The sequence below is a fragment of the Capricornis sumatraensis genome, chromosome X, assembly GCF_032405125.1.
Source record: "Capricornis sumatraensis isolate serow.1 chromosome X, serow.2, whole genome shotgun sequence".
Classification (NCBI taxonomy): Eukaryota; Metazoa; Chordata; class Mammalia; order Artiodactyla; family Bovidae; genus Capricornis; species Capricornis sumatraensis.
This window is the reverse complement of record NC_091092.1, coordinates 14,498,962-14,643,140: the sequence shown is the minus strand read 5'-3', so window position 1 is coordinate 14,643,140 and position 144,179 is coordinate 14,498,962. Positions and strand designations below refer to the sequence as shown.

Genomic DNA, 144,179 nt, shown 5'->3' with positions numbered 1-144,179 from the left:
CAAAGGCATCAATTCTTCGGTGCTCAGCTTTCTTTGTAGCCCAACTCTCCCATCCATACATGACTACTGGAAAAACCATAGCTTTGACTAGACCAACCTTTGTTGGTAAAGTAATGTCTCTGCTTTTTAATATACTATGCAGGTTGGTCATAGTTTTTCTTCCAAGGAGCAAGTGTCTTTTAATTTCATGGCTGCAGTCACCATCTGCAGGGATTTTAGAGCCCCACCCCAAAAAAGTCTGTCACTGTTTCCATTGTTTCCCCATCTATTTGCCATGAAGTGATGGAACCGGATGCTATGACCTTAGTTTTCTGAATGTCGAGTTTTAAGCCAACTTTTTCAGTCTCTTTCACTTTCATCAAGAGGCTCATTAGTTCTTCTTCACTTTCTGCCATTAGGGTGGTGTCATCTGCATACAGGACACAAATTCTGTTCAAGTTCCCATACACCATAAACAAGGAGATGCTGGAACATATCCAGGGACATAAAACAAGGTTCTCTGTGGGTTTTGACAATTATGACCATTCCCTCTTTAAAGAAAAAAGTTACAAGCTCTCGACTTCCATGGCCCCCTTGTTCTCCTTGTATTACCCATTATTCATCCTCCGTAAGTGTGTAGGCCCCTCTCCTGGCACTTAGTCCTTCACTGATGGTATTTCCCACTGTGGTCCTTAGCCCACTGCTTTCATCCTGTGCTAGTTTCTCCCTGCATGATCTCATTCATTCTCATGTTAGTAACTCCTCTTTCAGTTGGAGAAAAAAAGAATCCTCACTCAAATTATCCTCACTGGTGGGCTTCTGATTTGAGGCTGCACATAGACTGTGATGGGAACTCAATCGGGTAGTGAGTCAGCTTCATGAATGGGCTTGAAGCTACTGTAAGTCCTTCCATCTTTTCCTTGGGCCACAGGCTCACTTTGTGTCTCTCTGTTTGTATCCTTTCCACCAGTGTCTACTCCATTCTTCTCTTTCTACTGCCCAACATCCTCTTTAACCATTGTTTTCATCTCCTTGTCACCTGAGCTTCAAATGGCCTCAGCTTGTCATATCCCAATTTCCTATAATCTTCCAGCTTCAACTTCCAGCATTAACTGGCCCAGAGTCTGTGTAGTTCTTAGTTCAAAATCCTTAGGGAAGAATTCTAATTATCCCAGTTTATCTTTTTTTTACCAGATCATGGGTTATAAGTCTCTGATCAGTTTAGAGATTGGCTGTCCTTGGGTCAGGGACTTATTCAGTTCCATTGACTGCAGTCAAGGCAGGTGTGGGGGAGTTGTTGGATGGATCACGTAGCACAAATTATAGCTATTCGGACAGCAGTCAGTGGAGGCAGCAAGTTCCCTTAGAAGTGGTGTAATCATGACAGGCTGAGATTAATATCCTGAGCACAACCTCACATCTAAGTGTTCACCTCAGATGCTCCCCAGTGGCTTTGAAAGTGAAAGTGAAAGTGTTAGTCACTCAGTCGTGTCTCTTTGCAACCTCATGAACTGTATGGACTGTAGCCTGTGGCTCCTCTGTCCATAGAGTTCTGCAGGCAACAGTACTAGAGTGGGTTGCCATTCGTTCTCCAGGGGATCTTCCCAACCCAGGGATCGAACCCAGGTCTCCTGCATTGTAGGCAGATGCTTTACCATCTGAGCCACCAGGGAAGTCCCCCCACCCAGTGCTTTAAACCAGTTAAATTCTTAGCATTAAAATGGAAGCATTTAAATTTCGAAATACCTGCTAGGCACCGCCTCTTGGATGTTCCCTAGCACCTTAAACTCAACATGTCTGAAAGGGGAAATCTCCATTTCCTTCTATACAAACACTACCTTTCGAATTCTCTATCATTGTTGATGGCACCACTATTTTTACTGCTATTTTCATTACTGCTGTCACTGGTACCATACCTATAACTAACCAAGCTAGGGATATAAGTATCATTTTGAAGTTTCTTTCACATGTCATTCATATTCAAATGATCACAAAGCCCTGCCCATTTTGCCACCTAATTTTTATCCTAAATTCCATTCCCTCCTTTCCACACTGCTCCAGTTTTCCACCATTATTTTTAACTTGGATGCTAGCAACAGCCTCCTAACTGGGTTCCTCTTTTATTGTCTTGTCCCTCTCTAAACCATCCCTCACATCACCAGCAGAATGATCTATACTTCTTAAATGAAATATATACACGACCATTCCTCTTCTCTGTCTTAGATCTTGCAGTGACTATTGCCTACTGGATCAAGACTAAACATGCAAGGCCCTGCTCTTCCTTTTGCTCCATCTCCTTGGCTGCCGCAACTTGCCTTTCATTTCACATTTCAGCATCACCACAGCACTAATTCCCTTCTCCCAGCATGTATGCCTTTGCTTCTGCTGACCCTCTCAGCTAGGAATACCTTCCCCTCATTCCTTCCTCCACATGATCTCTGCCAGGATCATTCAGATTCTGTTCAGATATAACTTCCTCCAGGAAAGGATCCTATTCTTTTCTCTCCTTTCCAATGTGAACAAGGTAGTCCTCTATGTTCTCATTATATCCTGGTCTTGTTTCTATCATTGCCTATCTTCTCACATGGCTCTTCAGAGGGCAGAGCCTGTGTCTTTTTCACACCTGTATTTCTAATACCTAGCCTAGGTCCTGACACGCAGTGAAAGTGAAAGTCACTCAGTCAGTAGGGGCTCAACTTTTGTTGAATGTATGAAAGAAGGAAAGGAAAAGAAAGCTGAGGTGATCATGGGCAGGCCAGTGGGAGAAAGGAGATGGGGATGAGGAGGGGAAGAGGGAGGGAAGATAGAGAAGATGGGGGGTGGGGAGAGGGAGAAAGGGAGAGGAATCACCACACTGGGTCGAAATCATCCCTCCCCTGACATAATTCAGAGGAACTAGCCAGAGGTCTGGGACCTGGCTCATCCCCCCCATCCCTCTCTTAGAATCACAAAAGCTGGTAGAGGTCTGTCTGGGGCTGGGCACAAGAAGCTCTAGAGACAGATGGAAATGTAGGTGAAAGGGCCGTCAGCTGGGTCACTGCTGACAGCTATAGCAAAAGGGCAGCAGACTATAAGAGGATGCAGTCCTCCTGGGCTACTGGAAGAAGAGATGGGAGAGCCATCAGTTATTAATAACTACAACTAGGCCATGGGGACCCAGAGAGGTGACTGCCTCCAGCTGTCTAGGATTCCACTTTTCAAATAAGCCATTGCTTCCCACATCTGTGGGTAATGGTGCAGTTCTCCAAATGAAGCCATAGTTCCATCAGTTAATCCCAAGTGGTTTTGGCTTTTAAACCACACAGAGGAAAGACAAATGACAAGGGCTTTGAAATAAGAAGCTGAAAGCCTAGAAATTATGATAGTGTGGCCTGGACTCAAAGAAGGCCAGTCCACAAAGCAGAAAGAAGGCCCTTTGCCTGGAATAGAATGTTCCTCCATCCTCCTGTCTCCCCCAGATGATTCCTGGCTCAGGCTTCCCCATTTCTATCAAGGGTATAAATAGCCTTTCAATCAACCAGGCTCTTCCTCCCCAATTAATCATTCATCAAGACTTGTTTAATCTTTCTATAAAATTTCTCTCTGCCCTTCCCCAGTTAAGTTCTTTGTGTGTGTATGCTAAGTCATTTCAGTCGTGTCTGATTCTGTGCAACCCTCCGATTCTGTGTGACCCTATGGACTGTAGCCTGCCAGGCTTCTCAGTCTGTGGGATTCTCCAGGCAAGAATACTGGAGTGGGTTGCCATGCCCTCCTTCAGGGGATCTTCCTGACCCAGGGATCAAACCCATGTCTCTTAAGTCTCCTGCATTGGCAGGAGGGTTCTTTACCACTAGCGCCACCTGGGAAGCCCACATATACCATGCTGCTGCAGCTGCTAAGTTGCTTCAGTCGTGTCCCACTCTGTGCGACCCCATAGACAGCAGCCCATCAGGCTCCCCCGTCCCTGGGATTCTCCAGGCAAGAACACTGGGGTGGGGTGCCATTTCCTTCTCCAGGTATCTTCCTGACCCAGGGATCCAACCTGGGTCTCCCACATTTCAGGCAGACTCTTTACTCTGAGTCACCACCTTCCTCAGTTTTCTGAACTCCCCCATATCCTGTCCTACCTCTGGGCTTGACGTAGGGATTCCTTCTACCTGAAATGCTCTTCACCAATCTCTCCCTTAAAGCCATCATCCCTAAGCCCACACTCAGAGCCAAGAACAGCTGCTGTCATTTATTGTCAGTGTGACAATTGGGCAAACTGTTTTGCCCTGCCTCACCCCCACAAACTTCCATTTCCTCATCAGTAAATGGGGCTAAAAACAATACCATTCATGGATGATGGGAGAAACATGTACATTTTTAAAAGGTATTCAGTGCTTCTTGGGGCAAGCAACAAATCCAACTCTAGTTATGTTCAGAAGAGGGAATTATTGAGAAGCTATCATGTTGCTGACAGAATCAATGAAAAGGTTGGCTATCCAGTTCAGACAAGGGTCAGGGACTAGGGGGCATATCCAAGTAGCTCACACCTCAGGGTCAGTCTAACTAAAATGCCACTGCTGATGCTGCCACAGTTACCACTCTTGGACTCCTGACCCCCTCTGCTTAAGTGTTCAGCAAGTGATAGCTTTCATATTATATCTTAACCACCCTTGCACTTCCCTGGTGGCTCAGTGATAAAGAGTCTGCCTGCCAATGCAGGAGACATGGGTCCAATCCCTAATCTGGGAAGATCCCACATTCCGAGGAGCAGCTAAGCCCCTAAGCCTGTGAGCCACAACTACTGAGCCTATGGTCTAGAGCCTGGGAGCTGCAACTACTGAAGTCATGTGCCTTAGAGGCGTGATCCACAAGAGAAGCCACCACAATGAGAAGCCCGTGTACCACAGATAGAGAAAGCCTGAATTCAGCAACTCACCACAGTCCCTAAAGAAATAAACATTGAAAATGAATGTCTTCACCCACCATCCTTTGAGGCTCAACTCAATAACCAGAATAATAATATCCCCACAGTTTTCAACACCTTTAAATGTTGATATTCTCACTTGATCCTTCCAAGTACCTGGTCTGGTAGAAAGGCAGCGAACTGGAGCAGAACTTAATAGCTCTAGGATACAAGGCCAGTAGGGCTTTCCAGGTGGTGCTAGTGGTAAAGAATCCACCTGCCAGTGCAGGAGACATGAGAGACTTGAGTTTGATCCCTGGGTCAGGAAGATCCCCTGGAGAAGGTCATGGCAACCCACTTCAGTATCCTTGCCTGGGGAATCCCAGGGATAGAGGAGCCTGGCAGGCTTTACAGTCCATGAGGTCACAAAGAGTTGGACAGGACTGAAGTGACTTAGCACACATGCACGTGGCCAGTAAGGAACACTGAAACCCAGATCTTCTGTCCCTAAATCCTTTAAAAGTAAAATATATGTGGCAATTACTATGTGTTATGCACTAATCCAAGAGTTTTGTGTGTTTGAACTTATTTAATCTTAATATAACCCTATGAGACAAGTATTCTATAGCCCCATTTTACAGACTGGAGAACTGAGGAAAAGAGGTTTAGTAACTTGCCAAAGTCGTAGAGCTGATAAGTTCCAGATCTGAACCCAGACAGTTTAGCCTTAGCATCTTTCTACTTAATGCAGTTAGGAACATTGCCCTCAAGAAACTGGCCAGAGTGACTTCAGAGTCTAAGCTCTTAACTGCTGTACCATATTGGATTGCAAGTCTGAGATATTTTTTTTTTAAATGCAGACTAATGTTCCTCCTTTTTCAGCAACCAGTCCTATCACCTCAGCTAGAAGCGCTGTCACACACCTCATTCATCTCTCACACTACAGGGTAGATATGTATCCTATATAAGACATTAAGTTCCTTTAGGTGCTGTGTGCTCTGTCGCTCAGTCGTGTCCAACTCTTTGTGACCCCATGGACTGTGGCCCGTTAGGCTCCTCTGTCCATGGGATTTCCCAGATAAGAATACTGGAGTGGGTTGCCATTTCCTTCTCCAGGGGATCTTCCTGACCCAGGGATGGAACCCTCGTCTCCTGCAATGCAGGTGGACTCTTTACTGCTGAGCCACCAGGGAAGACCAGTTCCTTAAGGGCAATGTGTTATAACGCTTGCAGCACTTTGTAACTGGTGAGTGAATGAGTGAAGGAGGAAGTGAATGAAGGAGCAAAAAGACAAGTGAATTCAACTATGAAGAAATTGGCTTACGGCCTAGGGTGTGGGTTGGGGGAGGGCTACAAATCTGGGCAAGCTCCATGTCAGAGGCCCAGATGATTCAGGCTCAGGGATGACTCTGAGAGTACCCCAGCATCCCACAGCCAAACTGGAGCCCAAGGTTTGCTGATCATTGGACTCTGTCTAGTTTGCTAGGGCCACCGTGACAAAATATCACAGACTGGCTGGTTTAAGCAACAGAAATGTATAGTTCTGGAAGCTAAACTTCCAATGTGCCAGCAGGCCTGGATTTGTCTGAGGTCAATCTCCTTGGCTTATAGATAGCCACTCTCTTTTTTAAATTTATTTGAAAAAATAAATAAATAAAAATAAAATTTATTTGGCTGCCCCAGGTCTTAGTTGTGACGTGCAGGATCTTCATTGCTGTGTGCAGGACCTTAGTTGTGGGATCTAGTTCTCTGACCAGGGATCAAACCTGGGCTGCCCTGCATTGGGAGTGTGCAGCCTTAACCCCTGAACCACCAAGTCCCTGGATGCCTGCCCTCATGATGCATCTTCATGTGGTTTTTTCCTCTGGGCTTATACTTCCTTGGTGTTCTTTTTGTGTGCTAAACTTTCCTTTTCTTATACAGACATCAGTCCAATTGGATTAGAGCCTACTCTGATGGACTCCTGGACTCACCTAGAGCCAGATATCCTGGAGTGTGAAGTCAAGTGGGCCTTAGGAAGCATTACCACAAACAAAGCTAGTAGGGGTGGGGAATTCCAGCTAAGGTATTTTAAATTCTAAAAGATGATGCTGTGAAAGTGCTGCACTCAATATGAGCAAATTTGGAAAACTCAGCAGTGGCCATAGGACTAGAAAAGGTCAGTTTTCATTCCAATCTCAAAGAAAGGCAATGCCAAAGAATGTTCAAGTGAAAGTCGCTCAGTTGTGTCTAACTCTTTGCGACCCCATGAACTATACAGTTCAGGGAATTCTCTAGGCCAGAATACTGGAGTGGGTAGCCTTTCCCTTCTCCAGGGGATCTTCCTAATCCAGGGATCAAAGCCAGGTCTCCTGCATCACAGGTGGATTCTTTACCAGATGAGCCACAAGGGAAGCCCAGATTTACTGGAGTGGGTAGCCTATCCCTTCTCCAGTGGATCTTCCCGACTCAGGAATCAAACCAGGTTCTCCTGCATTGCAGGTGGATTCTTTACCAAAGGAGCTATCAGGGAAGCCCCAAAATGTTCAAACTACTGTACAATTGCACTCATTTTACATGCTAGCAAGGTAATGTCAAAATTTTTCAAACTAGGCTTCAATGGTATGTGAACTGAGAACTTCCAGATGTACAAGTTGGATTTAGAAAAGGTAGAGGAACCAGTCCATTTTAGTTTGCTGATTCCTAGAATGTCAACATTCACCCTTGACTACTACTGCGGGCAGGAATCCCTCAGAAGAAACGGAGTAGCCATCATGGTCAACAAAAGAGTCCGAAATGCAGTACTGGGATGCAATCTCAAAAATGACAGAATGATCTCTGTTCATCTCCAAGGCAAACCATTCAATATCACAGTTATCCAAGTCTATGCCCCAACCAGTAATGCTGAAGAAACTGAAGCTGGACAGTTTTATGAAGATCTACAAGACCTTTTAGAACTAACACCCCAAAAAGATGTCCTTTTCATTATAGGGGACTGGAATGCAAAAGTAGGAAGTCAAGAAACACCTGGAGTAACAGGCAAATTTGGCCTTGGAATGCAGAATGAAGCAGGGCAAAGACTAATAGAGTTTTGCCAAGAAAAAATGCACTGGTCATAGCAAACACCCTCTTCCAACAACACAAGAGAAGACTCTACATATGGACATCACCAGATGGTCAACACCAAAATCAGACTGATTATATTCTTTGCAGTCAAAGATGGAGAAGCTCTATACAGTCGGCAAAAATAAGACCAGGAGCTGACTGTGGCTCAGATCATGAACTCCTCATTGCCAATTCAGACTTAAATTGAAGAAAGTAGGGAAAACCACAAGACCATTCAGGTATGACCTAAATCAAATCCCTTATGATTATACAGTGGAAGGGAGAAATAGATTTAAGGGCCTAGATCTGATAGATAGAGTGCCTAATGAACTATGGACTGAGGTTCGTGACATTGTACAGGAGACAGGGATCAAGACCATCCCCATGGAAAAGAAAGGCAAAAAAGCAAAATGGCTGTCTGGGGAGGCCTTACAAATAGCTGTGAAAAGAAGAGAGGTGAAAAGCAAAGGAGAAAAGGAAAGATATAAGCATCTGAATGCAGAGTTCCAAAGAATAGCAAGAAGAGATAAGAAAGCCTTCTTCAGCAATCAATGCAAAGAAATAGAGGAAAACAACAGAATGGGAAAGACTAGAGATCTCTTCAAGAAAATTAGAGATACCAAGGGAACATTTCATGCAAAGATGGGCTCGATAAAGGACAGAAATGGTAGGGACCTAACACAAGCAGAAGATATTAAGAAGAGGTGGCAAGAATACACGGAAGAACTGTACAAAAAAGATCTTCACAACCCAGATAATCATGATGGTGTGATCACTCACCTAGAGCCAGACATCTTGGAATGTGAAGTCCAGTGGGCCTTAGGAAACATCACTATTAATAAAGCTAGTGGAGGTGATGGCATTCCAGCTGAACTATTTCAAATCCTAAAAGATAATGCTTTGAAAATGCTGCACTTAATATGCCAGCAAATTTGGAAAACTCAGCAGTGGCCACAGGACTGGAAAAGGTCAGTTTTCATTCCAATCCCAAAGAAAGGCAATGCCAAAGAATGCTCAAACTACCGCACAATTGTACTCATCTCACATGCTAGTAAAGTAATGCTCAAAATTCTCCAAGCCAGGCTTCAGCATTACGTGAACCATGAACTTCCTGATGTTCAAGCTGGTTTTAGAAATGGCAGAAGAACCAGAGATCAAATTGCCAACATCTCCTGGATCATGGAAAAAGCAAGAGAGTTACAGAAAAACATTTATTTCTGCTTTATTGACTATGCCAAAGCCTTTGACTGTGTGAATCACAATAAACTGTGGAAAATTCTGAGAGAGATGGGAACACCAGACCACCTGACCTGCCTCTTGAGAAATCTGTATGCAGGTCAGGAAGCAACAGTTAGAACTGGACATGGAACAACAGACTAGTTCCAAATAGGAAAAGGAGTACGTCAAGGCTGTATATTGTCACCCTGCTTATTTAACTTATATGCAGAGTACATCATGAGAAACGCTGGACTGGAAGAAACACAAGCTGGAGTCAAGATTGCCAGGAGAAATATCAATAACCTCAGATATGCAGATGACACCACCCTTATGGCAGAAAGTGAAGAGGAACTAAAAAGCCTCTTGATGAAAGTGAAAGAGAAGAGTGAAAAAGTTGGCCTAAAGCTCAACATTCAGAAAATGAAGATCATGGCATCTGGTCCCATCACTTCATGGGAAATAGATGGGGAAACAGTAGAAACAGTGTCAGACTTTATTTTGAGGGACCTCCAAAATCACTGCAGATGGTGACTGCAGCCATGAAATTAAAAGACGCTTACTCCTTGGAAGAAAAGTTATGACCAACCTAGAGAACATATTCAAAAGCAGAGACTACTTTGCCGACTAAGGTCTGTCTAGTCAAGGCTATAGTTTTTCCATTGGTCATGTATGGATGTGAGCATTGGACTGTGAAGAAGGCTGATCGCCGAAGAATTGATGCTTTTGAACTGTGGTGTTGGAGAAGAGTCTTGAGTGTCCCTTGGACTGCAAGGAGATCCAACCAGTCCATTCTGAAGGAGATCAACCCTGGGATTTCTCTGGAAGGAATGATGCTAAAGCTGAAGCTCCAGTACTTTGGCCACCTCATGCGAAGAGTTGACTCATTGGAAAAGACTCTGATGCTGGGAGGGATTGGGGGCAGGAGGAGAAGGGAATGACAGAGGATGAGATGGCTGGATGGCATCACGGACTCGATGGACGTGAGTCTGAGTGAACTCCGGGAGATGGTGATTGACAGGGAGGTCTGGCGTGCTGCGATTCATCGAGTCGCAAAGAGTCAGACACGACTGAGCGACTGAACTGAACTCAGAGGAACCAGAGATCAAATTGCCAATATCCGTTGGATCGTAGAAAAAGCAAGAGAATTCCAGAAAAAACATCTACTTCTGCTTCATTGATTAAGCTAAAACCTTTGACTGTGTGGAGCATAAAAAACTGAGGAAAATTCTTAAAGATATGGGAATACAAGACCACCTTGCCTGCCTCCTGAGAAACCTGTATCCAGGTCAAAAACAACAATTAGAACTGTACGTAAAACTACAAACTGGTTCAAATTTGGGAAAGAGTACATCAAGGCTGAATATTGTCACCCTGCTTATTTAACTTATATACAGGGTACATCATGAGACATACCGGGCTGGATGAAACACAAGCTGGAATCAAGATTGCCAGGAGAAATATCAATAATCTCAGACATGCAGATGACACCACCACCATAATGGCAAAAAGTGAAGAGGAACTAAAGAGCCTTCTGATGAAGATGAAAGAGGAGAGTGAAAAAGTTGGCTTAAAATTCAACTTTCAGAAAACTAAGATCATGGCATCCAGCCCCATCACTTCATGGCAAATAGATGGGGAAAAAATGGAAATAATGACAGGTTTATTTTCTTGTGCTGCAAATTTACTGCAGGTGGTGACTGCAGCCATGAAACTAAAAGATGCTTGCTCCCTGGAAGAAAAGCTATGACAAACGTAGACAGCATATTAAAAAGCAGAGATTACTTTACTGACAAAGGTTGGTATAGTCAAGTCTGCGGTTTTTCCAATAGTGATGTATGGTTGTGAGAGTTGGACCATAGAGAAGGCTGAGCACCAAAGAATTGATGCTTTTGAACTGTGATGCTGGAGAAGACTCTTGAGAGTACCTTGGACAGCAAGAAGATCAAAACAGTCAATCCTAAAGGAAATCAACCCTGAATATTCATTGGAAAAGGGCTTCCCTGGTGGCTCAAACAGTAAAGAATCGGCTTGCAGTGCAGGAGACCTGGGTTTGATCTCTGAGTTGGAAAGATCCCCTGGAGGACGGCATGGCAGCCCACTCCAGTATTCTTGCCTGGTGAATTCCCATGGACAGAGGAGCCTGGTGGGCTACAGTCCATGGGTTCACAAAGAGTCGGACATGACTAAGCACAGCACAGCACGGCATTCATTGGAAGGACTGATGGTGAAGCTGAAACTCCAATAGTTTGACCACCTGATTCGAAGAGCGAACTCATTGGAAAAGACCCTGATGCTGGGAAAGATTGAAGGCAAAAGGAGAAGGGGGCGACAGAGGATGAGATGGGTGGATGGCATCATTGACTCAATGGACAAGAAAGTTTTTGAGGAAACTCCAGGAGATCGTGAAGGACAAGGAAGCCTGGTGTGCTGCAGTCCATGGGGTCTCAAAGATTTGGACACGACTTAGTGACTGAACAACAACAACTGATGGCCTCATTTTATACTCAATTACCTCTTTAAAGGCCCTTACCTCCATATACAGTTACATTATGAGGTATTGGGGTTAAAGCTTCAACATATGAATTTTGGGGAATGTAATTCAGCCTGTAACAGACCCCATATTCCATCTTCCCCTTGGCTTTCCCTCAACTAAGTAGGAGGGAAATGGGTATGGCAGGGAGGTAAATGCATAGAGTCACACCGGGCCTCATTCATGTACCCAGGCAGCTGAGGCCTGTGTGATTCTGTGCATTTGCCTTAGGCCTGCAGTGGGTACAGACTATCTTTTGAGACTGGACTTAAGATTAAATGGGACAATGTTGGCACTTTTAGTGCATCCCTTCCAGATACACACAAACTGGAAGCTGTGCCATCTGGCTTTTAATATTCCACTTGGGTGCTATCTATTTAGTTAATAAAAGAGAACCCTAATCACTGTCCTTTGCTAAGTGAGCTGTTATAACATCTGTTTGGATCCCCCCGCCCCAACACACACACAAGTAATTAAATAAGCACAGTGTCCTCTGGGTGGCGAGGTGTATTCCCAAAGCTCTCCTGCTAGACAATGCTCCACACTCCAGAGTGCTGGTTCATTCAACAGCATGTGTTTACTCAGTGTCTACTATTGCCCAGGCCCCGGGGCGGGGGAGGAAGGTGGGACTCAGACAGAGGGGAGGCTTAGCGCTTGCCCTTAAGAAACATACAGTCTAGTGGTGGAGAATGATGGGTTTCCAGATAGTCCTATAAGGTGATCAGTGCTCTAGCAGAGGGAGACCCTGGGCACTGTGCAAGGCGAGCAGGGCCATCTCACCCAGCCTCGGGAGCCAGAGCAGGCTTCCCGGAGGAAGAACAGATGAAGAGCTCAAGTCCTGAAAGTGCAGAATTTAGCGAGTTCAAGAGGGGGACTGGCTGGGGTGGGGAGGTGACTAAAGGCTGCAAGCAGGACAAATGGTTGTGTTGCACAAATTCAGGGGGGCGCCATTCACCCTGTAGTCTATGATAGAAGCAGTGCCACCGGAGTTGTGTGACTCAGTGACTAAAAGGAGTTAGCCTCCCAATTTCCAAGAAAATCTTTCTTTGGGGTGGGGGGAGGGGCGTGCCTTGCAGCATCTAGTTTCCTGACCAAGGATCAAACCCATGCCCCTGTAGCAGAAGCACAGTGTTAACCACTAGATCACCAGGGAAGTCCCAGACCCCCCTTTTTCCTTTCTCCTTGTTTAACTGGTCGGTGCTTTTCTTTTTAAAAAAATTTATATTAGAGTATGATTGATTAACAATTTTGTGTTAGCTTCTAGTGAACATCCAGAAAACTTTTAAAAAGTAGACTGAAGGACTTCCCTGGTGATCCAGGGGTTGAGAATCTGCCTGCCAATGCAGGGGACATGGGTTCCACCCCTGGTCCAGGAACTAGGATCCCACATGGTGCAGGATAACTAAGCCCCTGTGCCACCACCATGAGAAACCTGAGTGCCACAACTAGAGAAAGCCTGTGTGCAGCAAACAAGACCCAGTGGAGCCAAAAAAAAAGGTAGACTGAGAATCTGGACAAGATCTTATGCTAAATGCAAAGGAGACCTCTTTAGGAGGGGGCCTGGAGCAGTAGGAAAGAGGGTGGGAGTGTGTTTCTAGGTTCCTACAAAGACTCAGTTGAGCCTTCCACTGCAACCATCTCAGAATGCCCTCAGCCCTGGAAACAAACAGTGCTGGGGTCTGGCTGGAGAAAGGAGAGGCTGTCAGGAGGTAAAGCTGGAGAAGGCTGCAACTTTGGACCAGGAGCGCGAATAGACGAGGCTCATCCCTACTGGAATTCAGGCAAGAAAATCACCGGGCTCATGCCCTTGGCCCATAGGTCTGAGCCCCTGGCCCTGATTTGCCCTCTGAGCTTCTGCCTCAGAGCCCCAACCTGCCCCTGGTCTCTCCTATCCAGGCCCTCAGCCAGCCCTGCTGTCCTCCAGTCCTCCTTCCGGTGAGGACTCCACAGCTTAATTATGCTCCAGCACTGCGTTCCCCTGTTCCCCTTGCTATAAAACTGCCTGCCTAATTTAGCTCTCTGGCCTTGATCTGCCAGTTGGGGTGTATATCTCTCCCCTCCCCTCCACCCCACCCTTTATTTTCTTATTTATTTTCTGAAATCTGTTTGCCTTCCCTGAGTCTTCACCACTGGAACTGAAATCAGAGCTTTAAAACACACCATGTCAGTGACTGTAATGATACTGAATCTCTGTTCAAAATGCTTTTCATAGTGTATTCCAAACATTCTGGTCTGTGTACGGAAGCTCTTACCACAAGCAACAAGCCATTGGAGAAATTAAGTATCAAGTGCAAATCATGTTAGACCAGCCACAGGTCACATTCAAAATGACTGGTCAGAACAGATAACTCCAAAGAGTAAAGTAGAAAGGGAGTTCCTTCTAATTAGGGAAGAAGGCTTTATATATCCTCCTTATCAATATGTTTTTGTCTTCCTTTTCATCTTCTGGGTACTAACAAAGAAGTAGCCAGAGAATGGGGAGGTTGAAAAAGCAAATGAAGTTTATCCTGTAATCTAGTTTGTAGTCCAGGCTGGTGGTGATCTCTCAAACTTAAGCCTATTTCAGAATCAGTTACAGTAGATCTGGGGAATGGCTTGAGAATTTGTGTTTCTAACATGTTTGCAGGTGATACTGATGCTGTTCTACACATTTTTAAAACTTTTTATTTTATATTGGGGCATAGCCAATTAACAATATTGCCATAGTTTCAGGCGGACAGTAAAGGGACTCAAGATGGACAGCAAAGGGACCCAGCCATGCATATGTGTGTACCCATTCACCCCCAAACTCCCCTTCCATCCAGGCTGCCACATAACATTGTGCTACATAGTGGTGGAGACACAGAGTTCCTGTGCTATATAGTAGTGGAGACCACACTTTGAAATCAGGAGTAGGAGCCTGTCTACTTTGTTCTTCCTTTACAAGATTATTTTGGCCATTCTTGATCCCTTGCAATTCCATATGAGTTTTGGCATTACATTGCCAGTTTCTACAGAGAAGTCATCTGGGATTCTGACAAGGATTGTATTGACTCTGTAGATCAGTCTGGGGAGTACTGCCATCTTAACAACATTAAGCATTCCAATTCATGAACACGGGATGTTTTTCTATTTATTTAGAACTTCTTAAACATCTTTTGACAATGTCTTATAGTGTTCAGAAAATGTTATGTGTTTCTTTTGCTAAACTTATTCCTAATAATTTTATTTTTAATGTTATCATGTCATTAACATTAATAAATAATTATAATAATAAATGATACCTTATGTGTTAATTATAATTTATTATTATTAATGGATATTATAATTAATATTAATAATATCAATATTGTTGTAAATGAATTTTCTTGATTTCATTTTCAGATTTTTTTGTAAATGTATAGAAATACAATTGATTTTTTGAAAATTATATATTTTTGGCAGTGTTAGGTCTTCTGTGTGAGGGTTTTCTCTAGTTGCAGCAAAATGGGGCTGCTTTTAATTGTGGCGCATGGACTTCTGATTGCAGTGGCTTCTCTTGTTATGGAGCCCAGGCTCTAGGCGCATGGGCGTCATTAGTCATGTGCATAGGCTTAGTTACCCAGTAGTCCGTGGGGTCTCCCCAGACCAGGTATCAAAACCTGTGTCTCCTGCATTGGTAGGCAGATTCTTAACCTGCACCACCAGGGAAGCCCGAAATACAATTGATTTTCATATATTGATCTTACATCCTGCAATTTTCTGAATTCATTTATTAACACTAGTAGTGTGTGTTTGTGTTCATGTATTCCTTAGGGTTTTCTACATGTAAGATCATATCATCTGAAGATAGAGGTAGTTTTTACTGTTTCCTTTCAAATATGAATGCCTTTTGTTTCTGTTTCTTGCATAATTGCCCTGGCCAGAACATTCTGTGCAGTTGAATAGAAGTCATGACCGTGAACATCCTTGTCTTATTCCTGATCGTAGTGGGGAAGCTTTTATCTTTCACCATTAAGCATGATGTTAGCTGCAGTGTGTTGGAGATGTCCTTAATCTGATGGAGGAAGTTCTTTATTCTTTCTAGTTCATTGACTATTTTTTTCTTAATTATGAAAAGGTGTTAGATTTTTTTCAAAAAAAATTTTTTGTGTCTATTGAAATGATCATTCGGTTTTGTGTTTTTATCCTATTGATTGGTTTATTACATTAATTGATTTTCAGATGTTAAAACAACTTTACATTTCTCAGATAAATCCCACTTGGTCTTCTTATATTCTTCTTACATTTTCCTATATTTGGTTTGCTAGGATTTTCTTGCATATTTTTATATCCATATGCATAACTGATATTAATCTGTTGCTTTCTTGTATTTTTTTTTTTTGTCTGGTTTCGGTATCAGAGTAATGCTGGCCTTGTAGATGGAGTTGGGTAGTGTTTCTTCCTCTTCTATTTTTGGAAGAGTTTGTGAAGAATTAGTGTTAATGCCTCTGTAAATCTTTGATAGAATTCACCAGTGAAGTCATCTCTTCCTGGGCTTTCCTTTGAATTATTAATTCAATCTCTTAAATCTCTTTAATTGTTATAGGTCTGTTCAGATGATCTCTTTTTGAGTCAGTTGCATTAGTTTGTGTTTTCTGCAAATTTGTGCATTTCATCTAAGTTATCAAATTTATTGGCATACAATTTTTTATAGTTTTCCTTATAAGGCTTTTTATTTCTCTAAGGTCAGTAGTAATGGGGACCACACTTTGAGAACCACTGTTTTCAGGGCTGCGCTGAGTCGGCCTGAAGGTTAGGAGTCTCTGGTCCTGGGAAGACTTGCCTAGCGTGTGAACCAGAGGAGGTTCTAGCTCAATGAGTTCAGGCCTTGGGCAGAGCTCAGCAATCTGCTCCTGGGGCTCCTACAGGAACTGGAGAGCACGGGTTACAGCCAGGACCTCCTGTCAAAGGCCTGATCTCTTCTGGAGTCATTTAATTCCCTCCCTCACGCCTCCTTTCTGGATGGTGAAGGGACCTGAGACATCAACAAACCCGAGGAAATGTGGCCTGAGATAAGCCCCCTGCTGCTGAGCAGGAGTGGTTCTCAGACTGAGCATGCATCATAATCCCCTGGGACAGGGGTGCTTAGAAAACCCAGATTGCTGGGCCCCCCCACCCTGAACTTTGGGTTGGTAGGTCTAGGGTGGTGGTGGCTGAGAATGTCAGTTCCCAGCAAGTTCCCAGGTGATGCTGACCGATGCCTCTTGGCCAAGAGAATAAAAAGGTCTCTATGTTCTTACGACTGAGGCAGAGAGGCTGGTGAGAAAGATGTAAGCCAGGAGAGCCTGAGCAGAGACTGGGAATTTACTTGGTGCCAGACTAAAATTTCTGAATGACTGGATTTTTGTAAAGTTAAGGATTAGTGAGTAAAGCACCAAATTATATACAGTATGTACTCATTCTAAGTATATGTGAAACTAATCATTGGATGATGTTATTTACATTCAGCTATTTCAACAAAGGGAAGACAGAAGAGAACAAACATTTATTGAGCTCTGTTATGCTTTGCAGAAGACCCTTTACTTGCTTCTTGTGTCACTTACTTGCTTCTTACAGCAAACATAGAAAAAAGACATCCATTTTTTAAAGTTCTCATTTTTTTACATGAGGAAACAACCTCAAAGAGCTTGTGACCTGCCTAATGTCACACAGCTGATAAGAGCTGGACCTGAGTTGAGGTCTGGCTCCAAAGCCCTTTCCACTATACCCTGCTCGTGAATGCATCCTTCCTGAAAGAGCAGAGGAAAGCAGGGAGAGTGTTTTCAGGGAAATCATGATAGAAACAAAATATCTGCCATGGAGAATAAGTAATGAGGAGGGAGGCTGAAGGGATGGGTCGGGACTAGATAGTGAAGGGCCTTGAATGTCACCCAAGGCATTTGCACTTTCTCACAGTCAAGGAGGAGGTGCTGCAGACATTGTAGAAGGGGTGGGATGTTAAGTTGGATGTAGCCTAAGAGAAAGGGAGGTGTTAGTAAGAGCAGAGAGAGTGGCTTGATGGAATCAGAGCCCTGGAGCTGGAATCTGACAGATGAGAAAACTGGGGCACAGAGAAGGGAAGTAACTTGCTGGAAGGATGCTGTGGGGCACTGCCCAGCCATGTCTTCTGACTCTGGACCTTTCTATCACACCTGGTTAACTTCCCACACTGATTTCTTTTAGGCTCTCTCTCTGTAACATCCATCCAGGGATTTGGGACAAGTGACCTTAGAGACTGGGTCAAAGGTTGTTAGGAGAAATGTCCCTCCTGTCCCAGGAGCACCCCGTAGGGCAATGAGTTTGTGCAGGTGGAACAATTAGTGCTGTTATAGGTTCTTCCATAGAAAGGAAATAGGAGGTACCTTTCCGGTTCCCCCAGGGGACTGTGGGGACCTCCTCCACTTGCCTGGGACTGTGGCTAGGGGAACTCAACCTGGAGCAAGCTGAAATAAAAAAAGATCATGTTGATGGCTCAGGACTTGGAGCCCAAGGCCCTGAACCAGGTGGAGCTGGCCTTGAGAACTAAATTGTTAGTTGCTCAGTCATGTCAGACTCTTTGCAACCCCATGGACTGTAGCCTGCCAGGCTCCTCTGTCCATGGGATTCTCCAGGCGAGAATACTGGAATGGGTTGCCATTTCAGTCTCCAGGGGATCTTCCCCACCCAGGGATCGAACCCAGGTTTTCTGCATTACAGGCAGATTCTTTACCAGCTGACCCACCAGGTAAGAACGGAAACTCTGCCCCAAGACAGAGAGAGGCATGCTAGGGGTTTTCAGAGGCCCACTACACCCTGCTGAAATGATTCTCTGCTCCTCATTTCCCACTGGTACCCATGCTGTGTGCCCACCTGCAGGATCTGCTGCAGCTTGTTTGGTGGTGAAGTATGTGGAACCTCGCATTATGGCCTGTTTACTGCCCTGTGGAGCCACAGTGATGGAATTTGTATGGATTCCTTTGCTGCTTTTGTTTACTGCTGTGCAGAGGCAGTGAGACCCAAAGGAGGCCAAACCTAGACTTTCAGCAGCTCCCCAGGCCTCTCAGGATCAGCCCTCTGTCTTGGGGAGCTGGAGAGGGGCTAAGAGGGGGCCTCTGACCCCAGCTGACAATCAAGAGGCCAAGTACTTAGGGAGTCACAAAGCTTTTGTTTAAACAGCAAATCCCTCAAGTAGTAAACACTTCAATACTCAGTGCAGTGTTCACAGTGCCCCACAGCAAGCGAGACATGTGGACCACACACCTTAGAAGAAGGCAGTAAACGGGCATTTTTCGAAGTTCCAAGACTTCATTCAAATAAGCATGAGGGCCAGACAAGGCTTTCAAAAGGCTGAGAGGAGGAAATAGCAGTGGATCACTCTGCAAGGAAGATTATGGATGCTCAGTTCAGACAGAAGGGCGCTGTTTAAAACCTTACCAGAATGGACATTTATCGTCCTTGCATCTGTGTTCTGCTTAATATATTTCTCTTATCTGAAAAGACCAATCTCTCTCTTATTAAAATATTTTATCATGAAATATTCAGATATACAAAATATATATAATAGCATAATATGTGGCCATTTAGTTACCATTGTGTTTAAGAAGGGGCTCCCAGGTGGTGATAGTGATAAAGAATCCACCTGCCAACTCAGGAGACATAAGAGACACGGGTTCAATCCCTGGGCTGGGAAGATCCCCTGGAGAAAGGAATGGCAACTCACTCTAGTATTCTTGCCTGGAGAGTTCCATAGACAGAGGAGCCTGGTGGACACAGTCCACAGGGTCACAAAGGGTTGGACACAACTGAAGTGACTTAGCACACAACGCATGCATGCATGTGTTTTAAGAAATCCAGCCTTACGAACATCATTGACATTTCCTATTTACCCCATTCCCATCCATTTCCCCATGCCCAAGAAATGGTGCCCTGATTTGGAGTTTATCATTCCTTTGCATATGAAAGTGCTTTTTTTGATCTCTGTTAACCCATATTCATCAGCAATTTCAAACCTAGAGCAAACTCACCTCTGGCACAAATCATCCTCGATTAATCACACCTCAGACTTCTTTTTTTTAAATATAAATTTATTTTAATTGGAGGTTACTTTACAATATTGTATTGGTTTTGCCATACATCAATATGAATCTGCCACAGGTATACACGTGTTCCCCATCCTGAACTCCCCTCCCTCCTCCCTCCCCATACCATCCCTCTGGGTCATCCCAGTGCACCAGCCCCAAGCATCCAGTATCATGCATCGAACCATTCTAAGCTTTACATCTTCCACTTTTTAAAAAAAAAAAACTCTGTTCCCTTTTACCTGTAAATTCATTCCTTGATAACCATACACTTCCTTTATGGGCTCCCTTGATCACTCCAGCCAGCCTTGATGTCTATTATTCTGTTCTGAAAAGGAAATATAGTTGGTTTCCAAGTTAAAATAGCCCTGGATTCAACTCCTGACATCATCACTTACTAGCTCTGTGACCTTGAGCAATCAACTCCTTTTTCTGGGCCTCTAGTATCTTATCTCTAAGATGTGTGTGTAGGGGGGAGGTTGAGGTGTCACATTAAGTCTGCTGTGAAGATCAAGAAAGATATCATATTCAGGTTTATCATCCCCATGCATGTGAAAGTCATCTTCAACATATTAGGATCCACTGCCATTATCAATTTCAAACTTGTAAACATTGATTTGGTTGCTTGTGCTTATTTGATTCATCTATTGGTTACACACTGTCTCCCAACACACTATAATTGCTCCATGTGCATAAATAAGTCTTGTCTTCCCAGAAAAGCTGTATGCTCATGAAGAGCAGAGAATAAGCCTCACAGAATGACAATATAATTTATCGCCCAAACCAAGATATTTTTTAGAGTAGGGGAGGGGTATTCATAATGGCATCAGGTTGCAGCATAAACCAGGACTGTCCTAAGGGAACCAGGATATGTGGTCATCCTAGTCATATGTCCTTTCAGAATCTCCCCCAGCCCTCAGCCCAGTGCCAGGTAGGGAATAGGTGCTTGTTAAATCAAAACTGTGGAGTGGAACTGAAGCGCTGGCAGCCTCGGAAGTTAGCAAACATGGCTAGTCTCATATAGTTCATCCCTTCCTCTCCCTGTCTCTTGCACGCCCTTCTCCTTATTCAGCAGTAATGTCACCCCCAAATGGCACATTCATCATCCCAAATTAGCCATTATTAAAGCCATCCATTTGCAGGGCTGCAGCTAAAATGAATTGTGTTATTATTCCAGTTATGGCAATGAATGGCTGAACATCAAAAGCCATTTTGATTTTGCAGCAAGAAGGCAATCAATTATTGTGTCCTGCTGGCTTGTCCAAACCAGCGTCCAGCTTGCTGCTGGTGGCCAGAAGTCTTCCTTCCCACCTCATCGTATGCATACTTCCTGAGGCCTCCCCTCTGACACTTGAGAGCCCAGGAAGAGGAAGGACGTATTTCTTCTACCAGTCTGGGATCAACTTTGCCTCTCAAAACCTGGAGGCTTCTTCCACTATAGACCCAAGAGAGAAGAAAGTGTCCTTGTGTTTTCTGTTGATTGTGGCAGCCAGATTGAATGGGGGAATACAGGAAAAATTTTTTGCAACTCACAAATAACCTTGTGAATAGTAAAAGCCTGTTGTACCCTGAAGAAGAATTTGAGTTTACAAGAGAAGTATTGGAAAATTATCCCCCTACACCCTTGCCTTTGGTGATTCCACTTTTAAAAACCTAAGGATTCAGTCTAATTAAAGGCAAGCCAATGGGGAAAGAAACAAGCCTGGGATCTTCCTGGCTTTGAGGCTGATGTATGTTACACTGCTTTCATCTCTCTCCCTGTTCCTGATCCCTACAGACCCGGGCAGGGAGTCAGACTTGGGGTGATTCCTTGGTTCATTCCCCTCCACTGCCCTGCTTACTGACACTATAGGTTGGTCTCATTGGAGACAACTTGGAGCTCTCAGCAACCTCATTCCTGCGCTCCTCCACCCTGGTTGCCCATTAGCGTCATATTGCAAAGTTGCTGATGGATGAAAAAGGCCTGAGGTAGATCATCTCTTGGGAAACACCTGCACCTTAATAGGGTCTTTACTGGCTTCCTTGGTGGCTCAGATGGTAAAGAATCCACCCGCAATGTGGGTAGACCTGGGTTCGATCCCTGGGTTGGGAAGATCCCCTGGAGGAGGGCACAGAAACCCACTCCAGTATTCTTGCCTAGAGAATTCCATGGACAGAGAAGCCTGGCAAGCTACAGTCCATGGAGTCACAGAGTCAGACACAACTGAGCGACTAAGCATAGCACAGCACTGCTTTACCTCAAAAGAGTGATTTAAACTCGCAGGGTACGACAGTGCAGGTTGGGATGGAGTGACGGTGACAACCTTGCTCTCGGCAAGGTATTGATTAGCAGGCCCTTTCTGGGCTGGGAATAATGATGCTGCTGATGAGAATAATAGCAGTGACAGGACTGGAGCTGTTTACACAGTGCTAGACATAAACCAAGCAGGCTGGCCTCCTCCAAACCCCACCGTGCACAACCTTGAGCTGTTGGGAAGATTAAATGAGCTAAGGTATCAACGCTTCAGTGCATATTTCCTGAGGGCTGTACTAGTCAAGGTGCTGTAAGCTGTGCTATTTATCCTCACATCACACTTCAGTTCTGTGGCCTGTAACCAGGACTCCTCACTGACAGCCTGTCTCCCCTTCTCCCCACTGTGCTTTAGGAGTTCAACCCGAGGGTAAGACTTAGTAAGAGTGTGTAGAGCAAATTTTGCAGGCCTGTCTCCCCATCCACAGGTAGTGGGAACTGAGTCCACATTAATTAGCTGAAATGAAGTTCTCTCAGCTACAGACTGTCCCCAAGGGCTACCACTATAAAATTCATTTGCCTGTGCCCGGTGATGGAAATTACACAAGCCCTGGCATTTTCCCCAAGCCTCAGAAACGGAACTGTGTGCAGACTATCAGCCCTGAGGCTCTCTGCTCACCACCCCCAACTCGTGATCTGCATTTCCCAATGTGTGCGTGGACACACACACCACATACACACACACACACACACACACACACACACACACACACACACACACCCTGAGGAAGCTTTCTGGTGAGATCCTCCTAAGAAATGGGTGGCAGGACAAAGATAGCCCTCAAGCCTCAGCATCCAAATAGTTACTGATATTATATGGATTACTGGTGTATAGTTGCATGGCTTATGGGAACACAAGCATGATTATGAAGTACTTGATCAATGTTTCTATTTGTTTTTAGCTGCATTTCTGCTACTACCATGAAGAAGAAGCCCTTCATTTGCAGATGAGAAAGTAAGTATGAGAGGTAAGTGACTTATCAAAATGGTGTGACGAATCAGAAGCTGGACTAGAACAGCAAATGCGGCCTCAGAGTTTCTGATCTGTTTCTTCACTTAAACAATTTTTGGGGGGCTGTTCTTGGTCTTCATTGCTGTACACAGACTTTCTTTAGTTGTGGAGTAGGGGCTTCTCATTGTGGTGGTTTCTCTTGTTGTGGAGCATGGGCTCTAGGGCACGCAGGCTTCAGTAGTTGTGGAGCATGGGTTTAGTTGCCCCACAGCATGTAGGAGCTTCCCAGACCAGGGATTGAACCTGTGTCCCCTGCATTGGCAGGCAGATTCTTAACCATCAGCCCACCAGTGAAGTTCTGTTTCTTCACTTTTAAGTTATCTCAGAGGTGAGTACTTGTTTATTTGTTCTGTTGGGCCAGGAAGATCCAGAGATTACTATGATCCTCCAAATATTCATCCAACTTAGACTCAAGCTTGTCCTTCTCTAGCCCAGTGTTTTATATCCCAATAGGGAGCAACAGGCTCTAAAATACAAAGTCCAGTTCTATTTTTTGAATCTCTCTACAGTTTTTACAATATAACTGTAGTCAAGCTCACTTCAGATATTTAGAGATTGAAGATAAGCTAAAATATGCACAATCTGTCACCATTTTGGTGCGTTTCTTTTCTGTCTTTTTTTCTGTATGTATTGGTAGACCTATTTCAAACCACGTTCCCTGTATCCTGAGACACATGTTCTTCTTTCTGAAATCAGGATGCATCTTACAATGGATGTCAAAAGTGACTTGCAAATGGCCAGGCAGAGCAATCCACTGTGATATTGTTGTCAATGCTTGTGTGTGTGTAGACTTAGCCAGGTGTAGAGGGTATCTGTTCATCTGATTGTCACTTCCGTTGAGTTATCTGCCTTGGTAACACAATTCATGGTTAAATTTTTAACTTAAATTTGGCTTTCTCCCTAAGTGTCACTTAAAATGTCTTCTGAAAATTACACTATGATGCATCACTGAAATGAAAAATTATTGTGTCTGCTGAAGACTGCCTGTCATACTCCAGACAATGCAATTAAAGACAGCAGAAATTGCCAAATCTCTTGGAATAGATCATAAAATTTACAAAGCTAGGAAAGGTTGGTGTGACCATTGCATGCATTGTGAGGGACTATTACTCAGGTAGTGAATGTCTATCTGTCAAAAGCTTCTGAGTGACTTTCAAGAGAAAGTCTGATTGATTTCTAGCTAATGTAATTGAATTGAAAAAAAAGTAGACAAAGGAAAGGAAAAAAAGAAACTATGAGTTTAACCAAACAGGAAATGCAGATGAACTCCCAAGATTCTTCTACATGCTTTGATAGGATCTTGTCCTATTTCAAGCCAGGGTTAGGAAAAGTGGCCACATGTCAAGACAATATGCTGCAATATTGCCAATGCCCAAATATAATTCAGAAGAATCTTCTTAAAATTTTATTTATTTATTTAATTTTTAGCTGCACTGGGTCTTCGTTGCTGCTCATGGGTTTTCTCTAGTTGCCTTAAGCAGGGCTACTCTTTGTTGCAATGCATGAGCTTTTCATTGTGTTGGTTTCTCTTGTGGAGTAAGAGCTCTAGGGTGTGTGGATTTCAGCAGTTGCTTAGCTACCCTATGGGCGTGTGGGATTTTCCTGGACCGGAGATCAAACAGGTGTCCCCTGTTTGATAGGGGACTTGGTAGGTGGATTCTTAACCACTGGACGATCAGGGAAACCCTAGAAGAATCTTTAGATTCTGGGACATGAAGAAAGCTTAGACTCTACTTTTGGTGATGTTCCTGAAGAAGAAAGTGGTATAAATTGTATGGACATATGAACAGGCTTCCAGTGGTGCTAGTGGTGAAGGACACGTCTGTCAATGCAGGATACACAAGAGACGCAGGTTCCATCCTTGGGTCGGGAAGATCCTCTGGAGGAAGGCATGGCAACCCACTCCAATTCTTGCCTTGAGAATCCCATGGACAGAGGAGCCTAAGGCCTGGTGGGCTATAGTCCATGGGATCATACAGAGTTGGACATGACTGAAATGACTTAGCACACACATGCACATTACTATCAGCAGAATACAATTTGGGTATATTAAAGGTAGTGTTTCTTTTTCCTTAAGCTATTAATAATCCAATGTCTTACAATCTATGTCATTCTGTGAATCGAAAAAAAGAATAGTTGTGATCATACTGTTTATACAGCTTTAGATTATGTTTTTTTAATTTAATACATCAAAAGCATTTTCAATGTCACTACATATTTGAAAACCTGATTCTATGGCTTACTGTTTTTAGTATATGATTCTACCATAATTATTTCAACGATTGGACATTTAGTGTTATATAGAACACTGAGATCAACATCCTTATCTTTTATCAAGAATTCCTCAGTTGAAAGACAAAAATTGTGAGGGCTCTTGATACATATTGATATTGAAAAACTGCTTCTCAGAAAGGTTCTGCCAATTTACAATTCTGCCTGCAGTGAATGAGCATATATGTCATCAATATACATGTTTTCAATTGAAAAAAATAGGCTTATGCTAATTTGACCAGCAAAAAATATGCCATCTCATTTATACTTGCAGTTCATCAATTACTACTGAGCTTAAATGCTTAAAAATATAATTGTTGGCATTTATATATTTTGTGTACAACTTACCAGTTCATATCCTTTGTTCCTGTGTCCACTGGGGTCTCAGAGTCTGTTGTGTTTGCTTCCAGTTAGGTCCAAGATGTTGTTCATGTCCCGTATCCCCCGGCCCACCTGATTTCACCCGCAGCTGCAGTTTCCAGCCCCTTGACAGTCATCCACCTCAAGTGGACTGTCTTTCCTCTCTGCTGGAGGGTTTCTTGGGCACAGTAGAAGCTTACTCTGCCTCAGCCAGGTGCACCCTGAAGTGCTAGATAATGAACACCACTGAAGCTAAACTTCAACCAACGCAGATGGAAGTCCATGGACATCACAGACTCTATGTTCTCCAGCAGACTGATTCTGGGACACATTCCATGCAGTTTCTCAGAGAGTCCCCAGCAGGCCTGAGTCTCAGCTGCCCACAGGGTAACTTGCTCACTAACATCTTCCATAGTCGCTTTTCTTCCCTGTCTCTCTTTCCTTATTTTCTTCTTGTGCTTCCTGAGATTGCCTCCCAAATAAACTACATGTACCCAAATCCTTTTCTCAGGGCCTGATTTTGAGAACTGAAAGTCAGAAAAAGAAAAAAACAAAATGAAACCACAATATTTTCTGTCCGCACACGTTTTGACAGCGATGTTCACTCTCAGATTGAATTCCTCCAATTTGAATGGCATGTTTGAAAACAAACACAGAAGAGCCAACACTATCCCCGTAGTAAACTTTGGAGTGCAAGACACAGCAATGCAGATGGTCCTGTCACCTGGTGAATACCAGTTGGTTGCTTCCAAAAACCTTACAGGAGATGTCTGGACTCTCAGCATAAAGACAAAATTAGCTTTCCATAAGGCTAAAGATTGGAGTCTGGATTGAGTGAATTCAATAAGGTAAAGTCAACTTAAGCAGCCTCACATGTCTTTTTGATATATAGAGACTTTAGTAATGGTTGTACTTATATCTATATCTCTCTATCCTCCACAAATATATTGGCATCCTGATCTTATACATATCTATGCTGGGATGCCAATTTATTAATTTACAATGAGGAATGCAATTGTTAAACAGGCCAAAATGCTTGAGTAGCCAGATCAGTATACTCTTTCCCTGTGGGCAAGTTGTATGGGGGAGTAAATTATCAAAAGATTGCTTGGTGAGCATAAAATCAGAACAAGGGGAGTTTGTTGATCATAAGAATAGTCTCTCAGATTAGACAACTCAAAGCACTCTCATCAACTATAGGGCCAGCCTTGCCAAAGAACCCATAATGCTGGGTTCACTTTGCCGAGATCATTCTCTTGGATGGAGCTGGCTGGTAACAGTCATTTTTTTTTTTTTGCTTCTGGCTGGCGAACTATTTTCTATTCACTCTAAGGAGTGTATATACAATTAATTTGGTTTCCACTTACCAAAATTACAGTTGCATTCCAGTTCTACTTCCTTAAGATTTGTCCTAGTTCACCTTTAACAGAGTTTTAAGAGTCTACAAAATTTCCAGTCATGTGTTTATGATAATTTCCTGGTTGGTTTCCAGGTATCTAATCATGTGACTTGCCTGTGAACTTTACTAGTTTAACTCTCAGGTGGCAACTTTATTTACTGTTTTTGGAGGGAGTGGGGATATCATATAGGTGCTCCCACTCCTGTTGAGATGAAAAGTACTTTCAGCTCAACAGATTTCAGCCTCGTTTTCCAGATTCATCTCTCACGATCACCCTGTGTTCCAGTAAAAGGCTTCAATGTGCCACCCCCAGAATAGCCAATGCTCTTTCTCTTTCCCAGATTCCACACATACTAGACTGTGCTTCCTGTCCTCATTACTCAGTGAACTCATTCACTCGTCAAGATCCAGCCAATATATCACTTCCTCTGAAACTACATCCTTGAACCATTTCCATCCCTACTTTAGTACCAAAGAGATGGATTCTTTCTCTTTAGTGCTACCACAACACTTAATTCAAGCTTCTATTATGTCATTTATTCCACTGTACTGCAATCATTTATATGTCCATTTTCCCCACTAGACTATGAGATTCCTGATGGCAGAGGCTGGAGTCTTATTTATCTTTATATTCCCACAGCTTAGCATAGTGCCTAGCCCTCCGTAAATGCTTGAATAAATGAATTATCCAAAGTCAGACAGCCAAGTATCCAGGAGCTGTTACATTTTGAAGACTGTTGTCTTGAAAGATATATGACAGAAAATCATCAAGGGTCATTTAACAAAACTGACAGAGAGTTGTGAGCTCATATGTTATGCAATGCAATTATTCATCAACAAATATTTGTGCCCAGTACTGGTGACATAGCAGTGAGTAAGACACATAAGCCCTCTTTTTCATGGAAATTACATTTTACTGGGGGAAGACAGATAATAAGCACATAGATAATTAAAATAATTTCCAGATTGTGGTAACTATTGTGAGGAATATAAAGCAGAATGACGTGAAATTAAATGACCTAAAGAAAAAGGGTTCTCTTTGATTAGGTGGTCATGGAAAGCCTTTTGGATAGAATGATATTTAGTCTGATATCTGAATAATGAGAAGGAGCCAGGTATTCAAGGATCTGGGGAAACTGTGTACCAGTCAAATGAAGGGGCAGGTGCCCACTCCCTGAGGTAGAAACAGGCTTGTGGTTAAAAAAACAGAAAGAAGTTCTGTGGGACAGAATTTGTGAGTGCTAGAAACATGGTGCAAGATGAGCTCAGAGAGGTTGAGCAGAGCCCAGATCACGTAGAGTTTTGTGAGCCACGCTAAGATGTTTGGGTTTTATTCAAAGTACAATGGAAAGCCACTGGAAGGTTTTCAGTAGCAGAATGATATATTTTGATTTGCATTTTAAAAAGATCATTAGCCTGTTTCAGGATAATTATATATAGAAACCAAGATTCCCATAAGCAATACAAAACTGAAAGCTATCCCTAATTCTCCTATTTCAACAGTCTCATGGTACACTGATACAAAGGGAGTGAAAAACTGACTTAAGGCTCTAATACACCGTCCAGAAAGTTAGTTGAGTGGCACCACTTTTGCAGATGGTTGGGGCAGGTCATTAAAGCCTGCCCCTTAATAAAGAGAACTTTAAAGAATGGAGAGTTCACCTTAGCTGGATACTGAAAAGATGAGGGGGGAAGAATAGTAGTCCCTAAAATGGCCTAGAAGAGACTAGGGAGAAGATTCTTTGGTCCACTGGCCTGTTTCATCATTAAGGTATGAGTAGCTTCCAGCTCACTTTTAGTGGTCAATAATCTGTGTTGAAAATCTCCCCCAAATCAAGGTTCAGGGCTTGGAAGAGAAAAGGGCTGAACAGGAAACTGTCCACGGAGCATCCACTTTCCCCTCCTGATAAATCACTGCAGAGAAACTACACAGTAGCTTGGTTTCATTCTCAGCTTCTCTCTGCCAGCTGCAGGATTGGGAGCAGTACAGGTGTAATTACAATTCCACCTTAACATCACCTGTGTGCCCTGCAAGGCTCTGTACATGGAATTTCCTTTAAATCTTAGGAGAGATATGGGAACAGAAGCCCATTGAAGTACTCTGTCAGAGTTAGGCTTTTTGCTGAGAGCAAACCAAGAAGACTTCTGCTGAAGCCTGGGCACAACAGAACGACATCATCAACTAGGGAAGAATTTTGAGAGGCAGAACCAGGGAGGCTATTTCAATCTCAGTCCCTCCTCACAAAGAGGCAGGAGCATTGACTAAGGAAGACAGACCTAGGACTCATATCTTAGCAACTGAACATATAGAGGGTTGAGTCCAGCAAGAGTGGGGGAAATTTAGAAGACAACAAGGAGGAGGTGCAGATGGATGCTACAAACTGATGGGAATCTAAGGTAGTGCACTGCCAGATGTACTAGCGATGCTGGTAAGACAAGGTCTGCATGAAAAAAGAAACCAAAGAGTCCAAGGCATTGGGACTGCCTAGATGGAAGAAAGGCTACAATTAATAATAATATTTGTCCCTAAAGGATATTTAGAACTCAGGTGTTACAGGCAAGAGGATCACAGGACCACCTGTGAAAGTGAAGAAAGGGTTTTAAATTCTTTCCCCTAATGGATACACACAAATTAAGGTATCCTTGAGGCCAGGGATACAATTGAAACATCAGGCGGGGGAATTGAAGTTGCTTCTAAAAAATAAAATCAGGGGACTTTGGCCATGTAGATTACATTCAAAACACAAATACCTTAACCAGTAATCTGGCATCTATATGAGGGCCCCAAAGAAGGGAAGGGCCTGAAGTTTTTAAGTGAGCACCTGGGGAGAAGTTATGCTGGCCCCTCAGTGAAAGGAAGGCCTGAGAAGACGGCAGAAAGAGAATTGAATGGAGAGGTAACATGCTGTGAGTAAAATGGCTTACCTAGTGAGAGGAACCTAATGGAAATGTGTGGGAAGGGCTGATTAATTAACTGACCTGTATGGAGAGATATAATTATAAATCCCTCACAGTTCTATTACAGAGCCTCCAGTAGGGCCAGTCATTTACTTCATGGCCCTTGAGCACCTGAATCAACAGTGCACGCAGTGCTGCTTCCGCCACCACATGTGACCATCATCCAGAACTGACTGGAGAAGATGAAAGACCGTCTAGGAATAGTGCATGAAATTGTAACTAAGCTAGGTACATGCGGGATGAAGGATGGTGTGAGAAAACAGTGACCTTGAGGTAGGCAGCCCATCTTTGAAGCTGCTGATTGGCTACTCAGGGCCGAGGGCCTATTAGGAGTTAGTTGTATCATTTGCCACCTACTCCTCCTCACTAACAGATTGCAGAGTGACCTCAGGCTAATTGATGGGAAGACAGAATAACAACTGCATGATATGCCATCCAGAAGACAGCTGAAGCTGCAAGTTGGATGCAGGACATTAAGGGAAAGAGTGAATGTCATGGCTCCTATAAAGAGAGATATCACAAAACAGTCAATTTTTATTGTATTGTTTGACCTGATGTGCTTGAAATATGGCAAACTGTCCAACTCTATGACACTTGAAAGATTTTGGCCTGACAGTTTCTGATCCCTTCAATATGGGTGGCATTTCATTTAGAAAAATATATGACCATCGCCAGTGGAGATATAAAGCTGAGAGAGTGAGAGAGAAAGATCCCAGCTATAGTGAGCCAAAGCCCTATTGGCCTTTTTCTCAACCTTGGGTTGATCTGTCAAGCCTAAATTGTATTGTATTTTCACAGAGCTTTTAGTTATCATTTCAAAGTGTTCAGAGAGGCAGTCAGCTGCAGGGGTAGAACACTGAATTACATTCAGACTGTCTGAGTTCTAGCAAATGACAGAGCAAGGTTCAGTTCAGTTCAGTCACTCAGTCGTGTCCGACTCTTTGTGACCCCACGAACCACAGCATGCCAGGCCTCCTTGTCCATCACCAACTCCCGGAGTCTACCCAAACCCATGTCCATTGAGTCAGTGATGCCATCCAACCATCTCATCCTCTGTCGTCCCCTTCTCCTCCTGCCCTCAATCTTTCCCAGCATCAGGGGCTCTTCACATCAGGTGGCCAAAGTATTGGAGTTTCAGCTTCAACGTCAGTCCTTCCAATGAACACCCAGGACTGATCTCTTTTAGGGTGGATTGGTTGGATCTCCTTGCAGTCCAGAGGATTCTCAAGAGTCTTCTCCAACACCACAGTTCAAAAGCATCAATTCTTTGGTGCTCAGCTTTCTTTATAGTCCAACTCTCATATCCATACATGACCACTGGAAAAATCATAGACTTCACTAGATGGACCTTTGTTAGCAAAGTAATGTCTCTGCTTTTTAATATGCTGTCTAGGTTGGTCATAACCTTCCTTCCAAGGAGCAAGCATCTTTTAATTTCATGGCTGCAGTCAGCATCTGCAGTGATTTTGGAGCCCAACAAAATAAAGTCAGCCACTGTTTCCACTGTTTCCCCATCTATTTTCCATGAAGTGATGGGACCAGATGCCATGATCTTAGTTTTCTGAAGGTTGAGTTTTAAGCCAGCTTTTTCACTCTCCCTTTTCACTTTCATCAAGGGGCTCTTTAGTTCTTCTTCACTTTCTGCCATAAGGGTGGTTGATATTTTTCCTGGCAATCTTGATTCCACCTTGTGCTTCCTCCAGCCCAGCGTTTCTCATAATGTACTCTGCATGTAAGTAAAATAAGCAGGGTGACAATAGACAGCCTTGACATACTCCTTTCCCGATTTGGAACCATTCTGTTGTTCCATGTCAGTTTCCTCCTCTGTAAGGAAGAGCAACACCTCACCTACTTCACAACATTATTTTGAAGTCAGCTGAGAATATGGATGTGCCTTGTAAACTGAAATGCCCTCTATAAACGTGAGGGTTTATTGTTCATCATCACCCTAGCTCAGGACCAACAATATTTTATTTGTAAAGAGCCATGTAGTAAATGTTTTAGGTTGGTCAAATTTGGCCTGTATACCATAGAATGCCAACCTCTGTCCCAGATTAGCAACATACTTTGGGGCTTTCTTGGTGGTTCAAATGCTAAAGAATCTGCTTGCAATGCAGGAGACCCAGGTTTGATGCCTGAGTTGGAAAAATCCCCTGAAAGAGTGAATGGCACCCCACTCCATGTTCTTGCCTGGAAAATCCTATGGGCTAAGGAGCCTGGAGGGCTACAGTCCATGGGGTTGCAAAGAGTCACACACGACTGAGCAACCAAGCCAACTTGGGACTGATGATCCACTTTTTCTGTGTTTTGTAAGATAACCTCCATAAAATCTATCTTATCAAGATAGATTTGGATTATTTGAATCTTTTCAATTTTATTATGGTAAAATTCTCACAACATAAAATTATCCATTTTAACTATATCAAAGTGTACAATCCAGTCTCTTGGAGTACATTCAAAATAATGCATAACCACGTTGTTTCCTAACTTCAGAACATGCTGATCACACCAAAAAGAAACCCATGCCACTAAGCAGTGATTTCCCTTTCCTGGCTTCCTCCAGTCGCTGGCAACTGCAAATCTGCTTTTAGTTGAGACTGTCCTATTCTGGATAGAGCATATAAATGAAATCATGCCATATGTAACTTTTCCTGTCTTGCTTCTTTCATTTAGCATAATGGTTTCAAGGTTCATTGATGTAGCATACATCTGCACTTCATTTTTTATTGCTAAATAATACTCCATTGAATGGCCATATTGTTTATCCATTTATCAATTCATGGACATTCGGATTGTTCCGACTATGGGGCTATTAAAACAATGCTGCCATGAATGTTCATGTACAAATTTTTGTATGGACATGTTTCCATATTTCCATATTCTGAGCATATACCCATTTATCTTGGGTATGTGGTTAACAATGCAGTTGCTGGGTCATATGGCAATTCTATGTTTAACACTTCATGGAACTCCCCAGTTGTTTTCTACAGTGGCTGCACCATTTTATATTCCCCACCAGCAATGTATGAGGGCTCCAGTTTCTCCATACGTTCATCAACACTTGTTATTTTCTGTTTTGTTTTTTAATTATTGCCACTAATTATTAATAATTATTACTAAATTTTAACAATTATTAATTGTTGCCATTAATAAGTATGAAATGATATCTCACTGTGGTTTTGATTTGCATTTCCCTACAAGCTGGAATCAAGATTGCCAGGAGAAATATCAATAACCTCAGATAGGCAGATGACACCACCCTGATGGCAGAAAATGAAGAGGAACTAAAGAGCCTCTTGATGAAAGTGAAAGAGGAGAGTGAAAAAGTTGGCTTAAAGCTCAACATTCAGAAAATGAAGATCATGGCATCGGGTCCCATCACTTCATGGGAAATAGATGGGGAAACAGTGGAAACAGTGTCAGACTTTATTTTTGGGGGCTCCAAAATCACTGCAGATGGTGACTGCAGCCATGAAATTAAAAGACGCTTACTCCTTGGAAGAAAAGTTATGACCAACCTAGATAGCACATTAAAAAGCAGAGACATTACTTTGCCGACTAAGGTCCATCTAGCCAAGGCTATGGTTTTTCCTGTGATCATGTACGGATGTGAGAGTTGGACTGTGAAGAAGGCTGAGTGCCAGAGAATTGATGTTTTTGAACTGTGGTGTTGGAGAAGAGTGTTGAGAGTCCCTTGGACTGCAAGGAGATCCCACCAGTCCATTCTGAAGGAGATCAGCCCTGGGATTTCTTTGGAAGGAGTGATACTAAAGCTGAAACTCCAGTACTTTGGTCACCTCATAGGAAGAGTTGACTCATTGGAAAGGACTTTGATGCTGGGAGGGATTGGGGGCAGGAGGGATTGGGGGCAGTAGGAAAAGGGGACGACAGAGGATGAGATGGCTGGATGGCATCACTGACTCGATGGATGTGAGTCTGAGTGAACTCTGGGAGTTGGTGATGGACAGGGAGGCCTGGCGTGCTGCAATTCATGGGGTCACAAAGAGTTGGACACGACTGAGTGACTGAACTGAACTGAACTGAATGACTAATGAAACCCAAGTAAGACGGCAGGTGTTGCGAGAGGGCATCAGAGGGCAGACACACTGAAACCATAATTACAGAAAACTAGCCAATCTGATCACACAGATCACAGCCCTGTCTAACTCAATGAAGCTAAGCCATGCCCGTGGGGCAACCCAAGACAGGTGGGTCATGGTGGAGAGGTCTGACAGATTGTGGTCCACTGGAGAAGGGAATGGCAAGCCACTTCAGTATTCTTGCCTTGAGAACCCCATGAACAGTATGAAAAGGCAAAATGATAGGATACTGAAAGAGGAACTCCCCAGGTCAGTAGGTGCCCAATATGCTACTGGAGATCAGTGGAGAAATAACTCCAGAAAGAATGAAGGGATGGACCCAAAGCAAGAACAATACCAAGTTGTGGATGTGTCTGGTGGTGAAAAGCCAATGCTATAAAGAACAATATTGCATAGGAACCTGGAATGTTAGGTCCATGAATCAAGGCAAATTGGAAGTGGTCAAACAAGAGATGGCAAGAGTGAACGTTGACATTTTAGGCATCAGAGAACTAAAATGGACTGGAATGGGTGAATTTAACTCAGATGACCATTATATCTACTACTGTGGGCAGGAATCCTTTAGAACAAACGGAGTAGCCATCGTGGTCAAAAAAAGAGTCCGAAATGCAGTACTTGGATGCAGTCTCAGAAACGACAGAATGATCTCTGTTCATTTTCAAGGCAAACCATTCAATATCACGGTAATCCAAGCCTATGCCCCAACCAGTAATGCTGAAGACGCTGAAGTTGAACGGTTCTATGAAGACCTACAAGACCTTTTAGAACTAACACCCAAAAAAGATGTCCTTTTCATTATAGGGGACTGGAATGCAAAAGCAGAAAGTCAAGAAACACCTGGAGTAACAGGCAAATTTGGCCTTGGAGTACAGAATGAACCAGGCCAAAGGCTAATAGATTTTTGCCAAGAAAATGCACTGGTCATAGCAAACACCCTCTTCCAACAACACAAGAGAAGACTCTACACATGGGCATCACCAGATGGTCAACACTGAAAGCAGATTGATTATATTCTATGCAGCCAAAGATGGAGAACCTCTATACAGTCAGCAAAAACAAGACCGGGAGCTGACTATGGCTAAGATCATGAGCTCCTTATAGCCAAATTCAGACTGAAATTGAAGAAAGTAGGGAAAACTGCTAGACCATTCAGGTATGTCCTAAATCAAATCACTTATGATTATACAGTGGAAGTGAGAAATAGATTTAAGGGACTAGATCTGATAGACAGAGTGCCTGATGAACTATGGATGGAGGTTCGTGACATTGTACAGGAGACGGGGATCAAGACCATCCCCAAGAAAAAGAAGTGCCAAAAAAGCAAAATGGCTGTCTGGGGAGGCCTTACAAATAGCTGTGAAAAGAAGGGAAGTGAAAAGCAAAGGGGAAAAGGAAAGATATACCCATTTGAATGTAGCGCTCCAAAGAATAGCAAGGAGAGATAAGAAAGCCTTCCTCAGCGATCAGTGCAAAGAAATAGAGGAAAAGAACAGAATGGGAAAGACTAGAGATCTCTTCAAGAAAATTAGAGATACCAAGGGAACATTTCATGCAAAGATGGGCTCAATAAAGGACAGAAATGGTATGGACCTAACAGAAGCAGAAGGTACTAAGGAGAAATGGCAAGAATACACAGAACTGTACAAAAAAGATCTTCACGACCCAGATAATCATGGTGGTGTGATCACTCATCTAGAGCCAGACATCTTGGAATGTGAAGTCAAGTGGGCCTTAGAAGGCATCGCTACAAACAAAGCTAGTGGAGGTGATGGGATTCCAGTGGAGCTATTTCAAATCCTGAAAGATGATGCTGTGAAAGTGCTAAACTCAATATGCCAGCAAATTTGGAAAACTCACCAGTGGCCACAGGACTGGAAAAGGTCAGTTTTCATTCCGATCCTAAAGAAAGGCAAGGCCAAAGAATGCTCAAACTACCGCACAATTGCACTCATCTCACATGCTAGTAAAGTAATGCTCTAAATTCTCCAAGCCAGGCTTCAGCAATACTTGAACCATGAACTTCCAGATGTTCAAGCTGGTTTTAGAAATGGCAGAAGACCAGAGATCAAATTGCCAACATCTCCTGGATCATCAGAAAAGCAAGAGAGTTACAGAAAAACATCTATTTCTGCTTTATTGACTACTCCAAAGCCTTTGACTGTGTGGATCACAATAAACTGTGGAAGATTCTGAAAGAGATGGGAATCCCAGACCACCTGACCTGCCTCTTGAGAAACCTATATGCAGGTCAGGAAGCAACAGTTAGAACTGGACATGGAACAACAGACTAGTTCCAAATAGGAAAAGGAGTACGTCAAGGCTGTGTATTGTCACCCTGCTTATTTAACTTATATGCAGAGTAGATCATGAGAAATGCTGGGCTGGAAGAAGCACAAGGTGGAATCAAGATTGCCAAGAGAAATATCAATGACCTCAGATATGCAGATGACACCACCCTATGGCAGAAAGTGAAGAGAAACTAAAGACCCTCTTGATGAAAATGAAAGAATAGAGTGAAAAGTTTGGCCTAAAGCTCAACATTCAGAAAACTAAGATCATGGCATCTGGTCCCATCACTTCATGGGAAATAGATGGGGAATCAGTGGATACGGTGTCAAAATTTATTTTTGGGGGCTCCAAAATCACTGCAGGTGGTGACTGCAGCCATGAAATTAAAAGACGCTTACTCCTTGGAAGAAAAGTTATGACCAACCTAGATATCATATTAAAAAGCAGAGATATTACTTTGCCAACAAAGGTCCATCTAGTCAAGGCTATGGTTTTTCCAGTGATTGTGTATGGATGTGAGAGTTGGACTGTGAAGAAAGCTGAGCACTGAAGAATCGATGCTTTTGAACTGTGATGTTGAGAAGACTTGAGAGTCCCTTGGACTGCCAGGAGATCCAACCAGTCCATTCTAAGGGAGATCATTCTTGGGTGTTCATTGGAAGGACTGATACTAAAGCTGAAACTCCAATACTTTGGCCACCTCATGTGAAGAGTTGACTCATTGGAAAAGACCCGGATGCTGGAAGGGATTGGGGACAGGAGGAGAAGGGGACAACAGAGGATGAGATGGCTGGATGGCGTCACCGAATCGATGGGCATGAATTTGGCTAAACTCCGGGAGTTGGTGATGGACAGGGAGGCCTGGCGTGCTGCAATTTATGGGGTCACAAAGAGTCGGACATGACTGAGCGACTGAACCGAACTGGACTGGACTGAACTGAACTGAACTGAACTGAATGACTAATGATTTCATGTGCTTATTGGCCATTAGTATATATTCTTTGGAGAAATATCTACTTAAATCCTTTGTCCATCTTTAAATCAGATTGTCTTTTTGTGTAAGAGTTCTTTTATGTATTCAGAATATTGGACCCTTTTCCGATACATGATTTGCAATTTGTTTTGCCTTCTAAGTGCCATCTTTTAATATTATTGATAATGTCTTTTGATGCTCAGTTTTTAATTTTGATGAAATCCCATTTATCTACTTTTATTACTTTGCTTTTGATGTCATTTTAAAGAATCCATTGCCAAATTAGAGGTTGCTAAGATTTACACATATGTCTTCTTCTAACAGTTTTATAGTTTCAGCTCTAACATGTAGGTCTTTGATCAATTTTTAGTTTGTTTCTAATGTGATATAATGGTTAATTTTATGTGTCAGCTTGACTGGATCACAGGAGCCCAGATATTTGCTTAAACATTGTTCTGGGTGTTTCTCTCAGGGTGTTTTTGGATGAGACTAACATTTAAATTGGTAGGTTGCCCTCTGCCAATTTAAAAGATAAAGTAAATTGCTCATATGGATGGACCTCATCAAATCAGTTGAATGCCTGAATGGAACAAAAAGGCCATGGTCTTCCCTGGTGGCTCAGACGGTAAAGAGTCTGCCTGCAATGGGGAGACCTGGGTTCGATACCTGGGTCAGGAAGATCCCCTGGAAAAGGAAATGGCTACCCACTCCAGTATTCTTGCCTGGAGAATTCCATGGACAGAGAAGCCTGGAGTGCTACAGTCCATTGGATTGCAAAGAATAGGACATGACTGAGCGACTAACAATTTATTCCTCTCAAGAAGAAAGAATTTTTCCTGCCTTTGAACTGGGACATTGCCTTTTTACTGCTTTTGGACTCAAGATGAAATATTACCTCTTCCTGGATCTCAAATCTACCAGCCTTTGGACTGGAACTATACCATTGGTTCTTTTGGTTCTCAAGCTTTTAGAATTGGACTGGAACTACATTTTCCTGAGTTTCCTGCTTGCTCCACCTCCATCATCTATCTATCTGAAAGAACACAAGAAGGTGTTCTCACCTCTGCTATCCAACATTATATCCTATTGGTTTTGTTTCACTGGAGAAATCTAATGCATATGGTGTGAGGTAAGTGTCTAACTTCATTCTTTTGCATGTGATTATTCAATTATCTCAGCCCCATTTATTGAAAAGATTCTTTTTTTCTCCATGGAATAGTCTTAGAACCCTTGCAGTAAATCAGTTGACCATAGATGTATGGGTTTATTTATGGACTCTCAATTCTATTCCATTATTCTCTATGTCTATCTTTATGCCAGGACTGCAGTACTTTGATTATTGTAGCTTGGTAGTAAGTTTTGAAATCAGGAATAGTTTGCCAACTTTGTGCTGCTTTTTCAATATTCTTTTGGCTATTCGAAGTTACTTGCAATTCAATGAATTTTAAGATCAGTTTATATCTTTCTGTAAAAAAAATTTGGAATTTTTACAAAGATTGCCTTGAGTCTGTAGATCAGTTTGGATACTACTGTCATCTTAACATTAAGTCTGCCAATTCATGACTATGGGATGTCTTTCCATTTATTTGGGTCTTCTTACAATAATATTTTGAAGTTTTAAGTTTATAAGTCTTATACCTCCTTGGTTAAATTTATTCCTAAATATTTTATTCTTTTTAATGTTTTTATAATAGAATTTTCTTAATTTGGTTTTCAGATTATTCATTTATGGTGTATAGAAGTACAGCTGATTTTTGTATCCTGCAACTTTGCTGAATTCACTTATTAGCTCTAATAGTTTCCTTGTATATGGGTTCTTTAGGGGTTTCTATATATAAGATCATATCATCTGCAAATAGAGATAGTTTTGCCACTTCCTTTTTAATTTGGATGCCTATATTTCTTCTTCTTGTGTAATGTCAGTAGCTGGAACCTCCAGTATAATGTTAAATAAGCATGATGGGATCACACATTCTTGTGTTGTTCCTGATGTTAGGGTGAAAGTCTTTCACCATTAAGTATGATGTTAACTTTGAATTTTTAATAGATTCTCTTTATCAGGTTAAGGAAGTACCCTTCTATTCTTAGTTTGTTGAGTGTTTTTTTTTTTTTTAATAATGAAAGGGTACTGGATTTTGTCAAATGCTTTTTATGCATTAAATGAGATGATAATGTGCTTTTTTCCCTCCTCATTCTTTTAATATGATATATTTTATTGATTGATTTTCATAAGTTAAAACACTCTTGCATTCCTGGTATCAGTCTCACTTGTACATGTGTATAATCCTTCTAATATGCTGCTAGATAAGGTTTTCTTGTATTTTGTTAAGGATTACTCAAACTATATTCATAAAGGATATTGGTCTGTACTTTTCTCTTTTTTTGGATGTCTTTGTCTGGCTTTGGCATCATGGTAATGCTGCCCTTAGAATAAGTGAGGAAGTGTTCTCTTTTTTCAGAAGAATTTGAGAAGGATTGGTTTTAATTATTCTTTGAACATTTAATCAAATTTGCCAGTGAAACATCTGGTCATGGGCTTTTCTTTTATAATTCTTTTTATTACTGCAAAGTCAGTGGTAATGTCCCTACTTTCATACTTGATTTTAGTGATGTCAGCCTCCTCTCTTTATTTCTTAGTCTGTCTAGCTAAAGTTTGTCAATTTTTTATCTGCGCATGCTCAGTTGCTCAGTCATGTCTGATTCTTTGTACATTCTTTTAGGTCTGTTTTGTTTAATTGTTTAAGTCTTCTGCTTCCTTACTTTTTGCCTAGTTGTTATTTGAAATTGAGATGTTGAAGTTTCTAACCGTTATCATTGAACTATGTGTTTCTGCTTCCCATTCTATCAGTTTTTTGTGTCACATATTTTGGGGCTCTATTGTTAGCTGTATATATATATATATATATATATATATATATATATATGTTTATATACAGATGGATTGACCCTTTTACCATTACATAATGTCCTTTTTTGTGTGTGTCTTGTAACAATTTTTGTCCTAATGTCTGTTTTGTCAGGTATTAGTATCCATTCCAGCTCTTCTTTGGTTTGTTTGTATGGAATACTTTACTCCATCTTTTTACCTTCAACCAATGTGTGTCCCTGGTGCTAAATTGAATCTCTTGTCTGCTTCATGATTTTTATCCATTCTTTCAAACTCTGCCTTTTATTTGGACAGTTTAGTCCATTTATGTTTAATGTGAGATTACTTCCAAGGAAGGACTTACCTCTGCCATCTTGGTGTTTGTTTGCTATATATCTTACATCATTTTACTAATTCCTGTTACAGCTTTCTTTCTGCTACATATTTTTTATTATACAAATTAGATTCCATTTTCATTTATTTTACTATATAAAATTTTAAGTATTTATTTATTTATTTGGCTCTGCTGTATCTGTTGTGGCACATGAGATCTTCAAGCTTCTCTGTGGCATGCAGATTCTTTTAATTGCAGCATGTGGGAGCCTTTATTTGTGGAATATGTGCTCTTTAGCTTCAGCATGCAAAATCTTAATTGCAGCATATGGCATCTAGTTCACTGACCAGGGATTGAACCTGGGGCTCCCTGCATTGAGAGTGTGGAGTCTTAGCCACGGGGCCACTAGGGAAGTCCCATATTTTACTAAATAATTTTTTAACTTTTCCTAAGGATTATAATTAAAATCTTAACATATAGCCCTCTTGGAGGAGATCACCATTAACCCCATCATAGAGCCACTGAGCAGACAACCCACAAACTTCAGAACAATTATACCAAAGAAATTCTCTCACTGTTAAGAAAGTTCTAGGACCCACAACAGATTTCCCAACCTGGGGATCTGGCAAAGTTCTGAGAACCCCCAAGGGAATTTGACTTTGGAGGCCAGTGGGATTTGATCACAGAACTTACACAGGACTGGGGAAATAGACTCTTGGAGGGCACAAACAAAACCTTGTGCACACAGGGCCCAGGAGAAAAGAACAATGACCCCATAAGAAACCGACCCAGACTTGCCTGTGAGTGTCCAGGATTCTGGCAGAGGCGTGGGATGGCAGTAGCCTGCTGCAGGGTTGGGGGCACTGAGTGTGGCAGTGCATTCACAGGACCTTTTGAAGGAGATTGCCATTATCTTCATTATCTCCACCATAGTTTGATCTCAGGAACACAGCCCCACCCATAAACATAAAATTGGATTAAAGATTTACTGAGCATGGCCCCTCCCATCAGAACTCTCCCAACAGGAATCTTCCATAGGCCTCTTATCCTTCTCCAGCAGAGGGCTGATAAACTGAAAACCACAATCACAGAAAACTAACCAATCTGATCACATGGACCACAGCCTTGTCTAACTTATGAGCCATGCCATGTAGGGCCACCCAAGACGGACAGGCCATGGTGGAGAGTTCTGACAAAATGTGGTCCACGGGAGAAGGGAATGGCAAACCACTTCAGTATTCTTGCCTTGAGAACTTCATGTATGCCTTGAGAACAGTATGACAAGGCAAAATGATATGACACTGAAAGATGAACTCCCCAGGTTAATAAGTCTCAAAAATGACAGAATGATCTCTGTTCGTTTCCAAGGCAAGCCATTCAATATCACAGTAATCCAAGTCTATGCCCCAACTAGTAACACTGAAGAAGCTGAAGTTGAATGGTTCTATGAAGACCTACAAGACCTTCTAGAATGAACACCAAAAAAAATGTCCTTTTTATAATAGGGGACTGGGATGCAAAAGTAGGAAGTCAAGAGATACCTGGAGTAACAGGCAAATTTGGCCTTACAGTACAAAATGAAACAGCGCAAAGGCTAACAGAGTTTTGCCAAGAGAACACACTGATCACAGCAAACACCCTCCTCCAGCAACACAAGAGATGACTCTACACATGGACATCACCAGATGTTCAATACCAAAATGAGATTGATTATATTCTTTGCAGCCAAAGATGGAGAAGTTCTATACAGTCAGCAAAAACAAGACCAGGAGCTGACTGTGGCTCAGATTGTGAACTCCTTATTGCCAAATTTAGACTTAAATTGAAGAAAGTAGGGCAAACCACTAGACCATTCAAGTAAGACCTAAATCAAATTCCTTATGATTATACAGTGGAAATGACAAACAGATTCAAGGGATTAGATCTGATAGATAGATAAAGTGCCTGATGAACTATGGAAGGAGGTTCCTGACATTGTAGAGGAGACATAAATCAAGACCATCCCCAAGAAAAAGAAATGGAAAAAGGCAAAATGGTTGTCCAAAGAGGCCTTACAAACAGCTGTGAAAAGAAGAGAAGTGAAAGGCAAAGGAGAAAAAGAAAAGATATACCCATTTGAATGCAGAGTTCCAAAGAAAAGCAAGGAGAGATAAGAAGCCTTCCTCAGTGATCAATGCAAATAAATAGAATAGGAAAGACTAGAGATCTCTTCAAGAGAATTAGAGATACCAAGGGAACATTTCATGCAAAGATGGGCACAATAAAGGACAGAAATTATATGGACCTAACAGTGGCTGACTTTATTTTTCTGGGCTCCAAAATCACTGTGGATGGTGATTGTAGCCATGAAATTAAAAGACGCTTGCTCCTTGGAAGAGAAGTTATGACCAATCTAGAAAGCATATTAAAAAGCAGAGACATTACTTTGTCAAAAAAGGGCCGTCTAGTCAAGGCTATGGTTTTTCCAGTAGTCATGTATGGATGTGAGAGTTGGACTATAAAGAAAGCGTCAAAGAATTGCTGCTTTTGAACTGTGGTGTTGAAGAAGACTCTTGAGAGTCCCTTGGACTGCAAGGAGATCCAACCAGTCCATCCTAAAGGAGATCTGTCCTGGGTGTTCATTGGAGGAACTGATGTTGAAGCTGAAACTCCAATACTTTGGGCACCTGATACGAAGAGCTGGCTCATTGGAAAAGACCCTGATGCTGGGAAAGATTGAGGGCAGGAGGAGAAGGGGACAACAGAGGATGAGATGGTTGGATGGCATTACCAACACAATGGACATGGGTTTGGGTGGACTCCAGGAGTTGGTGATGGACAGGGAGGCCTGGCATACTGCAGTTCATGGGGTCCCAAAGAGTCAGACATGACTGAGCGACTGAACGGAACTGAACTGAACAGAAGCAGAAGATATTAAGAAGATGTGGCAAGAATACATGGAAGAACTATAGAAAAAAGATCTTCATGACCCAGATAACCACATGTGTGATCACTAACCTAGAGCCCAATATTCTGGAATGCAAAGTCAAGTGGGCCTTAGGAAGGATCACTATGAACAAAGGTAGTGGAGGTGATGGAATTCCAGTTGAGCTATTTCAGATCCTAAAAGATGATATTGTAGAAGTGCTACACTCAATATGCCAGCAAATTTGGAAAACTCAACAGTGACCACAGAACTGAAAAAGGTCAGTCTTCATTCCAATCCCAGAGAAAGGCAGTGCCAAAGAATGCTCAAACTACCGCATGATTGCACTCATCTCACACGCTAGCAAAGTAATGCTCAAAATTCTCCAAACCAGGCTTCAACAGTATGTGAATTGTGAACTCCCAGATGTTCAAGCTGTATTTAGAAAAGGCAGAGGAACCAGAGATCAAATTGCCAACATCCATTGGATCATCAAATAAGCAAGAGGATTCCAGAAAAACATCTACTTCTGCTTTACTGGTTATGCCAAAACCTTTGACTGTGTAGATCAACAACAAAGAATGGAACAACAAACTGTGGAAAAATCTTCAAGAGATGAGAATACCAGACCACCTGACCTGCCTCCTGGGAAATCTGTATGCAAGTCAAGAAGCAACAGTTAGAACTGGACATAGAACAACAGACTGGTTCCAAATCGGGAAAGGAGTACGTCAAGGCTGAATATTGTCACCCTGCTTATTTACCTTATATGCAGAGTACATCATGAGAAACTCTGGACTGGAGGAAGCACAAGCTGGAATCAAGATTGCTGGGAGAAATATCAATAACCTCAGATATGCAGATGACACCACCTTATGGCAGAAGGTGAAGAAGAACTAAAGAGCCTCTTGATGAAAGTGAAAGAGGAGAGTGAAAAAGTTGGCTTAAAACTCAACATTCAGAAAACTAAGACCATGGCATCTGGTCCCATCACTTCATGGCAAGTAGATGGTGAAACAATGGTTTCTATAGAAACTAGATTCTTTACCAACTGAGCTATCAGGGAAGCCCATGGCTATTGAAGTTTCTGTTAATTTAGCTTAGTAGTTGGTTAGTGAGTAGAAAGTCACAAAGCTCTTCTACAAAGATTCATTCCCCAATTTTTCTTGATTAAGCACTTGCTTGGTTGCTATAAACATTTGATTAGGTTCCAGAGCTCCAATAGAGTAGATTCTGACACTTTTTACCCATTTATTTGCTGTTTTGGTGGAAAGATGGGCCCTTGAAATTCCCTACTCTGACATTTTCACTGATAAATTTAACTTGTTCAGTTTACTTTACCTCTCTGGCCTCAGTTTATTTATCTGACAAATAGGAAGAACGTAACATCTCACCAGGTTGTTGTAAAAATTAAACAGTGCAGTTTAGCATAGTAAGCTAGCAATGTATGTTTCTCAAAACGCTATTTGGAAAAAGTATCACACTAAGCCACAGTTGGTAAAGAATCTGCCTGCAATGCAGGACACCTGGGTTTGATCCCTGGGTCAGGAAGTTCCCCTGGAGAAGGAAATGGCAATCCACTCTAGTACTCTTTCTTGCCTGGAAAATTCCATGGACAGAGGAGCCTGGTGGGCTACAGTCCATGGGATCGCAAGAGTTGGACACAACTTAGCCACTAAATCACCACCACCATCACACTAAGACTTAGAGATCATAACCACCTTACCTTTCATTGGTTTCCAAGGAGAAGGTGAATTTTGAGAAAAATGTGGACATAGGACAGGTGAGTTGGGTTAAATAGAGGGCAACAACTTGGATGCTATCCCTTATCTCCTAGCTAACTTAAGAAGTATTAGATGCTGTCTATGGAAAGGGATAGAATGAAAAGGCAGGGAAAATGAATTTTTAGTTTATAATTTTGCACTAGATCAATTACCAATGGACATCACTTGTGACTTGGCTTCATAGTAAACCTCTGAGACACACAAAAAGCATTCATTCTTTGCTTATTAACACCTTGTTTAATTTCTTCTCCCCAAAACTTTTCTGGTTTGTCCCATTCACAGAGATTTCTCCATTTTTATCCTAACTTTTTTGTATTATTTTTCTGTCACTAAATCATGAATTGCTTTTATACCATTGTAGTGTTAACTCTTCATGTATGCCAACTCAACTCATCCTCTACTACCCCTCCTGAATTGTACTATAATCTCCTTGAGAATATATTTTGACATCTATTTCTTTGTATTTGTTATAGAATTCAAGAAGTGCTATGCACATAGTGAGTCTCCAATAAACATTTAAAAATATTTCTAGCCTGATAAAAACTATCTATCTCGAAAAATAGATGAAGTTCAACATCTCCATGTTAAGGCAAATCATTTGAGTGATAATTAGTTTTCTGAGCTCAGTTACCAGCTTTGACATGCTTTAGCAGAGAGCAAGCATCCTATATAATACTCAGATTGGAGCAAAATTCATGACTCAAATCAAAGAAATTCTATTTCAAGGAACTCTTCAATCTCTAAGTCCTTCTGCTCTCTGTTAATTGAGAGTTACCTCCTGCTAGTTTCAAAAGCCCCAGAAGCTCTTTTAGTCCAAACAACCCTGGTTTCAAAGTCAAAATTCCCAGTATGTTGTGTTGTTTCTCCATCTCAGACTTTTTAGGAACCAAGAGAAACTTTGCAATTGTCCGTTTCTCCACAGCCTATCAAGTCAGTTAACTCTGGGATGCATCTGTCCATTTCTCTAATATTCAGGCAGTCAGAAAGTGATCATAATGATAGGGGCTCCTCCCCAGCCTGTTGGCTTCATTACCCTTCTTGATTATATAACCTGGCCCATTCTACAGAGCTTCTTCCTGCCATCATTTTATTGGCCCTTAGTTATGAAAGGTTTTGCCTGGAAAGCTGTGTCAGAGGTTAATGTGACTATTTTTTTCTCCTCAGATTCACTTTACTGGAAACAAACTCCCTAGAATGTGGCTTAGATAGTTATTTATCTTTATAACTTGAAAAGGCCATGTTCCTGCTAGGGGCTTTGGGTGAATCTTACTATTGTTATTTTCCCTCTGTCACCTCCCACTAGTATCATCAGCTAAAAAAGAACCAGAACAGACTGTGAAAGAGAGTAGGTCAATGGGATGCAGGGCTTGGCCTTCTAAAGGGCATGCTTTTTTTCCCAAAATGGTTTGTCACTGAACACTGGAAGACAAGGACATGGATGGCTCTCTAAGGGCCTTTCCATTTTGAATTTGAATGAACCTGGCCCAGGGTGAATCAATAATGATCTTTGCTTTATGTTTTGCATCCACCCTAATATGCTGCTCAGAGCATCATAACTGTTAAAACACAGGATGGAGGGCAGTTTCTTTCTATTGGAAGGACAGTCACATTTTCTTTCCAATTCAATCTTCACCTCAGGATTTTAGCTTAGTGCTTTCTCTAAGGCTTGAAGTTTGGGGGACTAATAGGTGACCCACTCTACTATTTAAGAAATCACATTGTAGCTTCTCTGGAGATGCCTCTGTCATCTGAAAGGACAAGGATACAAAAAAATTGAGCTATGTTCTAGACGTGGGAGAGCCACAGGGCTGGATGTAGATAGAGCAAAGACTAGGAGAGCCCCAAAGCCTGGTTCAAAAGCTACTTCCTCTGCAAAGATTTAATGTTCTTTCCTTTGTATTTCCAGAGTACTTAAAAAATCTTAAAATAGCATTTCTTTCTTTTTAGTTGCTCAATTAATATATGAATATATTCAAATAATTCAGGAAAAGATAAAGGCTCATTTATATACCTCCTTACCCTGCAAACTAATCCCTTATCCAGAAGTAACCCCTATTATCAGAGATGTATTATATGTACCTACAAGTATATATATGTATGTATATTAAATATATATATTGAAAGCATTCAGTTAAGGTTAGGTCAATGGTTTTAAATGAAATTTGAAAGTGAAATTTAGTCACTCAGTCATGTCTGACTCTTTGCGACCCTGTGGACTGTAACCCACCAGGCTCCTCTGTCACAAAATTCACCAGGCAAGAATGCTGGAGTGGGTTGCCATTTCCTTCTCCAGGGGATCTTCCAAACCCAGGTATTGAACCCAGATTTCCTGCATTGCAGGCAGATTCTTTACTGTTTGAGCCACAGGGTAGCCCCTATACACACACACACACACACACACACACACACACACACACACGCACACACACACATACATGTAAAATCACACTATTTCATTCCATAGCCTTGTTCCTTTTAAACTAGTGATTCTCAAATATTAGTATGCATAAGAAACACTTGGAGTGGTTTCTTAAAACACAAATTTCTGACTCCCACCTCCAGAATTTCTGATTCAGTAAGTCTGTGATGAGCCCCCCAACCCCCCACACTCCAGTACTCTTGCCTGGAAAATCCCATGGACGGAGGAGCCTGGTAGGCTGCACTCCATGGGGTGCATAGGAGTCGGACACGGCTGAGCGACTTCACTTTCACTTTTCATTTTCATGCATTGGAGAAGGAAATGGCAACCCACTCCAGTGTTCTTGTCTGGAGAATCCCAGGGACAGGGGAGCCTGGTGGGCTGCCGTCTATGGGGTCGCACCGAGTCGGACACGACTGAAGCGACTTAGCAGCAGCAGCAGCAGTGATGAGACCCAAGAACTTGCATTTCTAAAAAATTCTCTGGTGAGCTGAAACTGATGGTTTAGGGACCACACTTTGAGAACCACTGCCTTAAACTTCACTTTATTCTAAAAACTGCTACACCACATTTCATAATAACATAATGGACATAGCCCTTCTTTAGTGTTTATCATGCAGCATTACAGTGAATAATCTGCCATCATTGCCACCCCACAACACACAAACACACTCACAATATATTGAGCTCTATGAGAAAAGAGATTGCATCTTTGATTTTTATAGCCTTCATAGTGCCTGGCATATAATATATACCAAATAAATTAATGAATGAAAAGAATGAATGACCAACTGATCTGAAGGGTTATTTGAAGCTGAGTATTTGTATTTGGGTGGAGGTCCGGTAAGATTTAGGAACACTAGACATCTTAGACTTCGTTTGAACTCTGATGAATCAATCACTGATGTATTGATGGAAAGAGTGTGTGTGTGTGTGTGTGTGTGTGTGTGTGTGTGTGTGTGTGCGTGCATGCACGTGCTTGTGTGTGATAGTGTGAGGATGAAGAATGCACACTAGGAAAAAAAGCTGTAAGTTGATTTCTTCTCTCCTTCACCTTTTCCTCACCCTAACACCCCCTCAACACTGTCCACTGCCTTGTTTTTTTTTTTTTTTAAAGCAGTGGCTTATATGAGGCAAAATAAATGGCTTCTGTCTGTGCTCAGATGCTAATAATTTGCTGATTACACATTACCAGAGGCAGAAATCACTCATCTTGTACTTTAATATTCTCATCTATAAAATGGAATGGCAGTGGAAAAGGATACTCATTTTACACTTTGAATTTAGCACTTTTCATTTGAGAATCATAAGGCATTCTTATCACTTTGGTCCTTATCTCCTTTGCCTGAGGTCTGATAATTTGCTATCAGAGAAACATTTATAGCAGTCATATGCAGATGCCTGACATATCTCCAGTGGACTTGCGGTATGTTTCTCAGCCACATTTCTTTACTAAAGTGTGAATTAAAACCCTCTGCACATTCTGTGATGTAATCAAAATCACTTATTCATGCTATTACCTTCTATTAGCATTGCTGTTCTTCAGTCGCGCTAAGTCATGTCTGACTCTTTGTGACCCCATAAACTGCAGCACACCTGGCTTCCCTATCTCCTGGAGTTTCCTCAAACTCATGTCCATTGAGTCAGTGATGCCATCCAACCATCTCATTCTCTGTTGCACCCTTCTCCTCCTCCCCTCAATCTTCCCCAGCATCAGGGTCTTTTCCAATGACTCAGTTCTTCATATCCAGTGGCCAAAGTATTGGAGCTTCAGCTTCAGCATCAGTCCTGCCAATGAATGTTCAGGGTTGTTTTCTTTCAAGATTGACTGGTTTGATCTCCTTGCTGTCCAAGGGGCTCTCAGGAGTCTTCTCCAGCAACACAATTCTAAAGCGTCAATTTTTCAGCACTTAGCCTTCTTTAAGGTCCAACTCTCATATCCGTACAAAATTACTGGAAAAACCACAGCTTTGACTAGATGGACCTTTGTCGGAAAAGTAATGTCTCTGCTTTTTAATATGCTGTCTAGGTTTCTCACAGTTTTTCTTTCAAGAAGCAAGTGTCGTTTAATTTTGTGGCTGTAGTCACCATCTGCAGTGATTTTGGAGTCCAAGTAAATAAAATATGTCACTGTTTCCACTTTTTCCCCTTCTATTTGCCATGGGACCAGATGCCATGATCTTAGTTTATTGAATATTGAGTTTTAAGCCAGCTTTTTCTCTCTCCTCTTTCACCCTCATCAAGAGGCTCTTTGGTTCCTCTTCGATTTCGCCCATTACAGTGGTACCATCTGCATATCTGAGATTGTTGATATTTCTCCCGGCAATCTTGAGTCCAGCTTGTGAGTCTTCCAGCCTAGCATTTCACATTATGTACCCTGAATATAAGTTAAATAAGCAGGGTGAAAATATACAGCCTTGATATACTCCTTTCCCAATTTTGAACCAGTTCATTGTTCTATATCTGGTTTTAACTGTTGCTTCTTGTCCTGCATACAGGTTTCTCAGGAAATAGGTAAGGTGGTCTGGTATTCCCATCTCTCTTTAAGAATTTTCCACAGTTTGTTTTGATCCACACAGTCAAAGGCTTTAGCATAGTCAATGAAGCAGAAGTAGATTTTTTTTAAAAATTCCCTTCCTTTTTCTATGATCCAACGGATATTGGCAATTTCATCTCTGGTTCGTCTGCCTTTTCTAAATCCAGCTTTACATCTGGAAGTTCTTGGTTCACATACTGTTGAAGCCTAGCTTGAAGGATTTTGAGCATTACCTTGCTGCTGCTGCTGCTGCTAAGTCACTTCAATAGTCTCCAACTCTGCAACCCCAGAGGCAGCAGCCCACCAGGCTCCCCCATCCCTGGGATTCTCCAGGCAAGAACACTGGAGTGGGTTGCCATTTCCTTCTCCAATGCATGAAAGTGAAAAGTGAAAGTGAAGTCACTCAGTTGTGTCCGACTCTTGGCGACCCCATGGACTGTAGCCTACCAGGCTCCTCTGTCCATGGGATTTGCCAAGCAAGAGTACTGGAGTGGGTTCCCATTGCCTTCTCCATTACCTTGCTTGCGTGTGAAATAAGCACAATTGTGTGGTAGTTTGAACATTCTTTGGCACTGCCCTTCTTTGGGATTGGAATGAAAACTGACCTTTCCAGTCCTGTGGCCACTGCTGAGTTTTCCAAATTTGCTGGCATATTGAGTGCAGCACTTTCACAGCATCATCTTTTAGATTTAAAATAGCTCAGCTGGAATTCCATCCCCTCCACCAGCTTTGTTTGTAGTAATGCTTCCTAAGGCCCACTTGACTTCACACTCCAGGATGTCTGGTTCTAGGTGAGTGACCACCATCATTGTTATCTGGGTCATTAAGACTGTTTTCGTATAGTTCTTCTGTGTATTCTTGCCACCTCTTCTTAATCTCTTCTGCTTCTCTTAGGTTCTTGCTGTTTCTGTCCTTCATTGTGCCCACCTTGCATGAAATAGTCTCTTGGTATCTCCAATTTTCTGGACAAGACCTCTAGTCTTTCCCATTCTATTGTTTTTGTATATTTCTTTGCATTGCTCACCTAAGAAGGCTTTCTTGTCTCTCCTAGCTATTCGCTAAGTCTGCTTTCAGTTGGGTATATCTTTCCCTTTCTTCTTTGCCTTTCATGTCTCTTCTTTTCTCAGCTATTTGTAAGGCCTCCTTGGACAATCATTTTGCCTTCTTGCATTTCTTTTTCTTGGGGATGGTTTTGGTCACTGCTTCCTGTACAATGTTATAAACCTCTGCACATAGTTCTTCAGGCACTCTATCTATCAGATCGAATCTGTTGTATCTATTTGTCACTAGGGATTTGATTTAGGTCATACCTGAATGGCCTAGTGGTTTTCCCTGTTTTCTTCTATTTAAGCCTGAATTTTGCAATAAAGAGCTGATGATTTGAATCACAGTTAGCTCCAGGTCTTATTTTTCCTTAATGTATAGAGCTTCTCCATCTTTGGCTGCAAAGAATATAATCCATCTGATTTCAGTATTGACCATCTGGTGATGTCCATGTGTAGAGTCATCTCTCGTGTTTGCTATGACCAGTGCATTCTCTCGGCAAAACTCTTTAGCCTTTGCCCTGCTTCATTTTTGTACTCCCAGGCCAAACTTTTCTGTTACTCCAGGTATCTCTTGACTTTCCACTTTTTTAGTGTAATGCCATGCTAAAACTTGAGGGCCATAGAAGAATTTTTTTTCTGATTCCCAAATGCTTTTTATTTTTTAATTTTTGCTGAGGTATAGTTGATTTACAATGTTGTGTTAGTTTCAGGTGTACAGTGAAATAAGTCTGTTATACATATACATATATACACCATTTTAAAGATTCTTTTCCCATATAGGCCATTATAGAATATTGAGTAGAGTTCCCTGTGCTTTGCAGTAGGTCCTTAATAGTTATCTATTTTAAATACAGTAGTGTATACGTGTCCATACCAATTTTCCAATATATCCATCTCCCCCCACCCCCTGGTAATCACAAGTTTATTTTCTACATCTGTAACTCTGTTTCTATTTTGTAGATAAGTTCATTTGTAGTCTTTTTTTTCGATTCCACACATAAGCTATATCACACGACACTTGTCTTTCTGTGTCTGACTTACTTCCCTCAGTATAACAATCTCTAGGTCCATGCATGTTGCTGCAAATGGCATTGATTTGTTCTTTTTATGGCTGAATAACATTCCATTGTATATATGTACCATATCGTCTTTACTTTTCTTCTGTTGATGGATATTTAGATTACTTCCATATCCTAGCTACTGGAAATAGTGCTGCCATGAACATTAGGGTGCATGTATCTTTTTGAATTATGGTTTTCTTTGGATATATGCCCAGGAGCAGGCCATAAAATAGTTTTAAGGTGACATTTTTGTTCTCAAGGAGCTTATATGTTAGGTTGAAAAGTTAGACATTTACACATGAAACATTTAAGTAGCAATATATCATAATATATGATTAGGTGCCAATGTATATAGTGTAAATTTGTGTGGTTTAATATGTAGCCATGGCTATTCAGACATGTGACTAGTTAAAACTGAGTTGTGCCATAAGTATAAAATTCACACCAGATTTCAAAGATTCAGGACAAAGAATGTAAACCATCTCACTAAGAATGTTTATATTGGTTATAGTTTAAAATGATAATTTAAAAATATATTGGCTTAAATAAAATATGTTAAATGTATTTCTCCTGTTTCCTTTCACTTTTTAAAATGTAGCTATTAGAAAATTTAAAGTTATATATGAACGTGGCTCATTGTCCTTCTATTGAACAGAGCTAGTATAGATAGTTGGGTTGTAAGAATTCATAGAAAGCTGAAGCAGTCACAGAAGAGATGGGACTCTTGGTAACGAATGATGAAAACTCAACTCATCTTAATTAAACACACACACACAGAAGAGGGGATGATACTTTATTGGCTCAATTAACTGGGAAACCTACTGCTGGAAGCCATCTCGTGCACCATGTGAAAATAACATAGCCAAGACTGCAACAGTTCTGATGATGCTATAGGAGCCTCAGACTCACAATGTCCTACGTAAGCAACCTGAGAAGGGAAAAGTGTCTCTTTTCCTCTAGCTTTAACAAGCAAGTCCTAGTTCTGTTTTGTATATAAATTCATTTTTATCTTATTTTTTGTTTCCACACCTAAGCGGTATCGTATGATGTTTGTCTTTCTCTGTCTGACTTACTTCACTTAGTATGATAATCTGTAGTTGGATTCATGCTGCCACAAATAGCATGATTTCATTCTTTTTTTATGGCTGATACACAAAACAGAAATAGACCCACATGGTTACCAAAGGGGAAAAGTCATGGAAGGATAAATTAGGAGCTTGGGATTAACATATATACATAACTATATATAAAATACATAACCAACAGAGACCGACTGTATAGTGCAGAGGACTGTACTTAGTATTTTGTAATAACCTATAACAGAAAAGGATCTGAAAAAGGATATATATGTGTGTGTGTGTGTGTATAAATGAACCAGAGTGCAATATACCAGGAATTAACACAACACTGTAAATTAACTATACTTCAAAAAAAAACAAGACAGGTCCTGAGAAGGATCCTCATTGGCTCAGCTATACCTGTGGTCAGGGGAGGCCAGAGCCCTTGTGAGCTTTACTAGGGTCAGATGGAGAGGGGAAAGTGTTCTCCAATGGAACCAGAAGAAGAGAAGTAGGAAAAAGTAGACCAAAACCATAGTTAATATGTCCACTACAGCTGGACTACATATATGTAAATATAATTTAGATAAGAATATAAATATATTTTAGATAAGCTAATGTGCTACGCAATGCCAGAGGCAGACTTGTTTTTCCTTTAAATTGACTTTATTTTTTGAAAATCAATATTAAGGTTGAGAATTCCTTGGTGGTCCGGTACTTAGGACTCAGTGCTTCCACTGCAGGGAGCACTGGTTTGATCCCTGGTCAGGGAACTAAAATCCTGCAAACCATGTGGCACAGCCACCCCCCCCCCCAAAAGGAAATTAACATCAAGGAAAATTTTTAAGTTTGACCTCATCACTTCTGTCTGATGTATAATGTCTCCTCCTCTCTAGAGAGCCAGTGTATTGAGCTTAGACTATATTTAGCAAGACTGATTTAGGGCTCAGATATTTGCTTGACATGTAACATTAATAATATACTTAATGTCTTGGAAATTCCTTGATGGTTCAGTGGTTAGGCTTAGTGCTTTCACTGCCATGGGCCCTGGTTCTATCCCTGGTCAGGGAACTAAGTTCTTGTAAGCCACAAGGCATGGCCAAAAACCAGCAAACAAACAAAACATAATGTCTTTAATCTCGGTTTCCTAATCTGCAATATGAGTAAAATAATACCTATCTTATAAAGTTGTCATGAGAATTATATGAGCTAACAAATATAGTAGGTGCTCAATTAATATTTCCTTATCTTCTCCCTTTTAATGATTGAGAACATGCTTTGGAAAGAAATGCACAACATCGTGCTGATTAATGTTTACCAACCAATTCCCTGGATAAAAAAGTGCTCTGATTTGTAGTGTTTACCAATTTCTGTGGTGTAAATACTCCCACCATGGCAGTTACCAACACAAGGTCACTGAACACCCAGTTAAGAATACATGTGCAGAATGAGCTGTTCATGTTGCCTTTACAACTTAGTTCTCTCCTGGAGCATGTAAACCATACTGCTGTCCCCCTCAGAGGAGAATATGGAATAAAATGGAGAAGTTATCATTTGTGAATATAGTCCTGGAAAATCTTTCCTGATATCCCTTCTTTGCCTGGCTCTTCTGATTATCTCAGATGAATTTCCTATAGTTCGCTCAGTTTTTCTTTGGGCCTAGTAGAAGCTAAGCAATTAGTTTGTGGTTTTAGGGCTACTGGCTCCTGTACGAGTGGAGATCTTTAATTACAAAGTTCAAAATGGCTTCCCAGCCAAAACCACTCAGGATGCTTAAACTGAAACAATAAGAGCTCTTATCTCAAAGGAATTTCAAAACAGCTTCTCCTTTCAAGTCTGTTTTTAAAAAATAAAATATTGATATCACTACACATGTATTCAAATGACTAACAACAACAGCAGTGACAACAAAAAGGTAGTGAGACCACCAAGTACTGGTGAAGATGTAGAGAAACTGATCACTCATACATTACTGGTGGGTATGTTAAATGCTACAGCTACTCTGGAAAACATTTGGCATTTTCTTAAGAAAATTAAACATGCCACTATAAAACCACCCAGTGAGTGCACTTCTGGGCATTTATCCCAGAGAAATGAAAATTTATATTCACACTCAAACCTGTGCATGAATGTTCATAGCAGCTTTTTTCATAATAGCCAAAAATTGGAAACGCAGATGTCCTTCAACAGATGAATCATTAAACAAACTGTCATACATCTATACCATGGAATACTACTCATCAATAGAAAGAAGCAAACTATTGATATACACAGTAACTTGAATGACTCTCCAGGGAAATTATACGGAGTAAAAAAAGCCAATCACAAAAACTTGCACACATACAATCTCATTTATATGACATTCCTGACAAAAGTATGGAGGTGGAGAACAGGTTAGTGATTGTCAGGGGTCGGGGATGGGACTATGGTGAAAGGTGAAGGTGAGCTTGGCTATCAATGGCCACAGGAAGGATCTTTGTGGTGGTGGAAGTTCAGTGTCTTGACTGTGATGATGAATACATGGCCTTACACAGGTGATGAAATTGTATACAACTATACACACACACCAGAGAAGGCAATGGCAACCCACTCCAGTACTCTTGACTGGAAAATCCCACGGACAGAGGAGCCTAGTCGGGTGCAGTCCATGGGGTTGCTAAGAGTCGGACATGACTGAGCGACTTCACTTTCACTTTTCACTTTCATACATTGGAGAAGAAAATGGCAACCCACTCCAGTGTTCTTGCCTGGAGAATCCCAGGGACGGGGGAGCCTGGTGGGCTGCCGTCTCTGGGGTTGCACAGAGTTGGACACGACTTAAGAGACTTAGCAGCAGCATACACACACACACACACACACACACACACACACAGAGTATAAGAAAACTGGGGAAATCTGAGTAAGATTGGTAGATTATATCAATGTTGACATCTTGATTGTAATATTATAATTTTCCAAGATGTCGCCCTTTGGAGAAACCAGACAAAGTATTATTTCTTACAACTGCATGTGAATTTACAATTCTGAATTAAATGTCCAATTAAAATGTCAGAGAAGCTTAAAAAAAGAAAGAAGAAAAGAAGGTGCTTGACCTCAGAGTTCTCCAATGTAATAAAGTCCCTTCATCTATTTGCTTCTGCCAGATGTCTCATCCTTTAGCGCCGACCTTTTTCTTCATTAATGTCTTCACTTATGTGCCTATACTTTTTCAGTTGCCTCCACTTTGCTGCTGTGTGTTGTGTGCATCTTGCCAATCATTTCTTGGTCATGTTTCCTGTCTCATTTCACACACTTCTTCTTACGTATAGTATTCTTATTGATGAACTGTTTGTCTTTTTATAAATCTAGTGATTTTAAAACAACAGTATCGAAGTCATTGGCCCACGGTCTTGCACTGACAGGCTATCTCAGATAGATCTGGCAGCCTTACTTACTCTTCCAGGCTAGTCCTTCCTTAAGCCATGCTGCTTTCCTGCATTTTATTTATACAGAGGTCAGCTAGAAAATATTGTTTTTTCATCATTTTAGAGAGTACTGTTTTAGAACAATAGCTTTGGCATTATATCTAGGTTTGAATGAAGAGTTCGGCACTTCCTAGCTGTGACCTTCGGAGAAGGCAATGGCACCCCACTCCAGTACTCTTGCCTGGAAAATCCCATGGATGGAGGAGCCTGGTGGGCTACAGTCCGTGGGGTCGCTAAGAGTCGGACATGACTGAACGACTTCACTTTCACTTTTCACTTTCATGCATTGAAGAAGGAAATGGCAACCCACTCCAGTGTTCTTGCCAGGAAAATCTCAGGGACGGGGGAGCCTGGTGGGCTGCCGTCTATGGGGTCGCACAGAGTCAGACACGACTGAAGCGACTTAGCAGCAGCAGAAGCACCGGCTGTAACTTTAGGCTACTGAGTCTGTTTCCTCATCTGTGAATGAGGGTAATATTAATATCTACCTCATAAGTTGCTTTGAGGATGAAATGAGATAACATATGTTAAATGCCTAGCATACAGTAAGTGCTCACTTACTATTTTCTGAAATCTTGAATCATCTTTACTATCATTATTCTAAATTCTTTTTTAGGTTGGTTGCCTATCTCTTCTTCATTTATTTGTTCTTGTGGAGTTTTATCTTGCTCCTTTGTCTGAAACACATTTGTCTATCATCTCATTTTGTCTAATTTTCTGTGTTTGTGGTCTCCTTTCTGCTAGCTGGAGGCTCATATTTCCTCCTGCTTCTGGTATCTGCCCTCTGGTGGGTGAGGTTGGTTCTGAGGCTTGTACAGGACTCTTGGTGGGAGGGACTGGTGCCTGCCCACTGGTAGGTGGATCTGGGTCTTGTCCCTCTGGTATGCAATGCTGTGTCAAGGGAGGATGTTTATAGGTGGCTGTGAGCTCAGTATTGCTTCAGGCACTCTGTCTGCTGATGGGTGGATTTGTGCACTGGAGGCTGTAGGTTGTTGGGTGGGGCTGGGTCTGATGCAACCTCCTGGGAGCTCACACTGATCACTATTCTCTGGGGCCTCTGTCAGCAGTGTCCTTGCCCCCTCTAGTGAGTGTTCATTTATGATTACTCAATTGCTCTTGAACTTTCTGCCTTTAGACTTCACAGCATGCCATTTTTGCCCTCAGGCTTTTTTGCATGTGTATCCTAGGCCAGGATCAATTTTTCCATTCTTCTACCTCCCACTGCCCTGCATGCTTTTGCTACTTAGTGCCTTTATATGCAGTCTGTGGGGTCGCTAAGAGTCAGATACGACTGAGTGACTTCACTTTCACTTTTCACTTTCATGCATTGGAGAAGGAAATGGCAACCCACTCCAGTGTTCTTGCCTGGAGAATCCCAGGGATGGGGGAGCCTGGTGGGCTGCCGTCTCTGGGGTTGCACAGAGTCGGACATGACTGAAGTGACTTAGCAGCAGCAGCAGCCTTTATAAAGCTGAAACAGATGACTATGAGCATGTAGAGGAAGGATGTGACAACTGTCAAAGGGATATCTCTAGGTTCAGTCCTTCCCTTGTTTGAGTCCTAAAGCAAGACTACCCTGAAGCCTTTACTTGCCTTCTCAGGCTTTGGATTGGTTTAGCAGTGTCCCATCTAGGCTATCATAGGAGTGGAGTAAACATCAAGGAGCTGGTAGGCTCCTTTTCCCGAGTCCCATCACATCCCTCAGGCCGTAGAGCTCTCCTATACTAGTCAGAAATACGGGTGCTTTACTCAGATACTTCTAGACAGGATGGTATGCTAATGCTTCCCCCACAAACTAAGGGAGAAACTTTCAAAGCTATTTGGAGAAAGCAAGCAATACCAACGTTATCACAATGTATAGAAGGTGTGTGAGGTAATGTACAGAAGGATGGTCATTCTCAAAGTGTGGTCTCTGGACCAGCAGCATCAGTATAACTTGGGAGTCTGTTAGAGAAGCAAGATCTTGGGCCCCATCCGAGACCTTCTGAATCAGAAACTCTGGAGGTGAGGTTCAAAAATCTGTTAACAAGTCATTCACAAGACTGATAACACTACAGTTGGAGAGCCACAGATGTAGTGGTTTGGAACGCAGACTCTGAAGTCAGATTGCTTGGGCTTAACTCCTTCTCCTCTGTTACTAGCTATGTGACATTGGGCAGATTACTAATATCCCCATGCCTCAGTTTCCTTACCTATAAAATGGAAATAATTGTATTCTCTCTCCTTGAAACTCTCACTTTTTTTCCTCTAGGCTTCAGTGACACTACGCTTTTCTGGTTCCTCTTACACCTTACTGCCCCTCAGCCTCTTTTGCTGTTTACTTGACCAGCAAAGTAACTCTTTGATGTAACCACTCAAAGTGCTCTGCTTGGCCTCTAAATGTTAGAGGCTCCACAGTTCAGTCCAGGAACCTCTTCCTCTTCTCTGTTCCATTCTCTTCCTAGACAAGGTCACTTAATCACAGGGCTTCAGCTATTATCTACCTGTTGTTGACTCCAAATTTAATTTGTATCTCCAACTCTCATATCATCCAGAAGTCAGAATGTATATCTGATTATTTGACACCTAAATTTTGAATTTTATTAGGCATCTCAACCTTTACATGTCTAAAGCTGAATTTTTGATACCTGACCAACTCCTCTTTGAGTCTTTCCATTTTAGTAAATGATCTCACCACTCACCCAAGTCAAGGGACTTAGGAATACCCCAAGTCTTCTCTTTTCTTTTAGACCTAACATCCAGACCATCACCAAAACCCTAACTCCAAAATACATACAGAATTGTCCTTTTCTCTACTCCCTATCACCTTACTCCAAGCCACCACCACCTCTGACATTGGCTACTGCCAATAGTCCCCTAACTGGTTTCTCTGCTTCTGCTCTCACTCTATGATGATTTTTTCTCTGAAAATATCAAAGAGATCTTAAAAAATGTCAATCTGGCCATCTCACTCCTCTGCTTCAGACCTTCCAATATCTTTTCTGAACAAGTATTCAGATAAAGAATGAAATCCAGGCCTCCAGATTTAGACACTTCCTGCCTCCCCAGACTTCTCTCATATGACTCTTCCTGTTGCTCATGACACTCCTCTCACACCAGCCTTCTTTGTATTTCTCCAACACGTTAAGCACTTTCCTGCCTTCAGGCTCCTGTACCAGCTATTCCCTCTGACTGGAACATTTCTCTCCCAGCCTGCAAATGTCTGGCTTTCTATCATTTAGAGCTTGGCTCAAATGTCACCTCCTCAGAGAACCATTCCCTTATCAACCAATCAAAAGTAGATTCTCCATCTCAATCATGTTACTCTATTTTATTTTGTTCATAGTATAATCAAAGCTCCTGTCATAATATATTTCTTTGTGGATTGTTTCCAGGACCCCTGGCAGATACCACAATCTGCAGATGCTCAAGTCCCTTATATAAAATGGTGTAGTATTGGCATATGCCCTATGCACATCCTCTTGTATACTTTAAATCATCTCTAGGTTATAATGCCTAATAACAATGTAAATATTATGCAAATAGTTGCCAGCACATGGCAAATTCAAGTTTTGCTTTATGGAACTTTCTGGAATTTTTTCAAATATTTTTCAATATGTGGTTGGTTGAATATGTAGATGCAGAACCTGTGGATATGAAAGGCTAACTGTAGTTGTAGTTCTAGGAAAGTGGGGAGTTCTCCATCTGTATGCTGGAACATGCCAGACATAAATCCCTACATAGATGCCTATATTCACACCTAAACTTAGGCTCTTTTCTCTGAGGAACTTATGGCTCTCTCTCTCTCCATATATATATATATACTAAAATATATTTACATATTCATATACATACATATATATTATACATTTTTTCCAGTAAATATTCCTAGAATGAATAGATGAAAGAATGAACTTCTACAATCTCCTCTCTGTTTCCCCTCACACATAGATACAAGCAACAGTGATGATTCTGATATTTCCTTGGCCATTATATTTCCCTAAAAGCACCAACCTCCAAATGAAGGAGGAGGGCCACCTACATGTCAGTTAAAGCAATTAGCCAAGGCAGTGAGTGCCACAGTGAGCCAGCTGCAGGCTTTGTGTGTGTAGGTAGTGGTCTTCAGTGGGGAATGAAGGAAGTGGAGTGCTTTGCTCCCTGCAGTGGCTCTCAAACTTCAGTATTGATAAGAAAGAAGTGATTCTGATTCAGTAGACCTAGGGTAGGGGGTGACGACCCATGGAGGTTTGTCGGACACTTTCCCAGTTTTAGTACTGAAAGTCTAACATTTGGGAAAACCCCTCAGTCTTGGGAAAACCCAGATGATTGGTCACCCTGGTTCTGACTGAGTTGTTTTAAAACAACAGCCCCAGGCGTTCCTGGTGCAGGTTGTCCCCAGGCCACACTCTGAGGCACTGCACCATGAATCAAAAGGTTTGGTGGAGGCCCAACTTGCCTCACTAACTCTGATCTCCATTCTGATACCAAATAATAGGGTTGGCTCAGCTGCTGCTGTTCTCTTTCCAACCTTAGCTAAAAGGAACACTCTGTAAGGCTTCAATTGATTCAAGAAGATTGAAAATGCAGGGCTAAGTGATTAAACCTCTTACAGATGGAAGAACATTTAAATGTCTAAATTGCCTGAGTACTTTAAAAATAGGGAGAAATGGCCAAATTGTATCACCCAAAAAAGTCTAAAATAATCAGCTAAAAGGAACCACTCAGAATGTGAGTGGCAGAGTGTCATTTCTTCCCAGTCTGCTGACCTCTTCACTTCAATGGCTATGGGTAGAGTTGTTAAGTGATCTATGAAATGTTAACCTTTCTATCACGGCTGCAGATGCTGTCACCAGAATAAATTTGAATTCAGTCGATGAAAGGGTGTCAAAGGACACCAATCTCTCTTTCCTCAATCATCTCCAATCTTTCAAAGATTTTCTGCTCAGTTGTCACTATAAGCTGAAATCCATTTCAGTTTCTCCACCTTAGATTTTGTCATTGAATTGTGTACAATTAAGGATACCATCTTTAGTTTCATAAGCCAGTCTGAAGAGTAAAGGTATATTTTCCAATACAGGTGCTATTTACAGTTTGTGGTATGTGTTGGCAAAGATGTGGAGAAATTGGAGCCCTCGTGCATGGTTGGTGGGAATGTAAAATGGTGCAGCTGCTATAGAAAAGTTTGGCAGTTCCTCAAACAGTTCAGCATAGAATTACCGTATGACCCAGAAATTCTTTTCCTAGGTATATGTGTCAAAGAACTGAAAACAGACTCAAGCAAATACTTATATGCAAATGCTCATAGCAGCATTATTCACAATGGCCAAAGGGTAGAAACAACCCAAATGTCCATAGATGGATAAATTGATAAATAAATTGTGGTATATATATACATACAATGTAATATTATTCAGCCATAAAAAGAAATGAAATCTCTTCAAGCAGAGTGGAGATCAGACACATGTTACAACATGTGTGTGTGTGCGTGCACTTAGTCATGTCCAACTCTTTGCAACCCCATGGATGGTAGCCCTCCAGGCTCCTCTGTTCATGGAATTTTCCAGGCAAGAATACTGGACTGGATTGTCTTTTCCTATTCCAAACATGCATGAACCTTAAAAACATTATTCTGAATGAAATAGGACAGACACAACAGGACAAATATGGTATGATTCCACTTATATGAAATATCTAGAATAGGCAAATTCATAGAGACAGAAAGCAGACTAGAGGTTACCAGGGGCTAGAGTAAGGGAGAAATGGGGAGTTATTGTGCAGTGGCTGCCGAGTTTCTGTTTGGGGGGATGAAAATATTTTAGAGATAGATTGTAGTAATCATTATACAACAGTTTGAGTGTAGTTAATGGCACTGATTGTATACTTAAACACGGTTAACATCTTATGCTATATGTATTTTACCTCAATTAACAACAACAAAAACAAACCCTGATAATGAGTAGGCACTAGATAGTTGGGGGTGGTGGTAGGTTGGAGGAGGGGATGGGAAGCATGATGCCCTGAATGTAGTTGCCTGATAAGCCTGAAGCTTTGAAGATAAGGATTATGTAGGGCCTGGACTTCCCTGGTGGCTCAGACGGTAAAGCATCTGCCTACAATGCGGGAGACCTGGGTTCGAACCCTGGGTTGGGAAGATCCTCTGGAGAAGGAAATGGCAACCCACTGCAGTACTCTTGCCTGGAAAATCCCATGCTTGGTTAAGCTACAGTGTGTGGGGTTGCAAAGAGTCGGACATGACTGAGCAACTTCACCTTACCTTACCTCACCCTAGGGCCTGGAACACTCAACAAAAATACAGAAGGTAGTATATGAGATGCCACTCAAGTGAGTGGTGCAGGTAGTCCTTGGAGCACATTTCCATAAGCTACAGAGTACAATGATGGGTAAGTGATCAGCAAAGTCTTGTTAAGTGGAAATTTGGGTGAATGAACAAGCATCTAAGAGCCTAGCCCAGCACCTAGTAGATGCTCTAAAAATTGTGTGGCATTATTTTTTAACCTTTTATTTTATATTGGAGTGTAGCCGATTAACAATGTTATGATAGTTACAAGTGGACAGGAAAGGGGCTCAGCCATACATGTATCCTTCCTCACCTAAACTCCCCTTCCATCCAGGCTGCCACAATAACATTAAGCAGAGTTCCCTGCACTATACAGTAAAAATTGTGTTGCATTACTGATTGATGGGAGAAAAAGGAATGCTCAATAAATATTTTTGAATAAATAATTTCATATTATTGCCTCTTTTTGAGATGCTTTTTTCTTCCATCTCTGGGGAAATGCCCCCCTCCCTCTAAACTTGATATGAACACAGCCTCCTTTGTGAAGCCTTTCCTGATTCCATGTCCTCTACCTTAAATCGATGTGACCTCTTCTGTGACCATGAGGAGTTATGGAAAGGCATTAGTGCTAGGATTCAAGGGAGTATTGACACTGGGACAGCTAGGCTAGAAAGGTCAGGAAGGAGCACAGCTTTGCATATAGTTTGTACACAGAAGTTAGGGTTGCTCTAAGGGAAGGGAGTTGAGGGGCAACCAACAAGAAAGTTAGTGAGGACAAGTTCCCACGCCAGTGCTGATCAGAAAAACGAACATAAACTACAATTGGAAGGGAACCAATAACAAAGTAACCCAGGCCTAACCTCCCGATTTGTTCTAGTGACAAATTCAATCTGTGCAGCAACCCCTCTCTTTACATGAATGTTTTTGGCCTTGTCTCCTTTCTCCTTCTGGAATGTTCTTTCTTTTCCCATCTCTTCAAACAAAGTCCTGTTTGTTTTCCAAGGCCCAGTTGAGGTTGAAGCCCCTGTTATGAAGCTTCTCTGTTTTCACGTCTCCCATCCCCAACAGGAAGATGAGCCCACTCAAAATGCAATGAAAATGAGAGATAGGGGCACCAGACCTGGGGTGCAGGGCATTGTTGGAGGCACTGGGATAAGTTGAGATAGTGCTGGAAGGAAGGACTTAGGTTTTGCATTAAGAGTTTCCACCTGGGTTTATTCATTTACATTGTGGCTCCTGTATATAACAAGTAATCAACCCTGGTCTCAGAGGGTAAGAAGTAAGCCAGTGAGATAGGAACACGGATGTGAAGGCAGGGAATTAGCAGTGACACCTTAAAAGAGAAGGTAAAACTACTAATTGGCAGAGCTGAGATTTGACCCCAAGTTCTTCTGGCTCTAAAACCCATGCAGTTGTTCTTTACATCAGTTGTTCTCAGACTTCAGTATGCATTTGAATTGCTTAGGGAGCTAGTTAAAATGCAGATTCCTAAGTCTCAAACTTGATTCACTATATTAAGGCCCAGGAATTGGCATTTAATTTTTTTTAACTTTTATTTTATATTGGAGTATAGTTGATGGGTTTCCCTGGTGGCTCAGATGGTATAGAATCCACCTGCAATGCAGGAGACCTGGGTTTGATCCCTGGGTTGGAAAGATCCCCTGGAGGAGGGCATGGCAACCCACTCCAGTATTCTTGCCTGGAGAATCCCTTGGACAGAGGAGCCTGGCAGGCTACAGTCCACAGTGTCTCAGAGTCAGACACAGCTGAAGCGACTTAGCATACACACATGCATAATTGATTAACAATCTTGTGTTAGTTTCAGGTGTACACCAAAGTGATTGTTATGCACATACATTTATCTATTCTTTTTCAAATTCTTTCCCCATTTAGTTTATTACAGGATATTGAGCAGAGTTTCCTGAGCCATACAGTTTTTTTTTTTTTAACTTTTTATTTTGTATTGGGGTATAGCTCATTAACAAACAATGTAATGATAGTTTTAGGTGGACTGTGAAGGGACTCAGTTATACATATACATGTATCCATTCTCCAAACTCCCCTCCCATCCAGGCTGCCACATAATATTGAGCAGGGTTCCCTGTGCTATACAGTAGGTCCTTATTGGCAATCCATTTTAAATATAGCAGTGTGTACATGTCCTTCCCAAACTCCCAGTCTATCCCCAACTGATTCTGAACTCAGTTGTCCAAGGGCCACATTCTGAGAAATTTTCTCTTTCATGGTGCTGTGACCTCAGTCCTCAACCCATCTTCATCATTTATCTTTAGCAATGTGATAGACACCTCATTTTAGAAAAGGCTATTTTTCCCCATTGATTGGTCTTGGCACCGTTGTAGGAAATCAACTGACCACATATGTACTGGCCTAAAGCTCAACATTCAGAAAACAAAGATCATGGCATCTGGTCCCATCACTTCATGGGAAATAGATGGGGAAACAGTGGAAACAGTGTCAGACTTTATTTTTCTGGGCTCCAAAATCACTGCAGATGGTGACTGCAGCCATGAAATTAAAAGACGCTTACTCCTTGGAAGAAAAGTTATGATCAACCTAGACAGTATATTCAAAAGCAGAGACATTACTTTGCCGACTAAGGTCCGTCTAGTCAAGGCTATGGTTTTTCCATTGGTCGTGTATGGATGTGAGATTTGGACTGTGAAGAAGGCTGAGAGCCAAAGAATTGGTGCTTTTGAACTGTGGTGTTGGAGAAGACTCTTGAGAGTCCCTTGGACTGCAAGGAGATCCAACCAGTCCATTCTGAAGGAGACCAGCCCTGGGATTTCTTTGGAAGGAATGATGCTAAAGCTGAAACTCCAGTACTTTGGCCACCTCATGCGAAGAGTTGATTCATTGGAAAAGACTCTGATGCTGGGAGGGACTGGGGGCAGGAGGAGAAGGGGACGACAGAGGATGAGATGGCTGGATGGCATCACAGACTCGATGGATGTGAGTCTGAGTGAACTCCGGGAGTTGGTGATGGACAGGGAGGCCTGGTGTGCTGCGATTCATGGGGTCGCAAAGAGTTGGACACGACTGAGCGACTGAACTGAACTGAATGACTAATGATGTTGAACATCTCTTCATGTGTTTATTGGCCACTGGTATATTTTATTTCAATAAGAAACTATTCAACTCCTTTGCCCATTTAGAAATTGAGTTGTCTTTTTTTGTTGTTAATATATAACAACATATGTATATGTTCTTGTGTATAATATATATATGTATAATATTTATATATAAACTTATACATAACATTTATGCTAAACCTTTATAAAATATATGATTTATAAATATTTTCCCTCATTCTATGTGTTGTGTTTTCACTTCCTTGATAGTGTTCTTTGGTGCTCCAAAGTTTTAATCTTGTTTAAGTTGAATTTGTGTATTTTTTCTTTCATTGTTTATGTTTTTGTCTTATTTAATAATAATTCACTGTCAAATTCAAGGTTATACAGATTTTACCTTTATGTTTTCTTCTAAGAGACTTATAATTTTAGCTCTTGCATTTAGGATTTCATCTGCTTTGAGTTAATTTTTGTATATGATGTGAGGTATGGGTCCACCTTCTTTCTTTTGCATGTGGACGTTCAATTGTCCCAGCACCACTTGTTGAAGAGACTATTCTTTCCCCATTGTACCATCTTGGCACCTATTCAAAAATCAGTTGAACATAGAGTGTATGGGTTTCTATCTGACTCTCAATTCTGTTTTGTTGATCTACATGTCTGTCCCTATGCCAGTAACAGACTATTTTGATTACTATAGTTTGTAGTAAGTTTTGAAATTGAGAAGTGTGACTCCTACAATTTTGTTTTTATTTCAAGATCATTTTGATTATTCAGACTTTCTTGAAATTCCATACAAATTTTAGGATAATCTTGTTCAGTTTTGCAAGAAAAAAAAGACAGTTGCCTTAAAAAAATTAATTTATTTTTTATTAAAGGATAATTGCTTTACAGAATTTTGCTGTTTTCTGTCAAACCTCAACATGAATCAGTTGCCTTTTGATAGGGACTGCATTGAATCTGTAGATAGCTTTAGGTGATATTATCATCTTAACAATATTTAGAGTTCCAATTTTGTGAACATAGGATGTTTTTCCATTGATTTATGTCTTCTTAATTTCCTTCAACAATGTTTTGTAGTTTTTAGTGTATAAGTCTTATACTTCCTTGGTTTATATTTATTTCCAAGTATTTAATTATTTTTGATCCTATTGTATAATTGTTTCCTTAATTGTTTTCAGATTGTTCATTTCTAGCGTGTGTGTGCTTAGTGGCTCAGTCATTTCTGACTCTTTGCGACTCCATGGACTGTAGTCTGCCAGACTCCTCTGTCCATGGGGATTCTCCAGGCTAGAATACTGGACTGGATTGCCATGCCCTCCTCCAGGGGATCTTTCCAACCCAGGGATCAAACCCAGGTCTCCTGCATTGCAAGCAGATTCCTTACCATCTGAACCACCAGGGAATTGTTTCCTTAATTTTTTTTCAAATTGTTCATATCTACTGTATAGAAATACAAAGGATTTTGTATGTTTTTTTAAAAATATTTATTTATTTATTTGGCTGTACCAGGTGTTAGTTGTAGCATGCAAGATCGTCGATCTTTGTTGCGACATATGTGTTCTTTTATATTTAGTTGCAGCATGCGAGATCTTTAGTTGCAGATCTTTAGTGGGATCTAGTTCCCTGACCAGGGATCAAACCTGGGCTCCCTGCATTAGAAGCATGGAGTCGTAGCCACTGAACCACCAAGGAAGTCCCATGACTTTGTATGTTGATCTTGTATCTTGAAACTTTGCTTAATTCATTTACTAGATCTAGAAGACTTTTTGTTATTTAGAATTTTCTATAAGATTGATTCCATCAGTGAATAGAGGGTTTTCTCTAGTTTGGATAACTTTTATTTATTTTTCTTGATGAACTGCTCTCATTAGAACTTTCAGCAAACCCTAACCCTAATCTTAACCCTAACTCTAAGTACAGTGTTGAATAGAAGTGGTGAGAATGGACATATTTGTGTTGTTCCTGTTTCACGGGGAAAGCATTTCAGCCTTTCACCATAATGTCAGCTGTGAGTATTTCATGCATATTCTTTATCAGGTTGAGGGATTTCCTTTCTATTTCCTGATTGTTGAGTGCTTAAATCAACCTTAAATTTATGGGATAAATCCCACTTGGTCATGGTATATATGCCTTTTCATATGTTGTTGGATTCATATTGCTAACATTTTGTTGAGTGTTTTGCTTCTATATTCATAAGGGATATTGGGTTTTAGTCTTATTTTTGTGTGTGATGTCTTTGTGTTCAGTATCAGAGTAATATTTCATAAATCTGTTAGGAAGTTTTCCTTCATTTCGATTTTTTTGAAAAGTTTGAGAAGGATAGGTGTTTATGTTTCTTTAGACATCTGGCAGAATTCACCATTGAGGCCATCTGGTCTTGAATTTTCCTTTGTGGGAAATTTTTTTATTACTAGTTCAATCTCTTTACTTGTTACAGGTCTACACAGATTTGCTACTTATTCTTAAATCAGTTTCGGTAGTATATGTTTCTAGGAATTTGTCTATTTCATCTAGATTATCTACTTGGCTGACATACAATTATTCATAGTATTCCCTTGTAATAATTACTTCTACTTCTATGTAGGTTGTTGGTAATACCCCTTCTTTCATTCCAATTTTAGCTCTGTCAGTCTTCTCTCATTCTTTTTTTATTAGTCTAGCTAAAGGTTTGTCAATTTTGTTTATATTTTCAAAGAGAAAATTTTGGTTTCGTTGACTTCTATTGTATTTTTATTCTCTATGTTATTTATTTCTCTTTTAATTTTTATTATTTCCTTCCTTCTATTTGCTTTTGGTTTAATTTGCGCACATGTGCATGCACATGTGTGTGTGTGTTTCTCAGGATGGAAGGTAAGATTTTTAGTTTGAGATCTTTTTTAATGTAGATATTTACAACTAAATTTTCTTCTCAGTACTGAGTTAATTCCATCTCCTAAGTTTTTAAATGTTGTGTATTCACTTTCATTCATCTGAAATAATTCTCTTACTTGCTTTGCAGTCCTTTTTTGGTCTATTTGTTGTTTAATTTCAACATAATTGTGAATTTTCCCAAATTTCCTTTGGTTATTGATTTCTAATTTCATTCCACTGTGTTCAGAAAGCACATTTTCTATGATTTAGATACTCTTGAATTTATTGACACTTGTTTTATGACCTAATACATCTTCTGTCCTGAACCATGTACCATGTACACTAGAGAATAATGCCTATATTTTGTTATTGGATGGAATGTTGTTCCCATGTTTGTCATGTCTGCTTGGTTAATAGTGTTGTACAAATCTTCTTTATCATTGCTGATCTTCTGTTTAGTTATTCTAAACATAATTGATAATGGTGTATTAAAATCTCCAACTACTGTTGTTGAATTGTCTATCTTCCCCTTCAATTCTGTCTGTATATGCTTCAAATACTTATGGATTTCTGTTGTTAGATACATATATATTTGTAACTGTTGTATCTTCTTTTTGGATTAATCATTTTGTTCTTATAAAATGTCCTACTTCGTCTCTCTAAATAACATTTGTTTTCATGTCTATTTTGTTTGTTACTAGTCTAGCCACCCTAGCAATCTCTGGCTACTGTTTGAGTGATATATCTTTCCCATGCTTTTACTTAAAACATATTTATCTTTGAATCTAAAATGAGTCTCTAGAAGACAGCATGCAATTGGAATTTGATTTTTATCCATTCTGCTAATCTCTACCTTTTGATTGGAGAGTTTAATTCATCTACATTTAATAACTGTTAAGATAGGATTGTGTCTGTCACTTAGCTATTTTTTCTGTGTCTTGTGCTCTTTTTATTTCATTATTTCTCAATTACTGCATTATTTCTCAATTACTGCATTCAGTTCAGTTCAGTTCAGTCACTCAGTCGTGTCCGACTCTTTGCGACCCCGTGAATCACAGCACGCCAGGCCTCCCTGTTCATCACCAACTCCCGGAGTTCACTCAGACTCACGTCCACCGAGTCAGTGATGCCATCCAGCCATCTCATCCTCTGTCTTCCCCTTCTCCTCCTGCCCCCAATCCCTCCCAGCATCAGAGTCTTTTCCAATGAATCAACTCTTGGCATGAGGTGGCCAAAGTACTAGAGTTTCAGCTTTAGCATCATTCCTTCCAAAGAAATCCCAGGGTTGATCTCCTTCAGAATGGACTGGTTGGATCTCCTTTCAGTCCAAGGGACTCTCAAGAGTCTTCTCCAACACCACAGTTCAAAAGCATCAATTCTTTGGCGCTCAGCCTTCTTCACAGTCCAACTCTCACATCCATACATGACCACTGGAAAAACCAGACAGACTTAGTCAGCAAAGTAATGTCTCTGCTTTTGAATATACTATCTAGGTTGGTCATAACTTTTCTTCCAAGGAGTAAGCGTCTTTTAATTTCATGGCTGCAGTCACCACCTGCAGTGATTTTGGAGCCCCCCAAAATAAAGTCTGACACTGTTTCCACTGTTTTCCCATCTATTTCCCATGAAGTGATGGGACCAGATGCCATGATCTTTGTTTTCTGAATGTTGAGCTTTAAGCCAACTTTTTCGCTCTTCTCTTTCACTTTCATCAAGAGGCTTCTTCGCTCCTCTTCACTTTCTGCCATAAGGGTGGTGTCATCTGCATATCTGAGGTTATTGATATTTCTCCCAGCAATCTTGATTCCGGCTTGTGTTTCTTCCGATCCAGCGTTTCTCATGATGTACTCTGCACAGAAGTTAAATAAGCAGGGTGACAATATACAGCCTTGACGTACTCCTTTTCTGCATATAAGTTAAATAAGCAGGGTGGCAATATACAGCCTTGACGTATTTCTCAAGAGGCAGGTTAGGTGGTCTGGTATTCCCATCTCTTTCAGATTTTTCCACAGTTTATTGTGCTCCACACAGTCAAAGGCTTTGGCATAGTCAATAAAACAGAAATAGATGTTTTTCCGGAACTTTCTTGCTTTTTCGATGATCCAGCAGATGTTGACAATTTGATCTCTGGTTCCTCTGCCTTTTCTAAAACCATCTTGAACATCAGGAAGTTCACGGTTCACGTATTGCTGAAGCCTGGCTTGGATTACTGCATTATTTTGTGTTAAATATTTTCTAGTGTATTATTGTAATTCCTTGTCTTCTTTTCCTACTATATATATTTTAGCATATATTTGTGGTGATTCTAGGGAGTATAATTAACCTCTTAATCTGTAAAAAAGTAGTTTAGATTAAAACCAATGGAGGGCTTTCCTGGTGGTTCAGTGGTTAAGAATCCACCTGCCAATGCAGGGGACATGGGTTTGATCCCCGGTTCGGGAAGATTCCACACGCTGTGAAGCAACTAAACCCATGTGCCACAACTAATGAAGCCCATACATCTTAGAGCCTGTGCTCCATAACAAAAGAAAATACTGCAGTGAAGATCCAGAGCAACAACAAAAAATAAATAAATAAATAAAACCAATGGAATTTCAATAGTATGAAAAACTGCTCCTACATTGCTTCATCCACCCCTCTTTTATCCATATTGTTGTCACAAACTACATCTTTATATAGTGTGTTCTACATAGATTTATAACTTTTGCTTTATGAAGTTGTCTTTTAAATCAGATATGAAAAAATGGAGTTACATGCAACAATACATTTGCACTGTCTTTTATAGCTTTTTATGTAATTGTGAGCATCCTTTACTTCTTCATGTTGATTTAAGTTAAAATCTTGTGTCCTTTATTTTCAGCCGGTGAAACTCTATTTCATGTTCTTGCAGAAACAGTTCTGCTAGAGATGAATGCTCACGATTTTTGTCTCTCTTCATTCTGAAGGTAGTTTTGCCAGATATAGAACACTTGGTTGACCTTTAAAATTTTTCCTTCAGCACTTTGAATGTGTCATCCTACTGCCTTCTTTCTTCCATGGTTTCTGATGAGAAATTAGCTGCTTATCTTATTGAAGAGCTCTTGTATTTGCTTAGTAATTTCTCTCATTCTGCTTTCAAAATTCCTTGTCTTTTGACAGTTTGATTATTATGTGCCTCAGGGCGTATCTCTTACTTTGTCTTACTTTCATTTCATTGAGCCTCTTTTATGAGCAATACTCTTCATCAAATTCAGGAATTTTTCAGTTATATTTCTTCAAATATTCATTCTGCCTCCTTTTTATCTCTTTCCTTTCTTTCTGGGGCTCACAATATAAGTATGTTGGTATACTTCATCATATCCCACAGATCTCTGAGGTTCTGCTCAGTTTTCTTCATCCTTTTTTCTTACTATTCCTCAGACTTGACAATTTCGATATATCTATTGTCAGGTGCATTTACTCTTCTATTCTAATATGCTATTGAACCCCTCTAGCAAAAATTTTGTTTCACTTATTGTACTTTTCAACTTTAGTGTTTCCATTTGGTTCATTTCTATAATTGCTATCTCTTTATACTATCTATTTAATGAGACACTATTTTCCTAATTTTCTTTAGTTTTTTAAGAAATTGTCTCCATTAGTTCTTTGAACATATTTAAAATAACTGGTTAAATGTTTGTCTCTAGTATTGCCAATGTCTGGGCTTCTCATGGACAATTTGTATTGCTTGGTGTTTTACCTGTGTTATGGCCATAGAATTTTTTTCATGTCTTATAATTTTTCATTACATACTAGATATTTTAAATAATATAATTTGACATTCCTGGGAATTATGTTGTTTCCTCTCTCCAGGGTTTTTGTTGTTGTTGTTGCTATTGCTGGTTTTTGCAGCTGTTTGCTTGTTCAGTGAGTTTCCTGAATTAATTCAGTAAGCTCTGTACTCTTTTTCATACGTGGCCAGTGAAGTCTGTGCTCAGGTAGCTTAGAAGGCAGCTTAATTACCTAGATCTAAAAATCTCTGAGTCTTTGCAAAGGGGCTCTACAAACATGTTGGTCACACCTTCAACTGTAAATATAACTGAGGATCAGGTTAGCAAGCTTTCCCAGAGTCTTATTGCTAAATCATTTAGGCTTAAAAAAAGAATATTTAAAACAAGCAGTAAGTGGGAGAATGCTAGCACAGTTAATGAGAGAAAGTGACAATGATGTCTTGCCATATCGAAATTCAGAGGTATTACCTAACTTCAATGCTGTGAAATAGTAAAGATACAGTATCCGTGGTGGAAATAGTCTGAGCCACAATTTAGTTCCAAGTTTCTCTGACTCTACAGGCTATTTTCTTTAATTATTAAGTTATGTATTGCCTCTTCTCTCCATATCATGTCAATTATGTGATAAAAATCTGGATTTACTGAATCAAGGTTAAACTCTTCTTCTGACTTTCAAACTCCTCTCTAATTTTTCTTCTACCTACCTAGCCAGATTTATTCTCTGCTAATCCCTAAAGCAATCATCCAATTTAGTCAGATCAGTTTGCATACTGTGCTTCAAATCTGTCAAATTCACTTCTCATTCTGGGCCTTCACTTACCAAGAGTGCTCAAATTTCAGCCATCCTTCAAAAGCCAGATCAAGACTCATCTCCTATACGAAGCTTTTCCTGATCTATTCCTCTAAAAACCTATAGAATTTATCATCAATAACATGTAAGTTTTTCATCTGGTCTATTTTTCAATGATTTAAAAATTGAATTATAATTTACATACCATAAATCCACTCTTTTAGAGTGTACAGTCCAGTGGTTTTTAGTATAATTCACAAAGATGTACAATTATATTTTTATTGCCTTCTCTTCACCCCATTGGTGAGAGAGGGCATCCCACCCCAGGTTTATGGGGATGGCCAAGCACATGACATCTGACACTGGACAGATGAGATTAATAGCAGTTTACTAATCACGTATACTCAGTCCTCATGGGAAGACACCGCATGTCACACAAGGCCACAGAGTCGCTCTTGGGAACAGAATGAATAAGCAGGGACTGTGGGAGACAAGCTTTGTAATATCAGGAGGATGGAGTGATCCTTGATTCCCACATGAGAATGTGATTGATTTGTTTAAATAATTTCACAGACTGGCAGGGAGCTGAAAACTTCTACTTAAAGATAAGCAGGAATTTTGCCTGGTCCCTGTGATAAGGAGGGTTATTTATTCAGGGAACCTTATCCACAGGAGTAGATTGGGGAGGATGACTTACCATTAAACTATTAGATCCACACCTTCCTCCTCATTTTAGATGTCAAGGAAGTACATAATACTGAGCACAAGCCATATCCACTTTTTAGAACATTTTTATCACTCCAAAAAGAATCCCCATTCCCATCAGCCCATTCCTCCACATTCCTCCTTTTGTCAGACATAGGCAACCATAAATCTACTTTCTATCTGTAGATTTGAAAATTATTGATCAAAGTAGCTTTCTAGTAAGATTTGAAATTGGAACATGTGGGTTCTCCAACTTTGTTTCTCTTCTACAAGATTGTCTGGGGTATTTTGAGTCCCTTGCATTTCCACATACATTTTAGAACCAATCTACTAATTTCTGGGATTGGTAGAATCCCAGGTAAATAAGCTACCTGGGATTCTGATAGGATTTGTGTTGAATCTGTAGATTGATTTGAGGGAATATTATCATCCTAACAATATTGTTTTCTAATCCATGACCGTGGATTGTCTTTCCACTTACGTAGGTCTTCTTTAATTTCTTTCAACAGTATTTTATAGTTTTCCATGTACAAGTCTTACAGTTTTTTTAAATAAGTATATATTTAAAAATTTTTGATGCCAGGTGGTACAGTGGTCAAGAATCCACCTGCCAGTGCAGGAGATACAAGAGACATGGGTTTAATCCCTGGGTTGGGAAGATCACCTGGGGTAGGAAAAGGCAACTCACTCCCGTATTTTTGCCTGGAAAATCCCATGGACAGAACAGCCTGGCGGACTATAGTCCATAGGGTCGCAAAGAGTCCGACATGACTGAGCACAAATGCAGGACAAAGTAAATGCTAATTGTTTACTTGATTCATTTTCATGTTGTTCATTCCTAGTTTATAGAAATACAACAGGTTTTTGTAGGTTGAGCTTATTTCGTACAGCTCTGGTTAACTCAGCTATTAACTTCATGAGTTTTTTTGAGGAGTCTTGGTTTTCCATACACAAAAATCTGTCGATTTGGCTCTATATACAAGACCATGTTATCTGCAAATAGTTTTACAACTTCTTTTCCAGTATGCATGACTTTTATCTCTTTTTCTGGAAGTTAGAACTTCCAGTCAACTGTTGCATAGAAGTGGTAAGAGTGAACCTCCTTGTTTTGTTCCAGATCTTGGGGGGAAATCTTTCTGCCTTTCACCATTAAGTATGTTGGCTGAGGGTTTTTCATAGATACCTTTTTATTACGGTGAAGAAATTTCCTTCTATTTCTAATTTGTTGAATGTTTTTGTCATGAAGAGTATTTAATTTTGTCAAATACTTTTTCTGTATCTATTGACATGATCATGTGGTTTTTGTCCTCTATTTTATTGATATGTTATACACTGATTTGATGCTTTTGAACTGTGGTGTTGGAGAAGACTCTTGAGAGTCCCTTGGACTGCAAGGAGATCCAACCAGTCCATTCTGAAGGAGATCAACCCTGGGATTTCTTTGGAAGGAATGATGCTAAAGCTGAAGCTCCAGTACTTTGGCCACCTCATGCGAAGAGTTGACTCATTGGAAAAGACTCTGATGCTGGGAGGGATTGGGGGCAGGAGGAGAAGGGGACGACAGAAGATGAGATGGCTGGATGGCATCACTGAGTCGATGGACATGAGTCTGAGTGAACTCTGGGAGTTGGTGATGGACAGGGAAGCCTGGCGTGCTGCGATTCATGGGGTCGCAAAGAGTCGGACACAACTGAGCGACTGAACTGAACTGAACTGACACTGATTTATTTTCATCTGTTGAACCAACCTTCCATTCCTGGGATGAATCCCACTCAGTCGTGGTATATGATCCTTTTGATATGTTGCTAGATTAAATTTGTTACTATTTTGTTCAGAACTTTTACATCTATATTCATAAAGAATATTTATCTGTAGTTTTCTTGTGATGTCTTTGCTTGTTTAGGTATCAGAGTAATACTAGCTGTGGAACTTGAAGGAGTTCTGCATTAATTAGAGCTCTCTAGAGAAACAGAACCAATAAGAGATATATGTGTGTGTATAGATGTAGATTTATTATAAGGAATTGGCTTAGACAATTACAGAGGCTGAGAAATCCCATGATCTGTCTGTCATCTGCAATGTGGAGACCCAGGAAAGCCAGTAGTATATTTCAATCTGAATCTTAAGGCTTGAGAACCAGAAGAACTAATGACGTAAATTCCAGTCTGAATCTGAAGGCTTGAGAACCACAGCAACACAGGGGGCAAGATAAGATTGATGTTCCAGCTCAAGCAATCAGACAAGAAGGGCTGAATTCTTCCTTCCTTCACTTTTTCATTCCATTGAAGCCCTTAATATATTGGATGATGCCCACCCACTGAATCCATAGATTCAAAATGCTAATTTTAAGCAGAAATACCCTCACAGACACACCGAGAAATAATGATTAGCCAAATATCTGGACACTCTATGATCCAGTTATGTTGACGCATACAATTGATCAACACAAGCTCCAACCTCATTTTGCTCCCTCCACTGACTTCTAGGCTGCTTGTTTTCACCATGATTTTGGCCACTGATTTTCAAAGTTACTGTGAAATCAGGGAAAAGGTGGAGGTAGGAATACGGTAAGTTACAGTGCTACAAATCTTTCTATTTTTACTCAGATACAGCCATGTTCCTTAAATTCCCTGGATTACTGCAAGTTTTTTGTAAAATTTCTAGAGTTCTTAGTTAATCCTTAAGAATTTTTGCTAGTTTTCTCACTGCTTTTATGGAGAAGAGGATTTTCAGCAGTCCTTACACTACCATTTTTGCTAACATCCTGCAATTTAACACACACACATATGTGTGTGTGTGTATGTATGTATCTGTGTGTGTGTGTGTGTGTGTGTGTGTGTGTGTATATATATATATATATATATATATATATAATTTGTTTGTGCTGCTCCTATTTTCCAAACTATACTGTAGGTTTTTTGACTGTATACTTCTATACAGCACCTCTAAATTGTCTAGCAAGAATTGAGATTGAGCTCATTGTGTTTTTTAATGTCTTTATATTGAACAGATTGTATTTGCAAAATAAAATCAGCTGTCATCTACAAACATATTGGTTGAGTGTATTCAGCAAAACTTGAAACATTCCACAGGTAAAAAGGGGGAAAAAAAATAAAGAGAGCCCCAAGCTACAAAAGGCAGACAGAGTAGTGATGCTATAATTATAATTCTATAGCTGTTTTTCTCCTCTGAAGGTATTACTCGCTCAGTCATGTCCGACTCTTTGCAATCCCATGGACTGTAGCTTGCCAGGTTCTTCTGTCCTTGGAATTCTCCAGGCAAAAATACTGGAGTGGGTAGCCATTCCCATCTTCAGTAGATTTTATCCCCTACTGACTTTTTAAAAAATTGTTTTTATTCATTTATTTGGTTGCACTGGGTCTTAGTTGCAGCATGTGGGATCTTTAGCTGTGGCACACAAATTCTTAGTTGCAGCATTTGGGATCTAGTTCCCTGATCAGGGATCGAAACCTGGACCCCTGCATTGAAAGCACAGAGTCTTAGCCACTGGACCACCAGGGAAGCCCTTCCTCTACTGACTTTTTAGAACAAACTTTTTATTTTGAAAGAGTTTTAGCCTTACAAGAAGTATCATAAAATGTGTAGAGGGTTTTCATAGTTTACCTAGGTTCTCCTAATGTAAAGATCTTGTATTACCATAGTACAATTATCAAAACTGAAATATCAACCTTGGTAAAAATAATATTAGGGCTTCCCAGGTGGCACTAGTGGTTAAGAACTTGCCTGCTACTACAGAAGACATAAGAAAAGCAGATTGGATCCCTAGGTCAGGAAGATCCCCTGGAGGAGGACATGGCAACCCACTCCAGTATTTTTGCCAGGAGAATCCCATGGACAGAGGAACCTGGCAGGCTACAGTCCATAGGGTCACACAGAGTTGGACATGACTGAAGCGACTTAGTATGTATGCATGCACACTAATATTAACTGAACTATAGACTTTATTCAGATTCCTCCACTGTTTTAGTACAAGGATTGTAAATTAAAAAACGGAGGACGTAGAGGAAGAAGGACTACATGAAGTTGTCTAGGGCCAAAGGCATTGAGTAAAAGGGAGCAAATTGAGCCCCAAATTCATGATAGGCCCTGTATAGTGCCTCTTCCTAATTGGCTTCTGGGGAGTGTGCCTTTTTGTTACTGGTCTTTTGGGGATGATGCTTTTGGGGGGCTTTTTGGTCAATGCATGAGGCAGGGTAGCTTTTTCTTATCTGCATGAAGATTCTATGTTAACCTTGACCTTGCCTTTCTCTGTGTCCTCTCAGTTATTCATTAAGGTTGTAAACAAAAAAATTACCTTTGCCCTTACTACCTATCTGTTCAACTCCCTCCACCTCATACCACTACTGAATGTGGACATATTCAGACAGTATATTTTGATTAAAACCCTGCTTAGGTTGGAAGGTGATATGGTCCTTTTCAACATGCAGGATGAAACAAACAAAACAATACATAGTCAGGATGAGGAGAAAAAGTTGCTTTTCAGCACCTTTCTAGTTGAGTGTTTATAATGAGGCTTCTTAAATTTGTACTAGTGTTAATTCAGTGTAATACTTATTCATACATATGTGAATGCATTTTAAAGCCAAATAGAAACATTGAAAAATTATCTTGTCAGAAGAGTTGACTAAAAGTGCATTGCAACTCAAATTCTGTTACTGTAATATATTACAAATCATCAACTGTTCTTCTAACAGCATAATTTATGGGTGATTTCATGGTAAAATTAAATGGGAGAAGCCAGAGTGTGACAGTGAATGTTTTAAATGTATCTTATAAAGCTCAACTCTAGTATTAGGAGGCTGAAATTTCATTGTTCTAAAATAAACTTCTAATGGATATAGTTTAAAAGTAGAAGATGAAGCCTTAAAATCACCAAAATAAAATGGACAATCTGTCCACAAAAACGACACATAACAATGACAACTTTCTACTAAAATACTAAAAATTAAAAGATAGAGAATATTCTGGGGGAAATAGGTGATACAGTGGTAAATAATCCACCTGCCAGTGCAGGAGATGCAAGAGATGCAAGTTCAATCCCTGGGTTGGGAAGATCCCCTGGAGTAGAAAATGGCAACCCACTCCAGTATTCTTCCCTGGAAAGTCCCATGGACAGAGGACTTGGCAGGCTACAGTCCATGGAGTCTTGAAGAGTCAGGCATGACTGAGTGACTGAACATGCACGCACTTTGTAAAACAACCAAATTTGGCTGTGTTGGGTCTTAGTTGCAGCATTCGGGATCTTAGTCCCCCAGTCGGGGGGACTGTGCCCACTGCATTGGGAGTATGGAGTCTTAGCCATTGGGCCACCATAGAGTGTGAGAAAGTCGTTCAGTCGTGTCCAACTCTTTGCAACCCCATGCACTATACAGTCCATGGAGTTCTCCAGGCCAGAATACAGGAGTGGGTAGCTTTTCCCTTCAACAGGGGATCTTCCCAACCCAGGGATGGAACCCAGGTCTCCCACATGGGATGGAACCCAGGTCTCCCACATTGCAGGTGGATTCTTTACCAGATAAGCCACCACCAGGGAAATCTCTTGATATTTTTAAAATATAAGAAATTTTACAAATCAATAAGAAAAAGTTAAATAGTCTAATAGTAAAATGATTGAAAGAAAAACAGTCCTCAAAAGCAAGAACATAAACAGCCAATAAATGTTATGAAACACTGTTCAAACTCACTAGTATGTTTGTAGTGTAAATGCCCAACAATTAGCTTTTTTGATTGTAATATGTGCTTGATGTTCAGCTTTCAATTGCTGTGGCATCCATTTCAAAGATATCCATCTTCAATAAACACAGTGCCAGCTCCACGAGTAGATAAAGAGCCAGGCCACCCCACCTATGAAGTTCTCAATTTAGAAAGCCCTGAGTGACCTAGATAACTGATCGCTTACATTTCCTTTACTGTGCTTTAATTCTTGCTCTCATGTTTACCAGTGAAGGGTGAATCAAGGGGAACCTTGGGCACTTCATCCTTTAACCCAGCAAAGGCAGAATCCCAGTTCCACACACTCTGTTTTTACCCATGACTTCTCTCTGTGGCCCTTGGACATGCTGTGTACTGTCCAGAACCTTGTAACCTTGTCTAGAACCTAAGTAACATACCTTGTTTTTTCAAAGTTCCCTGATGGTTGTGGCAGAAGTGTGTCTTGCAATTATAATAACAACTTTGGCTCCAGTTGGGGAATTCTCTGGGGCTTTCCTGGTGGCTCAGGGTAAAGAATCCACCTGCAATACAGGAGATACAGGAGACACAGGTTCTATCTCTGGGTCAGGAAGATCCCCTGGAGGAGGGCATGGCAACCCACTACAGTATTCTTGCCTGGAGAATCCCATGGACAGAGGAGCCTGGCGGGCTACAGTCCATGGGGTTGCAAACAATCAGAAATGAATGAAATGACAACACACGCAATGGGAACTGTCTATTGGGCCTCCTCACAGGTAATACAGGCCCAGGTGAGTGCCACAGGCATCACTAGCAATAGGTGGAAAAAAACACAAAACAATGTCAAAGAAGGCCATTTGTGAAAATGACATGATGCTATTTTTCCTTATTAAACTGGAAATGATGAAAAGGCATGATGATTCTTCAGGATTTCTTAGAATGTAGGGAAGTTCAGTTCAGTTCAGTTCAATTCAGTCACTCAGTCGTGTCCAACTCTTCGCGACCCCATGAATCGCAGCACGCCAGGCCTCCCTGTTCATCACCATCTCCCGGAGTTCACTCAGACTCACGTCCATCGAGTCCGTGATGCCATCCAGCCATCTCATCCTCTGTCGTCCCCTTCTCCTCCTGCCCTCAATCCCTCCCAGCATCAGAGTCTTTTCCAATGAGTCAACTCTTCTCATGAGGTAGCCAAAGTACTGGAGTTTCAGCTTTAGCATCATTCCTTCCAAAGAACACCCAGGACTGATCTTCAGAATGGACTGGTTGGATCTCCTTGCAGTCCAAGGGACTCTCAAGAGTCTTCTCCAACACCACAGTTCAAAAGCGTCAATTCTTCGGTGCTCAGCCTTCTTCACAGTCCAACTCTCACATCCATACATGACCACAGGAAAAACCATAGCCTTGACTAGATGGACCTTTGTCAGCAAACTAATGTCTCTGCTTTTGAATATACTATCTAGGTTGGTCATAACTTTTCTTCCAAGGAGTAAGCGTCTTTTAATTTCATGGCTGCAGTCACCATCTGCAGTGATTTTGGAGCCCCCCAAAATAAAGTTTAACACTGTTTCCCCATCTATTTCCCATGAAGTGATGGGACCAGATGCCATGATCTTCGTTTTCTGAATGTTGAGTTTTAAGCCAACTTTTTCACTCTCCTCTTTCACTTTCATCAAGAGGCTTTTTAGTTCCTCTTCACTTTCTGCCTTAAGGGTGGTGTCATCTGCATATCTGAGGTTATTAATATTTCTCCTGGCAATCTTGATTCCAGATTGTGTTTCTTCCAGCCCAGCATTTCTCATGATGTATTCTGCATATAAGTTAAATAAGCAGGGTGACAATATACAGCCTTGACGTACTCCTTTTCCTATTGGGAACCAGTCTGTTGTTCCATGTCCAGTTCTAACTGTTGCTTCCTGACCTGCATACAGATTTCTCAAGAGGCAGGTCAGGTGGTCTGGTATTCCCATCTCTCTCAGAATTTTCCACAGTTTATTGTGATCCACACAGTCAAAGTCTTTGGCATAGTCAATAAAGCAGAAATAGATGTTTTTCTGGACTCTCTTGCTTTTTCCATGATCCAGTAGATGTTGGCATTTTGATCTCTGGTTCCTCTGCCTTTTCTAAAACCAGCTTGAACATCAGGAAGTTCATGGTTCCCATATTGTTGAAGCCTGGCTTGGAGAATTTTGAGCATTACTTTACTAGCATGTGAGATGAATGCAATTGTGTGGTAGTCGGAGCATTCTTTGGCATTGCCTTTCTTTGGGATTGGAATGAAAACTGACCTTTTCCAGCCCTGTGGCCACTGCTGAGTTTTCCCAATTTGCTGGCATATTGAGTGGAGCGCTTTCACAGCATCATCTTTCAGGATTTGAAATAGCTCCACTGGAATTCCATCACCTCCACTAGCTTTGTTCGTAGTGATGCTTTCTAAGGCCCACTTGACTTCACATTCCAGGATGTCTGGCTCTAGATGAGTGATCACACCATCGTGATTATCTGGGTCATGAAGATCTTTTTTGTACCGTTCTTCTGTGTTCTTATTCATTATTTAATATTCATTCTTTAAAAATACACATGGATCGTTTATCACACTCTTTTATCACAATGCAACACAACTGGAATTTCCAGAAACAGATGATAAAAAAGAATGCAGTTGGAAATTAAAAGAAAGTTATAAAACCAGTTTGTGTGTTATCTTCCTATTTGCAGAAAAATAATATCTATATTATGCATTAGAAAAAAAGGGTTAGAAAGAAGCATTAAAAATGGTTAAGAGTGGTTATTTATGGTTTGTTTGCTTACAGGTGATTTTAATTTTTGCTTTATTTTTTCATTTCTTTTTCTAAAAGAAAAATAAAACTTTCTGACCACACCCCCTGTCCCAGGACTAAGGGCTCTCTGCACCAGACCCTGGTCCCGACCTGTGGTGGGAAATTTTTGCTTTATTTTTGAAGAGCTTTTCTGTATTATTAAAGTTTCCTGCTTGGACTGTGTGCTGCTGCTGCTAAGTCGCTTCAGTCGTGTCCGACTCTGTGCAACTCCATAGACGGCAGCCCACCAGGCTCCCCCATCCCTGGGATTCTCCAGGCAAGAACACTGGAGTGGGTTGCCATTTCCTTCTCCAATGCATGAAAGTGAAAAAAGTGAAGTGGCTCAGTCGTATCTGACTGAGCAGCAGCAGCAGCAGCAGCAGCTAGAAGCCCTATTACCTGCCTTCCCTCAACACTCTCTTTGCATGGTTAAATTCTAGGTATTCTCCATGTTTCAGTTGAATATCAAATCTTTGGGGAAGCCTTTTCTTCTCTCCTTTCCCAGACTAGGTTTGGTTTTTCTGATATTCTCAAAAGCACCCTTTCTTTTCCTTCATACTAATAATAAATTTGAAAATGTGTTTCTGTGTTTACTTGATTATTGTTGGGTCTCCCTTGCTAAACTACTTGCTCCATGAGGACAATGACCACATCTAGTTTGCTCATTGCTATATGACTAGCATCTAACATAGTGCCCAGCATGTGATAAATGCTAAGTAAATATCTGTTGAAATAATGAATTAATGAGTGCATGAATGAATGAATCTGTACAAAGGTGACCAGAGATTATAAAACCAAAAAGGGAGGTAAAGATCATGAAGGAGAAGGTTAATAATATGCCACAATCCTGGTTTTAACTTCCAGTTCTCTGGGTCATGGCTGAGAGGCCATGAAAAATTCTGAGAAGATAAATTTCCTTTTATCTTCTCTTTATCTACATTTGCTTTAGTGGAGGATTCCTATTTAAAGGAGAAAAGTCCTGTGAATTAGTTTAAAAACAAACAACAATGATAACGAAGTTGTTACTTCTGAAGCCAAAGGCAGTAAAGTAGGATGATTCCTGGATGGGTATAAATTACTGGATCACGTTTCATTGTCTTGAAGCTCTGTTTCATTATAAAACTGATATACTATCACATAACCAAAGCCTGATTCAAGTTGACCTGGACATGCTCTATCTTCTCTTCCAGGGACAACTTGTACACATTGTCAGTTTGAATAATAATGGTCTTTGTAATTAGGGCCAGTACACGGGGGGAAAAAAAGATAAAATTTCCACTGACTCGCTGTTGCTCTCTAGAGAAGAAAATATTGGTTACTGTTTAGGCTTATTCCAGAGTTTAAAGTTTAGGGTGTAATCTTAAATTCTTAAAATACAGTTTTTTTTAAAAGATATTATGAAAGCAAAGTAGGACACTCTTGATTCTGTAACATCATGGACTTAAATTCACAGACACTAATTTCCTTTCAGTTAATACCACCCTCAACTCCTGCCTCCACAGAAGAAAGTCATAGTGGTAATTTCAAAGTCAAATTCTCTGCAAGAATTTAGTGTTTTAACACAACCACTTTTCCCAAAATCTCAGTCTTTTCCTTTTACTTGATCTAGTCACAAACTAGATGCTTAGTTGCTGCTGCTGCTAAGTCACATCAGTAGTGTCTGACTCTGTGCGACCCCATAGACGGCGGCAGCCCACCAGGATTCCCCGTCCCTGGGATTCTGCAGGCAAGAACACTGGAGTGGGTTGCCATTTCCTTCTCCAATGCATGAAAGTGAAAAGTGAAAGTGAAGTCGCTCAGTCGTGTCCGACTCTTAGCAACCCCATGGACTGCAGCCTACCAGGTTCCTCCGTAGTTGTCTGTATAATTAAGCTTAGAAAATATCTGCTTGAGTATTTAGCTCACATCACATCATAATAGCTCACATCTTTCCATTATCTCTTTTCAAAACTTACCCCCAGGTAACTCCAGATTTCTGCAATGATGTGTGAGACCATCACAAAAATTTTAAAATATGATTTATTCATAAATAATTCTAAAATAAACTTATGAGATATAGTACAGAAGAGGCAGGGCACATTGACATAATTCATAAAATAAGTATGTCCAATTATGAATAAATATAGGAAATGAGAGATAATAGTATTTGTAAATGTGTCACATTTTCTTTGTATTCAAGCATCAAGGAATTCAACTACTAAATATAAACACAGTACCCCAAAAGGCATTGTTAATAATTAGTGCACAGAAGGAAAATATTTTAACCTAAATAGATCCAAACACTGAGAACAAGACTGAGGAAGCCAAATAACACTGTGTGTTCAAGAGTATTCCTTATTCAAGTAAAACAAGTTGTTAGTATACGGTGCATCAAACTATTTATGTGTTAGTTATGTGTGTTAGTCGCTCAGTCATGCCCGACTCTTTGTGACCCCATGGATTGCAGTCCACCAGGCTCCTCTGTCCATGAGATTTTCCAGGCAAGGATACTGGAGTGGGTTGCCATTTCCTTCTCCAGGGGATCTTCCAACCCAGGGATCCAACCCTGGTCTCCTGCACTGCAGGCAGATTCTTTACTGACTGAGCTACAAGGGAAGTCTTATATATTTATAATCCTCTGTTACTTGTATGTTCCTGAACAATAGTGAGAGCCTAAACAAAGAACACTAGAAATCCTTTGATTAAATAAAAAAGGAAACCAATTAAACTTTTCTGGTGATAATAATGACCAATTCCTATGTTACTGATTGTATCATGGTATAATCAAATGGCTTAAGGCCTTTAGACTATTGAAGTAAGTGGACCAACCATTTCATGGTCATATTTCAGTTATTTAATTGACATGTAGCAATCTAACTGGTTAACCTGTAAATTCCATCCAGCTATCACTATAAAAATGGGATAGCTTATTAGTATGAGAAAACACTATTTCCTACTAGATTAATAGAAATGACTGTAAATGATCAGAATAGCACTAGAATTGAATGAATATAAGCCCTTTTTTCAATATGTCAGAATAATAAAGAGAAGACAGAAAACATTAACTAATTTTTTCAAAGTTTTTTATTTTTTAATCAGTGTTATTTGCCACTTTTCATCCTTGTCCATACTGTTTCAGAAGAAATTAACGAAATCCAACTCTCGTTTCATAGTCATAGTGACTTCGAGAGTCTCAGTATCAAGTATATAGAAGGCGTTGGCACAGCTGCAGTCCACAGGATGGGGAAGGGTTAGCAGCAGCTTCCTGAAAAACAAAATAAAAACCTAGAACCAGTGACATCAAGAAGATACCACTTTTAATAAAGGCAATGGGAAGCAATATATATCATCACAATGTTAGGAACCAAAAAACTAGACAGTATGAATACTCTATCAAAAATATGCCTGCTGCTGCTGCTGCTAAGTCGCTTCAGTCATGTCCGACTCTGTGCGACCCCATAGACGGCAGCCCATCAGGCTCCTCTGCCCCTGGGATTCTCCAGGCAAGAACACTGGAGTGGATTGCCATTTCCTTCTCCAAAAATATGCCTAATTAACACAAATAGTATACCATTTTTTTTTTTTGGCCCTAAAAATCCAAGCAGCGGTTTGGACCACCCCTCAATGCAGGAGACTTAAGAGATTCGGATTTGATCCCTGGGTTGGGAAGATCCCCTGGAGGAGGGCATGGCAACCCACTCCAGTATTCTTGCCTGGAGAATCCCATGGATAGAGGAGCCTGGCAGGCTACAGTCCATAGGGTCACAAAGAGACAGACAAGATTGAAGTGCCTTAGCAAGCAAGCAAGCTTTTTTTTCTAAATTGACCTCATTTTGCATTATATAAACGTAGTCTCAGGCTATGTTTATTGGCATAGAAATAGAACCACTGCAACTTTAAGTTGTTTGGATAGATCTGTTGCCAGTCATCCTTATGTGCAGAAGAAATGTGACTGCCTAACAGAAATCTGAAATTCGAATAGTTCTACAATAATTCTGCTAACATTACTTTAAACTGAGTCTCTACTCCAGGTGTAGTTATTGAAATTCAGGCCTGCAGTGATTTCAATACCGAATCAATGAAAGTGCTTTCTTTTGTTTGCCTCTGGTTCTTTCTATTTTACATTGACAGAAATTTCCTGTGAGAGACTGCTGAGTGTAGTTTGTAGTTTATGGCTCAGTTGCTGGATAACTGTATGCTTCAGACGCATGGCTGGGATGAGACATCCATAAATATGTCATAGTGGTATGAATCTGAATTATGCATGGGGTCAGCACATGCTGGTATCTGAAGAAAATTAAATACATGAAGCACTTGTTACCTCACATTCTCAACAGAGAAGCCTTGAGGATTTCTATAAAAAGTGGTCTTTTGGACTCTGAGGGAGAGGGAGAGGGTGGGATGATTTGGGAGAATGGCATTGAAACACGTATACTATCATGTAAGAAACGAATCGCCAGTCTATGTCCAATGCAGGATACAGGATGCTTGGGGCTGGTGCACGGGGATGACCCAGAGAGATGTTATGGGGAGGGAGGTGGGAGGGGGGTTCATGTTTGGAACGCATGTACACCCGTGGTGGATTCATGTCAATGTACGGCAAAACCAATACAGTATTGTAAAGTAAAATAAAGTAAAAATAAAAATTTAAATTAAAAAAAAAGTGGACAGAAAAGCTCTTTTAGGAGGTATAAGATCCAAATCGGTAAAGGAATATGGTAATTTGGGTAACTTTTAGGGGGTACTTATTGAATACTTGTACAAAGAACTAGTATTTGAAAACAAAATCCTCGAAAATCAATCTCCTCATTACTCATTTGCAAAGACCTAAATTCAGGAAACTGGGCGCATTAAGTATTTATCACACAGCTCTGGAACCTAAAGGAGAAGTTTTCTGTTACTTTTGTTCCATTCCAGATATTTGGGGTAGGAGAGACAATTCTCTCCACTTGAAGTAATGAAATCGCAACGTATTTTAATATACCCTGTAATATTTGGAACCTTAAAAAAAAAGTGGGTGCAAAAACCATGTAGAGTCTATCTTTTTTTTTTTTTTTGACTGTGCCATGAAGCTTGCAGGATCTTAGTTCCCCGACCAGGGATTAAACCTGGCTCTTGGAAGTAAAAGTGCCAAGTTCTAACCACTGGACAGCCAGGGAGTTCCTGAGAGTCCATCTTTTTAAAGTTGTTTACAACATAGGTTGTACTAGAGTTAGATTTCCTTCATCCCTTATTCTACAAATGATAATATATTCACTTTTAAAAGAAAGCAAAGCTCAGTGGTGACAGTTTCATTGCACTAAGAGACAACTATAAATCAGCTGAAGAAGTTCCAATGATAATGTGCACTTCTCTGTCCAGAGAGAAATAACTTAAAAAAAAGACAGTTAGTGGCCATTGGAATGATGCATCTATCCCTGCTTTTTTGTCTAGTCCTTAGTAGTATAGCTTCACATACAAAAATTTTGAGTAGAAACTGTTTAACTTATTTAGGCTCTTAAAAGAAGGAAAGTATTATTTGTTGAGTGAATGAATAAATGAATGAAAAGCAAATAGGTCACTACAAAATGATATTTGAATAACTAGTATAGATCAGTACTATAATAAAATATGAATGAACATTTAAACCCAATCTCTCTGCCTTTACATTGAAAAATATTTGCTTTTTAAGAAGCTAAAGTTTAGTCACTGATCAAATGTTTATCCAGTGTTAAATGGATAACCAACAAGGTCCTACTGTGTAGCACAGGGAGCTCTGCTCAATGTTATGTGGTACCCTGGATAGGAGAGGAGTTTGGAGGAGAATGGATACATGCATATGTTTGGCTGAGTCCTTTTGCTGTCCACCTAAAACTATCACAACATTGTTAATTGGCTATACTCCAATACAAAATAAAAAGTAAAAAAAAAGTCTCTCCAGTGTTGCTTTTCTTTAGAAAGTATTTAAATGCAAATAATAATATATGAAAGTTAAAACAAAAAAATTATCTATACGGTGAATTCTAGTTTAGAGACTTACATGCTTACATTTATATTAGAGAATTCAAGTTGATGTTTCTTGCCAAGAGATTTAAATATACAACAACCTTGTTCTGCGCATAATCACATAATGCACATTTTATTTTATGTAGTTTATGAATTATTTGATTTACATATCTGGGCTTAAAAAAGATATGGCCTTTTTAAGGTTTCCTGTTGGAGACATAACTATTTTCAAAGAAAGCAGAAACAGCTACTGAGCTGCAATTCACTATTCCATTTAGAAAACTTTTTTTTAGGTGTTTATGCCTTTGAATATCAGTCAATTCAATCTAAATCAAAGGAGCACAGCAAAGGTGAGATAATCTAAAGTAACACACAACCAGAAATTAACTCATATTTATCTTTAGAATGTGTTTTTATTGTCACATTCAAGGAATTCATTGAAGATATTCTTAGAATCCGTCTTAAAAAATAATGAAACCCCATATGAAGATAAAGTCCGGAGATTTTGAGACATTATACAATTTCCCCTAGCTTTCCTCCTTTCTGTCTACCCTGTTGGGAATCTATATGCCAAAACAACAAGTGTTTTAAAATGAAGGATTCAGCAAACATTTCTTTTCATTTTATAATGCTAAAAATCTGGGTTTTATTCATAATTTTAATGCAATTGACTATCAATAGACTGATATCTAGTCAATTTAGTTAAAATAATTCTGCTCATTTTCCCTTATAGGTACATGAACGGAATGTCTACTGTTATGCTTTTTGAAACCAGTAAGCATAGTGTTACAGGGTGTCAAAGTTAGAAACTAAAGAAAGTAGATGTGAATATCGGCAAACTCAAAGCAAGACACATTTCCAATAATACAAGTTCAGATAATAACAGGGCTCCAAACAATGTTCGAGTTTTTCGGAAAAGATAAAAATTTTAATTCTCTCTTCTCTCTTCTATCTTAATTAATGACCTTTTTCTTAACAGACAGTACTTTTATGTGCTGAGCATTTAATATATAAGTACTGTATGATCCAAATGACCTACTGCAGCCCATATTCTATTTGGAAAAATATCTCTGTGTGAGTCTTTCATTTAGTGGGCTTTGAAAGATATCTGGAATGACAGCATAGCCAGAGCAGCTGCCTAAAGATTGATGGAGGCAGTGAGAACCTCTATGGGAATGGAAATTAACTCCATGGTGTGTAGATGTATCTGTGCTTTTAACAAGTGCACAAATATCATGGAAGATTGACTGCTCATTTAACCAACTTCCCTTGCAAAGGTTGTGTGGAAAGAGTAAATGTGTGTATAGCATGTAATGAAAAAATTACTATACTCCTTGATGTCAATGGTGAAATAAGGAATGTGATTTTCATAACATGAGACAATTTTTGAGTAAATACATTTTAAAAATTACATTAAGTAAGGAGAAAATATTTGATATGTATTCCTCTGTAGGTCATTTGTGGTTAAATTCCTCTATTGTAGAAATCAAGGTTAAGCTATGCATGTACATTGGTGTGTTTACACATAGAAGTCTTTTGTAGCAGAGATCTAATTTTGTTATTTTCTCAAAGCCCTATGATTAATAGAGAAGAACTATAGGTACTGATAAGGGAAGGAAGATAATATGCTAGCATCTGACTGCTCCCCACACCCATTTTGAAATGTCTGAGTTAACAAAGAAAGGACCACTGCAGTCAACCAAGTGTGCTAACTGCTATACATCCAGCTGAAAAGTGAACAAAGCAGTGAGATATTCAGATATTTTATCTAGCACATGCCAGGTTCTATCAATTCCTTCCTTATATAGTTAGTTTTGAGAGACAGGGTTGATTTATCCAGGTTTCAGGGTAAACAATTTATCAGAATTTTATCTTATATATTGTGTTTGGGGAACATGATTTGAACTTGTATAATAACAAGATTATTTTTGAAAATATCAAATGTTTACTTGAATTATTCCATTATCATCTGCATTAATTTAAAATGTATTCATGCAACTTGAGGATCCAGTGATAAATTAACTGTTAGATTTTTGTTTTAAGTAATTGATAAGACTTTTCACTGATTTTTAGATGAATATAATCAAACAACCTTAGAGCCCCACAATATCTAAAATGTTTAAAGATTGCTTCTTTCATGCCATCACTGTACCAAAATATCACACACAAGACTTACAACTTAAAGAGATTTTCACCTCTAGCTATTTTTTCATCACAGATAAGCAAACTGTATCTGAATGTCAGGACTATATTTTGGTGGTATCAACCTACTCCAAATCTATGCATGCAAAGTGGTAAAAAAAAATCTAGGTATTTACAAATATATTTACGTTTATATTAACCAGATCAAACATCTGAATGATTAACTGACTTTTTCACTTTTCTTCTGACTTTGGGGGTGATACAAAATAACTACATACACTTTTATAAAGGATATTGACTAAAGATTCATTAATATTATAATATTCATTATTCTAGCTCCAAGTTTTACTCACTTATTTGGAGTACGGAGGTCAAGGATCGTCTCCTGAATGTCAACTTTAATATCAGAAGGGTTGGTGTTTGGTAGTTTAATTTTCACCTGAAAGAAAAAATGAGAAGAAAAATACTGTTGTCTTGAAGAACAATTTGAAGAGTCCAATAAAATAAGAGGGAATGAGAACTAAAATTTATTTAAATGCCGACTATGTACCAGACTCTGCTCTTATAACAATCTTGAGAAGCAGTGGTTATTATCTTCATTTTACAGATGGAGAAACCAAGATACAGAGAAGTTTAGTGAGTGAACCAAGGCAACCATCTGTAATTTGACTAAGATTATCTGTCTTCAAAGTTATTGAAACACTTTGGTTACATGCCAGTACCTTCATTGCTTGAAGGTGCATGCTAGTACACCTGCTAGAGCTGGGAACCTTCCACTGCCTTTATATCACTGAGTACTTTGTATAAAAAATGGTTAGTTCTCATGTTGGGTGTGGGTTGGTGATGCTATGTTGTAGTCTCCTGGCATAAACTCCCATGCCACATTTCCTAGAGAAATGTAGGAGTCCAGAAAACTTGCTAACATAACAAAAGAGAAACAACAATATGACCACTACTCAAAAAATGGGACTATTTATTGATTTAGTAAGATTTCACTCAAAACTGTCTCATCTCAATTACCACATGGCCCAGCAATTCAACTCCTGAGTATATATATAAGTCTCTGTGTGAATTCAACAGCATTAAAAACAACCACTCAAACAAAAATAAATACATAATATTTTTGTTCAGGGCAGCATTATTCACAATAGCCAAAAGGCATAAAAAACCCAAATGCGCATCAACCGATGAATGGTAAACAAAATGTAGTCTGTCGCTACCGTGGAGTATTATTCAGCCATAATATGGAATGAAATACTATTACATGAATGATCCTTGAAAACATTAAGCTAAAAAGTCACATATTGTAGGATTCTAGTTATCTGGAATATTCAGAATAGGCAAATCTATAGAGAATGAAAACAGATCAGTGGTTACTGGAGGGACTGGGGAAGGAGAAAAGAGGTGTGACAAAAGAATTTCCTTTTGGGTTGATGAAAACGTTCTTGAATTAGATAGTGGTGATGGTTGTGCAACATTTTGAGCACACTACATGTCACTAATGGTAAATTGTATATTATGTGTATTTTATCACAATACAAGTCTCATCTCTAACTCTTAATTCATTCTCTTTTCAATAGAAGTTGATCTCTCTCTCTCGGCATATAGTTTTCTTAAACAACGTTAAGTTAAATTATGAAGTCTTCACTAATATGAGCTAGAAGACTTGAAATTATGAACATCTGTTAAGTTCAGAGCTGGAATAGCAAGGATAAAAGCAATACATTACGAAGGAAATACCTATCAAATAAATAGTGGGAAAAATCAGAATTTCTTCAGTTCAGTTCAGTTCAGTTCGGTTCAGTCGCTCAGTCATGTCCGACTCTGCGACCCCGTGAATCACAGCACGCCAGGCCTCCCTGTCCATCACCAACTCCCAGAGTTCACTCAGACTCACGTCCATCAAGTCAGTGATGCCATCCAGCCATCTCATCCTCTGTCATCCCCTTCTCCTCCTGCCCCCAATCCCTCCCAGCATCAAAGTCTTTTCCAATGAGTCAACTCTTCTCATGAGGTGGCCAAAGTACTGGAGTTTCAGCTTTAGCATCATTCCTTCCAAAGAACACCCAGGACTGATCTTCAGAATGGACTGGTTGGATCTCCTTGCAGTCCAAGGGACTCTCAAGAGTCTTCTCCAACACCACCACAGTTCAAAAGCATCAATTCTTCGGCGCTCAGCTTTCTTCACAGTCCAACTCTCACATCCATGCATGACTACTGGAAAAACCATAGCCTTGACTAGACGGACCTCTGTTGGCAAAGTAATGTCTCTGCTTTTGCATATGCTATCTAGGTTGGTCATAACTTTTCTTCCAAGGAGTAAGCGTCTTTTAATTTCATGGCTGCAGTCACCATCTGCAGTGATTTTGGAGCCCCCAAAAATAAAGTCTGACACTGTTTCCACTGTTTCCCCATCTATTTCCCATAAAGTGATAGGACCGGATGCCATGATCTTCGTTTTTGGAATGTTGAGTTTTAAGCCAACTTTTTCACTCTTCTCTTTCACTTTCATCAAGAGGCTTTTTAGTTCCTCTTCATTTTCTGCCATAAGGGTGGTGTCATCTGCATATCTGAGGTTATTGATATTTCTCCTGGCAATCTTGATTCCATCTTGTGCTTCTTCCATCTCAGCGTTTCTCATGATGTACTCTGCATATAAGTTAAATAAACAGGGTGACAGTATACAACCTTGACGTACTCCTTTTCCTATTTGGAACCTGTCTGTTGTTCCATGTCCAGTTCTAACTGTTGCTTCCTGACCTGCATACAGATTTCTTAGAAGGCAGGTCAGGTGGTCTGGTATTCCCATCTCTTTCAGAAGTTTCCACAGTTTATTGTGATCCACACAGTCAAAGGCTTTGGCATAGTCAATAAAGAAGAAACAGATTTTTTTCTGGAACTCTCTTGCTTTTTCAATGATCCAACGTATGTTGGCAATTTGATCTCTGGTTCCTCTGCCTTTTCTAAAAGCAGCTTGAACATCTGGAAGTTCATGGTTCACATATTGCTGAAGCCTGGCTTGGAGAATTTTGAGCATTACTTTACTAGCATGTGAGATGAGTGCAACTGTGTGGTAGTTGGAGCACTCTTTGGCATTGCCTTTCTTTGGGATTGGAATGAAAGCTGACCTTTTCCAGTCCTGTGACCACTGTTGAGTTTTCCAAATTTGCTGGCATATTGAGCGCAGCACTTTCACAGCATCATCTTTCAGGATTTGAAATAGCTCCACTGGAATTCCATCACCTCCACTAGCTTTGTTCATCGTGGTGCTTTCTAAGGCCCACTTGACTTCACATTCCAGGATGTCTGGCTCTAGATGAGTGATCACACCATCGTGATTATCTGGGTCGTGAAGATCTTTCTTGTACAGTTCTTCTGTGTATTCTTGCCACCTCTTCTTAATATCTTCTGCTTCTGTTAGGTCCATACCATTTCTGTCCTTTATCAAGCCTATCTTTGCATGAAATATTCCCTTGGTATCTCTAATTTTCTTGAAAAGATCTCTAGTTTTTCCCATTCTGTTGTTTTCCTCTATTTCTTTGCATTGATTGCTGAGGAAGGCTTTCTTATCTCTTCTTGCTATTCTTTGGAACTCTGCATTCAGATGCTTATATCTTTCCTTTTCTACTTTGCTTTTCACTTCTCTTCTTTTCACAGCTATTTGTAAGGCCTCCTCAGACAGCCATTTTGCTTTTTTGCCTTTCTTTTCCATGGGGATGGTCTTGATCCCTGTCTCCTGTACAATGTCACGAACCTCCGTCCATAGTTCATCAGGCACTCTATCTATCAGATCTAGTCCCTTAAATCTATTTCTCACTTCCACTGTACAAGAAGCTTAAAATTGGCAATAGTGTTTTCACAATATAAAGTATGTGAATACATGTCTGTGAGTTATATTTTACTTTATTAAATCTGTATATAAATAAACATTTGTAAATAGAACTCTAGAGGTCCTACCATCTAAATGTATCCTTTGGTTCATATTTTCATTAAACAAAGAATTACCTCCTAATTTATATTTTGAAAATCAAATCTAAAATAGAGATGCTTTTAATGAGAGAAACAGAACATTTCTCAAAGAGGTAGTTATAGGGGCTCAAATTAAATGAGCAGTCTATTGGACAAGAAAGACCAATTTTTACCACAATATCATTCAGATAGGATAGTCGGGTTGAGATGTTCTTTAGTTGCCAGATGACTCATTTCACTTGGACTCAGAAATATAAAAATTTTTCTTTAGTTTGAAATGTTTACATCTTTCAAGGTAAAAGATTATTTCCCCAGGGTTGAAATGACATTTGAGTTTAAAAAAAATGACTTACATGAAATTTTGATGCAACTTTTGGGTAGAAACTTCAAAGTGGTTCTTAAAATTGTTTGCAAGTCTAGTTAAGGGTAATTCAGAAAAAACTCAGTAATTTTTCCTTTTGAGGAAATTAAAATTGTGTACTAAAATGGCTTCACAGGAGAGACAAGAGAAAGAACAAATTAAGTGGACTGGTACACATTAATATCTCATAAAGTAGAAGATTCAGTGAAGAGTCAACAGAAAGACTCCTCCTGAAACATGAATCAGACTTCTTCAAAAATACTTTTAATGAATACCTGGAAAATAGTCATGGCTATTATTGACTTAGAACTGACTGTACCAAGACCTAACGTGTCCAGTATTAGTAAACACAGTATTTCACTGACCAAAGGAACAGATGTTCCTCTCTTTACATAGGATACAAATTGAATTCATTAAAAAAATTATTTTAATAGGTAACTAAGGAAAACTAATAAAAATTTCATTGGCAAATTTTCGACCTTTTGGGAGATCAACCTTAGGAGTCAAATTTGGGCTTGAATTCTGGTTCTGTCACCTATTGTTAGGGTGTTGCAAAACTAATTGTGGTTTCAGACTGAATTTTAAGTCATTATAACTAGGCTCAAACTCATCGTTATTAATCAAAATAAGGACCATTACAATCAACTCATTTTTGCCAACAAGAAATAAGTTGATTTAATCCTGTAGCATAAAAATCCATGCTTCGAGATTTGACAAACTCTTGGAAAACATTTTCTACATCCTACTGGTTGTGGAAGCATATTCCCTGAAAAAAACTGTCAAGATGCTTGAAGAAGTGGTAGTCAGTTGGCAAGAAGTCAGGGGAATATGTCAGATGAGGCAAAACTTCATAGCCCAATTCGTTCAACTTTTGAAGTGCTGGTTGTGGGACATGCAGTTAGGCATTGTCGTGAAGAGTTGGGCCTTTTCTGTTGACCAATGCCACCTTCAGATGTTGCGATTTTCAGTGCATCTCATTGATTTCCTCTGAGCATACTTCTCAGATGTAATGGTTTTGCCCGATTCAGAAAGATGGATCAGGCTGGCAGCAGACCACCAGTGACCATGACCTTTTTTTGGTGGAAGTTTGGCTTTGGGAAGTGATTTGGAGCTTCTTCTTGGTCCAACCACTGAGCTGGTTGTTGCCAGTTTGTCATATAAAATTCACTTTTCGTCACACGCCACAATCCGATCGAGAAATGGTTTGTTGTTGTGAAGAATAAGAGAAGACAACACGACAAAATGATTTTTTTTATTTGCAATCAGCTCATGAGACACCCACTTATCAAGCTTTTTAACCTTTCCAATTTGCTTAAAATGCTCAACGACCGTAGAATGGTCGATGTTGATTTCTTCAGCAACATCTTGTGTAGCTGTAAGAGGATCAGCTTCAATGATCCTTTCAATTGGTTGCTGTCAAATTCTGAAGGGTGGCCACTATGCTCCTCATCTTCAAGGCTCTCATCGCCTTTGCAAAACTTCTTGAGCCACCAGTGCACTGTACATTCATTAGCAGTTCCTGGGCCAAATGTATCATTCACATCATGAGTTGTCCCTGATGCTTTATGACTCATTTTCAACTCAAATATGAAAATCGCTTGAATTTGCTTTTTGTCTAACATTATTCCCATAGTCCAAAATTAATATAAAATAAACATTAAGTAATAAGTCATTTCCCTGGGTCTTTAAGATTCCCTGGAGAAGGGCATGGCAAGCCACTCCTGTATTCTTGCTTGGAGAATCCCCATGGACAGAGGAGCCTGGTGAGCTGCAGTCCATGTGGTCACAAAGAGTCAGACACAACCGAAGCGACTTAGCATGCATGCAAAGTCATTAGCAAAAAAAGCATAAAGTGAGAAATGCATATTGAAATGAAGTACAACATAACCACATTTATTAAGAATGTATTTTAACATCAAACGGCAACTTTCAACAATGCAAAAACTGCAGTTATGTTTGTACCAACCTAATAGTTACTGTTTATTAGTTATCTATTGTGGTATAACCAAAACCAATTATACATCCTCCCTCCTTAATTTATGACTCAAAAACAACAATAAACATTTATTATCTTATATATATTCCATAGGTTAGGAATTCAGAAGTGGCTTAGTTAGTAAGTTCTGTCTTAGGTAGGATCTATCATGAGTTTGTGTTCAAGATATTGGCTGAGCTGCAGATATCTGAAGATTTTATTGGGGCTAGAGAATCTGCCTCCAGATGACTCACTCACATATCTGATGGCAAGAGAACTCAGTGTTAAGGGAATCACTGATCAAAACAACCTACACTGGCTAGGCACCATAGTAACCACGTGTATGAGTTATCTTACAACAGGAGGTCCTGGTAAAGAATGTGGAACTAACAAGCTACCACCAACAGGAAGAATTCAGGAAAGGTCAAAAGGAGAGAGGAGATGCTAGTTCATATGTCCTACCAACCTCCCAAAATCCTTCTCACTGGAATCCATCTTGGCTGAGCAATACACCATTAGGAAGGACCCTGAGTCAGAATGATTGGCCAGAGACAACCCAGAAACTAACTCCATTACTATAAACCAAAGACTGTGAGCCACGTGGCAGAGAAGTTCTTCTATGTTCCCTTAACCTGCTACTCTCCACCCAGGCACCCCTTCCCAATAGTCTCTTGCTTTGTCAGCATGTGTGTCTCTTCAGATAATTCATTTCCAAGCATTAGACAAGAGCCCACTCTCGGGCCCTTGAGGGAGTTCCCCTTCCTCCAACATCAGTTCTTTACCACATGGACTTCTCAATAGGACTTAGGGCCTTGACTGTCCTTATGACACAACAGCTGTCTTCTCCCTTGAGTGAATGATCCAAAAGTGTGAGACAGAAGGCATGCCTTTTTCAGAAATGTAGCCTCAGAAGGTGTATACTTTCATTTCTATAATATCTTAGTGGTTATACAGGTTAGCCCCATTCGATGTGAGAGTGGAATACACAAAAGGAAGAATATCAGAAGGTGAGAATCATTGTGGGCCATCTCAAAGCCTGACTACCGCTGTACCCAACACTAACTTCAGTTTACACTTCTCCTTTCCAGCCATGTGGATAAAACAGGAAAAGAGTCCACTAATTTAAAGTTTGTGAGATTCCTTCTTTCCACTTTCAGCTTGTCTTCAGGAAAGTAGTCAAAACTACTTCTTCAGGCTCTTTAGGAATTCACTTTGAGGCTTTCCTGGAAATGGGTAAATGTAGGTCAAATTGCTTACCAATTGTTATCACTGTCATTCATTTATTCTCTCCTATGTGTTGTAACAGAGCTAGCTTAATATGCCAAAGCTTTTGGGAGTGGGGTCATTAATGTGAGATTTTCATTTTGAGGTTTAAATTTCCTCTTTATTGTCTTATTCTTATGTTAGATTTATATGACAAGATGGTTCTTAAAGACAGTATATTCCTATAATCTGTAAGTGATTAACATAGACTTTCCAGGTCCTCTAATAAGTGTCTTTGATCATATTCTAAGTTGTTTGAAAATCAGAATGAGAAAGTCAAATAGCAAGTATTTGTTAGAAATCAACCATTTTAGGCTTTCTCCTGAACTATCACTTCCTGAATGCCAGAACAGAATAAGTGATACATACCTTATATATGTGACTTGACTAATCTATGAGATGTACTGAAATTTTAGTGAAGCTTAATATATACAGAACAATTTGAAATACAGCAACCACCTCCAGTATATTTGATTCTCAACAAAGAAGTTAAGACTATATGAGTTTCCATTTGAAACACAAAAATATTAGGAGATTTTCATTAACAGAAATGTTTGGTTAAGTCTCATTTTGAATTGCTTCAGTGATTTAACTTCCCATTGTTTACCTATAGAAACACATGTGAGAAATTTTTCCTAGTGAAACCACAGTATTTTATAAAAACTCTCAGGAGCAATGATAATCTATAGGAAAATGAAAAAAAAATTAAAAGGGATAGATCCCTGTACTTTGAAACTGTATAAGTATTTACCTCTGGAGAATAAAAATATGGAGGTATATGTTCTCAAAAACTAAGATACGAAACCAACAGATATCTTTTAAAAGTAGTGGATACATTTTCTATAACATTCCAGTACCATATGGCCATGTCTGTTTCATAAGATCATGAGCATGATTCCTCTCCCTTCACAGGAGTCCAGAGTAAGCCCAGCTCATTCGGGAGTAAGAACACTCATCTAGAGGACCTTCATACTTCTATTGGTACCCACATTTATCCCCAAACACAGCCTCACTGCCATTATCTGTTTTGAGGCTGTTGGAACTAAATTCATTATACTTTTTATCTCTGCTGCTGCTAAGTTGCTTCAGTCGTGTCTGACTCTGTGCAACCCCATAGATGGCAACCCACCAGGCTCCCCGTCCCTGGGATTCTCCAGGCAAGAACACCACAGTGGGTTGCCATTTCCTTCTCCAATGCATAAAAATGAAAAATGAAAGTGAAGTTGCTCAGTCGTGTCCAACTCTTAGGGACCCCATGGACTGCAGCCTACCAGGCTCCTCCATCCATGGGATTTTCCAGGCAAGAGCACTGGAGTGGGTTGCCATTGCCTTCTCCCTTTTTATCTCTATTTGTCAATAAACACAGGAAGCCTCAGATTTCTAAGTCTTTCCTTATCACCTAATAATTACCATCTGGTCTTCCTAGCTTCTATTTTGTTTCCATTTCCTACCCCTTACCAACTCATGAAACCCTTCTGTTAGATCTTCTGGAACATCTACATCCCTTATCTCATAAGCCTCTCTTAATATTCTCTGCAATTTTTCATAGTTTAACTGATGGTTTACCTTAGTTTATTTTGATGACACTGATTCCCTTATAGTCTTCTCAATTTGTGCCTGTCTTTTTTTTTCCCATTCCAATTCCCGTATATCATTAGGCCTGCCCCCGCTTCCTTGCATCTTTTTAAAAATAAATCTCATGTCTTCATACTATACCACCAATTACCCTCCTTGTTGGCACCATCTACCAATTCCTGAGTCAGATCTCCTATACCTATTTCTCTAAGAATAGTTCTTTGTTCTCTATTGATATTTCTAACATTAACTAGTATCTTAAACATTGGTGATTTAAATATCCACTTAGATAACCTTTCCAGCATTCTAGCCTCACTTCCAGATGGGGAGAGATGCCTTCAAGTCTTTGTACAAATTGTCTTCTCAGTAATGTCTTCCCTGATCACAATATTTAAAACTGCAGCCACTAGCTTCCCTAGTACATGCTATCACTTTGCCTTGCTTTTTCCCCTTCATAGCATTAATCACCTTCCAATGTAAAATACAATTTTGCATTTATTTTGTTCATTTAACTATCCCACTGAAAGTATGCTTTGTGAATACAGTGATATTTGTGTTTTGTTTATTACTATGGGATCTCAATGCTTAGAACAGTACCTGGAATATCATAGGTAATCAATAAATATGTGTTGAGTAAATGAATTTATACAAAGATGATTCAATATTAAGAAACTGAATATACCAATAGATCAAAAGTAAAACTATTATAGATCTCCATAAACATTAAAAAGGCATTTGATCAATCAGAATAGAAGAACAAGTTCTTAACACAAAAAACAAAAGTTACTATCAGGGTGAATGAGGAAACATCAGAAATATTCTAAAGGGGAGAAATAAGAAATAAAACCATCATTTAACTACTATTATGTAACATAGTTCTGGAGGTGCTAACTCATGCAATTCAACAGGAAAGAATTAGGAGGTAATTATCACTATCTGAAGGAAGAGTGGCAGCGGCTGTGCAGTGCTGGAGCTGCTGCAACTGCGTGGTGCTGGAGTGACTGTGAGGAGATACCCCACGCCAAGGGCAGAGAAGCCCCGGCAAGACGGTAGGCACTGGAGCAACTTTGAGGAGATACTCCATGTCCAAGGGCAAAGGAGAAGCTCCAGCAAGATGATAGAAGGGGTGAAATAGCATTTAGAATTAAACCCCATACCCGCCAGAGATGCTCAGAGGGCTCAAACAAACCTTGTGCGCACCAGGACCCAGAGACACCACAGAAACCAAGACAGAACTGTGTTTGAGTGTCTCCTGTGAAGGTACGGGTCAGCAGTGGACTGCCGTGGGGGCAGGGGCTCTGGGTGCAGCAGACTTGGGCTGGGTGCAGCTGACTTGGGTATGGCATAAGACCTCTTGGAGGAGGTCGCCATTAACCCCACCACAGAGTTGCCAGAACTTACACAGGACTGGGGAAACAAACTCTTGGAGGGCACAAACAGAACCTTGTGCACACCAGGTCCCAGGAGAAAGGAGCAGTGACCCCAGAAGAGACTGACCCAGACTTGCCTGTGATTATCCAGGAGTCTCTGGTGGAGGCGTGGGTTGGTGGTGGCCTGCTGCAGGGTTGGGGGCACTGAGTGTAGCAGTGAGTGCATGGGACCTTTTAAAAGAGGTCGCCATTATCTTCACTGCCTCCACCACAGTTTGGTCCCAGGTAAACAACATGGAGGGAACACAGCTTCACCCAACAACAGAAAATTGGATTAAAGATTTACTGAGCATGGCCCCGCCCATCAGAACAAGACCCAGTTTCCCCCTCAGTCAGTCTCTCCCATCAGGAAGCTTGCATAAGTCTCTTATACTTCTCCATCAGACTAAAAACCACCATCAGAGAAAACTAACCAAACTGATCACATGGACCACAGCCTTATCTAATTCAATGAAACTATGAGCCATGCCGTGTAGGGCCACCCAAGACGGACAGGTCATGGTAGAGAGTTCTAACAAAACATGGTTCACTAGAGAAGGAATAGGCAAACCACTTCAGTATTCTTGCCTTGAGAAGCCCGTGAATGATATTAAAAGGCAAAAAGATAGGGCACTGAAAGATGAACTCCCCAGGCTGACAGGTGCCCATTATGCTACTGGAGAAGAGTGGAGAAATAACTCCAGAAAGAATGAAGAGATGGAGCCAAAGCAAAAACAACACCCAGTTGTGGATGTGACTGGTGATAGAAGTAAAATCCGATGCTGTAAAGAGCAGTGTTGCATAGGAACCTGGAATGTTAGGTCCATGAATCAAGGCAAATTGGAAGGAGTCAAACAGGAGATGGCAAGAGTGAATGTTGACATTTTAGGAATCAGCGAACTAAAATGGACTGGAATGGGTAAATTTAACACAGATGACCATTACATCTACTACTGTGGGCAAGAATCCCTTAGAAGAAATGGAGTAGCCATCATAGTCAACAAAAGAATCTGAAATGCAGTATTTGGATGCAGTCTCAAAAATGACAGAATGTCTGTTCATTTCTAAGGGAAACCATTCAATATCACAGTAATCCAAGTCAATGCCCTGATCAGTAATGCTGAAGAAGCTGAAGTTGAATAGTTCTATGAAGACCTACAAGACCTTCTAGAACTAACACCCAAAAAAGGTGTCATTTTCATCATAGGGGACTGGAATGCAAAAGTAGGAAGTCAAGAAATACCTGGAACAACAGGCAAATTTGGCCTTGGAGTACAGGATGAAGCAGGGCAAAGGCTAATAGAGTTTTGCCAAGAGAACACACTGGTCATAACAAACACCCTCTTCCAACAACAGAAGAGATGACTCTATACATGGACATCACCAGATGGTCAACATCGAAATCAGACTGAGTATATTCTTTATAGCCAAAGATAGAGAAGCTCTATACAGCCAGAAAAAATAAGACTGGGAGTTGACTATGGCTCAGATCATGAACTCCTTATAGCCAAATTCAGACTGAAATTGAATAAAGTAGGGAAAACCACTAGACCATTCAGATATGACCTAAATCAAATCCCTTACGATTATACAGTGGAACTGAGAAATAGATTCAAGGGATTGAATCTGATAGGCAAAGTGAGGTTCATGACAATTTACAGGAGGCAGTGATCAAGACCATCCCCAAGAAAAAGAAATGCAAAAAAGGCAAAATGGTTGTTTGAGGAGGCCTTATAAATAGCTGAGAAAAGAAGAGAAGCTAAAGGTAAAGAAGAAAAGGAAAGGTATATCCATTTGAATGCAGAGTTCCAAAGAATAGCAAGGAGAGATAAGAACAACTTCCTCAGTGATCAGTGTGAAGAAATAGAGGAAAACAACAGAATGGGAAAGACTAGAGATCTCTTCAAGAAAATTAGAGACACCAAGGGAACATTTCATGCAAAGATAGGCTTGATAAAGGACAGAAATGGTATGGACCTAACAGAAGCAGAAGATATTAAGAAGAGGTGGCAAGAATACACAGAAGAACTGTACAAAAAAGATCTTCACGACCCAGATAATCATGATGGTGTGATCACTCATCTAGAGCCAGACATCCTGGAATGTGAAGTCAAGTGAGCCTTAGAAAGCATCACTACTAACAAAGCTGGTGGAGGTCATGGAATTCCAGTTGAGCTGTTTCAAATCCTGAGAGATGATGCTGAGAAAGTGCTGCACTCAATATGCCAGCAAATTTGGAAAACTCAGCAGTGGCCACAGGGCTGGAAAAGGTCAGTTTTCATTCCAATCCCAAAGAAAGGCAATGCCAAAGAATGCTCCAACTACTGCACAATTGCACTCATCTCACATGCTAGTAAAGTAATGCTCAAAATTCTCCAAGCCAGGCTTCAGCAATACATGAACCATGAACTTCCAGATGTTCAAGTTGGTTTTAGAAAAGGTAGAGGAACCAGAGATCAAATTGCCAACATCCGCTGGATCATCAAAAAAGCAAGAGAGTTCCAGAAAAACATCTATTTCTGCTTTATTGACTATGCCAAAGCCTTTGACTGTGTGGATCACAATAAACTGTGGAAACTTCTGAAAGAGATGGGAATACCAGACCACCTGAACTGCCTCCTAAGAAATCTGTATGCAGGTCAAGAAGTAACAGTTAGAACTGGACATGGAACAACAGACGGGTTCCAAATTGGGAAAGGAGTACGTCAAGGCTATATATTGTCACTCTGCTTATTTAACTTATATGCAGCATATATCATGAGAAACACTGGGCTGGAAGAAGCACAAACTGGAATCAAGATTGCCAGGACAAATATCAATAACCTCAGATATGCAGATAACACCACCCTTATGGCAGAAAGTGAAGAGGAACTAAAAAGCCTCTTGATGAAAGTGAAAGAGAAGAGTGAAAAAGTTGGCTTAAAACTCAACATTCAGAAAACGAAGATCATGGCATCTGGTCCCATCACTTCATGGGAAATAGATGGGGAAACAGTGGAAACAGTGTCAGACCTTTGTGTTTTTGGGCTCCAAAATCACTGCAGATGGTGATTGCAGCCATGAAATTAAAAGATACTTGCTGCATGGAAGAAAAGTTATGACCAACCTAGATAGCATATTCAAAAGCAGAGACATTACTTTGCCAACAAAGTTCCATCTAGTCAAAGCTATGGTTTTTTCAGTAGTCATGTATGGATGTTAAGAGTTGGACTATAAAGACAGCTGAGGGCCAAAGAATTGATGCTTTGAACTGTGGTGTTGGAGAAGACTCTTGAGAGTCCCTTGGATGGCAAGGAGATCCACCAGTCCATCCTAAAGGAAATAAGTCCTGAATATTCATTGGAAGGACTGATGCTGAGGCTGAAACTCCAAAACTTTGGCCACCTGATGAGAATAGCTGACTCATTTGAAAAGACCCTGATGCTGGGAAAGATTGAAGGCAGGTGGAGTAGGGAAGACAGAGGATGAGATGGCTGGATGGCATCACCAACTCAATGGCATAAGCTTGAGTAAACTCCAGGAGTTGGTGAGGGACAGGCAGGCCTGGTATGCTGCAGTCCATGGTGTCGTAAAGATCAGGCATGACTGAGCAACTGAACTGAACTGAACTGAACTGAAGGAGGAGCCTTCCAACTGGAATGAACAGCAAGAATCAGGAAATAACATACTGAAGAAACAGAAAGAAGGCCAAGGTGGCTAGAACATAATGAACAAGGAATACAATGTGGCATTAGATGAAACTGAAGAGTATGCAGGGGCAGATCATCTAAGACCTCAAGGATTAAGATAAAGAATTTGGATTTTGTCCTAAGTGCAATAAGAATCCATCAGGGGTTCTGAGTGAAGAAGTGATGTGATACACTTTTTTGTTTTAATTTTACTTTACAATACTGTATTGGTTTTGCCATACATCAACATGAACCCGCCACGGGTGTACACGTGTTCCCAATCCTGAACCCCCCTCCCACCTCCCTCCCCATACCATCTCTCTGGGTCATCGCAGTGCACCAGCCCCAAGCATCCTGTATCCTGCATCAAACCTAGACTGGCAATTCGTTTCTTACATGATATTATACATGTTTTAATGCCATTCTCCCAAATCATCCCACCCTCTCCCTCTCCCACAGAATCCAAAAGACTGTTCTATACATCTGTGTCTCTTTTGCTATCTCGCATACAGGGTTATTGTTACCATCTTTCTAAATTCCATATATATGCGTTAGTACACTGTATTGGTGTTTTTCTTTCCGACTTACTTCACTCTGTATAATCGGCTCCAGTTTCATCCACCTCATTAGAACTGATTCAAATGTATTCTTTTTAATGGCTGAGTAATACTTCATTGTGTATATGTACCACAGCTTTCTTATCCATTCACGGCATACACACCAAGGAAACCAGAATTGAAAGAGACACGTATACCCCAATGTTCATCGCAGCACTGTTTATAATAGCCAGGACATGGAAGCAGCCTAGATGTGATACACTTTTTAAAAGGATTTCTCTGGACACTGTGGGAAGTTTCCAAAGGAGCGAGAGTTGGAGCAGGGAGATGAATCAAGAGAGAATCATAATGGTCCAGTTGAGAGGTGATGGTGGTTTGAAAGATGATGGTAGTTGCTATGGTAATAACAATTAGATGGATTTAGAATATATTTTGAAACCAGAGCCAATAAGACCTGTTGATGAATTGCACATGAGGTATAAAGAAAAGAGAAATAAGGAATGATTTAAATTTTTAGCTTGTGCAATTAGGTGAATGTTGTCTTCTCTTGAGATGAGTAAGATCAATAGGAAATAAGCTTGGAGAAGAGAAGAGTTCTGTTTTGGACATGTTAGGTTTGCACTGCCTATTAAACAAGTGGGAGATGTCAAGTGAGAGGTTGGTTATAGGAATCTGAAGCTCTGAAGGGATTAAGACTACACAGATAAACAGCATTTAAAACCATGGGATTAGAGAAATAATACATAGGTCTTTTTAAGAGACCTAGAGAACTTCAGGCAGGAGAAGAGCCAGTGATCTGGAAGCAAAGGAGATGAGGAATGTCCAGAGATTTTGGAGGAAAACCAGGAGAGTGAGGTCATTAAAGAGAAAAAAAAGTGTTGAGAGTAAAATAGAAAGTGTCTTGCTACAGGGAACTAATGAAAAAGTGGTCAACCACAGTCTTTAAGAAATAAGAAATTCTCTACCATCTGAAAGTAGTTCTTGTTGGTGCCTTCATTTTAAAAAAGCACTCTTTAAAGTGAAATGTTTTCTGACAAAATAGACTTCATTTAGTTACAGAGTCTTAATATAAAAAAATTACAAATTGAATACTGTTTGTAAAAGAGCAACTTCAAATCAGCTAGAGAGATAAATGTATCGTGTTTTGAATTAGGTTCTGTGAGTAGACAGATTAAAAGTCTATTTTAAATATAAAGTTTATTAAAATAAATACTTTTGTATTCAAAAAAAGAAGGAAGGAGTAATCAACAGGGTAGAATATTGCTGAGTGGCCATTCTCATGTCTTCAACCTCTCTTTTTCTAATTTTGTCTAGGACAACTCTTCACTTTTTAGGATTGTTCCTCTTATTGCAGGATTTAGAGAATCCCTGGCCCCTGAGTACTAAAGGTCAATAACATCCTGTAGCCAAAAATGCCTTTACCCATTTCTGTGTGTATGCTAGTCATGTCCAACTCTTTCCAACCCCATGGACTGCAGCCTTGCCAGGTTCCTCTGTTCATGGCATTTTCCAGGCAAGAACACTGGAGTGGGTTGCCATTTCCTGCTCCAGGGGATCTTTCCCACCCAGGGATCAAACCGAGTCTCTTGCATCTGTTGCCTTGGCAGGCAGATTCTTTACCACTGAGCCACCCGAGTGGCCCCTACCCAATTCTAGAAGTCCCCTAAAGGCCTGTACCATGACTACTTCTTTATGGTTTGTTCATTAAGTCTAATGACACATAGTAGTCACTCAATAAATATTACATGAGTAAGTGAATGGATTCCTGTCATTAACTGAAAAATATTCTTTTAAAAATCCCTAAACCAGGCCTCCTCTTCACCACCCATCTCCTCTCTTTCCTCCCTTTCACTGGTAAACTGTCTCAAAGAATAATCTATATTTACTGCCTTCTCTTCCTCATTTCTTCTCCGCTTCTCAGCTTTCTGCAACCCAGTGTTAACCCCTATCATGCCTCTGAAGCTGCTCTCTTTCAAAAATCACCGAAGACTTCTTAATCCTGCTTTACTTCTCTGCAGCAATAGATACTATTATGGTTTTCACCATCTTTGCATATCCTTTTCTGTTCCTTTCCTTTATCCATCCCTCAAATATTTATATTTTCTATGGTCTATCTGTGAATCCACTTGCATGGATTCAGAAGGTTCTTCCAGTTCTGGTTCAAGAATTCTGGAACATATAATTAAAATATTTGATAAAACCTCCTCCAAATGACATAATCAAAATAAAATTACTGATTTTGCTACCAAGTAATATATACAGGACATCTTTCACCCTTATTTAATCCATGACCTTAAGCCCATCTCAAACTCCCTCCCCCTCTCTCTCTCTCTCTCTCTCTCTCTCAATCTATCTATACCTTTCTCATTACAGGGGACTTTTTTTTTATTACATACTGCAGCTTATGGGATCTTCCCTAACCAAGGATCAAACTTGCATTCCCTGCAGTGGGAATGAGGAGTCTTAACTACTGGACCAGTAGGGAAGTCTTATAGGGGACTTTTATTTTCAACTCTACTAATTTTGGTATTATTTAAAACTTTAAATATATATAATTTCCATCATAAGATATATATTAAGTCTATACAGTTAGTTTAGCTATTAAGGAGGTATTCATCCCCCTACCATCATTGTGGAAAAATATTATGATATTAACCATAATGTATGTATATTACTGAAAGAACTATTAGAAATTTAATTGAAGGTTTACTGTGCTGCCTGGAGCTGATAATGAGGAATTGTATTACAGCTTAAATATCTTTCTCCTTGCCACACAGTCTGATATATAACCAATCAAGTAAAGTTAGCATAATCAGAAAGCCTAGAAAAAAAGATGTCCATTCTCCAGAATTTTAAATGGAAAGGAGAATCCATTCCATTATCAAGCAGCCAAATCTATTTATTTATAAGAAGTAAATGAAAATAACTGTTTTAACCTTAAGAGAGAAATCAGGATTTGAGAAGCATACCCAAAAAACAAGTGAATTCTCAGAGGATGTGCACACACTTTGCTCAGAATGATTGCTAGCTCTTTCTGAGATGAATACGTGGATAAACATGTGACTCCTGATTGTGTCTGCCAGATGGTGACTGACTCCCATCCTATCCCTGACTTCCATTCCATTCCCAGTTAGATTTAGAGATGGAGTAAGGCTCATATCCCAGTGAGGAGGTGACAATGAAAAATAAAAACAGGCTTAATGGCTTCTTTTCAAAGTCACATTAGCATGTTTCCTTATCAATAGAGGTCCATTATAGTAGGAGCATCAAAATATTATATATCCATTGCAGCTCAAAAAGAATATGAAGCCATCTGCTGGCTTGTCCCTGCTCCTAGAACAAATGGTGGGCCATTTGGCAGAAAATCAAGAAACCTAGTCATTCATTTTTGGATTTTAGAGATAGTGCGCTGTTAAACACCCATGGGTGAAGATGGAAATCCGCTGACCTACCTCTCCACTGCACCCATCCTCATTCCTGCAATTAACAGTCCTATGGGGAGGCCTCCTTACACATCTTTAATATCTAAAATTCATTTTTCACACTCCCCAGCTGACACCCAAGAAGTCAGGTACCACAGACATCCCTGTTTGTCAGGGGTAGGCAGGCTCCCATTCTTCTCACCTTGCTTCTATGACAGTTTCCTGGCTTCTCCATCATCGTTTGTATTCCAAAGCCATGCCATAATTCCAACCTTTGATGGACAGGGAGGCCTGGTGTGCTGTGATTCATGGGGTCCCAAAGAGTCGGACACGACTGAGCGACTGAACTGAACTGAACTGAACGTCTCTCAGTTTTCAATACCTAGCCTGGAAACTGACTGAGAATTTACAATGTCTGTTTGAACTTTGTCTCTGATTATTGAGGCTTCCCAAGGGTCATCTATTCTGTCTTCAATTAGTCGCATTTCTGCAAGTTTCCTAGTATCCCCCTCCATACTTACCCCTCTCCAAACACACATACTTACTACTTAAAAACAGTTCTACTTCATTCCAAGCCAGACACAAAGCCAGCAAGCAGTCTGTGGTAGTATATTCTAACCCCTACAGAGAACAAACACCAATCTGAAAATCAACATCTCTAGTTTCTATCTTTGAATTCCATACATATTTGTATTTCAAACTCAGTATAGCCCAAACTTAATATTTTTGTTCTAGAACTTTGTCTTCTTTCTCTTGCATCCATGCCCGATCCCTAAAAAACAAATAAAACCACCCTATCTTTACTCTCATTCCAGAAGTAATACAGAGTAGTTATAAAAAATATAGAAAATTCAGATGAGCAAATATGAATTAAAAAAACATAAGCCTGCTATCCAGATATAAACCACTTTACCTTCCCATATCTTGATTAATGCCATCACCATTCACCCAGTCACCCAAGCTAGAAATCTGACTCCTGTTTCTCCCTTACACATCACATTCGACCACTTTCTAAATACTATCAATACTACAATTGAGAGCTTCCCTGGCGGCTCAGTGGTAAAGAATCCACCTGCCTATGCAGGAGACACAGTCCGATCCCTGTCTGGTAAGATCCCACATGCTGCAGAGCAACAAAGCCCACACGCCACAACTACTGAAGCCTGCCCACTTAGAGCCCATGCTCTGCTACAAGAGAAGCCACCTCAGTGAGAAGCCTGCACAATGCAATAAAGAGTAGCCCCTGCTCACCGCAACTATTAAAAAAAAAAAAAAAGCCCACGTGGCAACAAAGACCCTGCACAGCCATAAATTAATTAATTCAAAAAATACTACAATTGATCCTTGAACAACATTGAGTTTGAACTGTGTGGGTCCACTTATCTGTGTATTTTTTTTTATACATACATACTACAGGACGACACATCTGCAGTTGGTTGAATCCATGGGTGCAGACTGACAGGTGTAGAGGGCCAAGTATAAAGTCAGAACTAGATTTTTGACTGTATGGAGTGTAGGCACCCCAAACCCCCACATTGTTCGAGAGTCAACTGTATCTCAAAAATGTCTACTGAAACCATTTTTTCCTCTCTGTCCCCAGAGCCATAGTCCAGGCTCTTATTTCTCTTACCTGAACTAGTGCAATTGACTATCAGTTGGTTTTCCTATCACCATTCTCCCAAACTCACACTCATCTCTTACCATGCTGCTGCTGCTGCTGCTAAGTCACTTCAGTCGTGTCCGACTCTGTGCAACCCCATAGACGGCAGCCCACCAGGCTCCCCCGTCCCTGGGATTCTGTGGGCGAGAACACTGGAGTGGGTTGCCATTTCCTTCTCCAATGCATGCAAGTGAAAAGTGAAAGTGAAGCTGCTCAGTTGTGTCCGACTCTTCATGACCCCATAGACTGTAGCCTACCAGGCTCTTCCGTCCATAATCTCCACCAAATTCTCCACCATAATCTTCCAAAATAGAGTTGTTTTGAAATATACATCTACTCATTTAACTCACCCACTTTAAAACATCTAAGAACTCTAAATCCCACAGTAAGCCCAAATTTCATGGCATCTGAGTCTGCTCAGGCTACCAAAACAAAGTACTATAGGCTGGAAGTCTGAGTATGCCAGACATACCAGCATGATTGGCTTCTGGTGAGAGCTCTCTTTCTGGCTTATAAGATGGCTACCTTTTCGTTATTCTCACATGGCAGGGATAGAAAGCAAGCAGAGAAAGTGCTCTGGTGTCTCTTTTATAAGAGCACTAATATCATCATGATGGCCCTACCCATGTGACCTCATCTAAACCTAGTTACCTGCCAAAGGCTCTAATCTCTGAATACCATCACGTTGGGAGTTAGGGTTTCAAGATACAAATTGGGGGGGACACAATTCAGTCTGTAACATATGGTATGATATTCAAAGACTTTTACAACTAGCTCTAAGCTGGGTATTCTGTTTTATTACTCCAAGCCAAAGAATTCTGGGGCTCGAAGACCATTGCAAATAGTTCTCTAAACACATTGTATATTATACTCTCACAGCACTACACCTTTGTTCACTCTATTTACGCTTCTTAGACAGCTCCAACCTGGCAAACCATTGTGCCCCTCAAATGTCATCAGATGCCACCTGTATTGTGAAGTCTACCTGAATTTCCTCTTTTTTGTACCCAGATCACTTTGCATACACTTCTATTAAATTCAAACTGGGCCTAGGTTCAAATTGTACTTCTGCCAGAGTCTAAATGCATGACCTTAAGCAAGTTACTTAACCTCCTTGTGCTTCAAGAACTGTATTTATAAAACAGGAATAATAGCACTTATTTCATCAAGTTTTGGTGTGAAGATTAATGAGTTACTATGTGCAAAGTTCTTAGGGAAATGCCTGGCACATAGTAAGCATTGTATCAGTTGTTTGTTGTTATTATATCATGTTAAGTAAAAACAATCAGGATAAAAACTTTTATTTATGGACTGCAAATGTAGGGAAATGGCTCCACTATGGCACTCTGGCAATCTTGCACTATTCACATAGGCCATGTAGGCAAGGCTTAGCTGCAGTCTGCCCGAGGTCTTGGCAGAACATCCTGTAATTGATCTTGGAGCATGAGAAGACAGGTGGTCTTGTGAGGAGCTATCTCAAGGCTGTTTCTTATCTGTCTTTCTACTTTGTGGGAAACTCCCTATCTTACAGGAGGCTGTCATGAGGTTCCAACAAAGCAGAGGACTTTCCACCTCCCTTTCCCTAGGTATAGATGCAGGCTATAAAACAGCTTAGCTGCAGTCTAGAGTTGGTTCTTCAGCAAGAGTGTCTCACTACTCATGTTACCTGTCATCAGGCTCCTATAGTTCACTGTCGTCCTGCGGGGCAAAGGGACATGGGGATCTGACACCTGCTGATTCTGCTTATGCCATTTGTGTAAATCATAAACTATATCTTTTGGGGCTTATTTCCTTATTGGATGGATCTATGAAAATCTGTGCTGCTTATGGACTGTTTGATCTCTTAACAGTAATCACCTGGAGAGAAGGAGAACCTTATATTTATTTTGTTTAACACTGCATGTCAAGTAACTGGCCTACAGTAAATGCTCAAGAAGTATGTGTTGAATTTTAAAAATTACAGAAAACAATGATAAATATGTATTCAATAATATGTATCAAATCCATTATAGTAGAAGTCTTGTGGGGAGGAATGGAGAGTATAGAAGATAAAAGATAAAATATGATTTAAGATAAAATAAAATAGAAGGATTCTACTCATGAGGATTAAAGAAAAACATGCATGCCATCTAGGAGAAAAGGCCCTCTAGACTCTCTTACGTTAGTATAAGAGACCTTGTAAGCTTGACCTTATTTTCTCAACTGTAATATAAGGAGGAAATCCTAAATCAACATCTTTCAAACTGTGTTCCAAAGAGCCCCAATTTTTCTCCTAGGAGCTGTGTCATGGATGATGGTACCCTTTTAACTAAGGCAGCAGTATTTGTTTCATATGTTTGGCTTTCTCATAGAATTTTGCTTGAAGAAAAGGGTTGGCAACCCAAAACAAAACAAACATGCAAACCACTGGCCTAGTTCTAGCTCTAAAATTAATGTACAGCATGATGATAATAGTTGATAATGCTGTATTGAATACTCGGAAATTGCTAAGAGAGTAGACTTAAGGTGCTCTCACCACACACACACACACACATACACAAATGGTAGGCAAGGAGATGGTATGTTAATTAGCCTGGCTGTAGGAATCATTTCACTATGTCTATATATATCAAATCAACATATTATATGCTTTAAATATACACAATTTTTATTTTAAAATAAGATGCCTAAATATAGATTAAGGCAAGGGAAACTTAGTAGCTACAAACTCAGAATTGGAGCAGCAGGCATAATTTGGATAATGGAACTCTCTGGTTGGGGTTAGAAGGAAAGGATGGAAGGTTTGCTGAAAACATACATATTCCTAACTCTAATTTTTGTTTGATTTAGGACTCATAAATCTTGCTTTCTTATAGGGAGTCTGGAGAGGGTAAAGGAAAGGTGGTTCTTATAAATTTTTAAAACCCAAATCAGTCCTTGTATTTAAATAGATTGTTATGGTCCTATTATTGGATTGGCCAAAAAGTTCATTCAGGTTTGTCTGCAAGATGATGGAAAACACGAACGAACTTTTTGGACAACCCAGTACCTTCCTCAGCTTTAGCAGAGGGCTTCTTCTTTAAGTCTCTGTGTCAGATTGTTACATAGAGATCAGATCCAGGCCCCAAACATCATATTTAGCTAATCCTAAGGTGCTATTTTCCTCACATTTTTCTGTTTCTGTTATTGGGATGAATCACACAATCAATGTTCATATTTAATGCGGTAGTATACCTATTTTTCCTTTGTTGCTAAACAAATAGCATATCTACAATTTGATGATGTCTTACAGTTGAGAAAATGCCATATTATTAACAGAAATACTAAGCTTAAAATTTGTGCAAGAAATATTTGAGATGAGGTCATCAACCTCTGCAGTCAGAGCCTTCCCAGAGGGGTTAAGTAATGACAGTGGGTGTCATCATAAAATTCAAGCTGCAGATTGTTTTTTTTTTTTTCTTTTTTGAGAGACAGCTTACCAGTATACTGTCCACAATTATTCTTTATTCTTGCTTACACTCAATGCTTACCCAAATAGGCCATGCTGTCTCATGCCTGGATACCTTGCCATGTGCTCTTTCTTCTGCTTGGAATGCTCTTCTTGGAATGTTGTCCATTGGAGAAATCCTATCCACCCAACGTTGATCCCTTTCTACTTTGTCATCACATACCTGGTAAACGCCTCTAAATACGTACTTACCACACTGAACTACAATGATTTATTAGGTTTCCATTCCCTTAACTGTAAATTCCTTGATGGTAATTGACTGTTTATTATTTGTCTTTGCATCCCTAATACTTAAGGACAGTGCCTAATAAGCAGTAGTATTCACTAACTATTGAAAGATTGAATGTATGAATAAAAAGAATGCTATACATGTGGTAAAGTGCCATAGCATGAACAAATATTTCATTTGTTGCTGGCATTCAAAGGTATTCATTTCTTGTGCAAACCTTCTGGATTCCTGGTAAATTTACAGTCGTCAGCACAGAGCATAATTGTTACTAATAAAATGAGTTAATTTATGCTAGTTTTATTTCTCCAATCGATTATAAGATCATTAGAGGGGGAAATCGAGTCTTTTTCTACATACCTGTTTCAGATAAACTATACACTCCTATTCTGAGGTGTGATTTAGTTTCCAAGATTCTTCACTCAGGATACCTTTATTATTGATGCTAGTCAGGACTGGAAAAGGTCAGTTTTCATTCCAATCCCAAAGAAAGGCAAGGCCAAAGAATGTTCAAACTACTGCACAATTGCACTCATCTCACATGCTAGTAAAGTAATGCTCAAAATTCTCCAAGCCAGGCTTCAGCAATACGTGAACTGTGAACTTCCAGATGTTCAAGCTGGTTTTAGAAAAGGCAGAGGAACCAGAGATCAAATTTCCAACATACACTGGATCATTGAAAATGCAAGAGAGTTCCAGAAAAATATCTATTTCTGCTTTATTGACTACGCCAATGCCTTTGACTGTGTGGATCACAATAAACTCTGGAAAATTCTGAAAGAGATGGGAATACCAGACCACCTGACCTGCCTCTTGAGAAACCTTTATGCAAGTCAGGAAGCAACAGTTAGAACTGGACATGGAACAACAGACTGGTTCCAAATAGGAAAAGGAGTACGTCAAGGCTGTATATCGTCACCCTGCTTATTTAACGTCTATGCAGAGTACATCATGAGAAACGTTGGGCTGGAAGAAGCACAAGCTGTAATCAAGATTGCCAGGAGAAATATCAATAACCTCAGATATGCAGATGACACTACCCTTATGGCAGAAAGTGAAGAGGAACTAAAAAGCCTCTTGATGAAAGTGAAAGAGGAGAGTGGAAAAGTTGGCTTAAAGCTCAACATTCAGAAAACGAAAATCATGGCATCCAATTCCATCACTTCATGGGAAAAAGATGGGGAAACAGTGGAAACAGTGTCAGACTTTATTTTTGGGGGCTCCAAAATCACTGCAGATGGTGACTGCAGCCATGAAATTAAAAGACACTTACTCCTCGGAAGAAAAGTTATGACCAACCTAGATAGTATATTCAAAAGCAGAGACATTACTTTACCAACAAAGGTCCCTCTAGTCAAGGCTATGGTTTTTCCAGTAGTCGTGTATGGATGTGAGAGTTGGACTGTGAAGAAGTCTGAGCGCCGAAGAATTGATGCGTTTGAACTGTGGTGTTGGAGAAGACTCTTGAGAGTACCTTGGACTGCAAGGAGATCCCACCAGTCCATTCTGAAGGAGATCAGCCCTGGGATTTCTTTGGAAGGAATGATGCTAAAGCTGAAACTCCAGTACTTTGGCTACCTCATGAGAAGAGTTGACTCATTGGAAAAGACTTTGATGCTGGGAGGGATTGGGGGCAGGAGGAGAAGGGGACAACCGAGGATGAGATGGCTGGATGGCATCACTGACTCGACGGACGTGAGTCTGAGTGAACTCCGGGAGTTGGTGATGGACAGGGAGGCCTGTCATGCTTCAATTCATGGGGTTGCAAAGAGTCGGACACGACTGAGTGACTGAACTGAACTGAGCAATTTTCATGAGAGAAATAGAAAGGCTCAAAACAGTTTTATTTATTTAGGGCCTAAAATTTCTTTAGAGTTTAGAGTAATTTGCAATATCAAACATCAAAAACATAATCTTACAGTCATTTAAGAGAGAGAAATTTGAATATTAGTGGTAAAACCCTGGGAGCTAATTACTTCAAGATCACTTGAAACCTAACTCATTAGAGTTTGAAAAATCTCCTGAGGTCCTTAAAGATGCTATTCCCATTATGGTTTTGATCCAATTGAATGTCTTAGATTTTGTTAATAAGAGAAAACCTGAAATTTATGCAAAAGAGAATCCATTTACCATTTGCTTAAGGAAAAATATTAAGCATCTCCTATGGGCACCTCAGTATTCTATGTCAGAGTATTCTAAGAGAGGGATGGGAAAATACAGATGCACAGCCTCTACTCTCAAAAAATAAACTCCCAGCACCAAACACCAGAATTACTAGTGTATATTGCCAAAGTGAGTTGCATTTCACACTCTTGGTTAGATCCAGTAAGGTAGTCTCACTGATATCACTGGTAGAAACATCATTTGGAGAAACAAACATCCTTTGCTTGGCAAAGGATGCTCTCCAACATGCTGTACATCATTCAGATAAGGGAGCAAAGCAACAATTTGGATGTCTTTTTAGAGTGTTAAGTCGGTAGTTCAGATCCAAAATTTAAGGGGAAAAAAAAATCTCCTTTTACATTCCCTAATGTAAGCTGAGTCATTAAAAGATACAGATATAAGAGATAAGACAGATTCAGGGAAGGAAATATTTCATTCTGATTGACTCTCAACTCATCAGAAATTAATAACCAATCAGATGGTATGGATAGGACAGAACTAGGATGAAAGAAAATTCAGTCTAGATTGGGTGGTGTTATTAAGCTAGAAATAGTGTGTTACATCATATGATTCTATTTATTTGTAAATCTTATCCACATGTGTAAACTTATTTTATTTTGTACATGTTTACCAATTTTAAACAAACAGTCTATTCTATTATTCCCTTAGTGCCTCAAACATAGCAACCACTATTTTTAAAGGGCTTACAGCCTTGAATAACAGTCAATTTAACTATAATGGTCATATGGAAAATGAGGAAGAGGGGAGAGGCTTACCACTAGATCCTTGCAGCATGCAGTTGACGCATCCTTTCTGGTCAATCCTAGGAACATATCTTCTGTTCCCACCTGCTGTTTGAATACAATTTCATATCTGAAAAAAAGCCAGTGATATAGAGACTCAAATGAAAGAGCAATTTCCTGTCACAGAGCAGAAAACTAGAAACTTATGAGGACATGTTATTACAAAAAATAAAAGGACAAAATAAATAAAGTGCTTGCAGTTTTTCAGGCATGTAGCATAACATAAAGAAAATAGAAGTCAGAAATTTAGTCAAAAATACCTAAAACTGTAAAGCAGGATTTATGTTGTATATACTTAATTGTCTAAAAATAAAATTTAACTGTTTCAGAGCTATATAAACAGTAGAAATAGAAGAAAAAAGGAAGGTCCTTTCCTGGAAAACAATGGCTCAGAAGAATAGTGGGCCCATAATCCAGAGTTTCATGAATAGAAAGAAACCTTCTGCCAAATTTAAGCCACAGATTAGAGTGAGAAAAATCCAAGGTTAGTACTCTTTCTGTCATTAACTGTGTGATCTTGGTCAAGTCGCAAACTCATGTGGTCTCAGCTTCTGGATTTGTACAATTTTTGGAAAGGGGTGAGTTTGAACTAAATGATCTCTTATTTAGATCTCTTAATTGTCTTTTCCACCTCAAAAATTCTACAGTAGAAATACTGATCATGTAGACAGCACAGCTACAACTACATGTTTTGAATCTACAGAATCCTTAGTTCAAGGAATGATTTTCCTGGTATTTTACCTCACACAAGACAATCCACAAAACTTTCCTAGGCCCCAAATTTTGGACCCTAGGGATACAGTGGTTTATAGAAACCCCCAGCCATAAATGAACCCTATCTTTTTAGATGGAATGAAGTAAGCAAACATTTACATATAATCTTGTCTGTTTAATTCTACTCTAATGAAGAAAAGGCAAATCTCTGGATAGAAAGACTAAAGGACAACATTGAACTTCTGACCACTTGTGAACCGGAATACCCAAGGATGAAAGAGGGATTTCTCTGAGTTGGAATAGGACTAAGAGTAAACAGCATTTTGAGATGGAACACTTTTTTCTTAATAGACTCTAACAGCTCCCAGGTATTTACACAGGTGAAACCAGGTTAAAACAAAACAGAAAGATATTGATCTACATGCCCTGGACTCCCACATGGATTTGCTCTGGCTGTTGCCCTTCCCCTCATCTCCAGATGCAATTTTCCAGCTGCCTTCTATATATATTTGCCTGAAGGTCCCACGGCACCTCACGATCCACACACCCAAACTCCAACTCCCACCAGTTCTACTTCACTATATTCCCAATCGCAGTTAATGGCTTCACTCTTCACCCAGTCACCCAAGCGACTAATCTCAGCATCATCTTTGATGTTCTCCTCTTATTCATCATATCTAATCAAGTACCAAACCTTCCTTCAAATATCTCTCAGATAAATACCCTCACATTTCTCTCTAAGGTCAGTGACTTAGCTCAGCTCCTTATTATTTTTATTTGGTAACTTGTGATGCTTCTTTTGTGATCTGCCTGTTCCCATTCTATATCCATTTTGTTCTTTATCAACTAGGACATTTTGAAATGTATTTGCATAAGATAGAAAGGAAAGATTAAAAAATCTTATAAAGCAATTTTCTTCATATCCTTACTGGAGTTCTTATTCATTTAAAGTTTTGAGGGATATTCTTTTGACAGAACATCAAACATCAGGATGAAAAGTAAAAATTTACTCAGATTTGGAGCTTGCCACATATGGCTCTTTGACATTCACTAAACTATATGACAAACAAATGATTTAATTCTTACCTTTCACAGGAATGTGTGGGCACTGTATAAACATAACCTGGGATTCACTCCCTTGATATTTAAGATGCAGACGGAAATGTTTTAAAATCCCCTTTGATTTCTCTTTTTATGAGATTTACTTTTTTTTAAACATTGTTTATTTGAAAGTTGACTACTTTTTTCCAGTTAATTATCTGCAGCCTCCCACTGCTTCTATTTTCAGAACTGAGGTAGAAGATAGAAGCATAGTTGTTTTTTTTTTTTAATATTGGACACAGTTTTATAGTCGGAATTAAAAAATTTCTCAGATCACTTACCATAAAAGTTTTCAATACATTTTAAAGTACATTGTAATTCAATAAGTATTGCTTTTGTTTTTCAAGCTATTCTAAATATTCAACCAAGATTTTATTTTAAAATACATATATTTAAAGCTTAGTGTAATCATTAATTTCAATTATGTATGTAAACATACTTTAATCTTAAAAGAATGAGTGATTTCATTTATTAGTATGCAAGGCTTTTTATGATAATTCTAAAATTCATATTTATGATTCCTACTGAAAAGGCTAGAAAGCAAGCCTTTAATCCTGCCTGCAAAATATACTAAACACAATACTAAAATAAGTAGTAAATAAGTCCAGGTAAAAGCTGATAATTGGTGGGAGAACATAGCATTTTACTCAGATTATGGAACACTGAGTAATTAAAAGCAAGTCTTTGACACAAAAACATGGCATAATAATTTAGTTTGTATGAATGCTTGTAATTTAACGGGCTGGTTTTACCCACTGGTACTTAAACACTATACAACTAAATGATACTAAATATAAATTTATAATGGAAGTGACTGTATTTTTCATCTTTTGCTAGATAATAACGGAAAGAAAGGTATTATGTTTTATTGTTTCTGCACTAGAAGGAAAAAAATAATCAATTACACATGCCTTCTGTGTGTCACCATAGTTTTACCTTTTATGTGGTAGAAATTACTTTGTGAATCTTGTCAACAATAGAATAGTATTAGATGACACATCTAAAACTCCCAAACATGTACCTGACTTCATTTGACTTACTCTGGAGTGTCTCTAACATCCCACACATCATGATGCTCTGCTCCTTCTGAAAATTCCTCTGGATTCCAGATTTCTTCACAATTTTCACTACTAGTTTGAGGGATGACTGTGAAGAAAGGGGAGATAAAGCTGAACCTCCTGCCCCTTTTACCCCTTGAAATTCCTCCTGTCCTTCTTCACATTAAATTTGGGATCACTGAAGTGAAACATTTTCTTTTTGTAATCACTAGCTTGTTTTTTGGTCAAAGGAAGTTAAATTAGTAACAGTTGACTTAAAGTTTTTAATTAACATACAACCAATACATTGAAGAGTTGTAATAATATATGTAGAAAATTTGGAAAAGATATATAAGCAAAAGAGAAGAAAATAAAATAATCTACAATCCAACCACTCATAGATAGTCAATGATAGCATTTTGGTGTATATCTTCCTAGTCTCTCTCTGCATATGTGTATATACACACATCTCTCTATATCTACAAATATATATATACACACACATATATGTGTATGCTGCTGCTAAGTCGCTTCAGTCGTGTCTGACTCTTAGCGACCCCATGGACTGCAGCCCACCAGGCTCCTCCGTCCATGGGATTTTTCTAGGCAAGAGTACTGGAGTGGGATGCCATTGCCTTCTCTGATATATGTGTATATACACATATAAAACATATAATATATAAATATTTAGTACATAAAATAGCATTGAATATAAAATATATATTATATATGTAATATATTGCACAACATGTATGCAAATAAATATTACGCTGTTTTTCAGAAACAAATAGGATCATATGTAAAATATTTTTATATCAAAGAACAAATCAAACAAGCAATCAAGATGATTTGGGTAGAAATATTTTATCTTGTACTAAGCTATATTATTGAAGGCAGGAGAAGGGGACAACAGAGATGGTTGGATGGCATCACCAACTCAATGGACATGACTTTGAGCAAGCTCCGGAAGTTGGTGATGGACAGGGAAGCCTGGCAAGCTGTAGTCCTTGGGGTCTCAAAGAGTCAGACACGACTGAGCAACTGAACTGCATGCAAGCCTGACATAATTCTTTAAAAATTCTATCAGTGAAAGAAATTGAGAACAGTTGAGACAATGATCGTTTTTAATCCAGTATTTTCCTCATGTAGACGTGAGCTCTAAAGAAAATGTCTTTTACTTGTCTTTTATGTCAAACTGAGCATGTTCCTGGGTTTCTACATGTTATATTCGAATGTTTAAAAGTAAATAAGCATGCAAAATCCTAGCTTGAATTTGTTCCAACTATTGGGGCAGCAAATGGCAACCCACATTAGGTGCAGAACAGTATTTTGAGTCTTTCAAGCATTCCCAGAAATGTACCTGGTTGTCAGGTTTTCAATTCTGCCAGTTCTTTTCAAACGATCTGTGTCTATCCAACATGGGCTTTGTAAAGCATAATTACAGTTTTATATATAAAGTTTTACATATGACTCATTGTTCTCAGAATTTCGGATTAGACGTAACATTATAAGAAATACAGGCAGCACAGAAATACATCCAAATTTGAACTAGTCTTCTATGAAGTGAATATCTCTTGAATAAGGCAAATATACTCTTGAGTGTGTAGAATAATAACTAGTGAAATTAAAAAATTGTCCACTCAGACATCATTTTAGTCATTATTTTAAACATTTTTCCAGACAAAATTTTTTACAATTACCTAAGTACTTCATTTCCTTTCCCAGTCTACCCTCTGGTAACACGACCAATAGAATTAGAACTTTCTAGATTTTCTAAGTTGTGTAAAATGTTCAACTCTGTGAAAATGTACAAGCCAAAACACAAGTAAAACATCCAAAAAATATTTATTCTAGTTTATTGGACCCATGACTTTATAAGTCACCCTATGGGCTTTAATTTTTTTCAACATTAGATGAAATCTTGTGGTTATTTGTTTTATTGTGTTTTCCAGAAGACTATTAGTTCAAAGGGGGAAATGACTCTATTTTGATCTCCATTATAGTCTCAGAGATGACCATACTACTTGGTACATAACAGGCTCTCAACAAATATTTATTTAATGAATTAATGAGTGAATTCTGTGAAACTGCCAGAATACAGCAGCATAGAAGGTGAAGAAGCTAAGCATCTTGGTAACTAGACCCTAAATAATTTTTAAAAAGTTCTCTAACCACATGGACTTTCTTGTTTTTCCATCTCAGGAAACATGCCCCCAAATGTGAATAACTCAAGGCAAATTAACTTTAATTACTAGAAAAACAACTTACCTGCAACATAGAGTAAAAACTGCATCTTTATCTGTAAATAGCTGTTCATCATCCCTACAATTATTTGAGTTAATCTTTGATAAGTGCTAGTGTTAGCATTACTCTCCCTATAATTTTGCTCCCAAAGAAGAGAGTATACTGATTATATTGATCTATATGCTATACTTCTTATAGCATAACTTACCTTCATGCTCTTCTCTTTTTGGTGGTCCAATATTTCCAGGTCCCATGGCTCCCATTGCTGATGAACTATTTGACTGGAGGAGAAGAAAAAAGTCCAATGTTCTATAATTACTACTTGTATAACTTATATGACCAGTAATACTTTAAATTTGATAAGCTTTCCAGGTACAATTTCATTGAGCTACCCAGTTTAATTATCCATTGTTGTTATACAACCAAGAGACAGATGTCAAGTATTATTTTAAATGTGTTTTCCTTGTCCTTTCAAAAAGCACTTGTTTAATAGACCCTAAGGTAGAATTGATCTTTGATCAGAATAAATCCCCAGTTTTAGCCCAGTGAATCATGTATTTCTGGGGATAGGGGGATGAGCGACATTCATCTCTTTGAAGATTATAACCAAGCATTATTATAACATGGATTTTGGATTTTTGGCGGTTGTCTGGTCATAGTTAGATGGGGAACAGAAGGATGGGAAAGTTTTATAGAAATGGAAACAAACAACTAAATAGAGTCCAACTATTTAGACATCAAACAACTTATTTAAAAGTCTTAATAGCTTTTACTTCTTTCCACCGTGGGTATGAAATACCTCATCTCACCACCTCATGATACTAAATGAGTGAATTTAAACAGCAATCCCAAAGTGTCAAACACGTGATGAACCACTTCAGTCTTCAGGCAAATTCAGATTTACTTCGCCGTCTTCTGCACAAGCATACATACCCCCCAACACACAGCTTACAGGACTGCCTCTGGCTCACCAGCAGAATAGTTTTCTTTTTTCAACTAAGTATAACACACATTCAGTTCAGTTCAGTTGCTTAGGCGTTTCTGAATCTTTGCGACCTCACAGACTGCAGCACACCAGGCTTCCCTGTCCATCACCAACTCCTGGAGCTTATTCAAACTCATGTCCATCCAGTCGGTGATGCCATACAACCATTTCATCCTCTGTCGTCCCCTTCTCCTCCCGCCTTCAATCCTTCCCAGCATCAGGGTCTTTTCCAATGAGTCAGTTCTTCACATCAAGTGGCCAAAATATTGGAGTTTCAGCTTCAGCATCAGTCCTTCCAATGAATATTCAGGACTGATTTCCTTTAGGATGGAATGGTTGGATCCCCTTGCAGTCCAAGAGACTCTCAAAAGTCTTCAACACCACAGTTCAAAAGCATCAATTCTTCGGCGCTCAGCTTTCTTTATAGTCCAACTCTCACATCCAAACATGACTACTGGAAAAACCATAGGTTTGACTAGATGGATCTTTGTTGGCAAAGTGATGTCTCTGCTTTTTAATATGCTGTCTAGGTTGGTCATAGCTTTTCTTCCAAGGAGCAATTGTCTTTTAATTTCATGGCTTCAGTCACCATCTGCAGTGATTTGGAGCCCCCAAAAATAAAGTTTCTCACTGTTTCCATTATTTCCCCATCTATTTGCCATAACACACATTATACCTTCAATATACCGGAAACCACTTCATTGGTCCCTCTCAGGAGTTCTTCGATATTTCAAGAAAATCCCATTTTTTTTTTTTAATAATTGTTCTTGCTGATGTCAGATTCTGTGGCTCCAATTCACTCCGTTGCTGGCAGTCAAAACTTCTTATCACTTGGCCCTGGCCAACCAGCACCTCTAACTCTCCCTTTCCAGGATCCTGCCTTTATCTCCCAAGATTTCAGACAAGTACAAAAGTTAAAATGTCCTGTTTGGGCAAGAGAAATAGGGTCTGTCCTTGAAAGCTGGTGGAAAATCTCACCTGTCTTTATTATGCTAAATTATTCCAACAGCTGTAGGTTATTAGTTATAAATTAATCTATAACATTTCAACAGTTTCTCAGGCAGTAACTATTCCTTTCCAGAGAGTTGCTTCAAAAGTGCTATGTCTGTGGTTAAGGTGTTGTTGTTTAGTTGCTAAATTGTGTGATTCTTTGCTCCTCTGTCCATGAGATTCTCCAGGCAAGAATACTGGAGTAGGTTGCCATTTCTTCCTCCAGGGGATCTTCCTGACCCAGGGATTGAACCCACATCTCTTGTGTCTCCTGCATTGCAGGCAGATTCTTTACTACTAAGCCACCAGGGAAGCCCTTAAGGTGTTACAAGCATTTTAATGTGCAACTCCAAAGATAATTTTCTGTACTTTTTTTTTCTTTTAAATCACTAAAGTCATATAAAATTGCAGTGCTTTTCTTAAGTTATTAATCACCAGAATACAAATAATACTAATAGTCATTCAGGGTAAAGAATTTTTTGGAACATGAGGGCCTCTTGTTTTGTTGAGTGCTTCCTTCCATAGCAAATAAAAATCCATAGAAATAAAAACTTGAACATTCCTGACAAAAATTGGTATGCCCTCTATGAACACTGATGATTGGATCAGTATATCAGAACACAGGGGGAGTTTAAGTTGATTAACCTAACGAAAATAAATAATTAAAAATAAAATTTTCACTTGAAAAGATGGATCAGGATAATAAAAAACAGTAAAACCACCTGGCAATTATTTTTATAAGATTATCATTTTGGCCTCTACCATGAATCTACATCCAATTATCTGAGCAATTTATCATTGCAATTCATGCCACCCTGCAATATGTAAGAGAGTTAGAACATCCTTGGTATGTTATCTGCGCAAAGTGGTGAACCTTATTTCCCAAGGTCTTAAAATCCCCTTGTGAGTTTAAAAGATAACAGACATATTCTTTCCCAATCTCCTATATTCTTAACAATTCATGGTGAGGATAGTGTAAATAAACCAATGTGTATGCAACAGTTCTAAATGCTGTTTACAGTAAATGTATTTTCAAAAACACATCACTCTTGTAATCATTCTGCAGTTCCCAAGATTAATGCATGTTAAAAAATGAAAAGCTATTTCTCTCCTGGAAAATTTAATAGTTCATTAGAAACATTAATTATTCTCCCACTGTTCTGATACTCCAATTCTATATCCTCTAATGATATCTGTACTGTGGCGTCTGAATGACCAATTATCTCAAAATTGCTTATAACCCAGATATACAGAATTGTACATTATTATAGTAATTTTCCTCTATAAATTGTACCATTTGGTAAAATGATTCTAGTCTCTTTATTCTCATAAGCACTCATCTTTCCCCTGAAAATGCCTCTAGTTGCAAATAAACATCACCATGCATAAATGCCAAAGGAAACAGGCTTTGTAACCAGAATAAATTCTTATCTATGAATCTGTTCCAGTTACAAGTTCCATTTCACTTTATTCAAGATCACTATTTCTCAAGCACTGACTATACTTTTTCTATATGGCATAACCTTACCTTTCCCAGAATGTACCACTCTATCTCAGCTAAGGTAGCAAAAATGAGTTTGCCTTCCCAACTTATTGGTATATTGCTCTTAACTTTTTCTTCTGTGTCTTATTTGTTGTATATCTTCAATGCTGTTACTAATGACCTGATTTTTCTTTCTTTGGCCTCTACTAAGAATTTTCTCTGATTAAAACCTCTTGGTTACTAATTCTGGTTCCAAGCCAACTCAGTTTCCCTCCTCTACAAATTTTATTTCCATCTGCAAGTCTTACTTGCCCTGTTCCACCTAACTTCTTCCTGGAGGGTAGAAGCTCAATCCAGTGTCAACCTGAACCATTGAATTGGCTGCCTATTTAGATTATACTATTGTTTTTCCACACTATGGGAAAAAAGAATTTGGGGAGGAGAAAATTGATATGTATGTTCATGGGAGATGGTTTATTCATGGTAAACTTGCCATGATAACAAAGAACATTAAAATAATTTAAAGCAAATTGATATATTCTTCTATACTAGGAGATTTCTGCCTTCAAACAAATTTTGTGTGCCTTCACATTGGCAGTCTGATAGTCAAAGTTTGCTAATATCCACGGAGATGGAGAATGGAGAGCAAGGGGTTACATGGAAGTATTTTGAGTATTCTGAGCATACTGGCAGTGAGTGTGAAATAGTCAAAGGTCAATTCATGCAACTCTCCTACCCAAAATGAAGCCCATCTTGCTGCTGCAAGACACCCCGAGGTTCCCTTTCCTGACCCCAAATGCTATTTGGCTAACTAGATTCCGCAGCTCTATCTGAGCATGCAGCCGGAAGCCAATTTTAATAGGCTGAAGCTAGTTTGTCCCATTATTTGGCTCAAAATAGTTTCTGTTCTGCTTTCATGTGTAGACAAATCAAAAAAATTAAGGGTTTGGGGGGTTTAATTAATACTGCCTAATTAAAATTATTTGCTTTATAGAAATATTGTCTAGGCTTAAAAATCCTAGCTACCACTCTTTGCATTGGTTGTCAAGCATTCTCTGGCCATAAATATAAATGACAAACATTTTGAAATGTGGCTATTGCTACCATAGTTACAGAACTATTTTCCTATTCAGTGTTCAGGTAGTTTAGAAAAAATATAATTATGTTTGCTAGAAATGTACTAGAGGTTATACTCTCATGCATAATGAGCCCTGCAACCTCCTGTGAATGTATTAGATGACATAGCCCTGCTCCCACAGCAAGGTTGGAACAAGTTGTTCAAATACAGTTTCACGACTTAGTGTGATCAGAACTAATTCATCTGTAAGTATACGACCACCTGTCCGGACTCAAAGTCATCCTCTTCAGGATAAAGTAGCTTAGAGAGAGCCTGTAATGCTGAAACTGAAGAAATTGTTTCAAAATCCATATTTTCTGTTTCCATATTTTCAGATTCCATATTCTGAGGAAGAAGATAATCAGAAAGAGGTATTTTAGTTTTCTATTTTATTTAAGACATGAAGATTTTTCTAAATTGTCCTATCTCCCTTCTTTCCCTGGGTCGCTCCATTCTCTTATTCCTCCTTGAAAGTCCTTGTAAACTCCTTCAAATATATATATTATGCTGACTCACAGACTCACAGGGCAGCAAGTAGACAGAAGTATTCAGCTCGCTTTATTAAAACTTCATGCTCAATCTAACAAGCATTTCTTGAGCACCTACATAGTGGTTCTCAGGTTTTAGTGTGCTTAAGAATCACTGGGGAGTTAACTAAAATGCACATTCTTAAACTCTACCTCTAGAGAAAGGGTATGTCAGTGTCATGTAGAATGCACATCATTATTTAGAAATGTACTTATGTAGACTACCTTTTTACCTTATCTCTTTTATGCTGTCTAAGCTGTATATTCTATTTAGTGAACTGAAAAGGATGTTTGCTGGGGTGAATGTCTCGAGGAAAGTTACTCATTTCACACTTTTGCCTCAGGCAGCCCGGTACTTTCTGTTATTTAAAATTTTAATCAACCCTTGATGATGCCTCGCATTATACGGCTGTTTGAGGCCTCTAGTGAGTTGGTTCATTAACTTTAGTGAAAGTTCATGGAAATAAATTTTCTCTTGATTATAATAGTGATACTATGTATGTCTGTTGTGGAAATTTTAGGAAATAATACATTAAAAGTAGAAATAAGAAAATCACAAATACCTGTACTCCTATCAACCAGACATCAGTCTTTTAAAATACTCTCTACCATTGTATTTAGAGTAGGAGTTCAGGATTTTTAAAAATCTTGAAAGTGTCAGACTCTAATGAAAAACCTGAATAAAGACTGTAGAATTAGGCTTATTATTAGTGATTTGGGCATAAATATAATAGGAATCTTTTCTACACTTCTGCTGATATTTTTCAAACATTATTCTATAAAATTAATTCATAGGAAAAATTTCTTTAGCACTTCTATTAAATGATCCATTAAAATGTTTCTATTGTGCACAGAAAAGTAATATAAAAGGATTCTCAAAAGAGTGCTGGTACAATCTCCTGTCAAAATCAACTGCATGTAATGGCAGTTTACAAATCTATTGTTTTACTCTTATGTTTTACCATTATTATGACTTTCCTTTTTAAAAGGAAAACTGATCTGAATACTTATTGGAGATGTCAAGGGTATGAAACAAATGTTAAATAACTCTGTACATCTAGCATAGAGGCAAGTATATCACAGTGGTTAAGAGTAAGGGCTCTGGAGTCATGCTGCCTAGGTATGTATCTATCATTTACTTCCTAGCCTGCGACTCTGGACACATCATTTAATCTCTCTATACCTCATTTTCCTTATCTATAAAATGGGAATGATAATAGTGCTACTTCATAGGGCTGTTACAAGCATTAAGTAGCTTAATACACATAAAAGAGCTGGGAAAAGTGCCTGGCACATAGCAAGTACTCAATACATGTTAGCTATTATTGGTTCTTTAAAATTTTAATTTTGCTGGGCATGAATATCATTTCTAATAATGATGTCAAATACCTTAATAATAAAACTCATTACACTGAAAACTCATTAAATTGGAAAAAGTGAAATAAGAGGCAATAAAACAATCTTCTCTCACAGTATGGTCTGGTAGTCTGCTATGGAAATGAATAATTGACACATTAAATTAAATGAAGAGGCTCCTGTTTAGATTTTTAAAGTCCTAGCTGATTATATGTTCATTAAATATTTACTTAACATCAAAAGCAAAAAGTTTACTGAAACATTTTCTACCTTAGACAACGAAAGGGAAAAACAGATCCAGATATCAGATGCAATGATATAAGTGGTATTTTGAGTTGAGATTGTACAATGAGACTTTTAAAAAACAAATATAGCAGAAATTGCTTTATTATTCCAGCATTATCTGCCTCACAGTATTGTTGTGATGGCTATATTATGCAATGTGGGTGAAAGAGTTTGCTAAAATATGAAAAGCTTTCTAAAAATATCATTATTATTTGGTACATAGTGCCAGCACCACAGGCACACAATGATGAGGACTGCTAGAGATCAACGGTGGGCTGGTGAGAGAGGAAGAAACTGGAACCAGCAGAGCTAACCCAGAAGAAGGGCATTCAGAAGTCCCAAATACAGCATCTGAGATAGCAATGAGAACTGCTATTCATGCATACTCATCAGCTTGGCAGTGACATGGCAGCAAGAGTTTCAGGACGTGAACAGTGTTTCAGCAGAAAGGTTGAATAGCCATGATTACAGCAAGGTCTATTTAGGTAAAGCAGGACCCTGGTCCACAGGTAGGGGTACAGGAGGCAGGGTGGGGTTCTTGAGGTGGGAGTTGGCAGCCAGAGAAAGGTTCAGAATATGGTAGGGTTCAACATTACAGCTAGAAAAGAGAAGAGGAACCAGACACTCCATCAGAGGCTTTCTAATGTCCCAGGAGAGATTATGAAGGAAGGCTGCAGTTCATTAGGTACATTGGATACTGTATTTAGGAAAAGCAGATTAATTCTAAATGCACATCAGTGGGGAAGTACCTCTGGCCTTGCTCTCATTTGGTGAGAAACAGAGCAGTGTGGGCAATGGGAAGCTACACCTGGAAGCTGAGTGTCTTCAGTAACTAGAGCTGGCATGTAGTCAGCAGTTGGCGAATACTGAACAAAGCACGATTAAATTCATACAAAAGTTGATTTCCTAGTCATCTTGGAAGGTTATACATTGATGGAAATTATGCTATCAATGCTCAAAATATTTTGGAATTGCCTTCATATGTATCACCAAAAAAAACCAGGTGTCATTATGGTATCACTCCACATCAGATTTGTCTCCAAGTGATTTCTAGCTATATCTAAATATTACATCTACTTTCAAACTATGAAGATCTGATATTTGAGGATATTCAAAAGAATGAGCTACAAGCCTTAAGGCGATTCTAAAAGAGTAGTTTCAAAGGTAATTTTAGCAATAACAACAGCATTATAATAAGTGGATAGTCTCCCAAAGCGACTGCTTTGAAGGGAATACCACTCCTTGGGATGTAATACAAATCACAATAATTTTTAATAATGCTCTTTATATATGAAGTATCTTAGGAATCAGACTTCTTAAATTCCAAATCATGCTGGCATAGAATGGCATATATTCATACTTAGATAGATTGTAGTAGAAATATCATAATGAAGTTGGCATGCCAGCAAAAATAATTTTTACCATAGCAACTATAACAATCACCTATAAGCACAAAATAATAAACCATGACAAGCTTCTCGATATTGTATTCCAACAAAAAGAATCAGCAATATTAATCAAAGAACTAAAAGTGTCTAAAGAGAAAAATAAGAATTTGAATTGTTAGAAAACTATATTCTAAGTTCAATGGAAATGAAGATTCTACTAGCTTTTTTCGAAGTTTAACAAATCAAGAATAATTCATTAAGCTATTAAAAACCTATTGTAATTCATTTGATACAAATAGATCACATTGGAAAAATTAGAACAAGATGCCTTTTTATGAGTTATGCACTGTTATTTATTTGTAGGACTATCTTTTATTTGTAAATTTGATATAAAGTTCATTTTGAGCCTGGAAATCAAGGACCTTCAGGATATAACCCCAGCCTAATTTTCTGCCTTTCCTTCCTATTATTCTCCTACACGTAATCTGCATTCTGTTAAAAACTGAACTTCTAATTAAACATACCCTATAATCTCCTGCCTTTGTACTTTGGAATGTATTCTTCCTTTTGCTTACAGTAGTGAGAGCATAGTGATTTTTCTGGCATTGCCACTTAAACAGTCCAGGAATAAATTTAAGGCCAGTTTAACTAGGAATTTCATTTAAAAAATATATTGCTAAATGTTTTCTTTGAAGTTTGGTTATATAGAAAATAAATTTTCTAGACCTCTCCCCCTTTTGTTTTCTCTCACTCGCTTTTCGGAGAAGGCAATGGCACCCCACTCCAGTGCTCTTGCCTGGAAAATCCCATGGACGGAGGAGCCTGGTGGGCTGCAGTCCATGGGGTCGCGAAGAGTCAGACACAACTGAGCGACTTCACTTTCATGCATTGGAAAAGGAAATGGCAACTGACTCCAGTATTCTTGCCTGGAGAATCCCAGGGACAGAGGCACCTGGTCGGCTGCCGTCTATGAGGTCACACAGAGTCGGACACGACTGAAGCGACTTAAGCAGCTGCAGCAGCAGTAGCAGCACTCTCTTTTGCTGGCCAGTTCCAGTGACAGAGTTTTCTAGACAGTACCTTTCATTTTTCCCACATCAACTTGAAACCTTAGGGCCTTCACAGGTAATGGGGGGATCTCTCTTGTTACTAGCCACAGTGAGCTAAAGGGGCAAATGCTTCAGTATAAGCTCTTTAACCAAAATATTGGAGCCATTTAGGGACTAAACAAGATCAAATAGGATTATTCCAGACTGATAGTACTGAAACAATAATATCGATAACTTGAGATTAAATTAGACTGTAGTTAAGAGGGCTGGGGTCATGCTTCCTTTTTATTTTTACCTTTTATTTCTTTTTATTTTTACAGTGTCAATAGGAATGGCTCTCTGACTTGAACTAATTGGAGGAAAGTCTAGGTTAAATTAGTGAAAACTCTGAACTACACACTATTCAAAAAGAAATGATATCTTATTGATTCAAGTTTATATAGCAAATAAAATTAGAGTAATAAACACCAAATATTATCATTTGGGAACCTGTTTAATAGGTAAACACATATCCCCATGTAGAGTGCTGTTTACAGCTGAATGATTTGAAAGTATTAAAAATTCATTTACTCTCTTAAAATTGGCATATCTTCTGCAATTTTATTTACATAGTGCCTTATTTAACGATTCCTGTATTAAAATTCTTCCAAAAATACAAAAGTAAGCATCATTGCTGCCTATGTCTGAGTTAAATTATAACCTACTGGTTAACTGTTTTTTTTTTTTTTTTCTTACATTTTTGACAACTATACACTTCAATGCTTCCCTATTTTTGTTTTCCTTCTTTTTTGGCTGCACTATGCCTGTGCATGCTTTAGGAACTTCCCGACCAGTGATGGAACTGGTGACCCCTTCAGTGAGAGCATGGAATCTTAACCACTGAACCACCAGGGAAGTCCCTCCCTCCCTGACTATTAAAACTAATTCATTTTGACTTTGTTTTTAAAATGCCAAGAATAATTTTCTTATTTTAGGTCTCTTTCACTGCCATCAAGTGTACTAAGTCGGAAGTAACTATGGGGACTTAACAGAGTTTTAATTACAATTTTAAAATATTTAATGGAAGATGATTTTTGAAAGTACCTGGGATATTTCATAAACATAAAGGTCAAAAAATGAGCTGCTTGATTTACTGTTTCCTATATCCACTATTTTTTATTTTAGCCAAACTTAATACACTTGCCAATAATTTTTGTTGTTGTTTCTGTCCCATTCCCATACTTCACCTTTATCTGAAAAGTTGATATGGCTCATTGTCCTTTAGTACTTTTAAATTTTCTCCCCAAGTCAACAGGTCTGTTTTATTCGTTTCTTCAGGAAATAGTCTCTGTTCTGAATCAAAGCTCTTAGGAGGAATGACCCCTAACTCTCGGCTCAAACTCTATTCTCGACCCTCACTCAGATTTTATTTTTTGTCACAGTCTGTTACCTTTTGATGCGAACAGTTCAACAACAATATAATGCTATCTCAATCAGCCCTTGGTGAGTAGCAGGTTTGGTAGGTACAAGTAGTCTTTTACGCACCACGCTCCAGACCCCCAAGTGCCGTCTGACCGCTTCTCACTCAACTGATCTGACCAACATTCCTTAGAGCTCTCAGGCCACAGCATTCACATTCCCTCACACAGGGCATTGTCCACGTAGCAAGGGACAGTCTGAACAGCAAAATATCCCCTAAAAATATATCGCAACCAAGCATGCTGGTCCAAGATAAATCATGCCTATACGTGTAAAACAAAAAGTACACTGGCTGCTCCAACTTGGAGCACCCAGATCTACCTACAAGGAAAAAGTTTTCACTCTCAGATTAGCGATACAACCATTAAGTGCGTGTGAGTGTCTAAAGACGCGGGTAAGGCGTCACAGGCTCATTTTGGCCTTCTGACATTCAAGAAGCATCCATCCCTTGTCTAGTAAAACTGGCTCATATCACTCACATTCTAATAGACTGAGTTTTGTTAAAGCTGAATCCTGCTTCTAGCACCAAAGGCTGCAGGGATTTAGAACAAGACTGTTTTATCTGCAACTTGTGGCGTTTGCGGGGTATCTCTCAGCGCCATTAGTATTTAGAGGCCTCCCTAGTTTCTTGGATAGCTAAGGTATCTGAGAACCCCGTCTTTTCCCCTCCTAAGGGTCAGGTTTCCTCACCTGTGTCACTTTTGGGGTGGCTCTCTTGGCTCCGAAAAGAAACCGCGGAGAGCTCTGCGTCGCTCTGTTGCCTGGGTGACAACTTTGTTTCCCAACTCCCCCAACCCCCACCTTCGGGTTCCCGCTTGACTTTGCTGGCCAATCATAGAGGAGTCTTCTTTGACCCCCCCCCCTCTTGGGAATCAACCAATCGGAGCCCGTGCCAGTTGGGGTCCGTAACAGCCCTTTCTAATTAACTAGGTCTACCCCTTTAAGCGTCGGTCTCTGTGAGCGTCGCTCCAGAGGGGAAGCGCCCACTGTGGAGACTGGTTTTTTCCGGCCCCAGAAGGCCCCGACCCCGCCTCTCTCGCAGTCTCAGCCGCTTCACGATTTACTTCGAAGTGCCACCAGGGTAAGTTTGCGGGGTTTCGTTTGTTCCAGGCATCAGCCAGTTCCCTCCTTACTTTTTTCCTGAGCGTGAATTCTAGGTCGGACTGCTTGTTCTCCCGCCGATCTGGAGCAGGGGGACAGAAGGGTGGGCACGGTGGCCCGGGGATAGAGATTTTGCTGCGGCTTCTCTCGCGCTCTCCACGCCCCCTTTCTGCCCAGTGTTAGAGACGCGTGTTGTGAGTAACATCCCGACTTAAAACGCTTGTGTGTGTTTGTGTGTATGTGTGTGTAGGGTGGGATCGCGTTCCCCCCCACCTCCCGTGGTGTGCAAGCCTTCGGGATCCGGAGCCACAATGGGGAGCGCCTCTTCTGCTGCCCTGAGGCTACTAGAGGACAGGAGCTACGTGTTGGTCCCACTCCCGGGAACGTCGCCGGACTCCGTGCCCCCGCGTTTCCCGCCTTGGAGTGGAGAAACGCAGGCGTTCCGCGGGTTTGTCATTGCTTGACTATTGGAGTGTTTGCCCTTCGTCTAGAAGTTCCGTTGTGACCCTCGTTTATCCAGAGTCCTGTGGTTTGTTTAGCTCAATAAATATTTCGAGTGTTCGGAAACGACCGGCTGTGTTCGCTAGGGGGTCGCTTCGTACAGTATTTGTGTGCTGTAAATGAGGAGAAACAGTGGAAACAGTGTCAGACTTTATTTTTTTTGGCTCCAAAATCACTGCAAATGGTGATTGCAGCCATGAAATTAAAAGACGCTTACTCCTTGGAAGAAAAGTTATGACCAACCTAGATAGTATATTCAAAAGCAGAGACATTACTTTGCCGACTAAGGTCCGTCGAGTCAAGGCTATGGTTTTTCCTGTGGTCATGTATGGATGTGAGAGTTGGACTGTGAAGAAGGCTGAGCACTGAAGAATTGATGCATTTGAACTGTGGTGTTGGAGAAGACTCTTGGGAGTCCCTTGGACTTCAAGGAGATCCAACCAGTGCATTCTGAAGGAGATCAACCCTGGGATTTCTTTGGAAGGAATGATGCTTAAGCTGAAACTCCAGTACTTTGGCCACCTCATGTGAAGAGTTGACTCATTGGAAAAGACTCTGATGCTGGGAGGAATTGGGGGCAGGAGGAGAAGGGGAAGACCGAGGACGAGATGGCTGGATGGCATCACGGACACTCAATGGACGTGAGTCTGAGTGAACTCCGGGAGATGGTGATGAACAGGGAGGCCTGGCGTGCTGCGATTCCTGGGGTCGCAAAGAATCGGACACGACTGAGCGACTGAACTGAACTGAACTGAACTGAGGAGAGATAGGGCGGCTTTAATGAATGGTTACTGTTGGTTTTCCAGGGCTTGGAATTCAGTTATAAATTAATTAAATTGTTTTCCTTCTTTCTGCTCTCTGGTAAATAGTAAAGCTTGAGTAATTTGTCTATTCTACTTGTTATTACCACAGAAAACAAAAAGTGAACGTAGAACATTTAAGTTTTGGCTAAACTTTTGGCTTTTTGGCCAAGTTCAGTTCAGTTCAGTTCAGTCGCTCAGTCATGTCCGACTCTTTGCGACTCCGTGAACCTCAGCACGCCATGCCTCCTTGTCCATCACCAACTCGCAGAGTTCACCCAGACTCATGTCCATCGAGTCAGTGATACCATCCAGCCATCTCATCCTCGGTCGTCCCCTTCTCCTCCTGCCCCCAATCCCTCCCAGCATCAGAGTCTTTTCCAATGAATCAAATCTTGGCATGAGGTGGCCAAAGTACTGGAGTTTCAGCTTTAGCATTATTCCTTCCAAAGAAATCCCAGGGTTGATCTCCTTCAGAATGGACTGGTTGGATCTCCTTGCAGTCCAAGGGACTCTCAAGAGTCTTCTCCAACACCACAGTTCAAAAGCATCAATTCTTCGGTGCTCAGCCTTCTTCACAGTCCAACTCTCACATCCATACATGACCACAAGGAAAAACATAGCCTTGACTAGACGGACCTTGGAGAAGGAAATGGCAACCCACTCCAGTATTCTTGCCTGGAGAATCCCATGGACGGAGGAGCCTGGTAGGCTACAGTTCACAGGGTTGCGAAGAGTCAGACACGACTGAGAGACTTCACCTTGACTAGACGGACCTTAGTCGGCAAACTAATGTCTCTGCTTTTGAATATACTATCTAGGTTGGTCATAATTTTTCTTCCAAGGAGTAAGCGTCTTTTAATTTTATGGCTGCAGTCACCATCTGCACTGATTTTGGAGCCCCCCAAAATAAAGTCTGACACTGTTTCCACTGTTTCCCCATCTATTTCCGATGAAGTGATGGGACCGGATGCCATGATCTTCGTTTTCAGGATGTTGAGCTTTGAGCCAACTTTTTCACTCTCCTCTTTCACTTTCATCAAGAGGCTTTTTAGTTCCTCTTCACTTTCTGCCATAAGGGTGGTGTCATCTGCATATCTGAGGTTATTGATATTTCTCCCAGGAATCTTGATTCCAGCTTGTGTTTCTTCCAGTCCAGTGTTTCTCATGATGTACTCTGCATATAAGTTAAATAAGCAGGGTGACAATATACAGCCTTGACGTACTCCTTTTCCTATTTGGAACCAGTCTGTTGTTCCATGTCCAGTTCTAACTGTTGCTTCCTGACCTGCATACAGATTTCTCAAGAGGCAGGTCAGGTGGTCTGGTATTCCCATCTCTTTCAGAAGTTTCCACAGTTTATTGTGATCCACACAGTCAAAGGCTTTGGCATAGTCAATAAAGCAGAAATAGATGTTTTCTGGAACTCTCTTGCTTTTTCGATGATCCAGCGGATGTTGGCAATTTGATCTCTGGTTCCTCTACCTTTTCTAAAACCAACTTGAACATCTGGAAGTTCATGGTTCATGTATTGCTGAAGCCTGGCTTGGAGAATTTTGAGCATTACTTTACTAGCATGTGAGATGAGTGCAATTGTGCGGTAGTTGGAGCATTCTTTGGCATTGCCTTTCTTTGGGATTAGAATGAAAACTGACCTTTTCCAGTCCTGTGGCCACTGCTGAGTTTTCCAAATTTGCTGGCATATTGAGTGCAGCACTTTCTCAGCATCATCTTTCAGGATTTGAAACAGCTCAACTGGAATTCCATGACCTCCACTAGCTTTGTTAGTAGTGATGCTTCTAAGGCCCACTTGACTTCACATTCCAGGATGTCTGGCTCTAGATGAGTGATCACACCATCATGATTATCTGGGTCGTGAAGATCTTTTTTGTACAGTTCTTCTGTGTATTCTTGCCACCTCTTCTTAATATCTTCTGCTTCTGTTAGGTCCAGACCATTTATGTACTTTATCGAGCCCATCTTTGCCTATACCATAATTCCCTTTATTACTGTAGGTGATCAGAGTTGAAGTATATTAAATATTAATTCTCTCAGATACTTGTGGAGCTAAAGTTATGTAAGCTATGCTGTCTCTTCTTTCTTGATTGCTTTTATCTTTCTTATTCTCCCTCCGACCTGGAGCAGGGGGACTAAGGGTAGGCTCAGTGGCCAGGGGGGTAAGGAGATTTTGCTGAGGTTTCGTTTCTTTTTTTAAATTTATTTTAGTTAGAGGCTAATTACTTTACAATATTGTATTGGTTTTGCCATACATCAATATGAATCTGCCACAGGTGTACATGTGTTCCCAATCCTGAACCCGCCTCCCACCTCCCTCCCCGTACCATTCCTCTGGGTCATCCCAGTGCACCAGCCCCAAGCATCCTGTATCCTGCATCAAACCTGGACTGGCGATTCATTTCTTATATGATATTATACATGTTTCAGTGCCATTCTCCCAAATCTTCCCACCCTTGCCCTCTCCCACAGAGTCCAAAAGACTGTTCTATATATCTTTGTCTCTTTTGCTGTCTTGCATATAGGGTTATCATTACCATCTTTCTAAATTCCATATATATGCGTTAGTATATTGTATTGGTGTTTTTCTTTCTGGCTTACTTCACTCCGTATAATCGGCTCCAGTTTCATCCACCTCATTAGAACTGATTCAAATGTATTCTTTTTAATGGCTGGGTAATACTCCATTTTGCATATGTATCACAGCTTTCTTATCCATTCATCTGCTGATGGACATCTAGGTTGCTTCCATGTCCTGTCTATTATAAACAGTGCTGCAATTAACATTGGGGTACACGTGTCTCTTTCAATTCTGGTTTCCTCGGTGTGTATGCCCAGAAGTGGGATTGCTGGGACATAAGACAGTTCTATTTCCAGTTTTTAAAGGAATCTCTACACTGTTCTCCATAGTGGCTGTACTAGTTTGCATTCCGACCAACAGTGTAATAGGGTTCCGTTTTCTCCACACGCTCTCCAGCATTTATTGCTTGTAGACTTTTGGATAGCAGCCATTCTGACTGGCGTGAAGTGGTACCTCATTGTGGTTTTGATTTGCATTTCTCTGATAATGAGTGATGTTGAGCATCTTTTCATGTTTGTTAGCCATCTGTGTGTCTTCTTGGGAGAAATGTCTATTTAGTCCTTTGGCCCATTTTTTGATTGGTCGTTTATTTTTCTGGAATTGAGCTGCAGGAGTTGCTTGTACATTTTTGAGATTAGTTGTTTGTCAGTTGCTTCATTTCCTATTATTTTCTTCCATTCTGAAGGCTGTCTTTTCACCTTGCTTATAGTTTCCTTTGTTGTACAGAAGCTTTTAATTTTAATTACATCCCATTTGTTTATTTTTGCTTTTATTTCCACTATTCTGGGAGGTGGGTCATAGAGGATATTGCTGTGATTTATGTCGGAGAGTGTTTTGCCTATGTTCTCCTCTGGAGTTTTATAGTTTCTGGTGTTATGTTTAGATCTTTAATCCATTTTGAGTTTATTTTTGTGTATGGTGTTAGAAATTGATCTAGTTTCATTCTTTTACAAGTGGTTGACCAGTTTTCCCAGCACCACTTGTTAAAGAGATTGTCTTTAATCCATTGTATATTCTTGCCTCCTTTGTCAAAGAGAAGGTGTCCATAGGTGCATGGATTTATCTCTGGGCTTCTATTTTGTTCCATTGATCTATATTTCTGTCTGCGCCAGTACCATACTGTCTTGATGACTGTGGCTTTGTAGTAGAGCCTGAAGTCAGGCAAGTTGATTCCTCCAGTTCCATTCTTCTTTCTCAAGATTGCTTTGGCTATTCAAGGTTTTTTGTATTTCCATACAAATTGTGAAATTATTTGTTCTGGCTCTGTGAAAAATACCGTTGGTAGCTTGATAGGGATTGCATTGAATCTATAGATTGCTTTGGGTAGTATAATCATTTTCACTCTATCGATTCTTCTGATCCATGAACATGGTACATTTCTCCATCTATTAGTGTCCTCTTTTTTTCTTTCATCAGTGTTTTGTAGTTTTATATATATAGGTCTTTAGTTTCTTTGGGTAGATATATTCCTAAGTATTTTATTCTTTTCATTGCAATGGTGAATGGAATTGTTTCCTTAATTTCTCTTTCTATTTTCTCATTATTAATGTATAGGAATGCAAGGGACTTCTGTGTGTTGATTTTATATCCTGCACCTTTATTATATTCATTGATTAGCTCTAGTAATTTTCTGGTGGAGTCTTTAGGGTTTTCTATGTAGAGGATCATGTCATCTGCAAACACTGAGAGTTTTACTTCTTCTTTTCCAATTTGGATTCCTTTTATTTCTTTTTCTGCTCTGATTGCTGTGGCCAAAACTGCCAAATCTATGTTGAATAGTAGTGGTGAGAGTGGGCACACTTGTCTTGTTCCTGACTTTAGGAGAAATGCTTTCAACTTTTCACCATTGAGGATAATGTTTGCTGTGGGTTTGTCATATATAGCTTTTATTATGTTGAGGAATGTTCCTTCTATTCCTGCTTTCTGGAGAGTTTTTATCATAAATGGATGTTGAATTTTGTCAAAGGCTTTCTCTGCATCTATTGAGATAATCATATGGCTTCTATTTTTCAATTTGTTAATGTGGGTATTACATTGATTGGTTGGCCGATATGAAGAATGCTTGCATGCCTGAGATAAAGCCCACTTGGTCATGATGTATGATTTTTTTTAATGTGCTGTTGAATTCTGATTGCTAGAATTTTGTTAAGGATTTTTACATCTATATTCATCAGTGATATTGGCCTGTAGTTTTCTCTTTTTTGTGGCATCTTTGTCAGGTTTTGGTATTAGGGTGATGGTGGCCTCATAGAATGAGTTTGGAAGTTTCCCTTCCTCTGCAATTTTCTGGAAGAGTTTGAGTAGGATAGGTGTTAGCTTTTCTCTACATTTTTGGTAGAATTCAGCTGTGAAGCCGTGTGGACCTAGGCTTTTGTTTGCTGGAGGATTTCTGATTACAGTTTCAATTTCCGTGCTTGTGATGGGTCTGTTAAGATTTTCTATTTCTTCCTGGTTCAGTTTGGGAAAGTTGTACTTTTCTAAGAATTTGTCCATTTCTTCCAAGTTGTCCATTTTATTGGCATATAATTGCTGATAATAGTGTCTTATATCCTTTGTATTTCTGTGTTGTCTGTTGTGATCTCTCCATTTTCATTTCTAATTTTATTGATTTTTTTCTCCCTTTGTTTCTTGATGAGTCTGGCTAATGGTTTTTCAATTTTATATCCTTTCAAAGAACCAGCTTTTGGCTTTGTTCATTTTTGCTATGGTCTCTTTTGTTTCTTTTGCATTTATTTTTGCCCTAATTTTTCAAATTTCTTTCCTTCTACTAACCCTGGGGTTCTTCATTTCTTCCTTTTCTAGTTGCTTTAGGTGTAGAGTTAGGTTATTTATTTGACTTTTTTCTTGTTTCTTGAGGTATGTCTGTAACTTTCCCCTAAGCACTGCTTTTACAGTTGCTGCGGTTTCACTCGCGCTTCCCATGTCCTCTTTCTGCCCGGTGTTAACAGGTGTGTGTTGTGGAATTCTGGAAAAATTCTCTGAAACTTCCAATTTTATGTGTGTGTGTGTGTGTGTGTGTGTGTGTATATATATATATATATATATATAATATGTGTATTTAAATGTGGACCACTACCCTCTAATGAATTATCATTCACAGTTTGAAAACTCTGTTCTTAGATCATTAGTTTTTAAACTTTCGTGTGTTTAGGAATTATTTATGTTGTTTGTTACAAATGCAGGTTTCCCTAGCTTACTACAGGAACTGGTTCTTTCCCTCTGTGGTGGGCTCCCCGCAAAGGTTCATATAGCAAATATAAAGTGCTGGGCAAGGTACCAGAAGCACAAATATTTAATAAATAATACTTTTCTTCTTGGGAAACAAATGCTATTTATGTTTAGGGCTATAACTGTCTCTTCATTTTGCCCCTGCAAGGTTGAATCCATCAGTTCAGTTCAGTTGCTCAGTCGTATCCGACTCTTTGCTACCCCATGGACTGCACCATGCCAGCCTTCCCTGTCCATCCCCAACTCCCGGAACTTGGAAATTATTCAAATTCATGTCCATCCAGTTGGTGATGCCATGCATCTATCTCATCCTCTGTCGTCCCCTTTTCCTCCTGCCCTCAATCTTTCCCAGCATCAGGGTCTTTTCAAATGAATCAGTTCTTCCCATCAAGTAGCCAAAGTATTCGAGTTTCAGCTTCAGCATCAGTCCTTCCAGTGAATATTCAGGACTGATTTCCTTTAGAATTGACTGGTTTGATCTCCTTGCAGTCCAGGGGATTCTAAAGAGTCTTCTCCAACACCACAGTTCAAAAGCATCAATCTTTGGCACTCAGCTTTCTTTGTAGTCCAACTCTCACATCCATACATGACTACTGGAAAAACCATAGCTTTGACTAGACAGACCTTTCTTGGCAAAGTAATGTCTCTGCTTTTTAATATGCTGTCTAGGCTGGTCATAACTTTCCTTCCAATGAGTAAGCGTCTTTTAACTTCATGGCTGCAGTCACCATCTGCAGTGATTTTGGAACCTGCAAAAGCAACGTCTCTCACTGTTTCCATTGTTTCCCCATCTACTTGTCATGATGTCATGGGACCGGATGCCATGATCTTAGTTTTCTGAACGTTGAGTTTTAAGCCGACTTTTTCACTCTCCCTTTTCACTTTCATCAAGAGCCTCTTTAGTTCTTCACTTTCTGCCATAAGGGTGGTGTCATCTGCGTATCTGAGGTTATTGATATTTCTCCCGGCAATCTTGATTCCAGCTTGTGCTTCTTCCAGCCCAGCATTTCTCATGATGTACTCTGCATAGAAGTTAAATAAAGCAGAGTGACAATATACAGCTTTGACATACTCCTTTCCCAACTTGGAACCAGTCTGTTGTTCCATGTCGGGTTCTAACTGTTACTTCTTGACCTGCATACAGATTTCTCAGGAGGCAGGTCAGGTGGTCTGGTATTCCCATTTCTTTAAGAATTTTCACATTTTGTTGTTATCCACACAGTCAAAGGCTTTGTAGTCAATAAACCAAAAGTAGATGTTTTTCTGGAACTCTCTTGCTTTTTCAATGATCCAGCGGCCTTTTCTAAGTCTAGCTTGAACATTTGAAGTTCACAGTTCATGTAATGTTGAAGCCTGGCTTGGAGAATTTTGAGCATTACTTTGCTAGCATGTGAGATGAGTGCAGTTGTGCGGTAGTTTGAACATTGTTTGGCATTGCCTTTTTTTCTGGCTTTGACTGCTAGTTTGGTCTTAAAGTAGGGAAACTTGAGAGATTCAAAAGATAAAAAAGACGACTAAATGTTTTTCTGTGACTTATAGGTGTTACAAAGTGATATAATTTAGCTAATTCTAATTCTTTTATAATATATAAACTGTTCTAAAACACTAATTAAATAATTTAAGCCAGAAGTAGAAGAAATTAAAGATGAAAGATTTCCCTCAATTCTGTTACCAAGATAGAACTGATATTTCTGTTTCTTTCCTATTTTATCCAAATGTATTGATTTGTTTTTGCATGATCTTAATTCCTGTTTATACAATGCTTTGTTCCTTTTATTTAATACAGTTCTGGGAATTTTTTCTGTGTTGTTTATAGTCCTCATGTTTTTAATTATTGATGGCACCTTGATATTCCATAAAGTGAGATGTCCATAATTTACTCAGCCTAAACTAAGCCAACAGCAGAAGATTTAGCTCTGATTATTCCATGTTATTGATAACACTGTAAAGTCTTGGCTATTTAAAACCATTTGTATAACTTTTACCTTCCGTACACTCAAGAGGAATCCTAACAGGAAGGCCAGTGATCTGGACCTGAGCTGTGAGTTTTTGCCCTGTTGAATGTATGGATTTGCCCATCTATGTTTCTATGTGCTGGAGTAGCAGTTATCAACCAGGATATTCATTATATGCATGAGTTAGGTTGAATGTATTTTAAAACTAATAAATATGGACATTTTTAAAAGGATACACTTTAAGAAAATATATGAATCAAAGCAGATTCAAGTGCCATAATAACAGTCATGGTGATTAGCTTTCTTTTTGAATATCTTTTCCAAAGATTATTTGAGTGTGTATTCATTTGTAATTTAAATTTTTATAAAGGAAGCAATTAAGTTGACTGGGAGAATAAAATCTATAATTGGTCTGTATTAACACATTCCCCGTTTTCAAAGCATACAAACTGTCTTGTTTTCTGTCCTTCTAAAACATTAACTAGCCCCGTTTTCTAAAGTTGTAAAATATTTCAAACAAAAAAGTACAGATTGTTATACATTATCATCCATGTACTACCAAAGATTTAGCAAGTATTAACCTTTTGCTATATTTTCATTAGGCACTGTATTTTTTTAAAGAACCAAACATTACACTAAAATTAAACATAAAGCTAAAACACTACCTCTTTGTACCCCTTCCCAGCCACATTTCCTTCCCATCCCAGAGATATTTGTTCTTCTGAAGTTATTAAATATTTTTCCTTGTTTTTAAGTGCTCTCAAACATAGATGACCATAATTGATTTGTAATATATTGTTTTGTATGT

General features: G+C 39.8%; 1 protein-coding gene across 1 annotated transcript; it reads right to left on the bottom strand.

The window, feature by feature from the left end:
• Nucleotides 1-85,926: 85,926 nt before the first annotated feature.
• On the bottom strand, nucleotides 85,927-133,342 carry DNAAF6 (dynein axonemal assembly factor 6). Its single transcript, XM_068962532.1, has 7 exons — nucleotides 133,253-133,342; nucleotides 127,350-127,511; nucleotides 122,761-122,833; nucleotides 120,312-120,417; nucleotides 117,430-117,526; nucleotides 91,272-91,357; nucleotides 85,927-86,056 (listed from the first exon to the last, which is right to left on the bottom strand). Exons 1-7 carry the CDS (start codon nucleotides 133,340-133,342, stop codon nucleotides 85,927-85,929), a joined length of 744 nt encoding a protein of 247 aa, XP_068818633.1.
• Nucleotides 133,343-144,179: the final 10,837 nt, after the last annotated feature.

What these genes read in the sequence shown, in the direction of transcription:
- DNAAF6 (XM_068962532.1), bottom strand. Translation starts at nt 133,342, where the DNA reads ATGCTGTGGCCTGAGAGCTCTAAGGAATGTTGGTCAGATCAGTTGAGT. An exon ending in ATGACTTTGAGTCCGGACAG is followed by an intron (nt 122,834 to 127,349) that starts GTGGTCGTATAC and finishes CTTCTCCTCCAG; the next exon opens with TCAAATAGTTCATCAGCAAT. An exon ending in GACCTCCGTACTCCAAATAA is followed by an intron (nt 86,057 to 91,271) that starts GTGAGTAAAACT and finishes TTTGTTTTTCAG; the next exon opens with GAAGCTGCTGCTAACCCTTC.